We start from the raw sequence: 121,896 nt of genomic DNA on the forward strand, positions 1-121,896 counted from the left end.
TGCTTGGAGTTTGTCAGAATTGGTGGCTTTTTGTTTGTCCCCCTGCCTTCTCAATGGGACTAAAGGTTTGGGGAAGTTTCCTGGCCATGGATCCCAAATTTCCCTGAACTGTTCCCCAAGCCACTTAGTTCTCACTTTCGCCTTGTGGCCTGATGCTCCATCATGTTGGTCACCAAACTGTTCTTAGATGGTTGGCAGAAGTTGCTCTCAGATGTTTTGGTGCCAGTCTTTATTCAGGGCTGCGTTCTTAGGCCAACTTGTGAGTGAGCCCTGCACCCCGTTGGCTGACATGGATGGTCTCTGGATGCTTTGCTGTTGGCCTGACACAGGACTGATGGCAGCGCCACTCACCTTTTTCTTTTCTTTTTTCCTGAAGCCCAAACACTCAGAAAGGGGATTCATCCAAGAAAATGGCTTTCCCTCGGCAGTCCAATCCCAGAATACCAGTCTGTCTCTGCGTTTTTTCTTGGCTTCATTGGTGCCCTTCTTGACACCCACCAGGCCATCGTCCAAAAGTCTCCGCCTCACTCCCACCTGCCTGCTGCCATTCCTGAGCAAGCTCTACACTGCTGGTGCCCCACCAATCCCGGGCCAGGAATAAAGTATGGCACCTAAACATCCCAACCACCCAAGAACGGTCTGGTGACCAACATGATGGAGCAAAAGTGACAACTACGTGGCTCGAGGAACAAAACATCAAAATTTGGGGTCCATGGCCAGGAAACCCCCCAGACCTTTAATCCCATTGAGAACTTGTGGTCGAGAGGCGGGGGGGTACAAACAAAAACCCACCCATTCTGATTATGCAAGAACGGGGCAGCTGGCATCAGTCAGGATTGGGAGCAGAAATTGACTGACAGACAGACAGCCTGCCAGGGTGAACGGCAGACGTCTTGAAAAAGAAAGAAGGGCCAACACTGCAGATATGGACTCTGCGCATAAACTTAACGTCATTGTCATTAAAAGCCTTTGAAACTTCTGAACTGCTTGTCATTCACAGAAACATCTGACAGAAAGACCTAAAAACACTGAAGCCGCACACTTTGTGAAAGCCAACCCGGGGGTCATTCTCCAAACTTGTGCCCACACATTGTATTAGTATGCACACATCACAAGTGCCCCATGCCACCTCCTTGTAATGCCACATGCTCTTGATGGTGTGTATAATGGCATCACGAGCACAGTTTGGATTGAAGACACATTGCATAGTCCGTCCTAAAACGGTTTACCACAGCGTCCCAGACTTCTTCATTTGCAGAGCCGTTGTTGAGATGAACCTAAAGTCACGTCTCTCTTGAAAGGCTCTCTCTCTCTGTCGGTCTATCCGTCTGTCTGTCGGTCGGTCGGTCTGTCGCTGGGCCGGACCGACGCGTCCATCTCGAATCTCTCGGCGTCTGCCCGGCTAGCAAAAAAAAAAAAAAAAAGAACGCTCCGCGCCACAACAGGCGCATGCGCACTGGCTCCGTTTATAAGGCAGGTGGCGCCCGCCCGCCGTTTCATTCGCAGTTTGGAATTTCGTCGGACGGGAGTTTTGTGAACAGGTACGTTTTACAGGTGGGGGTGCCGGGCAGGGTGTACAACGTCACTGGCGGGCCGAATAGATGACTCTAGTGGCGACATTGGTGGTTATGCTTCTGTAAACTTACAAAATCAAAATTCCGTTTTAAAAAGCCCTGTTGGGGTGATGGCGTGCCTGCGAAGGAGTTCTCGATATACGAGGGGCGTGGTGGAGGAGGAGGAGGCGGCCGCCGCAGAAGTTACAGACGTCCGCAGTTGCTTGTGGTTATACGTTTGGAGGGACTTGCCGAAGGTCCGAGCCGCTTAGGCTTGGTGCGAGCGGAGTGCCCGAGTAAAATAATGGAAGGGGAAGGCCCCGTCAGTTTGAGTGAGACGGAAGAGAAATGGACGCCAGCGCCCCGAGTCGAACGTGTGGTTAAACCGCGGTGACCCCCCCCAGCGCACCGCACCATGAAGTAGTCCTCGTCAGCGCTCAGTTCAAACAAACCGGATAACCGACACCTGTACCAGCCGATGCCTTACAGCCTACTTGTAAACTACTCGCCCGCACTGCCGTAACTTTCGATTCTTTTCGGTTTCCTCCGCCGTTTTCTTTCCCTTGTGTTGGCTTTCAGTGCTCGACTCGCCACAGCCGTCTGTCTGCATGAAACGACTGGGCAACGGACGAGTCGATTTGAATGAAACCGGACAAGTCTTCGTTGAGGTCTCACCAGCTGCGCACGCAGGATTTTTAAAAACTCCCGTTTAAGAACCACTGACGAAACTTCAAATCTCCCATTTTTATAAAACAAAATCTGCGCGGCTTCAACCGCTCAATAAATATTCTTTAAGACGCCATTTCGTGATTTTATTTCTCTCCCTATGATGCGGTAAACAAGAATTCCAAAGGGTGCTCGAGAACAGTGAAGTGAGCCCCCGAATGTAAGGCCCTGTGCATATTTTAGGACTGGCTCAGTTTCGGTGGGTTTACCGGGTAATCATCCCCTGCACCTCTCAATGCACTCGTCTCCGCGCCGCGATGTGTCCTGATCAGTCTACAGACCATCAAGTAAAAAATGCGCTTTATAATGGGGGGTGCTAGATGGACCGGGGCCGCTCAGCTAAACACGGTATCTGAGGAGTCCATTTTAAATGGGCGAGAGATCCCGCCAGGTCCGGCTCCGTGCGCTTCTGTTCGCTCGCTCTTCATAACACCGACATCTCGGTTTGTGATTATCGGGGGGGTGTTGTATTCTATACGGGGATTTCATTTTTGGATGCCTTTCATTATTTTTACACCGGTCCCGTAACACCGCACGCTGCTGTGATGATATCCTAATCCCAAAAAGTCGGAATTAAAGACAGACGAGCATCAGACAACTCCCTCGATGAGAATCCGAGGCGAGGCATCCGCTGAGTTTACGATACGCGCTCGTGCTGCGTGGTCAGCCGCCGAGGTGCCACTTTACCTGCTGCTGGTCTGTCAGGCGACAAGTTCCCACAGCCCCAATAATTATAATGTGCACTACCAGGTTCTCGTCTCTGGATGTCTCCATAGGACCGAATATAAGCCTGCTAAAGTTTAACGGCCCAGCGTAACTTCTCTGAAATGTTTTGTCGAGTCCTAACGCAGACGTAAGCGGGCGAGTATCGCATCTTCAGCGGCAGCAGCAGCCCAGAGGACGAGATCGTCTCGGCCGTTTGGGTTTGCTGGCACCCCGCTGAGCTGTTGGCCTAATCCACCGATGATGCCTGATGGGGAGTGTGGTGTACTCTTATCTACACACAGTCAGCAGGGCCATTTCTTTGATTAGATAACGTGTTACTTATCCCATGGGGGGTCGTTCCTGATTTCAGTTACTTTGAGTTTTAAGGAGATTTCTGACAGTCTGCTCATTTCAAATGTTGCTGCAGACTTAAGGAAAATAAAGTAATAAAGTGATGATGATGATGATGGTGGTGGAACTGGCTTTGCCAGTAAACCATCTGTCAGTTTATATAAAAACACAAACGTGTAATTTTGACTGTTTGGTTCGATGTGATTCTGAATACTTAAGCCACATTGCAAGTTTAATTTAATTTTAAAGCTTGTCTAGGGATATTTTGTTTACTTAGGGTATGCATGTGATTTTTTTTTTTTTTTTGATAAATCATATTTTAGGGTGTAATAAACGTGTGTTCAGTCTCAACACTAGCGTGACATTTAAAAACCGAAACTGTGACACGATTGGTTATAATGATTGACCTTAGTATTTATCACAAACATTTTCCTGTTTCGCTCAGCACTGTAATGATATACTTTATTAATCAAAAGGGGAAATTCCCATACTCCAGCAGCAGCATACTGATACAAAAAAACAATATTAAATTAAAGAGTAATAAAAATGCAGGTAAAAACAGACAATAACTTTGTATAATGTTAACGTTTACCCCCCCGGTGGAATTGAACAGTCGCATAGACTGAGGAGATCGTTCCTCAATCACACTATCAGTGGAGCAGGACGGTGACAGCAGTCTGTGGCTGAAGCTGCTCCTCTGTCTGGAGATGATCCTGTTCAGTGGATGCGGTGGATTCTCCATGATTGACAGGAGTCTGCTCCGCGCCCGTCGCTCTGCCACAGATGTCAAACTGTCCAGCTCCATGCCAACAATAGAGCCTGCCTTCCTCACCAGTTTGTCCAGGCGTGAGGCGTCTTCCTTCTTAATGCTGCCTCATTAGAAGAGGGCGCTCGCCACAACCATCTGATAGAAAATCTGCAGCATCTTATTGCAGATGTTGAAGGATGCCAGTCTTCTAGTGAAGTAGTCTCGGCTCTGTCCTCTCTTGCACAGAGAATCAATGAGCAAAAGTTTGAGAGGAACATTAAAATGTCAGTAGCCGTGCTGATTCTGTCCGTCTGGTCTCCATAGAGGGTTGCTGCTGCTTGTTTTGTGTCAAAGTCCTTCATTCTGTCATCTTATGGTGGCTCAAGAGGCAAACGTCGTAATGTTGAACAAGTTGAGTGGCTCTGAGGTTAAGTGCCAGTTTGCCAATTGTTATACTAGGAGGGTGTTGTACCCTGTTAGCCATTATGGATGTAGTGAGAAGTCGAGCAAAACGACTCCTTTGATTGGCTGACGGAACAAATGCCAAGATGCCAGCTTTGGAGGCCACTGGGCCCCTTGTTCAGGCAAGAAGGAATCACAGGAATGACATCTTAAAGAAGGGGCCCAGTGGCCTCCAAAGCTGGAGGCTTTGGAGTTGTTTTGCTCGCCTTCTCACTACCAGTTATTTAAATGTTTTATAAAAACCGATGTTTTGTCTACAAGTAGTCCATTGTTTAGTATTCTGAAAATTTTATACAACCCTATATAGCAAAAGTTCTGTTTAATATTTAATTCAAATTAACATCTTTACATTTCATTGTTTTTTACAATCTAAACGAATCGATTATTCAAGACAGTGAACTGATTATTAATTGTCAGGTGCAGCTGTAGGTTGAATTCTTGACCATATTTACTTTTGGCTCCTAAGTGTTTGCTATTGTTACCGACCTCAGGCTTAGGGGAACCTGGTCCAGGTATGAGTCACCGTTGGTACAGCGTGTAGTCACAGCGAAATGGTGAAAAGGAACAGACCGCAGTCCCGAGTCTCGGACCATACTCCTGTTTTCTTCTACTTTTATTCTCCTTTTCCCAGAAATATATAATAAATAAATATAAATATATGCTTCAATTTCTGTATAGATGGACATATTAATCAGTGAAAACAATGGTGCAAGTCAATTCACTCTGTATAACAAATAGTGTAAACACATTTACGTTGAGCGTTTGATTAGAAACCAATGTCCCCAGAACTCGTTCGTTTTCCAAGGAAGCAGACAGTTGTGTTTCCCCACATTGTGTGTAGATAAGATACGAAATCAAAGCAGGTGACTCTTTAGCAAGGCAGGTAAATATTTGTGTCCTGTAGATAGCCATCAGCAATAACCTGTAGCAGAATTTTCCAGAAATTCTGCCTTTTCTTTAAAACGCTGGTTTATAGCTCATTACACAAAGCAACACACAGAAATGTCATTTTCTTTACAATACTGAGTTCTAGCCCATTACACTTGTCAACTTGTTTTAAAGTCGCTGCTTGCCTTTGTGATTCTTAACCCTTTTGTGATGTCCCTTTTAAAAGGAATTGTTTAATTAACGTTGTTCTTTGTAGAGACAAGCCAAGCAAAATGAGCCCTTTTATTGGCCAACTAAAAAGATTACAACATGCAGGCTTTGGAGGCCACTTAGGCCTCTTCTTCAGGCGAGATGTAATGAAGGGACTGGAGTTACCTCCAAAGCCTGCATGTTGTAATCTTTTTAGTTGGCCAATAAAAGGTGTCATTTTGCTTGGCTTTTCTCTACCTTCATAATGGCTAACACGCTACAGCACACTCATACGTTGTTCTTTGGGAATGCATCTGCCGCATGGCAAACGAGACTTGACACTTTGCTGTCCTCTTAACTTCATTTTCAGAAGTTCTTCAGTCCGTCTGTCTCTGTCTGCAGATGTGTATTCAACTTGATTCTTCACACTCGCTCACTTCTTCATTTTTGGGGTCCTCCCCTCTTGTGTGAAGGACGCCACTTTCTGTCCGGTCACAGAGCAGACTGCACTTCAAAGTGGGCTGCCTACGACAGGAGAAGCCCACCACTGAATCTCAGACATCTTCGCAGCGCGAGACCCTCCGGGCCGATTTGTGCTGCATGTGGAGGTGAGCGTGACGTTCACGTTGTCCTGCTGCTGTCGTTGAGGTGACCAAATTTACGTGGTAAGGCTCTGGGAGGGTTGTGCCAAATCCGTCCCTGGCAGGATCACTTGTCGGCCATGCTGCGGGTATTCGTCAGTCGATGATTGCTGCTTACGGCTCCTGGATTGTGTAAGAAATGAGTCTGGTGCCAGTCCTGTATGGGTCACCCCAAATTGATTTTGAGGAGTTCAGTTACACCCTCCTCCTGACCCTTTATTTTCAAAATCTCTCTTTTGACCTGGCTTCGCTTCCCAGGTCCCCCCTGCATGGAGTTTGCATGTTCTCCCCGTGTCTGCGTGGGTTTCCTCCCACAGTCCAAAGACATGCAGGTCAGGTGGATTGGCGATTCTAAATTGGCCCTAGTGTGTGCTTGGTGTGTTTGTGTGTGTCCTGTGGTGGGTTGGCACCCTGCCCGGGATCGGTTCCTGCCTTGTGCCCTGTGTTGGCTGCGATTGGCTCCAGCAGACCCCCGTGACCCTGTGTTCGGATTCAGCGGGTTGGAAATTGGATGGATGGATGTCTTTTGAGAGAGAAGCCCTTCTAAGTCATTTTAGTTTCTTATTGCAGTTTGTAAGTTTGCTAGGAAAGAAAGTTAAGGCTTGTCTGTAACTTCACTTGAAAGCGTGAAACGGTGCTTGACGTTTTGCACAAGTCGCGTCCTTTTTCCCCCCAACACTTCTCAGTTTTGATTTTGTTTTACACTTCTGGTTATTAAAGAACCCGTCAGGGTTTTAAATCCTGAAGTTCACATGAGCACCTCCTCTATGACAGAACTTTGGGATTTTTGTCCTTTTGATGCCCATAAACTGCTTTTTCCCTCGTGGTGGTGTGGGGGGTCACATCTCACTTACTTGGGACCTCCTTTCAAAGGTGGTTTGGGAGCCTCAGTGCCCAGAAATTCTGACAAAACTCCACAAAATGTCTGGAATATTAAAGAGGAGTGTGTTGAAATGTAACACTTGTGACTTCTGCAAGTTGGTATTCCATGAATGATCAAAATCCAAAGTAAGGTTGTGAAAACCTTTTAGAAATTGTTAGATAAAATGGAATAACATTTGTGTGCGGTTTGTGTTTCCTCCTCCGTATCCCCAAGTCTGCTGTATAAGTTTATTGTCGTATGCACAAGTTAGAACCATGTCATGAAATTCTTACTCTGCTGTCTCACCTTCATATACAAAGACAAAAAGAAATGACCATTACAATGGAGATTACAAAACAAGGTGCCCAGTGCCTGATGACACGGCTCAGCAGTCCACACCATCTATGAGGCTACGACTTGAACGTTTCGCCTTGTTGAGGAGTCTGTTTGCTCGCCAGTCTCGTGGTGTGTGTGTGATTTCACACTCCTGAGGGCAGCAGCATGAGAAGCGAGTGTTGAGATGAGTTGTCTTGAGCCCTCCTGATCATCTAGTAGTGCAGATGTCCTGTAGCGAGGGGACGGTTACTCCAGATGTGCACATTTATTGACATGCTGGAGTGCCGCCTTTTCCTGCGAGGAGCAGTTACCGTGCCATACGAGAGCAGAGCAGCTATTGTACAACAGTAGAAATTGGTGAGAATTTTGGTTGGCATGCCAGCTGTCATCCTCAGAAGAGTCTCTTGTGTGCTCGGTTAATGAGGTGTTGTGTACTGTAAGACCAAGTCAGGTCCTCGCTGATGTCGGTTCCAAGGAATTTGAAGATTTTTCCTCTCCACTTCGTCCTCACTGATGTAAATGGGCGTGTGCAGCAGCCTCCTCTTCCTTGGGTCGATAATCTTCTCCTTGGTGGTCTTCTCTGTACTCAGGGAGGTTGTTTTCTATTCTGTCATCCACCCCCCCCCCCCAGTAATCAACCCTATGACTGCAGTGTCCTCCACATGTTGAATGATGCTGGTGTTGTTCTGAGAGGCCACACATGGTGTAGAGCAGTGGACTCCGCACACGGCCTTGGGGGGCAGCTGGTGCTGATTGTTCTTGTGCCTGACTGACTGGGGGTCTGTCTGTGAGGAAATTCAGTACCCAGGTGCAGAGGGATGATGTCCGTCCAAGGGACACGTTTATTGCCGAGTTTCCATGGGACGACTGTACTGAACGCTGACAGCATTCTTCCATATGTGTCCCTTTTCTCACAGGTGGCGCAGTGGTGGTGCTGCTGCTTTGCAGTAAGGAGACTGTGGAAGTTTGTGGGTTCTCTTCCCAGTTCCTCGCTGTGTGGATAGCACTTTGAGTACTGAGAAGCGCTGTAGAAATGTAATGAATTATTAGATGTGTGTGTGTGGATGGCAGCATTGACTGCATCATCAGTGGTCCACATACTGGAGGGCACAGGTGTCGAACTCCAGTCCTGGGGGGCCGCAGTGGCTGCAGGTTTTCATTCTAACTTTCTTCTTCATTAGTGACCTGTTTTTCTGCTAATTAATTTCTTTTGAATTCATTTCATTTGACTCGCTCTTGAAGACTCAGAACCCTCAAATGTTTTTTTCCTTAATTAGCAGCCAAACAATAATGAGACACAAGATGAGGCGCCACATGACCAGCTCCCCTGTGCCCATCTCACAGTATCTGAAAATAAAGGTGAAGGTCTCAGTACGGCTGATCTCTCAGGTCACCATCTTGACGGTGTTCTTAGAAAAAACAGAAAACTCAACAGCATTGGAAATGTCTGCTGTGGTAGAATGAGGGCAGCAACAGGCCATGAAATTAAAGAACGAGTTTAATTAACAGCAAGAATCGGCTTCTCATTAAGAAAGTGATTGGAGTTTGAAATCCCAGCTTTGCTGCTCATCTGTCGGCTCGTTTCACATCTCATTTCTGTTTGGCTGTCATTTAATGAAGAAAGGCATACATTCGGAGGACTGAATCCTTAAAAACAAGGCTATAAAAATGAAGGGCAAGAGTTAATGAGCAGTGAAAACTGATCACTGATTAGGAAGAGGGTTAGAATGAAAAGCTGCAGGCCCGGAGGTCGTCACCCCTGCTGTAGGGTCCAGGGTCGCTGGAATTGACTTCTGAATGTGAGCCCTGACAAGTCTCAAGCCATTTCATTTAGACGGCTCACCTGGGATTTCTTTGGAAGGGGCACGATGGTAGTGGTCTAGAAGCAGGAGGGCACGGATGCCTGTGCCAGGGGACAGATTGAATGTGTCCGTGAGGACCCCAGTCAACTCCGGTGAGCTGGCCCGGAGTGTATGCCCCGGGATGGAGTCGGGGCCTGCTGCCTTATGGGGGATTAATGCACCTCCGCTGAGGTTACTGACAACGGTGCGTCATATGTGCCTCCAGTGACTGGCAGCCCCCCATGGCAGTGGGTGTTGAGCTCATCTGGCAGTGTGGCCTAGCTTGCTGTAGCCCGCCATGTCGTCTGTTCATAGTCGGTAATATGCTGCAGTCCTTGCCACGTGTGCCAGTGATCCTCCAGCTTCAGTCTGTCCCGTCTCTTGGCTTGTCTGCACGTATTCACTTAAAGGCTGCCACATGGGCATCGTCAAGGGCTCAGAACCTCCAGTGAGGTCCGTGCTGGATGCTTTGTCTTGAGTTTTTGGTCCAATCCAGGCTGGCATTTTAGTGGTGAAAGTGAAGAGCTCCCTTCATCCAGTGGGTCACCCCAAGTGCCTGGCTCTCTGGCTCCTCTTAGTTGTTTTAGGAGCCCCCACAAGGACGGGCCTATCTTTACATCTCTCGTTGTGAGTCGTGGAGCCATTGACTTTAACAGTCTTATTGTTCCTGTTGTGCTGTGAATGAGTTGTTTGCTGCCACAGTCAAAGGGTGGTCTGCCGAGCTGATGGGGCAGTCGTCTAACAGAACAACCGTGTAAGATGTGACCACAACGCCTGTTCAGTCATTCTGAGGAAACGCACTTGTTTTAAATTTGATAAAACACTTTATTTGATTTTGTTTGTCATGTAAGTGAATCCGTTTATCCAGCCTGTGCTGATAGCCCCATGAACAAGAACCGAAAAGCATTGTTAAAGTTAGCTGTGCGATTACCTCACTGCTCCGCATCTAAAGCCAGCTGGAAAGATGGCTGACTTGATTTCCAAAGTTGTATTTGTTGCCATATGTGAGCGAGCGAGCAGACTAAAGCTGAAGTACCAGTTGTGGCCTAAAGGCCGCACGTGTGTGTCGTGTTGAGCTTCAGACAGAAGGCGCATGACACTTGCTAGAATGTCATGACTCGGCCACTGGAGCCAGAGCCCAGGTGGATTCTGGTGTTGACCGATTGTTTAACATGATTCAAGGTGGCATATGTGATGCCACTCGTAGGCTCACTGTGGCAGTGAACCGATGTGAAGGATGGCAGGATTGGAACAGGAGCGCCATATCGAAGTAAACAAATGTCAAATTCTCAGCAGTTGAATAAATCTCAAGATTGGGCGCCGTGGCTCCTCTTACCCCAGCTCAGAGTCGCGGCCCATTTGGCAGGTGGTAAAGATCACTGGGTCACCCAGCTGAGATGTTTCAATGGTGGGGCAAACCCACTCAAGAGGAGTCCTAGCTGAGAAGAAGCACTTGGATTGCTGATTTTTGATTTGGTGCGTTGTATTCACGGTGTTTCACCGATTGTTAACGTGGGATTTATTTCTATATAAATGAGAATCGGCGCCCAGTATCGCACAGGTACGTAATTTAAGCTCTGGTGTGTTTGTCAGTCCTCGGTGTGCTCCGGTGTTTCACTCAGAGAGGCACCAAGTGATCTGCTCTTCAGAGTGCAGTGAAAGGACAAACCTTGGAGGAACCCCAAGTCCAGTCCAGTCAGAGCGTATTCTCTGATCAAATCAGGGCGGTGGTCCAGTGGTGTGGATTCACATACAGGAGGCCATTTAGAAATAAATGTATATAATGATACTGGAGAAAGTAGGGTGAAATGACGCTATTGTTTAGAGCACGGGTGTCGAACTCCAGTCCTGGAGGGCCGCAGTGGCTGCAGGTTTTCATTCTAACCATCTTCATCATTAGTGACCTGATTTTGCTGCTAATTTACTTTGTTTGCCTTAGTTTCAATTAACGTGACTCAGACCTCTTAGTTGTCTCTTTTTTCCTTAATTAGCAGCCAAATAATAATAATGAGAGACAAAACAAGCTGCCTCATGGCCATCTCACCTGTGCACATCACACAACATTTGTAAATAAAGGTGACAGTCTCGGTGAGGTCAAGTCTGCTCAGGTCACCAAAACATCTTGACAGAGTTCTTAGAAAAAACCGAAAAATCAACAGTTCTGGAAATGTCTGCTATGGCAAAATGAGAGCAGCAACAAGCCATGGAATTAAATAACGAGTTTAACAGCAAGAATCGGCTTCTCATTAAGGGATTGGTTGGAGTGAAACTGGTTGGAGTTTGAAATCCCAGTTTTGCTGGTCATCCGTTGGCTCGTTTCACATCTCATTTCTGTTTGACTGCCATTTAATAAAGAAAAGAATCAAATCAGAGGACTGAATCCTTAAAACCAGGGCTCTTAAAAGGAAGGGAAAAGGAGTTAATTAGCAGTGAAAACTGGTCACTGGTTAGGAAAAAGGTTAGAATGAAAACATGCAGCCCCTGCGGCCCTCCAGGACTGGAGTTTGACACCCCTGGTTTAGAGTAACTAACTAGATTACAAACGCAAGACCCCCTCATCGGGCAAAGTGCAACAAAGAAACTGAAAACGACTCTCGCTTGTATCGGGACAGCCAAGGGATTTTTTTTTTTTTCCTTTCATCTTAACAACCTTTTTGTTCAAACGTTAGCAAAATAAACTTTAGTGATGGTCATCTTATCAGGTCCTTGATCTCGACTTTCAGGGTTAATTCATCTAGAGTCCTGTAAGGGGTTCTTTGAAGTGCTTTGTCTGTAAGGTGGTCAGCTGGTCAGTCAGTCTTAGTCCTAAAACTCTGGTCTCTCTTCAGGCCATATTGTGGAGTATTTAATTTAAGCTCAGTTTTTATTCCCATTCTCTCCGCTCCTGTTGGGTCTTGAAATTCCCCCTCGGATCCTTTATGCTGTGGCCGTTAGGGTTAGTGTGCCGCCATCGGGAGATCATCACTGTTCTGATTGATATGAAATCTGGGAGTTGGTTCTCTGGCGCAGCGTCTGCCCGGTTTCCCCAACACTCTACTGCTGTGTATATAATGATAGCTTTAAATATTTGTGTTTTTATCTAAAACTTCCCTGACTGCTAAACTCCATTTGTTTTTTTTAACGCAGGTTAAAGATGGAAGAGAAGGAGGTAACCAACAAGATGCTGCGAGCCGTGCTGCAGTCGCACAAAGATGGGGTGTCCCTGGCCCAGCTGCAGTCCGAGTACAGATCGCTCACCGGGGAGATCATTCCTTACAGGAAGTTTGGCTTTGCCACCCTGGAGTTGTACGTGCGCAGTATTCCATCAGTGGTGAAGCTCGACATCCGGAGCGGAGAGGTGAGAATCTTGCATGTCGTGGTTTATAGTAGTGAGGGTCCTGCACCTAACACGTCTCCTTTCAATGTTCAGTGACTGTGTGCCCATGTGAGGTGGGTGGTCCTTGGTGGTGGTGTCAAGGTTAAAGGGCAGCAAACATGAGCCCTTGAGGTGCATGCCGTTCAGATGTGATGGACTGGAGTTGATGTACTCACGTCAAGTTAACTGACTGAAACGGCACACTGGCACAACTGTACCTTATTGTACCTAAATGTCCACGGCACAAACTAATGAATGAATAAGTTCAAGGCATGAGTGAAAAATACGCGCGCGCACGTGTGTATAACTAAAATTAAAAATGTAATTTGTCCGTTTAAACATCTGAATTCAGCAAGCTAACAGTCGTTCTACTGTATTCTATCCAGAGCCATTAGTTTGAACGTGGAGCTGTGCTAATTCGGTTTGTTTCCATCTCTGACACTCATCCCCATTGAAGTCCACGGTTGTGAGGCGCTTGATGTTTAGCGCTCTGTGTGACCCTCTCGTCTCGTATTCACTGAAGCTCCTCTCACGGTCACCTGAGCGGACTGGCAAGTAGATGTAGGGCAATGCCATCTGTCACCTTTGGGAAAACACTTTCTACCCTTCCTGTAATCTGCCAGCTCCACAGAAGAGGAGAGACCCTCGTTTGAAGCACAGTGTAAATACGCCATCCACTCTTCACTTGGCTCTGCCGATGGCTTCATCACAAGTTTCAGTTTGGCCTGCCTGGGATTGAACACTCTGGCCAGCTCTTATATTCCTCCTTCCCAGGATGGGAATCCCAGTGTTTTGAAAACTTGGCAAAGGCCAGTTGGGATACATCATGCATGTGGATAACCCTACTGTCCTGTGGCACACACCCATCTGGTTCAGGAGCTCCTCATTGACACCAAAGCCGTAGGTTTTTGCATTCATCAGGTAGGAGCCCCGAGCCTCCATGCTGAGACTGCAGTAGGACAGCGAGTGTCGTCCAGAGTTGGGAGAGCTTCAGCTAGTTTGGTGCATCCTTCAGAGATGGAGGTGAAGTTCTTCATTTTTAGGCTCTCCAGTTTTCCCTCGGTTTCATTCAGCTATAGGGTGCGAGTCACAGCCTGAGCTGATGTGTTCTTTGTACAGGTGAAGATGTTCAGACCAGACCCTAACCCCGATTCTACCTGATGTTTCCTGCCTTCGTCAGCGTGACATGAAGGCTGCCCATCTCCTTTTCCTTGCAGACTTCTTGAAGGCAAACGTCACCCACGTCACTACTGATGCAGCCTCACTGAAGTATTTGTAGTGCTGCCACCAAACTGATGACCTGACACAAGCAGGGTGAAAGCAGACAGTTAGCTGTGACCCCTTTTAGAACTCCCTGGTCTGTCCGCTGTGCTGAAATGTCATCAAGATTCAGTTGGTTGGTGTGCTGCTCAAACCTGTGAAAAGACAGAAGTTACAGCTCTCCATTATGAGAACACCTGCCAGAAAGTCCTGGTCTTCAGTACCTGTAATCGTAATGATGTCAGTTAATTCTAATGATTCTTAAACCTTAAAGATTGAAAAATGTACATCGTTACATCTCTAACTTAAACTGTACATCTGCATCAGCTTCATCAAAAGCACATCTTAAAATAAACACAAAATAAAGGCCAACTAATCTGGAAGACGATAAATCTGGGCATTAAAGAGTCTCGCTGTTAAGGGCTCATTGCATCTGAGGAGACGCCTGTAACAGAAGTCAAAACTCTGGACCTCGTGTGCCTCGTCACTGCAAGGAGAAACGTTTATTAAATCCAGAAATGTTAATTTTTGAAAATGGAACCCGTTAACAACCAGGGCCTTCCACTAATATTGTTCTACACAGAAGTCTTTATATACCAGTTGAATGTAATGGTGGTTTACAATTAGACCTGCCATACAGTCAGATGTCTACTCGCCTGTCCCCGTGTTGAACGCTGCAGTCTCGGCTATCGGCGGTTTCATCAACTACAACATTAATTCTCTTGCCACAAGTCTTCTGAAGAACAGCGTCCATGTGGTGTTCAAAGACGCGGGCCAGATGAGTTTGGTGCAAACCGCTCATTTTCTGGGAACGCGCCTCCTGATTGCAATGCTTAATAAAGAGAGGACGCATTTTCATCCCACCACAGGCAGTATGTCCAGCTTTGCACACATGACCACAGACTCCTCCACAAACTGGCGTCTTGTCTGACAATGTTGTTGTTGTTTCCTCTCATTATGCTCATTGATCTTCATTGCTCCTTGTTCTTGATGTGTTTTCTATCCGACGTGGTCATTTTATGTGTCCAGTCTATGGTATGCTGGCAAAACTCACAGAAAAGTTACTGTCCTGATTCGTAAATGTCTCCAGGATATTGTTGTGCCCCATTTTGCAGTTAAACTTGTGTTTCTTAGTTTTTCAGACGTAGCTGGCGTATCTGATCCTGCTCGCTCATGAAGCTTAGCTAACTCGTGTGTCTTTAATGAGAAAACGTACAGAAGCACAAACACGGGCACAACTGGATTTCTACAAAGAATTGTGTGCTTGAAAAGAGACAAACTAGAAAATCGTATCTGGATGACTGATCTACAGATTGCCCAAATGTTTAATATATTGGGAAGGTTTGTATCCGTTGCCCCTTCAGTCTCCAAATTCCATACATTTGTTTTTAAATCTCCAATCTGTTTTTGTGTTAATTCCCTGACTTGTCCGTGTTTTCCGCATTGTGGAAATCAAAGGGCCCTACAGTTTGAGATTATTCTTGAAGTTCAGTGATCCCTCGCCTATCATGGACGTTACATTCCAGACCCATTGGCGATGGGTGAAAATCTGCGCTGTAGAAAGACCACATAAATAAACCTTTTTATAGTTTGTCTTACAATACCCTCCCACACGCTTTAAACACACGTAAACTTATTAAAACACACTTTGTAAACACATGATGTGTGGATGTCGGGCTAAGGATATGACTTGACATCTCTTGTATAAAAAAAAATCTTGGCAGGGAGATGAGGCGTGATCTTCTCAGAAGACAATTTGACGTCCCGCAAGACAAGGCAGTGAGACAGGAGGACAGCTGCTGTTCAGGCTTTTAAATGAGCGACACGCAGAACGGCCATCTTGGCAGAAGCAGCACAAAGCCAGTAGCTGATCTGTCCACTTCTGCTTCGTATGCATTCAGCTCGCATCCCCCCCCCCCCCCCCCCCCCCCCACTTCACAATGTGAACGGGAGAGATGTGAGGTGGCAGGAGTGCAGTGCGCCTCCGGGCCGGGGGGGGGTATTGGGTTGAGCAAAGCGATCGAGACCTGATCATCTCGGAGAGACACACAAGAAAGACTAGACATTGCAACCTTAGGACGCAGAACCCGTGAGATGGTGACTTTTGCACATCACGTCTTACTTACAATTTTAAAACAAGTTCACGGACATCTGACCTCATGGTTGTTGTATTGCTTTTGGCAGACAAACATCCGGTGCTCTTAAAACGACGACAAGCAGAACACGCAGCTTGCCAGCAGATGATTTGAGCCCGTCTCCTTGGCGTGCGTTCAGCCCTTGCATCCAAACCCCAACTTCACAAGGCTAGCGGCAGAGACGCGAAGTGGCAAACGGACAGCTGCTGGACCGGCTGTTTAAGTGATTGACGCAAAGTGTGACAAGGACAACACCCAGCTGGCCAACAGCAGCTGAAGTGATCACATCTCCTTCGCTTGCGTTCAGACCCCCTTCACAGTGTGAGCAGCGTTAAGTGCCGTGAGAAAGATGTAACCACACCTGGGCCAGGAAATAAAGAACAAATATTATTTTTACAAAAGGTTTAAAGTAAAAATGAAAATGACTGTTATTTTCATGGGAATTGTTACATAATCTCTTTAAATTGTTTATCCGGTAAACCAAAACCCAGGGGGAGCCCCCTAGTAGTAGTAGTAATAAATCTGTGATGTAGTGGGGCACGATAGCTGAACCGCGATGTAGCGGGGGACCGCTGTAGTTGCCAATCTAATCGGCTGTGATATTTGTGAAGTCTGTGGCCCCATTGGCCACTTCTCTGTAATTAGAAATGTAACGCGTGTGGCCGCTTGCCTTTCCTTTTCATCTGCTTGGTTTCGCTGCACATTTGTGTTTGTAAATCGCCAAGTTCTCAAGACAGCTCGGTGTTTGGCGACGTTTCATCCTTTTACCGTTTGACCTTTGCATTCATTGTGACCTCCATTGTGATGCGGCTTTTCCTAGCCTCATAATGGCGTCTCGTAAGAAGCGCCTCTCGTCAGCAGTGATGGTGGATGAGCTCCGTCTGTGTCTTCAGGCTGGAAAACAGAAATGGTCAGTGAAACAAAGTGACCTTCACGTCACTCGCACGTGTTCAGTGTGCTGTTTTATGAATTTATTTGTATCATCATTAGACTTTCTACACTGGTGACTTTGAGATTTAATAAAAATGTAATGCTAAGGGGGGTAAACGAAATTTCATTTTGTATCACCAGCAATCAAAGCTTCGCAGTGCAAGTGCCAACTCCCTTCCAGGACCACTTTTGACCCGCTTACCTTTTTGAGGTGGCGCGGATTTCTTTTTGTTGGCTTTGCTGTCTTAACCTGCCATAGTGATGATCCCAAGTCCGAGAGCAGATGGCGTTTTGTGATATGTAAGCAGACAGACCCCTGACCGGAGACTTGTAGTCCACTAAATGCATGGATACCACCGAGGGAGTCCTTTATTAGTCCCAAGTAGAATAATGGAAGCTCTCCATCAAGAAGAATGGAAGGTCAAAATTGACCCGAGGGACGCGGCTGTGTAGCAGCGGTTCAGAAATGTGACATTGGGAAGCCTTTTTGCTTTGTCAAGTGTGTGTGTTTCTGAGAGTGTGTGTGTGTGTGTGTTGATTTTGATCAATTACCCTAAAAGCAGAGGGAAATCGGAAGCACGTTGGGTCAGCATTCACCCAAAAGACAAGACCGGGTGAGCTTTTAAGAAGTTAAAAGTAATTATGGGATTTTTTATTTTTTTTAATAGCTGTTCATTTGGGAAAATGTAGGAAGTCTGTTTTATTGAACACCTTTTAAATGTGTGGTCATCATGATGAGGAGGACTATGTGACACTTGTATTGCCTGTGTGACAAACGGATGAAGACTTGTGCATGTCAGCATTTGTTTGATTTGCTTCACCGCTTTGAACCATTCGTCGGATATTGAAGCGGACACATTGATCCTGACATCACGTACCAAAACTCGCACACACTCCAGCCTTATTTTTGCTGGTCCTGTAACTTGTGCACATGTCGTGTTAATTTCTGAGGACGTGGCAGCCATGATGTGTCTGTGTTCCGAATGTGAAGTTTAAACTGGCCCCAAAGGTGAGGAGTGGTAGGTAAAGCCATTGCTGCTGTTGACGTCAGTAGGTGATTGGCTGGTAGCCGCACTCACTTGTAGACCTCCCACCTCTGGGCAGAGTTGTGGAGTTGAAGTCTGGAGGAGCTTTTGGGCTAAAAATGTACCGATTCGGTTTAAATGTGTGTGTGGTTTCCTTCGCTTGGCCAGTTCAGAGAGATGAGGAAGGGATTCCTAAATCCGGTGCCAGTGTCCGATTCGTGGCCCAGTGCCGTGTTCTGAATGAAGACTCGTCAAGCAGCTGTCGAGGCCTTGTTGCTGCCAGTCTGTCCACATTCAGAGAAGCTTCCCCAAACTGCTGCTGTTTGTAGACGGGTGCCCTTCATTTAGTTTAGACGTCAGTGGCTCTGTCCAGTGGGGAGGCCGGTATGGCCAAGCCATGTGCTGCAGTATGGAGAGCCTTGTGCCACCTTGGAGGTAGTCAGTCTGTGAAGTCTTCTGTCGTCATTCTGGTGGTAAAGGACTGTGGTCTTGGCTTTCGACTGCTGCCATATGAGTAGAATCGTGCTAATGTATCGCTATCGGGGAAAACGGTGAACTCCTCTCTGAATCTCCGTTGGAAATGAGTTTTAAGAGCTGCCTGTAATTTTTTTCTTTCAGACTGTGTGTTTTGCTGCCATTTGTAAGGAAACGGCCCATTTGGCCCAGCTAGTTGCTCGACAGAAGTGCTCCAAGAAGAGGAGCGGTGGGTCACGTCTGGTCAACTGCCAAATCAGAAGGAAGGAGCCGCGTTTCACCATGTCCCCTGGTAAGCTGACATTTTGTTTCTGGTGACTGAGCTTTGCCAAAACTGCCAAGGTGTTTAGAATACTCGCTTGTGTATCATGGTTGGTGGGTTCTGAATCGCCTGAGAAGCTGTAGCTAATACGTGATTGGCTGCTTCATGCCAGGTACTGGGCTGTCACATTTTGATCTGAGCAGACATTCAAGCAAGTCCCTCGTGTGAACCCCTCCGTGTGCTGCAGGGTCTGTAGCAGCAGACCAACACCGGGTAGTGTACCACCTTAATGACAGATGAGTGGCCAAGCATGTCACATTTCATCAGTATACGCAACATGATGGTAAATGTAGTCCCGCCCCTGTGCCACTGCTTATAATGCCAAGTTATCCTACTTGATGGCCGATGCCACACAGACGTTACCTTCTGGTTTGGCCTTCGCAGTCGCAGTAGTAATTGAGGACACCAAGCCGTTTAGCTGCTGTGACTTTTCACCTGTCAAGTTTCTTGGTGCCCTCAAGCGTTTGCTATCCTTGCACTTGGCTGAAGCAAATGGCCAAACCTCCGGATGGCCTCTACAGGTTTGTACGGTTTGACCCCCAAGTTATGTTTGTTCTGCTTCACTTCTAGTTGTGTCCTCTGCCGTCTCCATTATTACAGTGAAAAACACGACCGTGCATTGCATGCTGTCACTGTGTGGCTAATCCTGATTGCCATGAGCATAGACTGGCTGTGCCACAGTTCTGCTTGGCATCGCCAGCTTCGTTTAGCCGTCTCAATCTGTTGGGCTTTTCCCAGACATAAGTAGATTGGTCCACTTTCTTAAAGCTGTTTTTAGGCAGAGTTCCAGCCTACATTTAAGACCGAGGGCACCCACCTTCCTGGACAACAAAACCAGACGTTGGTCCGAAGTAGACAGCAGGCCCATCTGACCTGAAACCCACCAGCTTGGGTTGACAAACCCGTTTGCATAACTGCTGGAAAGCCATCTGTGTCATCCGAATTGTGTGAAATCCTAGCCTCGGTGCCAAAGGAACGTTCAGTTCTTTATCCATTAGCTCAGAATCGGTGGCACCATCGCCAGTAATGTGACAAATGAGGTGCTGGGCAGTGTGCATTTGTCATGGTGGTGCACATACCTGAAATTCCCAGCTGGTCACTGTGATGATTTTTCACCAATATGGGAGATTTCCTGAACTTTATTTGCTCTTTGGCTGTGATGTAACTGCCACTTCAGCTCAGTGCCAGTTCTTCTTGGCTGGCATGGCTGAATGCCCTCCCTAGTAAAACGCATCTTATTTTGTTCACACGTGTTGTACTGTAACCTCATTTCTTTCAAACTGGAGACGGAACTTTTATAGTGACGTGATGACCTTTGATCAGAAGACTTTTGGTAACTGTGGCTGTGAAAGGATTTCGAGTTACAGATGGTGCCCGGCTGTTGGGTGCTCCTCAGAGTGCCAGCCTTTGCCACTGCTGTTTAACTCAATATAAATTGAAATATAAAATGGAAAGAAGTCGAACAAAAGACCACTAGTACAGAGAGAGTAACCAAAAGGGGCAGAGTTTACCTGACAGACTTGGCAGCCGCCTATTGGGGTCCGTCTGTGAAGAACTCGTCTCGCGTTGGTCTTCTGACCCCCAGAATGCTGCCCTCCTTTGCACTCCACCACCACGCACAGTGGACGCTCTCAGTATTGCAGCCATTTCAGTGGGCCTTTGGCAAACATGCGCCAGCTCTCCTTTACTGACCGCCTTCCTAACGGATTGGATTTTTGATTTGTGTTTTTAAAGGTCCGATGTCTGCCTCCCATAACTTGTTTCCGGTTTTGTTGGTTTGATTGCCATTTTTGGGTCAGCAGTGGAGTCTCTTGGGTGATGGCAGTGGTTTTTGTCATAGCTGACTTGTAAAGCCCAGTATGACACTGGTGGTCAGTTTTGTGTATCTGTCTGCACTGTGCCTGATGGTCTGTAGAGTGCCAGCTTGCTTCGACTCCAGTGGTGGTTCTCAGGTTTGTGTGTAGGTCATCGTGAAGTTGAGCTTTAAGGTAAATGAATTGGGGTGGCGATCTGTCTGTTAGAACAATATCTGGTCAACCTTCTTAAAAATTCACAGGTTCACTCGATGTGATGAGACAATCGATTTACAACTTGGAGTGATTTGTTAAAATCACTAAGCTCAGCAGGAGATGTCAACTGGCATCACAAAAGGCAATGAGAGGTTGACCTCTGTGTCTCAGTGTCACACACAACCTGAGCAGCAGTGTCACTGATGTGGTCAGTAACTGTCAGCCCCCCTAGTCCTACTCGGGTATGGGTTAAGCAAAGTGGGAGGCCCCCATGTTGGTTTGATTTGATGAGGATAAATTGAGGTTTAAGAACTTGGCTTACAACATTAAAGGTCGGAGACCTTGACGTGACCACAGTAGAGTCCACTGTTGAAGCTCTAGCTGGTGCGAGTCCGCCATGTTCCCCATGAATGTGCAGACTGTGGCTCAGGATACAAACTGAGGGTTCATGGCTCCTCGCCTCTGCCATTCCTGGAAGACCTTCAAGTGGAGGGACTGGTGTCCTGGATCAGGAGATGACCGTTCAGGTCATTTTTGAGCCGCCTTAGTGCAGAGTGCACCTTGGAATTGCTGTGGTGTTTAAGTCCGAGTGTAAGACAATACTAGGAGGTTATTTTGTTTGTTTTCTGGGAATAAGCCTGCCATGTTGTCATTGGCCTATGAGCACCACAGTCGTCTTCAGGGAGAGCGGTGTAGAAATGGGACTGTGGGGCATTTCTGTAACATTAAATGGAGACACAGTGGTCAGTTTACCGCTGTGGTGATGGGGAATGTGGGCAGATGACTGTAGGGTATGTGGATGGTGGCGTAACTGCTGCTTATGTGCTCGGCACACACCGTATGGGAACGAGCCGCTCACCTGTGGGGTGTCTAAACGAAATCGTTTGAATGATGTAGAGAATTGCAGTCTCGTGTCCGATATGAACCACAAGTCCACATGTGGGATCCATCACAGGGGCTTTGGATTTGTCCGAACGGTCAGCAGCCTTCAGATGTTAGATGTGGTCTGCTTTCTGTTCAAGGTGTGAAAGTTAATCTTTTAAAATGTCAATCTGTTTGTGCTTTGCTTTCTGCCAGTTTCTCGTACGGTTTTGGCGTTGCTGCCGTCTTTGTGCTTACTGCCTTTGCATTTCAGGTCCTTCCTCTCTGTCCTAATGTGGCTTTGTTGTAAACCTCTTGTAGTGAAGCTGAAGAGTTCCCTACGGCAGCCAGCTGCAGCAGGACGAGGAGTTAAGCCACCGGCCCAGTCGGCGAGTCGACCTGCAAGAGCACTGGATGTACTGATGCCGAAGGCGCCTGCTGGTCGAGACGGGTGAGTCGAGCGTTAACATCCCTGTTGTGAATGCCATTCAAGTGTCTTACAGACTTGGTGAGCGTCGCTGTTGGGCCGGGTGTTGTCGGCCTCTGTCCACGTGTCTGGCTAATCCTACACTTGGTGTCCCGAGTTGAGGCAGGTTTTTGGTTTCATTTCTATGCGTCTGCTTTTTGTCTCCTCATCCTCATTTGTTTGCCTTTGTGTTCATGTTGTCCTTTTTATTATTTTGGATTTGGTTTCAGCCCACAAAGCATGCATTCCAGGCTCTTGGGATGTCCTGTCTGCTGTTTCCGTGAAGTTGATTTGTCACCAGGATCTTTGTCCTCCTCTCATCCCCACACCTGACACCCTCTTTCCTCTGAATTCCGTTTAATTCTCCTTTGTCTGTTAACATTCATTTCTACTCACACAAGCTTAATAATTTACTAAAAGGGTATGCATGAATCTTAATGTGAGTGTACAGTCGAGTCCGAGCACCAGAATAAAGACTGCTGCTGATTGGATACGTGGGGATGAAGCGAATCTTGAGGGCCAACATTTTGGGAATGAAGGAGGGTGGGAGTTTAGTGAGATGTTTAAGTTCTGTCCATACTGCTGTATTTAGTTTAAAATGTGCTTTTAAATAAAAACCATCTGCATCCACAGCAGTACTTTTGTAAATGACATAAAACACGCGCGCACACACACACACACACACACACACATTAACCTACCCTGGGCATGCATGTGTTGGCAGAAAAATACTTGAAGGGTTAGTTAAGCTGCCAACTACGAGATTTATAGCCAAACTGTAGCAACCGGTCAGTTTACCTTTTGTGCCTGTCGAACTTGGTAAGAACACAATTTAGATGATTACAGGTAAGTAACCGCCATGCGAGTGAACTCGGAGTCTGCCATGTTGGACTGTGGCTTTCTTTCAACGTAATAAGCCTGAGCAAATCCTAGCACGATTAGACTCCATGCTTTCAACACTCTGTTTTAATCCTTCAAGCGCTGCACTGAGCATTCTGAAGTCTCCACTTGCAGAGGTTAACGCTGGGTTAGGGTGGATGATCAGCAAAAAGAGAGTAATGGATGCACTTTTGAGTGAAACTTGATAGTGTGGCCGATGTGTAAAGCCTGCATGTTAGCTGCTAGTTTTAAATGTAATCCTACATTGTGTTTCTACAGCACCTTCCCTGAGCTCGAGGCACTTCAGAGTCTCCTAAAGAAACAGCAGGGGTGTGTGTGTGTGTGACACTGATATGGGGGTCTTCTGAACAGACCACTACAACGGATAGGTACAGGATATACAAAAGCTTTACATAGAATAAAAGACAAGGAGGGTTACGTCAGGAAGGGCATCCAGTGTCAAAATTTGGCAAATCAATATGCAGACAATAATACAAATGTCCACAGTGGATCAGTTGAGCCCCAAGTTAACATCAACCGCCAACAGGGTGCTGGTGGAAATTGGGCTACTGTTGTCCGAAGAAGAGGGGGAAGAAGTGTCCGGAGGAGAGGAAGAAGGTAAAGAGAGTGGAACTGAGGGTAGGAACTTTGAATGTTGGCAGTATGACTGGTAAGAGGAGAGAGTTAGCAGATACGATGGAGAGAAGGAAGGTTGATATATTGTGTATGTGAAGAGACTAAGTGGAAGGGGAGTAAGACCAGGTGGATCAGAGGTGGATTCAAATTGTTCTATCATGGTGTGGATGGGAGGAGAAATGGAGTAGGAGTTATTGTGAAGGAACAGCATGTCAAGAGTAGGGATGGGAATTGATAAGATTTTCACGATTCCGATTCCATTTTCGATTCTGTTTAACAATTCGATTCTTTATCGATTCTCCTATCGATTCTTATTTTTAAAAAAGAACACCACACAGGTCGATTAACTTAGAACTTTGTTTTATATCTTATTTTTGAACAAGATAGAAATTTAGGAGTAGCATGACCTTACAAACCCAACAGTGAGATCTTAAGAGATCCACAGCCTACGGCTCCTCAATGGGGTGCCACGGGGTCCCCAGAAAAAAATGTGTAAATGTAAAATAATAAAATATTCTTCTGTAGCAACAACAAAGTATAACATAAATTATTCTGTGGCAATTACACAAGAATGTCCAGTAACATTTACACTCTCCTTTTTAAAAGTATATATGAGCTGAGCACTCAAAAATAAAACATCAGCCAGCAACAAATACAATCAACTCAAGTCCAATGGAACTGTGCACTGTGCAATTCTGCAACCATCAACTATTTTGACAGCTACATCCATGTTGGCTGCATTATCAACAGTGGCGGCCACAACCTTGTCTTTGATACCATACTCCTCCAAGATCTCATCAGTCTCCTCTGCTACAGCTGTCCCTGTCTGTGCCTGGTACACTGGTTTGGCTTTGAGGACTTTTTCTTGAGCCTGGCCATTCCTGACATAATGCAGCGTTACTGTGAGGTAATGATCTTGACTAAAACTTGCCCATCCATCTGCAGTGACAGCTGCCTTCAACACATGTTTCAGCTCAGAAATGGAAACGGATGAAACATCTGGTAAGAGGAGAACACGCAAATTTGACATTCCCTGACTTAGCCTACAATTAAACACATTCACTTACCGAAAATCGGGGGCATCTACTGTGGCAAATGGGTGCAAGCCTTTTACCACAAACTTAGTCACTGCTCGGTGACATTCGTCTATCCTGGCCTGTCATTTTACTTTTCCCCGCCTCTGTGAAAGGAGAAGCTACCGATAGACTGCAGTGAGAACTGCCAGCATCTGACACAGCCAGACTCTGTCTGTCTCTCTCGTCATGGTCATCTAAATGCAATGCACAGTAATAGCAGGTTTTGCAATAAGGCAAATCGTGCTAACATAATATGCAATGTTAGTTGATTAGTTACCTGCCGTATTAACTGGAGAGGACCTGCAAACGTTACTGGTGCTGCTGGGTTGAGATTCACTAGTCCGGAGCGGATCAAAAACACGACATTCATTTAAGGTTATCGCGTGTTTTGTGTGCAAATGCTTTTGTATATTCGTAGTGTTTCCTCCCTTTGATGAAATATCTACTTTGCAAGTATTGCAAGTTGCCCTGTTGTCATCCTTTCTCGTAAAGTATAACCAAACTTTTGAGCATTTGTGCCGCTTAGGCGTCATGTTTCCTGCTGGGTAAATGACGCTACGCAACGTGGTGACGTCATTCGAGGCGACTGGAATCGATAGGGGAATCGTTTGCAAAAATGGCAAACAATTCCAAGGAATTGAAACAGTGGGAACCGGTTCTCAACAAGAACCGGTTTTCGATTCCCATCCCTAGTCAAGAGTGTGTTTGGGAGGTAAAAAGAGTGTCAAGACAGAGTGATGATCATGAAGCTGGAAATTGGAGGTGGTGGTGATGAATGTTGTTAGTGCACATGCACTTCAAGTTGGGTGTGCGATGGGTGAGAGAAGATTTTTTGGAGTGAGTTGAAGTGATGACCAGTGTACCCAATGGGCAGAAAGTGGCGATTGGTGTGGATTTCAATGGACATGTTGGTGAAGGAACAGAGATGAGGAGGTGAGGAGTAGGTATGGTGTCAAGGAGAGGAATGAAGGTCAGAGGATAGTGGATTTTGCCTAAAGGATGGACATGGCTGTGGTGAATATGTATTTTAAGAGGAGGGAGGAACATAGGGTTACATACAAGAGTGGATGAAGATACACGCAGGTAGAGTACATCCTATGAAGAAGAGTTGATCTGAAGGAGATTAAAGACAACAGAGTGGTGGCAGGTGAAAGTGTAGTTAAGCAGCATAGGATGGTGGTCTGTAGGATGACGTTGGAGATCAAGAAGGAGAGAGTGAGGGCAGAGCCAAGGATCAAATGGTGGAAGTTGAAAAAGGAAGACTGCAAGGTTGAGTTTAGGGAGGAGATGAGACAGGCACTAGGTGGCAGTGAAGTCACCAGACAGCTGGGCAACTACAGCAGATGTAGTAAGGGGGACAGCAAGAAGGGGGCTTGGTGTGACATCTGGACAGAGGAAGGAGGAAAAGGAAACTTGGTGGTGGAATTTGTATACTCTCCTGTATTTCCTGAGGAAGAGGATGGCAAAGAAGTGGGAAAGTCAGAGAGATGCAGAAAGTAGACAAGAGTACAAGGAGATAAGGCGCAAGGTGAAGAGAGAGGTGGCGAAGGCTAAAGAAAAGGCGTATGATTTGTATGGGAGGTTGGTAACTAAGGAGGGAGAAAAGGACCAGTGGGCTACACAGAGGGGCCGAGCTGGGAAAGATGTACAGCAGGTTAGGGTGATAAAGGATAAAGATGGAAATGTACTCACAAGTGAGGAGTGTTGAGCAGATGGAAAGAGGACTTTGAAAGGCTGATGAATGAAGAGAACGAGAGAGAGAAGAGGTTGGATGATGTGGAGATAGTGAATCAGGTACTGCAACGTATTAGCAAGGAGGAAGTGAGGACAGCAATGTAGAGGATGAGGAATGGAAAAGCCGTTGGTCAGGATGACATACCACAGCATGAAGTTATGGGAAAGAGTAGTGGGAGCTCAGTTAAGAAGTGAGGTGATGATTAGTGAGCAGCAGGATGGTTTCATGCCAGAAAGAGCACCACAGATGTGATGTTTGCTCTGAGGGTGTTGATGGAGAAGTTTAGAGAAGGCCAGAAGGAGTTGCATTGCATCTTTGTGGACCTGAGAGAGCACATGACAGGGTGACTGAGATGAGCTGTGGTGTTGAATGAGGAAGTCGGGAGTGGCAGAGAAGTACGTAAGAGTTGTACAGGATATGTACGAGGGGAGTGTGACCGTGGTGAGGTCTGCGGTAGGAGTGACGGAGGTGGGATTACATCAGGGATCGGCTCTGAGCTTTTTCTTATTTGCAATGGTGATGGACAGGTGAACAGACGAGATTAGACAGGAATCTCCGTGCACTGTGATGTTTGCTGATGACATTGTGATCTGCAGGTTGAGGAGACCCTGGAGAGGTGGAGATGTGAGAGGAGAGGAATGAAGGTCAGTAGGACCACCAAGACAGAATACATGTGTGTGAATGAGGGAGGTCAGTGGAATGGTGAGGATGAGGGAGTAGAGTTGGCGAAGGTGGATGAGTTTAAATACTTGGGATCAACAGTACAGAGTAAAGGGGAGTGAGGAAGAGTGCAGGCAGGGTGGAGTGGATGGAGAAGTGTCAGTGATTTGTGACAGACGGATATCGGCAAGAGTGAAAGGGAAGGTCTACAGGATGGTAGTGAGACCAGCTATGTTATATGGACTGGAGACGGTGGCACAGGAGACAGAGCTGGAGGTGGCAGAGTTAAAGATGCTAAGATTGGCATTGGGTGTGACGAGGATGGACAGGATTAGAAGTGAGGACGTTAGAGGGTCAGCTCCTCAAGTTGGACGGTTGGGAGACAAAGTCAGAGAGGCGAGATTGCGTTGGTTTGGACATGTGCAGAGGAGAGATGCTGGGTATAGGGGAGAAGGATGCGAAGGATAGAGCTGCCAGGGAAGAGGAAAAGAGGAAGGCCTAAGAGGTGGTTTATGGATGTGGTGAGAGAGGACATGCAGGTGATGGCAGTGACAGAACAAGATGACGAGGACAAAGGAATGGAGGAAGATGATCCGCTGTGGCAACCCGTAACTGGAGCAGCCAAAAGCAGCAACCAGAGTAAAATACTCAATTCAGTACTACAAGGAAAGCCTAGTAAATGACCATTTGTGATGCACGGAGCATCTGGACAGAGAGGAAGACTAAAAGAGGAGGCAGAATGTCCAGTTAAGTGGAAAGCCTTCCTCTGCAGAGGAGTTTGAAGTCAGCCAATCTCATTCATTTCGGCAGGTTGTGCCAAAGTCTGGGCGCTATATGGGCTGAAGGCCCTGCTGTCCCCCAAGGAGTGCAGGTTAGTGAGGGGCACAGCACGCCTGCCGTAATCAGAGCTTAATGGGCGAACAGGAGCAGCGTGATGGAGAAGGTCGCTGATGTAGTCTGCTGTGAGGTCATTTACAGCTTTGGAGGATATTAATTGAATTTATATATTCTGTCCTGTGAGAGACGGTGAAGCAGGATGGGGGTCCTGTGCTCGCTGTTGCTGCTCTGTCAGGACTCTTTGAATCAGCTGGAGCTGTGATAGAAGATTAGAAGTGGCTCCTGCCATTAGGGAGTTACAGTAACCAATGAGGGTTGTGATAAAAGCACATCTGTGTTAGAAAAGGAGAGGAGTGAGCGCTCATGGGGTATGGGATGGAGGTGAAAGTTTCTTAATGTGGTTTGTGTAAGAATATAAGAACTGGACGAATCAAAAATGACACCAGGACTCCTTGCATCGGGATGTCTGAGTTCACCGTCAAGATTGACTGAGCAGGAGCTCATTTTCTGAAGTTGTGCTTTTAACATTGAAATAGATTTGAGTATCATCTGCCTAAAAGTTACCCAGTCCATAGCTACAAGTGATGTGGCCAAGGAGAAACAGAGGGCCGAGGACAGAGTCCTGAGGATCCCCCTGTGTGACTGGCGCCGAGCTGGACCTACTGTTGCCGAGACTAAAGTCAGTCAGGTAGGACTTAAACCACTGAAGGGCAGTGCCAGAGACCCCCAGCATGGTCTCCATTCTGCACAGTAGAATGTCTCGTCTGACCGGAGGTCTTCCATAAGCAGATTCACAGCTGTGCTGCGCCCTCAAAGGGCTCCATTAAATCAGAAGTTAAGTAAGCAGTTTTAATTTTAGGGCTCATTAGCTTCTCCAGTGTCCACTTGACCCAGTGATGTAGAGTTTAGTGTGGTGAATGAACATATCTGGTGACCCCAGATCATTCTCCGTCTCCTGGGGAGTGTAAACAAGCAAGGTATTTAAATACAAACAAATGTCTTATAAATTGTAGGAAAACATTGAATCAGAATTGGAAGCCGTTCTGAAATTGTTACACGAGAGCAGGATGAAGCGATCACCAGAGGAGTGGAGCGTTGGCTGTAAGGCCTGAAATTGAGCCTGACGAGCTGAAGGGTCTCCTGGATGGTCTGTACATCCTGCATTGAAATTCTCCCTCACACGTCTGACCTTCACATGGCAGGTCTCCACTCTCCTCCAGTGTAAATAAGTGAAGACCTGAATCGGCTAACCGATGTACTCCTCGCTCCTGCCCTTTAAACAAACCAAAGGGCTAACCCCGTATGACGATGGTCTGTGCTGGGAGGTGAGCAGTGCCTGAGTGTCCGCGCAGGTGATGGTTTGTGTAGGTAACCACGTGAAAGAATAAGGACCACCCATGGTGTCCTGGCATATTCAGGAGTATGAGGGACCGAACTGGGATGTAAAATGTTTCTGTGGACTTATGGGGTCTCACTGAAGATGATGGCAGTGTTCTGGTTCAGGTGTGTGTTTTGCTGATTAGTATTTAATTTTGTTCCGGGATTATTGGACAATTTGGAGGGCTTTGGACATCAGGAAATCTGCATGTGTAGTGCTTTTCATTCTAACGGTCTCTACACACGGATTAAATCTTCTATTGTTCTCCTTTTATCGAAGGTGTCATCAGTTTGTGGTCCCACTGCTGTTGGGGGCTGTGGTCCCAGCGTCCTGTCACACGATGCTTTAAAGCCAGCGCTACAGGCTAACTGGCAGTGGAGATTTCTGGTCGTTTCCTGTGTGGTTTGTGTCTCCCAGTGGTTGTGCTCTTTTTATTAGTGGTTTTGGTTTTTTTTTTACCAGTAAATTTGCCTGGTGGTTCGGCTTTGGTGGCCCATTTTTGTTGATCGGCTGGTTTAGATTTGACTTCATTTTAAGATTTGTGTCTTAAAATGGTCGTCTTATGGCAGGTGCTTTGGGTTTAAAAAAGCAGGTGGGCTTTCATTGTGCTGCACCCCAACTGAACTGCACTGCACTGCTAGCTCTTCTGTCTGTTTATGTATTAAAAACTGTGGCAGCTAAACAAAGTAATGGTGTCATATTAAACTAACTAGAGCGTACAGACACGAGAGTGACAGTGTACCAATGATTGGCACTCTTGACGCCTACTTAAACTTGGCATGACTCCCATGGGCCGGAGGTGGATGAAAACGGTCCAAAGGTTCCCCTCCTTGTGTGTGTTGACTGAAAGAGGGATTGGTGCTCTGTAGGACCTCCATAATGGGTTCAGACCTGTGACCATCAGATGCCTGCCTGATGCACGTACCCGCCACCTAAGCACTTCTCCCCTTCCCCTCCTTGCTTCCTCCTGCCACTTGTACTCTTATTCAGTGTTTGGAATAATTCTTTGATGCCTCCGCCATCAGGCTGGCACACCCCCTGGCATCCGTGACTTCCCAAACTTGCATTGCCAAAGGCCATAATACCATAGCAGTTCCATTACAGGAGTGCTCTTATTTTGGGACTCCTGTAAATGACTGATCTATTGCCATCGGGACACTTACTAAGACCACCCACCGTATTTGTTTTGAGGTCTTCGCTCGATCTTGATTTTGGGTAGTTTGATTTGTGCAGAGCCCTGTGATGGAAAGCCGTGCCCTTTAAAGTGGAATGGATGTGTAGAGGAAGTTTAAATTCATGCTGAAGTGAAATGTAAGGCACTTGGTGGACGTGAGATAAGCTCAGCAGTAATTTCAAGATGACAGAAATCTAAAATCTGACCATTGTAATCGGTGAAGGAGAACCCATTTAGAATAGGATTCTCAAGTGAATGTGGTATGTAGTTAAGGTCAGGAGGGCACCGCTTTGGAATGGTGCAAAGGCTAATATCGTGATTTAAGCATCCTAGTGTGTTGATACTTCCAAAGTCAACAGAGTTTTGAGCAGGGGGACACTGATGGAAGTTGGAGTGATGAAGTGTTGGTGCCATCTTGAGCTTGCTGCAGTTGGCTGAAGCACCAAGCCAGGAGACCACTAAATAAAATGCACTTCAATCCTTCCTCTACTTCTCCCACTGCTTTAACTCCTGCAGTATGTTGGAAATGTCTGATGGCAGCCCACCTCTGAGGTGCAGTGGTGCAGCTTGTGGTGCTCGTTTTCAAGGTCCTAGTCTTGTCAGTAATGTCCTCCAACACTGTTCTTGGTAGAGCAGGTGGTCAGTTTTAGGAAGGCAGCAGCACACACGAGGTCAGGCCTCTGCTGAAAAGACTGAAACAGATGGGAGTTTGAAGTTCTGTGCCAGTTGTGCTCAGTTTGAAGGCCTTGAACAGGAACGGAAGGTCATTGTGTTCACTCTACCACTGGCGATGTTGGTACCTTCATGAATGCAGAGGTACATGTGGCCGTGCCCTCTGCACCAAAATGGTGCTCTGCCAAGGGTTGGTTCCCATCTTGTCTGTGTGCCCTGGTAATGCAAATGTGGGTACACAAAGTGACTTGCATCTTAGCAGTGATTTGGGTTCAAGCAGAGTGCTGCAGGAATAGGGACACAGTGCCCCAAGGGTCATATTGGACATGCAGGTTACAGCAAAGTGAAAAGAAAATGAGCTGCACGGTGTGTCCACCATAAGAGCCTCAGGTTAACAAAGAAAAGCAATGAGAGGGCTGGGAGCGAGAATCCTTGGAAAGACAAAAGGTGACCAACAGTCGTTGACGATAAGACTAAGAGTCATGGAGGAGATGAAGCTGAGAGGGAGAAATGAAATGTTCAGAAAAGCAAAGGGAGCACTGAAGATTGAGAGAGCAGGTGCTGCTGGGATTGCAAAGGACAGAATCCAGTAAGTGGCCAGGGCTGTGAACTTGTCAATAGCCTGTAATCGAGAGTCGTCCAGTGCTAGTGCTGTGTGGTATGCCAGTTACCAAGCACAGGAGTGTGCTATGCAGGACGTGGCAGTACGTCTGAAACGGCTCTCCTCTCCTCCATTGAAAGGTAGGCACCGAGGTGACGGGCGGATTCTATGCAAGTGCTGCGTCTCTGTCATTAACAGAAAAGCAGATCACTCGCTGAGCTTTATTACCTACCTGCTCATCAATTACATTTACACTGGGGCTGGAAGTGGTTGGCAATGCCAGTCTTCATGTTGGTAAATCGGGCGGCCCAAGTGCTTGGCTTGTAAAGCAGATGATGACGGTGAGCCTGATGACGTTACAGCTCCTGTCTGCTGACCGCTCTGCAAGGATGGCCTTGTCAAAGGAGACAACCCTGCAGATCTTTCCAAGCGTTACTTTGGCCTGTCCCAGTGCTTTCTGGGAGTTTAGAACTGGACAGGGGTGAGGATAGTTACGGTAAAACAAGATGAATGTTTCGATGGGTTGACAAGTGCAGCATTTCCAGACGGTGTGACTTCACAAAGCACTGTCTCACCTCCAGTTCATTCTTGTCGTTCTGTAAAGTGTGAAGCAAATCCCCGCACTAAATGGCGTTAACCTGCAGTGTAGCCAGTGTATTGCACAGAGCTGAATTCATGCACATCTCACTAATTGTATTTCAGAGTGTGCAAATATATTCATCATATGCACTGGCACTATTACATACTTCATGAAACTGAAGGCCGAGTTTAATGGTCACACTGTTTAGTTTAGGGTTTCTATCCCAGTTAGTCTTCTTTTAAATGGACTCCTTCATTAATGGAGCAAGCGGTCATCTCCCAGTTTCCAGGTTATCATCTCATGTTACTACAGACATTACCAACTGGCTTTGCTAAACGATGACTGGAAGAAGCCAGCATGTGTGGTGTGGTGTGGTGCTGTGTGTGACGGGCCTGCCTGCTGACCGGCCGTGGCTTTACCTTTGAGATGCCGTCCTCGGGGTCACTGCACTTAAGGAGAGCTGCGATCTTCCTGTTCTGAGTTGAGAGTGCGCACGTGAGCGAGACTGGCGAGTGGACGGACTTTAAATAAGGTCTGAATATTCTTCTGACCGACCTGCTTGAGGGTCTTTATTTGATGAATGGGTGACGTCCAGATGTTCAGTTACGTGGATGGAAGGCTGCGGTGAATTTAGTACTTTTATTGTGTTTGACATTTTACTGGATGTTGCTGTTCGGGTTATTTAAGTCGTCATTTGCTAATAAAATGTGCAAGTGGATGCCCCTGAAGTAGCTGCTGCCCTTTACACTCGTGTCCACTCTGCTGATTGCGAATTGCCAGGTAACTTTACATTTTTTTTTTAACATTTAAATTATCTAATAATTGCCTTGGTATTGGCTCAGTGGTGCCAAAGCTGCTATCGGTACCAATGTCAGTATTGAGAGGAGCTCCTCAAAACCCTGAACTGGGTGAACTTTGACTTATAAAAATAGAAGACCACTCGCAAACTTGAACTTTAATGCCAGGCAGCACAGTTGCTACAATTTCCCTTGGTGTTGCAGCCAAAGGTGGCAAAAGTAAATTAGGTTAAGAGCGTGATGGTCCAAATAGGGCACTAGGAAACCTGAAAAGGAGCCCCGTAAGCTTCAGGTGAGTCGCTGTGTGCCCACAATGCACTACAACAGCCTGCAGATTATTCTGTTCATCAGCACAGCGCCATGGTGAGCCGACGTCCATCATGGTCTGTTGTAGCCTGACAGTTTAGCTTCAGATTTGAATCCTCCATCTAGCATTTCTTCCGGACTTTGTGGGTTGTTTTTGACTGTTTTGTCGTTCACGTTTCTTAAGCACAAACTGCGACATTTTATTTCTGTAGCACATTCCTCATATAAAAACGCTTTGTGAAAAGTTAGTCGAGAAAAAAATAGATGAAGTACCTGAATATATAAAATGCCAAGAATAGATCAGTTGAGTATTGACTCGTCCGTTGCTATTGGCTGCATATCTGCCTGTTGTGGTTGATGCCATTTTGCCATCCCTCGAGTTGCAGTCGGCTGTCTGAGCTCCCATTGAATGAAGGACCAGCGTTTAAGTACACGACTTTGGGAACTTCGGTCAGGTTTCTTTGTCCTCTATTAATAAATAAATGTCATTCAATGATCGCTGTTGTTTGAGTAGGACTCGCTGTTACAAAACATTTACTAAATAATAATAATGTATGATCTGTCTGATGACTTTTTAACTTCTTCAAAGCTGCTGGTTAGGTTGGGTGGTCTTTTTTTTTTTTTTAATTGCTAGAAATGGTCTCCTGAGTAATTAACAAGCCGTAGAATCGTTGAAGTTCAGAGCTGTCCTGACTGATGGAGGTGAATGTAAAGGACTAGAAATTCCTACCGGCCTGAAGGAAGATCCAAACCTTCTAAATTCTCCTCTAGCAGGATGCCAGGTGTTTCCATCCCAGTGAAGATGGTGGGCTGTGTGCTTATATAGGTCCGCTGCCCCCCATCTGCCACATGAATTCAGTTTGACCTCCGAGAAGTACAGAGATGTGTAAGCCATTGGTAGCACCTGGGAGGTGTGGTGGAACACGCCGAGAACAAGGGGGCAGTGAGTGGGTGAGCCGTGTGGTAGGTGGTAGTACGGACTGTAAACATGGCACTGTTCTGAAAATGCGAGGTAAAAATGTTGGACCCGTGCTTGACCAAGGAGCCACATAGAGTATAGTAAAGATTACAGGCATCATTAACATCCGTGCCATGGAGCCCAAACCATTGAACGAGAACAAACAAGATGGAGATTACAAGATGTGAGGTGCTACACAAAACTGAAGTCAAACGTGACCAGAGATGGTGAACACAAGGATGTGGACACTGCTGGCCTTTGGTCACCGGTCATCTGTGGAGTCGCCCAAGATAGAATAAGGATGGCGTCATGATGTTGGGAAGGTAGAAAGCCCAGCGTGCCCGAGATGAGAATTCTGGGCATAAATGAGTGCAGGATGGCTGATGCCATGTTGATCGTGTAGGTTTGTGTTGACATTGGTAGAGTTCTCTTGGCACTGAGCGTGTCGACTCCCTTGCACCGAATTGTTTTTTGTCCTGCTAAAATGATGTGCTGCTGTAGCCCCCTAGATGCCATGATGAGGGTGGGTTGCCCTCACTCGCTGAGATCTGAGGTTGGTGCCAACATAACGACTTTGTGCTTTGAAAGCTTTTCAGTGCGATGGGCAGAATGTGATGTGCTGCTTCAGCGTGCGGTGCTCAGCATGTTTTGTCATCTGCTTTTGTCTTCTCTGTCGTGTCTGCTTGAAGCAACAAAACCAAATGACCTCACGTCGGCAGTTCATTAGGGAATGACTGGCACTGAAATGTCCTGCTAATCCCAGTCAGTTGTTGAGAGGACACAGTGACTCAGCAGACTGGAAAGAAATTGTGAGCTGCCCGGCTTCAGGCCCCAGAGAAGCGACCCTGAAGCCTGGCCTGTCCTCTGTGTCGGGTGTCTTTTGATGTCCGCACTGATCAGTCTGTACACTAAGAGTGTGCGTCTCCATCCAGGGTCTCCCCGAGGTGTTTCAGCTCCGATGTGTCCCTACAATGAGCACAGAATCTGTCAAATGTCTGTCTGTGTCCCTCCCTACAGAGCTTACTGCACTTCAAGGCTTCACAGATTCCTCCAGTTAGCTGCCTCCCTGGGGTGGGTAGCACAGTATGCCAGGACTGGAAAACTTCTGCTTTGCTCTCAAACTCCCATTAAAGCCACAAACAAGACACTCAATACTGTAAACTTATAAAGATGACTCTTCTATAAACTTAACAAGATGGCGCCACAGGCTTGGGCGTGACTGTGACTTGGAACAGGAGCCTCTGCCTTATTGCTTCGGCAGAAAGCGGTGTGGAGTTTGGCACCACGCCACGCTCGGGAGGCTGGGGGTGTTTTGTAGTTATCCAGTAGTAGTTTTGGCACCGGTCTGAAGGCTGGTATCCACCCCAATCCAACCGTACTCCCCTCTTTCCCCTCTTTCTTCCTGTTTTGAACCCTTTCAAGTGAAAGTCTGGCAGTGCCAACCTCTACCTGCTACCCGTCTTGTGCACTTGGATTTCCTGAATGTCTGTTTCTTTGTCATGCATTGCTGGGATTTGCTTGTTTGTGTGTCTGTGCACCTGTTAGATGAATGGATTGGTTTTAAGAATTTTGCCCAGTTTAGCTTCAAACAGCAGTGATATGTGATGAGCCCGGGCACTGTAATGGAGCAGACGGGGTAGCTTCTGTTTGGAGCCCAGTGTGTGAATATCTGCGACTTCTGGAAGTGTCTCTTTAAACGCAGTTGTGCCTCTCGTCGTGACGTCGGGCTTCCCTAAGCCCAAATAGAAGTTCAGTGCAGCCAGGGGTCGGATAAGGCCCTCCATAGACTGACGTTCTTGGCCCAGTAGAGCGGACTCGGATTGAAGTGATAAGCCAGAACTAAGGATTTGTGCCGTTTGTAAAAGTGTTCTTGTTGTTCGCTTGTGCCAGTGAAGATCTGTTTTGCATTCAACTGTAATTCTTCTTTTTCAGGTTTGAAAGCTGGCAGACGCTTCCTCTAAAGATTCAGAAAGCTTCATTAAGGAGCCCAGCCCAAGCAAACGGTTTGTTTCTGCCTCTTGTGACATGTTGATTTGCAAAGCCGCCGGCCTTGGTGGATCTCACGGAGGTCTGTGGCCTTCTCCCTCTGGTCATTTGTGTGTTAGTCCCTCTGTTGGGAGATACAGATGTCTAGCTTTTTAAGTTAGTTTAAAGTCCTTCAGTTCCTTCAGCTTCACCACAGTCCCCTTAACTTGCCAGTTTGTGGGCTCTGTAAGGCCGTGCCTTCTCCAGATCTCCTTTTCTTTGCAGTGCTGCCCTTTTGACGCTCGCCAGGGCTGGGGTGTCTGTCGGATCTTAGATTTCATCATTCATCCAGCCGTCGTCGTCTTGTTTGACGAAGCCTGGGATGAAGCTCAGTGTTATGGCTGCAGGAATGTGGTGATCTCCATAGTCAAATGTGCCACTCTGTATAGTTATTGTTGGACAGCTCAGAAATAACCTTGAAATCTTGATAGTGTGTGTGTGTGTGCCCCAGAAAGCTGGCATAAGCTCCTATGTCTGCACGTTTGACGCACTCTGCTTCCCTTGTTTAGGTTTATCATTTCTTGTCTCCATCTTGGAGTCTTGTAAGTGTAAAGCTACCTGCTAGTGGCAGAGTTGGGCCCAGTGTCTGCATGAGTGGACTATATGGTAATGCCAGTCCTCGCAGAACTTGAAAAAGGTCAATTTTGGTGCCCTTGCCCCGTTATTAGGGATGGTGTCCTTTGCCGCTTCCTCACCTAAATGTCTCCTTTTTCAGCCAGTGCCCTGCCCAGTGTTAAGCCCAAGATGCCTAATAAAGACTACAATGTGTCCTTAGTCCAGACTCGTCTGAAGGACATACTTGCAAAATTCAGCCATGGCATTTGGATTTCAAGCCTTCCACAGTTTTACAGAAAGTTGTATGGTGAAGAGTGGCCCAAGGAAGCCTTTAAGGACCTGGAACACTGGAGCCACATTTGTATGGTAGGTCACGCTGAAAGGTGACGGGAGACCTTTGTGCCAGTTGGCACTGTCTGATATCTGAAGGTGTCCTGGTGCTCACTCTGTAAGGGTGGCTGTTCACTTGGAAGCTCCTAAGGTGGCTTCCCTTTTCCTAAAGTTCTGGAATTTTCTTTTAAGTTGAACATTTTCTTGTTGAGCCTCGTGCTGATTTCTGTCACATGTGACTGATTTCTGTCACAATGTCTCTTGTAAGGATTTTCTAATTGTATGTCCCCTTTTATTTTTCTAGATTGAAAAGAGTGGCATTTCTGAGCTTCTCTACCCAGTGCAGACCCACATGCAAGTCCAAAGCTCTGCCGCCCCTGGTCGAATGTCTTCACTGCTCACCAGGTCAGCCTCCCCAGCGCACATCCAACTCCCAGAAGTGCCAGTTGAGATAAGAGTAAAACTGGCCGAACTCCTCGACCGCTATAGCAGTGGCCTTTGGGCTGCCGCCCTCCCTAAACTGTTTCAGGACGCTTACAAAATGAAGTTCCCAGAGTACATGTTGGACAATCTGGACGTGCTGAGTGACATTTGTACAGTGGACTACCCAATCCCGGACAATAAGAAAAAGGCCATTTTATATGCAAGGATTGCCGACGAGAACCAAAACAAAGTGTCCCTGAGAAGGACGCAGAACTGTGAAGACGTGGGCCGCGGCTCGGTGCCCCAGTTGGAGCTGCCAAAGGAGGAGTATCCCTCGGTGCTGGTGGTGGAGGGCAGCAACACCAACGAGGTCGTTCTGCGGTAAGCACGGGACCGCTGCACGTAGGTGGCCGGGCCTTCCCTGAAGGCTCCTTTATCTCTTAGCCGCTCTGCAGCTTTTTATTTTCAAAGCGTTGATTGCTCCATACCCCCTTCCCCAAAAAGTGTCTTCTGCGTACGCCGTGGCATACGTAGTAATGGCTGAAAAATTTTAATCTCGTGTTTTAATGGAAAATAAAGAGCTTTTGATATAACTGGCTTCAATGGGAGAGTCGCTCACATTCTAATGGTGAACCGCCGCCATTTCAAATGTCCGTGGGGGGGGGGGGTCTCAAGTTACTTGTCTAGACAGTAGTGCTGGGCAGTATGAGCAAAATTCAAAATGTCACCGGTGTCATGGTATTGGACGATATTTTTTTTTTCCCCCCATGCATGAGTGGATGTTGGCCAGTCTACCGCAGTGGAAAACAGGGTTAACAATAACCAGTTGCACTGTCATGAGATTCGGACGTTTTAATGTGCACACTGGTATCGATCCAGGCTTGCATGGCCCCTAAAGTGGGGTGACACTGATGAAGAGAAGGAATCGCATTACATGACAGGTGCAGTCAACATATTGAGCCTTTTTAATGAACACCATTTGCAAACAACTTAAAGTATCATTTTGACAACATATTTTCAACCATCCAAAGAGTCCTTTCGACTTTGTCAAATATCCAGAGGTGTTTGTGTAAAGTTGGATTGCACTGAACTTGTCTTAGAAAAGGAATAAATAGTCGATGTGTTTTGTACACCAACTCCACTTTGTTAATGTTACCAAACTCTGTCCACTGACACGTCCGCTCTATGGATTGTAATGGCGTCGGTTCTCTCAATCCACCATCGTAGGCAGTTCCTCTAACAAACGCAACTCCAGTGTCCTCCAGCATTTTCAGTTTTACCCGAGACACGTGGAGGGTGCCAATCTTAGTGCCATACATTCATGGTACTCCAGAGCATGTCTGCGGCTAAGGTGGTGCAGCACATTACTTGTGTTGCCTCCTCTGGTGACAACTTTAGCTCAACAGCAGTTGCAGTAAATAGTTTGGTCCACGTCTGACCTTTTTAAACCAAAGTATCTCCAGAAAACAGACATATCTCCTTCTTCTGTGTCATCATGCTCAACTTTATCATCTGCTTCAGTTTCAGAATGTTCTGTCCTTTTTCACTGCTCAGTACCTCCACTAACGTTAGCGTGTACTCCGTTGCATGCGTGTTTAGCGGTGTAGTCGTGAAAAAGGTCCCCTCCTTAAACGCCACTTCCAAATGTTTAGATGGTTTAAATTGGGGTTGCGGTATAAGAAAAGTCCATATCATCACCAAAATTTAAAAAACGGCTTTTGGTATGAAGCGATACACCTCCCAGCAGTACTAGACAGAATCCTTGTGTCGGTTATCTAGTCACATTCTCTCGATGTCTGAATCACTTGCGTCTTTTCGCTCAGTTCTTGTGAAATGCTTTCAGAAAGTCAGTGGTGTACAAAAGCAGAATTGAAGTTGAGTTCAAGATGGTCCTCTTGACCAATGAGTAAGTGCGGCGATGGCCATGGCGGGTCTTAATTCAACTCGCTCATCCAGTCCTGTCGCTGAAGTAAAACCTCCGCTGTGACAGCCACTTGTGCAGCGCTGGTCCAGAAGGCCTTGTTCTTAATTAGTAGCCACTTCTGGTGTGTGTGTGTGGAGCACATGACACTTGGCTCATCCACTCCTCATTTTCTCCCAGCCTTTATTTTGCTTTTGTGGTAAAGTCAACAAAATGATTTGGGGGCAACTTGAACTCCACTCTACCCTCTGCTTAATGCCGACTTGTCAAACAAATGAAAATGGCGCCTGTTCAGCAGTTTTTGGATTCTATTTAAGATAAGAACTTTATTCATTCCGAGGGAAATTCTTATGTCATTGGCATGTTCAGTGCAACAAGATTTAAAAAGACAAAAATATGACAATTGTGCAAATAGTCAAAAATATGACAATTGTGCAAATAGTCAAAAATATGACAATTGTGCAAATAGTCAAAAATATGACAATTGTGCAAATAGTCAAAAATATGACAATTGTGCAAATAGTCAAAAATATGACAATTGTGCAAATAGTCAAAAATATAAGATTATTATTAAATAGATTTAGTGTAGGTTATGAAAAGTGACTTAGTGCTTGTGCCTGAGTTAAATGAGCTAGCTGTTTGTGATGACAGGATGGGACCTGGGGACCTGGGTTCGCTTCCCGGGTCCTCCCTGCGTGGAGTTTGCATGTTCTCCCTGTGTCTGCGTGGGTTTCCTCCCACAGTCCAAATGACATGCAGGTTAGGTGGACTGGCGATTCTACATTGGCCCTAGTGTGTGCCTGGTGTGTGGGTGTGTTTGTGTGTGTGTGTCCTGCGGTGGGTTGGCACCCTGCCTGGGATTGGTTCCTGCCTTGTGCCCTGTGTTGGCTGGGATTGGCTCCAGCAGACCCCCGTGACCCTGTGTTCGGATTCAGCGGGTTGGAGGATGGATGGATGGATGGGACTAACATACCGCCATAAAGGCTGAAAAAGATCACCTACCGAGTGAAGAGGACTTATAAAGTCTTATTGCCACAAGTAGAAAATTTGATTTAAGGTTAAGGCGAAGCTCCCTGTGCCTTCAGTTGTACCTCCATACACGACTGCGCCTTGCAAGTGTCGCCAGGATATCGTTGTGCCTTCAATTTCGCTTTTTTTTTTTTTTTTTTTTTTTTCAATGTAGTTCGGGCAGGGGTCTCCAACACGTCGCTCATGAGCTACTGGTAGCTCTCCACCCCTTTCCAAGTAGCTCACCAAAGGGTTAATGAATCCTACATAAATTTGAAAACTTGATTTAGTCAAATTAGGGGTGGGCGATCTTTCCAAAAAAATCATATCGCGGTCAGTGATTACTACCGCAAGATGTTATGCGAATGAATATGAATAATGTTGCATCCATGCCACAATGTATTCCGAAATGTACTATACAGGTCATAACAGGAGTTATTCCAAATGTCATATATGTAGTTATGTGTTTTATGCATCCAGATCAGAGAAGGTCCAGTTCCATTGCCTCAAAACACCACTCACATCTCCAGTTACTCCCAGTTTCAAATAAAAACTCCAGCACTTCACTCCCAGATAATCAAACAAGGCCTTAGCTGGGAGAAGTTCGTGTACAGTCTGCCGCGCTGGGGGTTGGAATAGCCGGCTGCTTGCTGCTGGTCTTAATCGGCACATTTACAGGACAAAAGACGCTGACAGAGAGGTGCAAACGGATTTAAGGTGGGCCGGATCTACAAGTTTTCTCGTAGGCTCTGGTAATTCTAGTGTTAGGTGAGTTTGAGTCCAGATATTCTCTTAACACTTTATTTTAAAAATCAAACAAAGTTGAATTCAATTGTTCTCTCGTTTGCTAGCTAAGTGGAGTTAAGGCACGCGCCCTGAAGCTGGTGAGTGAGTGAAGGCCCCGGCCCGCTGCGTGTTTCTTGGATTCACGCTAATACATCGGTACTGCAAATGAACTCTGATACATAGCGAAATGAGAGAGGTCGCAAAATCAACCGGAATGTTCAAGCAAATCTTAGGAATAAAACCCGATCTAAATCTGTGAAGTACTTCTGTTGTGAAAAGCAGACTGACAGACATTGGATTTTCTAGATTAGTAAACCTTCAAAATAATGTGCAGTTAGTCTCAGCAGCACTTCTGGAGCTTGGTAGATCCAGACAACTAGAAGAATCTTCAAAAGCAGCTCTGAAAATGTCTGCTATGCTTTGTTTGGGTCTCCAGACCTCCGAGTCTGACATGAATGTCATGAAGTCAAAGTTCAGAACACGACTGACAGATGGACATTTAAAGGACTCCAGAAGAGTGAACCTCCATGGCAGTCATCTGACTAACTCAAAAACACATCACACGTGCGACTGGACCTGTGACATGTGACAAAGTCAGATCTGTGGATTCGGAATTGCGTTGTTTGCTTTTAATTCAGTAGTGTGAGATACGCTAGAAAACGCAGAGACGCGCACACAATGCACTTGCAGGTGAACTCCATATTTTTTGAGACATTTTAATGCACAATGCGAGTTGTGGACACCAACATTTTGTAAACGTTCAGGCAAAACAAGCGTATTCAGTTTGTTTGGGTTGAGGTAAATGATGAGAATAAATGTTAGAGAACATGAGGAGCTCTCAGAAAGGGTTTAGGTTGAAGACCTCTGAGTTTGGGTATCTGTTCGCTTTGACATTTCTCTCGTGCAGCTGGCTAATTTTGTGTTCCTTTAACGAGAATACACACGGGAAAAGTGAGCACAAACAGATGGAGGCACGACTGGATTTCTATGAAGAATTGTGTTTGACTGAAAAACAACAAACTAGGAAAGCGTCTCTGAGCGAGAGCTACAGACAATTCAGTCGTTTAATTTACTGGGTGGTTTTGTAACCGTCGCCCCTTCAGGCTCTAAATTCCACACATTTCTGTTTTTAAATCTAAAATCCGTGTTTGTGTTAATTCCGTGACTCCGTCCGTGTTTTCCGCCTCACAGTAATCCTTGGGCCCTACATGTCCTGTGTCTGATATCTGGGCCGGAGGGCACCTGATTGAAGTGCCTGAGCAACATGTCTTGTCTTGTGCCATCACCGTGAAGATGACCTTGTCCAGTACTGAACTTCATAAATTCGCGCCGTTCACATTCCACGTGTTGAACACCTGCCTCGCTGTGGAAGTGTACCTCTTGTCTTGTATCAGCGCCCATGAGAACAGCTTCTTCAAGTAAAGAGCCTTGCCAGACCAGTGGCTGTCTTCAGACTTGAGATCAGATTTATATAAAAGTGCAGGGTTGGAGCCTTGTTGTGCCCGCGCTGCTTTCCATCGTTAGGATTTACAAGAGAGAACCTGACGGGAGAGCGGGGGTAATTTACTGTGTCTGATCCACACACACACTTACACTTCAGAGGAACTGGGAAGTGCAGACAAGCCAACTAAAGGACGACTCTCGCGTGTCCAATTCTGATAACTGCAGACATTCGTCACCTCAAGTGCTGAGTGAGAAGAGCGGGCTGTTGGAGTTCCCTTTTTAGGGGGGCAGTTCTGATTATTTGCTCTTGACGTTTTTTGTCGGTTTATGTTGTCACTTCTTCTCAGGGACTGGCTGACAGCAAGTATGATGGAGCGAAGTTTGGCTGAGACCCTTCTAACCCGTGCTGGAAGCCATTAACTGAATGGCAAGGCACTACATCCAGTTGTGTGTGGTTTGGGTGCGGATACACAAGACATGATGCGACTTTACAGACTTAAAAGAATATTCTCAGTCGTGTCTGACTCTGCTCGTTGTGTCAGCAGTCCTGCCATTCTGTGTGCCTCCAGATAAAGACACCTTTTGCCTTTTCTTGACCTCCAGAATGCAATCTTCTGACGCTAGGCATGACCTGGCCCAGTCAATTACGGACCCCCGGCAGGTAGTCTTGAATGCAGGCTGTGGGTCTCAGTGTGTCAGGAGGATGGCTGCTGTACCAGCTGGTGAAGTTCTACAGCATTGTGTGTGTGTGTGAGGGTGACTGGCATGGTCCATGGATGGAGTCTGAGGCATGTTTGCTTACACAGGTGATTGTGTTTTATGAATTACTTTGAAATGTATGTGTGCCAGCTGTTTTTGGTTTGGGCATATGCAGAGTTTTATAAAATGAGACCCCAGAGCTGTGCCCCCTGACTGTACTGCTACTTTCTGTTGGAGGTGATCACGTCCGCTGCTAACACCTGTGCAATATGGCAGTCAGTGGCATAACTGGGGGGGCAAGGGGGGACATCTGTCCCCGGGCGCAGCATCCAGGGGTGCCAAATTTCCCTTCCCTATTGCATTTTGGCAAACAGGAGCTGGTGCAAAATCTTCAGTTGTCCCCGGGTGCTGAAAACCCTAGCTACGCCTCTGATGGCAGTCGCCCACTTGAGGTGCACTTTATACCCCGCGTCAGTCAATCAATCTAGAATCAATATTACTACAAAATAGAATTAATAAAACACAGTAAACAAAAAAAGTGGTAGCTAAAGTAAAATATCCTTAAGATTTGAATCTTAATCCAGCTGTAGCAGGCATTTCAAAGATGCATAGTTTAGAGGTCAGAGTTCAAGGATTTGGAATCCATCTTAGTTTATGGAGGCTTTGCTTAGAGGGGCAGGGGGTCCCGGTCTCCTAATTTTTGGCTCCTTCATTAATTACATGCACTCTAATGAGAGAAACGGAGCTAACATTTGTACCTGTGGACTTCTCCCCGTGTAAACCCTTAACCAGGTTACACTTGACGAGTTTGTGGTCCACACTTAGCTGTCTTCTGCTTAGCTTTGCATGGGATTGCAGCAGCTACAGGTAGAGGTGTCCGCCAAGATCAAAGGCCTAGGCAGTCGCGTGATTCCTTCTCCTGGCTCAGAAATAACGACATTTATGTGCAGTGTGAAGTTTAGTAGCACAATCTCTGGAGCAGTGAGGGAACGTGCCTTAGAGTTCAGTAACCGAATGCAATACGTCTGTTATTGAAATAAAAATACTTGTGCAGTGATGGCGCCGATCCGCGCTGGTTTGGTAGCTGTGCCTGTGTGTCTGACTGAAGCGTGCAGGGGGTCTTGCGCCCCGTCCGGTGTAGTTTTCTCCAATGTTGGATCACGGATGAACAAAACGGGTGAACATCTTCTTCTTCTTCTCACACCTAGTAAGGATTCTTCTTTCTCTTCAGCGTATTGCTTTGTGGACACCTGGCTTACTGCATCAGTTCTGACTCCACAGGAGACCGAGCAGGTAGACGCTGATCATTACAGCAAGTCCAAAGGCGGTGGAGTCCTCGTCTACAGTAGTGACAGTTGGTGTCCTGACGTCTCCATGATATCCAAGCACTGCTTCAGCAATTTGGACCTCTTTGCTATTAACAGCAAGTCATTCTATTCATGCCGAGAATTTTCCTGCCTGACACGAACTTGAATGAAGTGCAGCAGCAGTTGGCAGATTGCATCACTGCTTTGGAGAACCGTCATGGAAAGTCCCTGATGACAGTGATTGGCGACTTTAATAATGCAAACTTTGCCATGGAGCTTCCCAGATGCAAACAGCTGATTAAATTCCACACCAGGGACGGGAAGACTTTGGATGACTGCTACTGCGCCATGAAGGACGCATACCGGGCATTACCTCGCGTGCCACTGGGTCATTCTGACAATGTCCTGCTACAGTTACTACCCACTTCTAACCAAAGGCTAAAACTAGTAAACCAGTAAAGAAATCGGTTCATTTATGGACTACTGCTGAGTCAGTGAAGCATTACAAGACGGTCTGGACTGGGCAGACTGGGACATTTAAAAATATCGAGCAGACAGTCGCTCCTCTGAGTGGAGAAACCTTCAGTTTGTTACAAATTACAAAAACTCTGACTCGTCCCTCCCTGACAAACTTAAGTTTTATGGCAGAATTGAATAACATGGTGCCAAAGACTTTGATCCCCTCAGCTCTGAGGTGCTTTGACCACCAGCCACTTCTCCTTCACTGAAGCCCCTCTCTCTTCTTCTTCTTCTTCTAAGCTACGCGATGTCTGCAAGTTGTCAGCCGGCCCTGACTGTCTCACCTGCCACAGTTCAGCTCGCTCCTCTCCTCAGACATCTTTAACTCGTGTCTGTACCTGATTGTTTAAATCTTGTGTTACTGAGATAAGTGGGTAGAAGTGGTGAGCTTTGTTGGGCTGAATGGCCCGTTCTCATCTCGATTGTTCGAATGTACCCAAAGGTCATGAGATGAGCTGCCTCAGTGATCACAGGCCTGTCGCTCCTCCATCAGTTCTAATGCCATTTGAACGACTTGTTGTTACCCATCTGAAGTCCGTTACTGCTGCTGATCTTGACCTTCTTCACTTTGCACATCGAGCACACAGATCTGTGAACGACGCCATCAATGAGCCCCTGGGCTGTATAGGAACTTGTGCCAGAATGCACTCTGGAGTGTCAGTCCAGCTTTTAACACCGTTGTCCCTGAGCTGATGATGTGAGTCCTTCCCTCTGTGACTGGACTTATTTTTCTACTAAAGCAGACTCGTTACGTTCATATGGACTCCCACCTCTCAGACTGTATCTGCATTAGTGCAGGAGACCCTCAAGGCTGTGGACTCCCCCACTACTTCACTCCTTGAACACCAATATCTGCAGGTCCACTGATCCTTCAGTAAAAATACGTTTTCTGACGGCCCCACCATTATTGGTCTAATTACCACAGCCAATGAAACACCTTCTAGAAAACAAGTTTTCTCGTCTTGTCCTGATGTGCTTCTAACAACCTGGTGCTCAGTGCCGCCAAGACAGTGGAAATGGTCCTTGACTTTCACAAACGGCAGTGACAACCTCACACACTAGAAATGAAGAATTCTGCAGTCACTATGGGGGGACTCCTTAGAGTTTATGGGCACAACTGAAGACCACCGCCATCACTAAGAAGGCACAGCGGTGATTGTACTTCTTACGCCAACTAAAGAAACTCCATTTGCCAGCCAGTCCTAGTTCAGTTTTACAAGGCCTGTAAGCCCACTCTCCAGTGTCGTCTGGTTGGCTTCAGCGCAGTCCACATCTGAATTAGAGCGCGTTGTGAGGTCTGCAGAGAAGAGCATTGGCTGTGCTGTTCCATCTGTAGCAGACCTGTGGACCTCTCGTGTCACGAACCGCGTCCTAAGGACCACCAGCTCATCACGTATTCCACAAACTCCCCTCTGCTAAACCCTTCAGGTCAAACACAAACTAAGAGACCCCTCAGTGGTTTCATTCCCTGAGCCTCTGCATGTTCACCTGTTCGGTCAAGTGCTGTATGAAGGGGGGGTGTAGACGTAGGTGTGTGTGCGCGATCGACACACTCGCACTTTCACTTGCACACCTCCCTTATTATTGTACTATTTTGTAAATTTGAAGTTTGTCATTTGAACTTGTGCTATTTGTCATTTCAAGTGATGTTCTGCCTCCGTTTTCTAAGCGGCTCCAAACCACAAGTCCAATTCCTGTACGTTACGTTCTGGCGAGTAAAAGGGACTCGGATTCCAGTGGTTTTTCTAGCAGCACTGGGTGTCGCGTGTCACTTGCAGGGTTCGGTCACAAAGCCAGGCAGACCACATTAATGAAGTGCCACTTTAGTTTTCATTTGATATCCAAGCTGAAATGCAGTGATGGGGTCACACAGCGGCCAGCACCCCTACGGTAGTCCTTGGGGGCTCAGGTTAGAGCTGTGAAGAGGGGATGAGGTCGTTTACTTCACGCGTTTATTTGCTGTATAAAACACCAGGAAGTTCTCACCAGCTTGTCTTCGGTGTGTAATGAGAGAGCTGAACTCCTGCTGCGCAGTTTAATGACATCACGGTGTGACTCCTGAAGGTTCCTTGAACTTGGGATTGTAAGAAGTGAGGTTTGTGTCGTGACTGTCCCCCCCCGTCCCCAAACCATCCCCCCCACTCCCCATGTATCCTGACTGTGTTTTTGTGTATAAATGCAGTCCGTGGTGTGTTCTTGATATTTCATTCAGTTTCAAACCACAGAGTTCTTAGCTCAGTATCTTCATGTGGCTCACTGTATTTCTGTGACACGCAAAGCGAGACCACAACTCCTCCAGGGGCTCCTGATCCCCTCAGAGCTCTTAACAATGGAGTCCTTTCCATAAATTGAACCTTCGTAAAGAGTCTTCAAAGTGATAGAAATAACGGTTTGTAAGAATTCAGTTCTTTGCCCTCACCCATGGCAGCCATCTGGGTGCCAGCTTTGCTGCCAGACTACTGCTAACTTGATTGAATATTGCAGGTACATTGGCAAAGGCTACTCTCAAGCCCAGGAGGCCATGGAGGATGAGATGAAAGTGTTCTATCATGTCAAGGAACATTCAGCTGTGCGTAGTCCATATGGTGGTCAACTGGTGGCCGCTCAGACTGAAGATGATGAGATCCTGCGAGCTCAAGTCTGTGAGGTGAAAGGTGGGAAGGTTAAGGTGAGGCCACTTGAGGTGTTTCTGTTGGGAGTCACTGGGCCAGTTGTGGGTCTTTGATGTGGTGGAGTAACCACTTTGGTCTTTTCTAGGTCTTCTACGTGGATCATGGCTTTTTTGAAATTGTGCCCAGAAGCAGACTACTGGAGCTTGAGGAGCATTTTTGTGCCTTACCCTTTCAAGCTGCGAAGTGCCGACTTGCAGGTATGGAGCTCCACGTTGTTGTCTAATGTCATCATGGCTGTCGTATTGCTCTTTTAGAAAGGCCACAGCGTATACAAGTCAGTGTCATAAAATGAACAGGCAGCAAATGTGAATCTGATACCTACGGTAGTCCACGCTAATGGAGATACATTTGAAAACGCTTATTTATTGTCCTTCTAAAATGTATCATTTCAAGGGTGCTCTTTAATGTGTAAATTTGAAAACGCAGAGTCTCACTTGTAGGAGTGTGAAAAACTGAGCTTTGTGTGTTAATAAAAAAACCAAACACTGCTGTGTGCGGTCGTTGTCATGTGATCAGGCGCGGAGTTGAGCTCTCGCTGTGATTCCCTTTGTAACCTCGCTGTCCCCACGTTCCCTAAATTCTTTGCAGGACCCTAAGGGGACTCTGTATTGAATATTTAACTGTATTTATTTAGTAAGGACCCCGGCCTGCATCTTTCAGGTCTTTGACGGCCTGACACTCATTTGTAACTTGTTAAAAACCGTTCTGTGTTTCGTTGTACGTCTATACAGCGCTACACCCTCACGAACCGCTCGCGGTAAACTTTTTTTTTTTTTTTTTGTTTTAAGCACTGGGGGAAAAAAAATGAAATGCCCCTTCTCTTGTGAAACTGTTCACACCTTCCTCGACTGGCTTTAAATTCCTCGCCTTCGCCACTCGGATTTTTTTTTTTTTTTTTTGTTTTAGCAAATCGCCCTGAATTTTCCTGTCTTTCTCACATGTGATCGCCTTGCTCACGCTGACCCTGCAAGGTGCTTATCATTCAGCCACACTAGCAGCAGTTTCTCCACCTCTTCCAGCACTTGAGGCCTCTGCTTGGTTAACGCTGGAACTCCTTTAGCAACATCAGCTGCTTTGTTAGGCCCTGTATACGCAAACAAAAGAAAATGGGAAATCATTGGTGCATACAAACCGGAAGGGAAACTGGTCGCCAGTGTTTTTGTTCACCACCAGTGTGTGGTCGTGAACAGATGCAAAATTTTGGCAAACTTTTTGATCGTAACCTGATTTTTACATGTTCAGAAACATGTGACCAGCGGTTCTACCGTAGCAGTCCTAAAACTACAGGTATGCCCTTGATGTTCGTCTGTCTGTTTTGTTCTTGTCTCGTTTACAGCTGTCTAACTTCAGTCTAAGGGCACTTCTGCTGTCACACGGGTTAAAATGGTCAGCGTCTCATTTTCTACAATGTCTAGGGAGTTAAACTGAATCCTCCATTATCTGTGTTGAGTGGTATTCAAGTTCAAAACTAAGGAAAGTTTACATTAACTTAATATTTGGCACTTCCATTTATAAAATGATTTGAAAATGAAGACTGTTTTGACATTTTCAGTGTTAGTGTGGACAAAGTATAAAACTCCTCCTTTACCAGTGACGAGTGGCTGTGTCTCCCAGTTCTCTAACTTTCACAAGTTGTCATTTGATGTCATCTGTCTGAATTCACAGGCCTGGAGAGTTTCAGCAAGGAGCCTGCTGTGCTGGAGAGATTTGACGCCATCGCCTGTGGCAAAATTTTACTGGCTGAAATACTGGAGCGGAGTAAAACGCCTTTAGTTGTTCTGTACGACACGTCTCAGGATGATGACATTAACATCAACGCCATGTGTCTGAAGGCTGTGGTGGACAAATCCCTGGAGCTCCCTCTTAAGGTACTCTGTCTTTGCCAAAGACGCTCTTGAATCTATCGCCTCACCGTAGTGTGTGTGTGCGCACACTGAAGTGGCGGAGGTGGGTGAGACGAATGAAGTTTTTAAACTGGGGGGCTCTGAACACAAGTGAGATGTTAGTGTGGTGTGCACAGCTAATGACTGAATTGTCCTGTAGAAATAATGCAGTGGATGGGAAACATTTACCTGTTTGGCAGACTCCTTTATCCAAGGTGACTGGCAGCGTTTAAGATGCAAGGAGTTAGTTTTTTATTTTTCCCCCATTTGTAGCACAGGCAGGTCACGTGACTTGTTCATGGCCACACAATACATAAATGTTTTTCCAAAAAAAATTGCCCCAAGAGACAGAAAGCTTGAACCTCTGGGCAGATGATGGTTTGCCCAGTTGGCTCTTTCACTTGCCACATCTATTAATACAAAAAGATTTCTGTCTGCTGGTAATACATTTTTATTTATTCGTAGGTGCCTTTCTAAACACTCAAGGACACCGAACAATAGATGAAACAAACATTAACAAAACTAAAATACCTTAATGGCCTTAAGTTATTGGAAGAAATAGCAACTATAAAGAGCGGCTGATTGCAGGTCAAAGCCTTTTTGTCTGAAAGTCAACGTAAAGCGCTTACATCTCGCCTGAAGGGCCCTGAGTTGCCCTTCCATATTGTAATCTTTTTAGTTATCCAATAAATGGGGTCAGTTTACCTGTCACTACATTCATAATGGCCACCGTGGTACAACACCCAAGTACTAAAGGCAAGGAGCTTTAAAGTTGGCACTCTGACCAGATGTTTCGATACTCTTGGCAGAGACCTGAAGAGCACCTCAAACACGAGAAATGAACCCTCTGAATGTCAAAAGGCTAAATTAGGAGAAGCTACAGCAAAATGTACAAGGAGAACAAATGGCATCGAGGAAGAGCCACGTAGTAGCATTGAAAGTGAAACGGCAGCGCACACACACACACACACACGATTACAACGACAACCACCATAGAGCACATTGAACTCAAAGTGCTTTACAAGATGACAAAAGACAAAATATAAAAATTAAAATGAGGCAACACTAACAGAATAAGAGTAAGGTCTGACGGCCAGGGGGACAGAAAAAAAAAATCTGCAGTTGTCCTGAGACCACCCAGCCCCTTCTAGGCATTCTAATGAACATCAATGATCTCAAATCAGTCCTCGTGGTTTTCAGACTTCACGTGGAAGAACTTGATGATGATGACGGTCATGTGGACCTCTGGCCTTCAATCCATCAATGTAGGGACTGTGTGGTGCTTTGATCAGGTGGTAAAAGGGGTTAGTAGGGATTTCGAAGCCACTATGATGGAGGAGGAGGAGGATGATGATGATTAAATGCATATACAGGATGTCAGGATTAAACTAAAATGAGGCTATGAGAGAGCCATGGCACAACTGCATCTTGGTACCCACAACTGACGCACCTCAATTCTCATTCTGTTCAATTCCTGCCTTTCGAATTCAGTTTCCCAGGACTCTTGGATTTTCTGTGACTCTTAGGGAGCCTCCAAGACAAACCTTAAGTACAGTGGGCGCTTTTTTCCCCCCTTTTACTAGCGTCTGTGTTTGCACATGATGAAGCTGTATGCATGTGCCCAAGAGTCAGAAGGGCATTTGACCTGAAAAAAGAACATTTGGATATTCCTCAGCAAGTACGATGAGAGCCAGACTGTAGGAAGACTTGCCAAGTTTAAACATCCCGACACATTTACAGAAAGAAGCCAACTCTCGTTTACTGCTGCTGAGGGTCCTTGGTCCACACCCCCCTAACGGGTGAAAGTTGTCATGTGACAGGGTTACCAACGTAGACTTGCTGAGCTGGTGTGTGTGTGTGTGTTTGCCAAGTGTGAGCCCTGGGACAGACCTACACGTGACACACACACGGTGCTGATTGTCAAGTTAGAGATCTTAGAAGCAAAGTCAGTAAAAATGTAGGCAGTATGGCTGTTCTGGTGGCAGCTGGAATGGCTGACTAGTTAAAGCAGAAGAGTGGCTAAGGGCCTGTACCAACTCACGGCTGGGCAGAGAGGCCCAGTGGCTACATAAATGGACTCGGAGTCCATGTGTGCGCCCGTGCAAGTCGTAGATCTGCCTTAGTGCCCAGGAGACACTTCTGGGGGTGCTGATCGTGTCCTCCAAACATATTACAAGTGAAAGCAATTCATACAGCAACGCAGAACTTTAACACCTGCAGCTTCACTTCCAAGGCAGTGTGTTACACCTGGCAGTAAAGCTCTCGACAAATCTGAATCTGATTTCAAGAGTTACCTTGACACCTGGCGTTGAAGGACTCCAAACCCCAGACACACACTCTTGCAGAGCACTCTTGGAGCAGAGGTAGAGCCTCTGGATGGTCCCAGACCCTTATCTGCATGGGTTATGCCCCACAGTTACAGAACCTTCTAGAAGACTACCTGCAGTGGCCCAGCACAAGAAAGCGAGCAGAAACGGAGACCGCAAAGCACCATCAGTAACGTGAGTGTCCGAGAGTCTGTGTGTGTGTCGCTCAAAGGATTGTAGCTCAGCTTCACACAACCCACACTGGACACTCGTGCAGCTTATAAAGAGAGAAATCGCTGTCGCTCCTGGCTCACCTGACCCACATGGCTTACCACTTCTGCCAAAGGCTGGCATGTGAGACCCCTTCGTTTTTCTGCCAATTGTTGTAGTCTCATAAAACCTTTATTTGTGCTGCACGTTTTCACACAGACAATGCAGAAGACGCATTTGCATTTAAATATGCGGACCGTCTGTCTGACTTCCTAAGATTATGGTCTGTATGATCCACTGTGTGTTTTTAGATGAAGACCAGTTAATGGAGCAAATGTTGGATGTAAAAGGGGCCTTGAATGCTCTGATGGACGTTTTATGGACACAGTGGGTGAAAAGCTTTGGCAGATGTTTTTGACAGACTGCTGGATTCTCGCTGTCGTTCAGTAAGTTTTGGGAGCAGTGACTGAATCTCTGTCTGTTTAGGTTGACTGCCTCTACTCTGGTGTTTTCGTGACTCATGTCTCCTCCAGTGGGACACTCTATTGTCGGTTTCCATCAAAAGGGCAGCAGAGACTTACAGAGACCTTGGAAAAAATTGAAAGTTATTTTCACTCAAAGGTAAGATCCTGGCTGGCACAGAATAGCGATGGCTTTATTTGGCCTGTCTGGTTCTGGTTTGTGCAGAGTGGAAAACCAGTGATCACCTGTTTGTTTAAATCAAGGGTCTTCATCCCCCACTCCAATATCTGTTGTTCTTGTTGCTTTTGTTTCAGGTCATGTCAGATTTTTTGGTGTCCCTGCCATTTTGTGGAAAACTCTGCCTGGTGCAATCCAAAGGGATGTGGTCACGTGTTGAGGTAAGCAGCCTTACATGGAGTGCACTGACATGTGCCTTAGTATCTTAGTAGATCAGACATCTGGATTTTAAACTGTCATGAACGCCCTTATTCGGGTTATTGGTCTCTGAAGTAACATGTTAACAGAGGTAAGTTTCTCCCAGAATGACCCACTTATGTGGCCGTGTAAACTCTTAACCGGGTTACAGGTAAGGAGTTTGTAGTCACGCATGTCCATTTCACTCTTTGAGCCTGCGTGTGTATTTGCTTCTCACTCAATTCCAGCAGTCGCATGTGGAACATAATGGAAGCGTCCACAACATACATTTCCGGATGCAAGTGCTCGGACAGTCAAATTCTTTTTTTCTGGCTGAAATAATCTGTCTCGATGGTTAAGAAGTTGCTAAATATTTATATAGCATCTTTCCCATGTGCTAATCTCCAGTTGTCAGCCATCTAACTGGGCCAGAGGACAGACCCTCATGCTTCTGTGCAAAAGCCACTAAATGTTAGTCTGACCCATCAAAAGACATGGAAGCATTTACCTGCTAATGACATCAAGACTGGTTTAATCTTTGAGATCAGATATTTGTAAAAGCACAACACCAGTAACAAGCACTGAACAAGAAGAAACTCAGAACATCTGTTTACAATCCATAAGAACAAAACCAACTCCCCTCATCCCTGCTTGCCTAACATTGAAAGTGACGCCTGCAACAGAATAGAAACGTCTTTGTAAACTGCAAGCTTTTCATAAATAGCCAATGCTGGTGTCCAGAGGAAATGAATTTTGTAGTCTGCATACAGGTGTCTGGTTGCAGGTTCCTGTCTGAGCTGATTTGACTTAAACGCGTCTCAGAAATGAGTGCCGTGTACCCAAGGCAGAAATAGTGACTTGCTGTCTTCATCTCACTAATGCTGCCTTCATCTTCATTGTCCAACTCTCTTGGATTTCAAACAGCCCACCTCCTTACTCCTGCTGCCTCGCCTTGTAGATGTCTCTGATTTTCTGGACACAGCATGTAAGGGAAGAACACACAATTGGAAGCACTCATGAGGCGGTGTCAAGTGACCTGATCCACTCGATGGACGCTATGAGGAGTCAAGCCTTTAGATACGTCAGCAGTTCTCAAACTGGGGGGGGCGTGAAGTAACAAAAAGGGGGGTGCAAAGATGTGGAGAAAAAAAAAAGAATCGAAAATATGAAAAATCCATCTATTGAAACCAAAACAAATTAACTTAAACTACATTCTGATACTAGAAAAAGTTAGATAAATGTCAATAAAAGTTAAGTAGATAAAATATGCATCTATGAAATATCATTTAATTAAAGAACAAATTGGTATTGGTGGGCTCCTTGCAAAAAAAACGTTAGGGGGGGCCGTGATCTAAAATGGTTATGAAAACTCGGGTCGCAAATACTTAAAGGTTGAGAAACGCTGACCTACGCTGTGATGTTAACCCCTTTAATGGGGGCCTCAGTAGTCACTACTGTCGGTAGAAATGGATGAATCTTGCATGTCAAATAATATTCTACAAAGTCAAATTGTTGGAAGAACAAAGGATTAAACTACAAAGGAAGTTATTTAAACCATTTCTTGTTGGCAACATTCCAATTTCATGCCCTTTTTTTTTATGTCATATTTAGTAAAAAGTTGTTCCCACTCAGGCTCCTTTCTTTCTTATTCAGCACCATTGATACGAGTCTGTTGTTGATGTAATTAGACTCTAAGCACCGAGTGGAACATTGCAGTCTCCGCAGCAGTAAATTGTTTCCCTCCTCTGCTTTTGTGGCACACACACACACACACACACACACCACATCTCTTATGGACATTTAAAGGTGCAGTTGGTGAATTCACTTCTGATTACTGATCTACCCAGATTTTTTTTTTTTTTTTTTTGGAATCCTCAGATTTTGGCCGGTCCTTTGTTTGATTTTACTGTTCCTACCGCATCAGTTTCCATCAAGTTCAAAAAATCATAGAGCAGTTGTATAGCCCTAATTCAGTAGCTTCTCCACAACTGCTACCATAGCACAATCCATGACACTTTTGTAAAATTCTGCACATCAACCCCTCCTACATTGTTTACAAGTTCGGTATCTTTTTTCCCTATGTACTTCATCTTCATCATCATCATTCCACAAACTTCCACTTTTTGCCTCACAAAGCTTATAGGATTCCATCCCAAAACTGACTTTTTTCTTTTATTTAAATGTATACCTCCACACTGGATGGCCTTCCCATAGCAGTAATTTTCATTGATTGAAAGATCTCCCTGTGGAATGTAACTTCCAGAAAATGTTTGAATGTAGTGCTCAAAGAGAGGCTTGATTTTTGTACATCATTGGAGAAACTGGTGCAGCATCACTGTATGCTTCATCATCTGTGAAATGCAGAAATCTAGGAGAAAAAACCTCACTCATTATTTCATAAAAGATGGGGGTCACCAAGAGCTGGCTGTGGTGGAAAAATAACTGGTTTGAGTGGGCTTATGTATAATCAACACTCCAAAACCGCTTTCTTTCCTGTTGGTATCGACCCAGTCTTTATCACGGCTTCTCCTTTTCATTTGGCAAAACTACTAATTGAATTACCACTCTGCACAATAAGAGCGGTAAAGAAATTTCAGAGGTCCAAAACATGCTTGTAACTGCGCACGGTTAAAAACTGCGAAAGCACACTGCTGAGAGAGCCGTTTCTTCTACCACTAAAAATAAATGCCAAAACGAAATAGTTTTCCTTTAGAAATGTAAAAGAAAGTACCGTTAGGGGTTCTTTGGTCTCAAAACTACCATAAAACTTTCACCCAAGTAAAGGATGTCTGTACCTCTGCCACTAGGACCACCGAGTTTATATATAATATAAAAAAACAACCCCATTAGACGGCAGCGGCATACAGAGCATAGATCCAAAGGACTAGACGCATCCCTCAAGGAGTGAAAAATCTCATTAAGCACGCCTATAGACGCTCTCCCCGTTTCAGCATCGTTTTTGGATGCGCTTCCCTTTGTAAGAGGTTAAACATCTGTAACGCAGCATGGATTTGTGATCACGTTAGTAACGTCTGAACTTGTGTGAGGTGTGTTGCGTCTTGAGACCCCTGTTTCCAAGACCGGATGTACAGCAGCGATGTTGTGTATGTCCGTGCAGCCTTCACACTTTTACTCTCCTTGTCCTGCGCGGTGGAGTGTGTGCTTCACAAAGTGCCCGGGCTCTGCTGGAGAGACGCACACAGGCCCTCTCCCACTATCCTGTTCGTCTGTCTCTCCAACTGCAGCACACGTGTTGTCGGACACTTCACTACTATCTCCTTGCTAACGGTTTTTTGTGATGCTGTACCCCAACTGTGTTGCACTTGAATAACCAGGTAATGTGCCCTCTGTTGCTGTGGTGAAATCTGAGTGCGATGACTTTATCTGGGCACGTTGTATGTGAACAAGTCGATGCCTGTGCCTGCATTAAGTACAGAACAAGTCGGCTGTTCTTCATGGTAATAAAATTGGTGGTCTGGGCACTTGGTTCTCCACTACGCATGATGCCTGTCCACGTATTCCTCAAAAAGACGAGGCCCTGCTGTACTCGTCAAGGACTGTTGACACCACGCAATTCTAGCTATTGAGTAGGGCCTGCAGAAACACTGCGTCAGGATTTTAGCTGTCCATGCGGTTTTCACTTGTTAAGGTCTTCTCGAAATCCAGATTGGAGTTGGTTTGCCATTTCATTAGATTCCATTTATTTTTGCCCATTTTCTCGTGTTTTATGCTGGATGCCATATTAACATTGTGCATGACACCATTTTTTCCTGAAATACCGCTGCCATGATCTACCTTTATGGCCATTGAAGCTCATAAGAGACGCACCCCATTGTTTTGTATGCATACCCTTGAAAGTGCTAAAGTGAGGGTGCCCCCCATCAACTGACATCTACAAGTGTGTGCCACATTCCTACCTCTGCCATGTGCCTCTTGTGATTGGTTGTTTGTGGCCATCCAGGGAGGTCTTCCTATTGCAGAATTGTTGCTATTGGAGAATGGGAAGACCCTTTACAAAATCAAATATTAGCACCAATGTCACTGATAAGCTGACTTCTAATTTCCTGGCATGAAGAGGGGCAGAGGGGAGGTCAGAGTGACAGTCTTGGCGTTTCTGCCAAAAGCAGTCCCCTTTATTCATGTTGACTCGGTTTGTTTTATTCTTTTCCAGGTTGCCAATTTGCATGGAAGCAGAGTGGTGGACATTGTTTTTGTTGACACTGGAATGCCAGCTTCTGTGGAAGTGATTGAGCTTCGTGAAATTCCTTCACTGTATCTGCGAGACTTGATTAGCATCCCGCCACAGGTGATGTCATTGGGGTGGCCTCTGAATGTGCCAGCAGGCCTCTGGTGTCCTTTGCACATTGAACTGGTGGTACATTCTCCGATTCATTTAGTCCACAGTCCAGTCCAGTGCCATATTGGCCGTTCTTTTAGCAGTGCCCTTCTGTTTTCTTTGAGTCTGTCAACAAAATAGAGCTGGACCCGTGGACATGGCGTCGGGCTTTGAGGGATGGGTGCTTTTAATGTACGTTTTTGACTCTGACGTGGGTAAAGTTGATGATTCAGTCATTCTGCCATACTGCTGTGGGCAGGATAATGACATTTCTTCATATAGCACATTTTCATACAGATGGAGCTCAAAGTACTTGGGATAAAGCATGGGTAACAATACTGCCAGGTTCTGATAGGGTGATCTGGCAAGCGGCTTGTGTCAATTAACAAGCTGTGTCCTCCTTTCACCGTTATGTTGGCAGAACAAAAGATCTTTTAGAATCCAGGGCTGCTGTCTGATCCGGAGAGCCCTTTTATTGGGATTTTTGTTTAACGTTTTAGTATACATTAAATATGCAGATTGGCCACTCGGGCACATCAGAATGTCCCTATATCTCCATGAACTCTCAACTCTTTGGAGAATGTGCTCCTTGCCCTCATTAGTTTTTCATTACATTTTCAAAGAATGTGAAGATACTAAGGAGGCTTGTTGTAAAAGTCATCTTTACTGGTGAAGATTGCACTTTTGTTTAATGAACGATTAGAAATAATCGGTGACTTTTGATTGCAAGGTCAGTAGCTGGGAATGCTTAGGTAGTGCCGCTTCACGACTGGTGGTTGGGAGCGTTAGCTGGACTGGGGTCACTCGTACAGTGTGCTGTTTACAGTGGCCTTGCTGTGCCGCCCTGTTTGACCGCTTCTCATAGCGGACATCTGGACAAGCAGCGCATGTTGATCTGCTGGGTAACCACTCGTATTGTTCAGCTGCCTTACCTCGCTTGACGCATCTTTAAGATAGATAGATAGATACTTTATTAATCCCAAGGGGAAATTCACATACTCCAGCAGCAGCATACTGATACAAAAAACAATATTAAATTAAAGAGTGATGATAATGCAGGAAAAAACCGACAATAACTTTGTATAATGTTAACATTTACCCCCCCGGTGGAATTGAAGAGTCATATAGTTTGGGTGAGGAACGATCTCCTCAGTCTGTCAGTGGAGCAGGACGGTGACAGCAGTCTGTCACTGAAGCTGTTCTTCTGTCTGGAGATGATCCTGTTCAGTTCATGCAGTGGATTCTCCATAATTGATAGGAGCCTGCTGAGCGCCCGTCGCTCTGCCACGGATGTCAAACTGTCCAGCTCCATGCCAACAATAGAGCCTGCCTTCCTCACCAGTTTGTCCAGGCGTGAGGCGTCTTTCTTCTTAATGCTGCCTCACCAGCATACCACCGCATAGAAGAGGGCGCTCGCCGCAACCGTCTGATAGAACATCTGCAGCATCTTATTGCAGATGTTGAAGGACACCAGTCTTCTACAGAAGTATAACTGGCTCTGTCCTTTCTTACACATATAACATTCTAACCCTAATTAAGGTGGACCTTTTCAGGTTTAAAAAGTAAAATCGTGGCTTGATCTCCAAGTGCACATGATAACCTGACTCTCCTTCATCTTGCAGGCCGTGAAGTGCTGCCTGGCAGAACTGTGCGCTGTGGGCTCATGGACGCCGGATGCTGTGCTCTGGCTTAGGCAGGCCGTGTTGAATTGTGCTGATTGCAGTGTCAAGGTAAAATGGACTCTTGTCCTCTGCTGCTCTTCCATAATGATGTTGAAGGTGGTCTTCTGTTTTACGGGTCTTTGTAAAGCACACCGTGTCGTCCTGACTGCACATCTGATTGGACACATTTATTTGGAGTGAGGCATCACAAGGAAGCAGCTTTTGACAAAGCCGATGCCCCCCTCCTTTTGCTGGTCACCCCAGTCATTTGCTTGTGCAGACCCCTGATATTCAGTTCTTACTGTTCTTAACACTAGAGTTACCAAAGCTTACGAAAAAACTTGTAAATCCGGCACACCTTAAATCCGCTCGCACCACTCCGTCAGCGTCTTTTGTTTTGTAAATAATTCTTTAATAATGATTCTTTACATTTATATAGCGCTTTTCTCACTACTCAAAGCGCTCTCCACACAGGGAGGACCCGGGAAGCAAACCCACAATCTCCTTACTGCAAAGCAGCAGCACTACCACTGGCCACCTGTGAGAATAAATGTATCGATAAGCCCAACCAACAAGCAGCCTGCTATCCCATCCCTCCCACAGCTGCAGAAAGTGCAAAACCTTCTCCCAGCTCAAGCCTTGTTCATCAGGGAGTGAGGTACCTAGAGATGTATAGGCTCAAAAAATATCTGTTTGGAACAGATGCATTTCACGTGTCTACAGAGATCTGTGTAAGTGTAGGATGACAGAAATGTTGAACACGTAACTACAAGACATTTTTTGTGTTTTAGTACCAATGACAATTTTGACATGAAGTGTATAATGTATGAAGACTAAACTCGAAATATCAAAAGCTCTTTCACAAAAGGTATAAATTATAACAGAACAAGTGAACTTTTATTCGAGACTATAACCGAAGAAAAAGAAATCGGGTTATTGTGACTTGTTGTCGAGACCGCTTTGGTAGTGTAGCACTAAGAACTGCTGTTTTCAAATAAAGATGAGCTATAACAGAGGTGAACTCCAATGAAGATGAGGGTTCTACATCGGAGAAAGAACAGAAGCCCTCCCCACAAGAAACGTCCATTCACACATAAGAACAACGCAGCTGCACTAGGTGTAAAGGCGAAAGATGGCACCGTTTGGATGCAGTACGAGGTCGGGCGTCCTCCTGCCAGTCAGTCTGTCCTTCAACGAAACAGCACGGCTTACAGAGCTCACCAACGTATCGTGCAAAGTTGTTTGATTGTTTTGTGATGGTCTTTACATAGGAAACCTTTACATGTTACTTGTATAACAGTCTGATCGAATCAGAATATCTATTAGTAACACAACGAAATTAGGTGTCTTCATATAAATAAATGTAATTACAAATGAATGAGAAGAAATGAGGTAGAACACAAACATTCAACATAAGACCTTATTGCACAAGATGTCATCTATTGCACTGCTGCTTTGGAGGTGATGGGGTGGCATTCAGTGCCCTAATAGTAATGGGGTACAGACTGCTATTCAGTCGATTAGTCTTTGTTTTCATGCTCTTCTCTTTTGCCTGATGTCATCAGCAGGTTGTGAGGAGTCTTAAGATGTTTTCTGCTTTCCTGAGGCAGTGAGAGCTGTGCACTTCATCCAGAGAGGGTAAATAACAGCTGATGATCTGCTGGGTAGTCCTTGCGATCCGCTGAAGTGTCTTCCTCTGTGCTGTTGTGCAGCTGGAAAGCCCCACGCAGAGGCAGTAGCACAGGATACTCTCAATAGAGCAGCGATAGGAGGACACCAGCAGTTTTTGGGGGATGTTATTTCTCCTAAGGACTCTCAGGAAATCAGGTGTCTGCTGAGCCGCCTTCACCAGCTCAGCTGTGTTCATACCCCAGGACAGGTCTTCCATGATGTGGACTCCCAGGAAGCAGAAGTCTGACACCCTCTCCACACAGTTCCCTCCAATGTAGAGTGATTTGATGTCCGTTTTTCTTTTTCCTGAAGTCCACAACAAGCTCCTTGGTCTGTCTTGTGTTCAGGAGCAGGTTGTTGTCGGTGCACCACGCTGACAGCTGCTCCACTTCATCTCTGTAGGCAGATTCATCCTCCCCAGAGATTAGCTCCACCACAGTGGTATCGTCTGCAAATTTGATGAGGGTGTTGCTGTAGTGGGCGTGAAGAGCAGTGGGCTCGGCACACACCCCTTAGGACAGCTGATGCTGATGGCCGAGGAGATGAGGGCCCACCCTAGTGCTCCAGGTGGGACAGGGTAGCATGGAGAGCAGCAGCAACAGACTCCTCCATAGACCTGTAAGCAAATTGGTGTTCGTCAAAGGTGGGAGAGATGAAGGACATGATAGGACTCCAGACCAGTCTCTCAGCAGAGCTTCCTTTGTTTGATCAACAAGAGCATGCTCACAAATTACACGTGTAATGCCACAAAAAATGCCTGCTGACACTTCAGTACACAATCAATGGTACGCGAATACAGTTAGACTTTTTTGGGCACATACACCGTCCAGATCTAAACACAAGCATGGAGAGTCGCACGTGTACTGAAGAGTATCTATAGCTGCAAGTGGAAGCGCCTGTTTCTGCCGTTGTCCAGAAACCGTTTCATAAGCTTTATGATTTTGGTCTCAGTCTTACTTACGTGAGATGACTGGGATCTTTCCTGAATAAGATCAAACACGGTTGCGTATGGAGCAGAGGGAGCTTCCACCCGCAGCGGAAGTCACTTGAGTACACATGTCCTCCGTTGGCGTGCCCGTGTCGATCAAACCGAGGAAGCTCTGCAGTCTGTCTTGTGACTTTACGCTGTAAGAAGATAAGTAAATCAAGGTAAGTAACATTCGATCTGACTTTTATATAAGTAACATATCAAGGTTTCTTATGTAAAGACCATCACAAAACATAATCACAAACGGGATACGTTGGCGAGCTCTGTAAGCCGTGCTGTTTCATTGAAGGACAGGTGTGGGGCAGACTGTCTGGCAAGATGACGCCCGACCTCTGGGTGCATCGAAACGGTGCCATCTTTCACCTTTACGCATGGTGCAGCTGCGTCGTTCTTGTGAGTGGATGTTTCTTGCGGGGAAGGCTTCTGTTTCTCCGATCTGAGTTCACCTCTGTTATAGCTCGTCAATTTGAAAACTACAGATCGAGGCGAGCATGAATGCGACCGAATAAAACTGAATAAAAACGCTAACCTATACAAGTACCGTACATTTACAGCGGCTGTTATACAATAAAAACAAATTTGATTGGAGTCTAATAGTAACAGTAAGAGCAGCTCACTACGCAAAACGTTTATTCTGGGACACGTGAAGACTCGAACCCAGGACCTTTTTGAATAGGAGTCCGCAGTTCTTACCGCTGTACTACCCAAGAAATCTCGACAACAAGCCACACTAACCCGATTTCTTTTTCTTCGGTTATAGTCTTGAATAAAAGCGCACTTGTTCTGTTATATTTATACCTTTTGTGAAAGTGCGTATTTGATATTTGGACTTCAGTCTTTATACACTTCATGTCAACATTTTGTCGTTGGCACTAAAACATGGAAAAAGTTTCTCTTGGGTATGTGTTCAACATTTCCTGTCATCCTACACTTACACAGATCTTTGTAGACACGGGACACACGTGAAATGCATCCGTTCCAAATAACAATAGATTTTTTTTTTTTAGCCTTTACAGCCCTAGGTACTCGACTCCCTGATAAACGAGGCTTGAGCCTGGAGAGGGTTTTGCACTTTCTGCAGCAGTGGGAGGGATGGGATAGCAGGCTGCTTGGGCTTATCGACACATTTACAAGACCAAAGACGCAGACGGAGAGGTGCGAGCAGATTTAAGGTGGGCCGGATTTACAAGTTTTTTCGTAAGCTTTGGTAATTCTAGTGTTAAGGACTCTGTGGAAGCTCATTGTCGAGATGCCAGAGGGCTGTACCAGTTCACCCTTTAAAATGTGTAATAAAGTAAAGTCACTTGTTTCATGTTCACAAAGAACAGTTAGAGCACATTTACCAACAGGGCTACACGTGTGTGGGCATCTCCTGTATGAGGGTGCAGCAGCGTTTGGAAGGGGTGAAGAGTGAGTAGCTCAGGCCTACCTGTGCTCGTTATCAAGCTGTGCAGAGAAATCTGCTGCTGTGGTGAGCGCCCATTCTCATTATGACCGCTAATGACCCTTTGGTGTTGGTGACCACGTTTTATTTTTCCATCAATCTGCTCATTTTAGTATCGTTCTGTTTTGGGTTGCAGTTTCTCATAAAACGGTGGAATGACAGCCCTGTTTGTCTGCTTTCAGGTGGCCAGACGCGATGAGCTCTTGGGGCTGCTGCATATTCATTTGTTTATATCCGTGAACTTTTACAAGACTGGGCAGAGCATCAACATGAGGATGGCACAGTCAGAGCTGTGGCAGCACCAAAAGGATGTGCTGTTGAGCAGCTGCCCGCGCAGGCCCTTGAGTGGGGAAGGCTCTGGGCCCCAGGCACAGGGGCACTCCAAATTAAGCAGTGACCTCCAGATGCCTCTGCTGCAGTTGCCCCCGTCTGGACAGAACATGGATGTGTTTATTTCACTGGCTTGCCATCCTGGACACTTTGTTCTGCAGCTCTGGCAGGAGCTTTACAAGCTGGATGTCCTCCTTGGAGAAATGATCCTCTATTACAATAAGCTGGAGGAGCACCGTGCACCAATTGTGCAGAACCAGATATACGCTGCCAAGGTGGACAACAAGTAAGTGTGCTACTTTGAGCCCACGTCCAGTGTGACTTGCTCTGCTGCATTTTGGGAATGTTGTTTTCTCATTTAGCAGGAGCACTTCAGTTTTATTTCACAAAATGCTTTCTGGGTAATTTTGGTCTGATCTTGTCCTTTAGACGTGCAGTGCCAGGTGAGGTCACCTCGCCATGAACTTCTCCCGTCTCCAGGTGTCTCAGTAAATGTGTTTTCCATTGCAGGTGGCAACGTGTGCTGGTCAAGGGGGTGCTGAAGACCGGACTGGTGTCTGTTTATGAGCTGGACTATGGCCGATACGAACTGGTCAGCTGTACTCGTGTCCATCCCTTGATTGAGGAGTTTCGTCAACTGCCTTTTCAGGCTGTCCGTGCTCAGCTAGCAGGTGAGGGGTGTGTGTGTGAGAAGCGACGCAATTTGACTACATGGTTATCAGTGTGATGACTCCCAGTATACGGTACATGGCCACAGTTTGTCTGGCAATGAGGTTTAATATGACGAATGCACGGTGAAGTTGGCGCCACAAGCCCTTTTAAATGTGGGGCCATAGGTTCTGCTTAGTGCCACACAGTGGTAGGAAAAAAAAATAAGCAATCGGGCATTATGTTGTGACTTAACAGGTGGTCTCCAGAGACCAAGAATTAAGCACCTCTTATAGTGAGCCATATTGTGAAAAAATAATTTTTTGCATTTTATATAGTGCTCTTCTCACTACTCATAGCACTCAGCAATTGCAGGTCAAGGGCCTAACAGAGCAGAGTCCCTATTGGCATTTACGGGATTCGAACCGGCAACCTTCCGATTGCCAGTGCAGTTCCCTAGTCTCAGAGCCACCACTCAGAATTGTGCAAACTACAGCAAAGGGACGATTTAAGGCTTTAGACCCCATTGGTGGCATTTTAAAGTCAATTCTAAATAACACAGGTAACCAATGTAATGCCACTGAGGCTGGTGGATGTGTTCAGATTTTCTTTCCTAGTTAATATCTTGCTGCTGCATTCTGAACTAATTGCAGTGGATTGTGGTCAGTCTTGGGCAGTCCTGTTAGGAGTGTATTGCAATAATCCAGTTGGCTAAAAGCAAGTCTTGTAAAGTTTTATATGAGGTCTAATCTTTGCTATATTCCTTAAGTGAAAAACTGCAGTCCTAGTAATCTGGTTAATACGTAATTTAAAGTTTAGGTCCGAGTCAAGGATTACCCCTAACTTCTTTACCTCCACCTTGACTTAAGCTTAAGGGATCAAGTTTATTTCTAAAACCCTTGCTATACCTCTGACTGCTTCTGTTTTCTCCTTATTTGAGAGAGTTACTATTCGTCTAAACGGAAATACTGCTAAGACACTTTATAAGAGAGGCGAGAGCATCAGGTGCTAAAGATAAATAAAGCCAAGTGTCCTCTGCATAGCTGTGGTGGCTCACCTTGTGCTTTGAGATAATCTGACTGGATGAATGCACGTAATTTGAAAAAAGCCGCAGACCCAGAATATGAACCTTTGTGCAACACCGTAGACTGTGGCAGGGGTCTCTAAAGTACAGTCGGCACAGCTAACTGAGTTTTCTACTTGTTAAATATGACATACCGATTTAAGATGTTGCCAGAACAGGCCACCCTTTGTGTATGGCAGCGATTTTCAACTTTGGTGCCACAAGATTTAATTATATAAAAAATACTTATTTTTTACAACAAATTAGACTTCTTTTGCATTGTATTTCTTTAAAGAAGTCTACAGTGGACATTTTATTCAATTTTCTATGATTTCTTTTTAATGTACATACACCATATGTGAAATAGACATCAATAAATATAATTTCATGCATTTATAACCAGTTTACATGTCTCAACTTGTTGAAAATTTGTATATTTAAAATTTAGTATAATTTATATGAACATTTACTTCAGTGTTTATTTTGCATGTGCACTGTGCTGTGTAATTTGAATGAATGAGCGTATCTTATTGTCAATCTAGTGTCCCTATTTATCCCCCACTATGCTGCAGCTGAATTTGATCACGTGTACACTTTATCGTTATTAATTCTTTATATTTATAAAGAGCTTTTCGCACCACAAAAAGCATACAGGGAGGACCCAGGACACGAACCTGTGATCACCTTACTGTGAGGAGGCTGCACTCGGCTCTAAGAACAGACAGGTGGTCATTGGCTACTTTAGCCAGCGCAGTTTCTGTACTGTGGGTTCTCCTAAAACTGGACTCAAACTTGTCAAGAATACAATGTTTTTTCAGGTAATCATTTAGCTACATGACGACTGCCTTTTCTACAGTTTTACTTAGATATACTGGTCTAAAATTGTCAAACCCCTGCTTAAGAAAAATAATCTCGACGACTCTTTTTTTGGCAACTGCAGTGTTTAACACAGGAAAGACCCCCATATGTAGTGAGGAGTTTTCAATGTCAAGTCTGCTATCAGTTAGCACAACAGACTTCTTTGAAAAGGCCCGTTGGCATTGGGTCAAGGACACAATTATTATTCTACATAGTTCAGGTAGATCTGTGCTGGTGAAATAATTGAATACTGGGATTCAGTCAGATTAACTTTGGGGGGGGAGGGGGGTGCGTCATATTAATTCTAATGTCATTAACTTTTTGTTTTAAACAAAAACGGAGCGAAAGCGTCAAGTTTCACAAGTCGTTTTTAGGAGGCTCGCCATTGAGTGAGCGGAGTGTAGGTGATGATCAGTACTGTTTTGATTTCAGTCAAGTAGGTCTGCTGCTGAAGGCGCACTGTGGTGTTCTATCAGTTTAGTTTTTCTCCATTTACGTTCAGCTCTCCGTCATGTTCTCTTTAAATCGGCCACACACTGTGTCTTCCATGGTGTTTTAGTGCTGCAGCTCTTTTCTAACATTTGTGTCCCCCTCGCTGTTCACGCTGCTAGTGTCATTAAGGTAAGTGCTACAGTCGGACTCATTGCTTACAATATTGGCAGACATTAAAGCTGCAGATGTTTAAATGCACTTCTCATTAGTTGTATTTGCCAGTATTTCTTCATTAAATATGACCTACCAATACCTGTGACCTCCCTCTTTTTGCAGTGACCGAGTTTAGTGTGTCCCCGTCCTTCGGTCTGCGCTGGCTGACATGCTGATTCAGATCAAAGCAGTGCATGAAGGTCATGGATTTTGTGCCTTTTGGGTTACACTGACTATCCACATGAAAACTGAAATCCAGTACAATTAGTATCTATAATAAATAGGGCAGATTCCAAAGTCTGAGAATTCCTCAATAAAAGACACATTGCATTTAGGAGGTCTGTAAACGGTTAATGCGAATGACTGGAACACACTTGAATTACCAAAAGACACAAAGTTACCAAAAGCGGCGTCCTTAGTTTCAATCAGCTCGAGTCAATCAACTAAACCGCCACCTTATGTTGCCTTTGCAAACCGAATGAACAAATCGGTGATTTGCAGGCGCTGCTGCACCATTGGAGCCGAGTTGCACTTAATGTAAGAAAGTCGATTTTCTATCACTGACAAGTTTCTAAATGTAAAGTCTGTCTTGTTAATGGTCTAATATCTAGTGAAAGAGCAGAGCTACTCGGAGTGTCAACACCTTGAAATGGTTATTTGTGTTAATGCCACTTTGTGTGGGTTTTTATTTAATTCTGTAATCTGTTCTAGTTCTAATGCACATCATGGGTGAAAAGGTAAGTAAATTATTTGCATTTTCACTGCTTTGTCTACATTTTTTTAAACGATGGTTATTCTAACGCAGATACAGTGAACACCTAGAGGTAAACTTCTTAAATGACCCCATCCTAGCATGGCATTATAGAAAATATCATAAAATTATGTAGTCAGGAAAGATGGATTACCTTTGAGATGTTGGCAGAGAGGACCCGGGCACTGACACCGTTAGCGTGCAGCCCATTTCATGTGAAGAAACGCCGTCTTTCCCAGAAGAGATCCCATTTGTCCTCAAACCCGACGGTTTGTGTCCTGCAGAAACCTCTCAACCAGTTCAAGCAAACTGTAGGCTTCATCCGACCTTCAGACTAATGGCAGAGGACCTGAAATGAGGGGTCCTCTCTTTTGTGGTGTGGACGAAGGTTCGAGGCAGACGGCAGATGTAGAGTAAAAAAGCAATTTCTTTATTCTTGGTGAGCAGAGAGACCATTGCAGCCCCTGTCAGCTAGTGTCACTGACAGTTTCTAGTTACAGCCCCCCTTCCTCTTTTCACAGCAGGCTTTTATATCTTTTTTGTCACGTACGCACTTACCACAAAGCTTATTTTATAGTTGCAGCTTCACAAGCAGCCCACCCTTACTGGTGGAGTAACCTTCTTTATTAACTAAGACAGAGTGCATCTTCCTAAGGGCTGAATCACTTAATAACCTTTAACTTCCCCACCTCACATACCTTAACAATCTTAATGCATTCATATGGTTAACACAAAGAACTCTTGTACTTACAAATATATACGTTTTCTTAGCATCAGCTGGTTTGCATAACATATGTTTCATCCACCCAAACGCACACAGATAGTAATCGTCAAGGCGATTTAGATTTTAAGTACAAATTGTTCCGTTGCACTTGGATGTAGTCACAAGATCATCTTCCTCTTTCTTTTTGACTAGGTCAAAAAGGCCCTCAGCCCAATATTTTTTATTCAACTATTTAAGATATTGATTCACATTTTTATTATTCCACAGTGGCTTGGATTAAAGCTGTGAAGTCTGTCTTTAGGACCTCTGACTGTTGATATCGCACGTCGTTTACTCCCGCGTGGAGTACGATGGTTCCCACTGTCTTGTTCTTGTGCTTTTCCAGGACTGTCCACTGTCCTTGAAGCAGGTCAACCAGAGTCTAACTTGGAGTAGATTTGCAACCGGGGGGCACGTTTGTCCGCACTGTCTAGTGGAGAAGATGATTGTGCAGGTTGACAATGATACAATTCCAGTGTCGCAGGTTAATATGGTCAAGGATATTAATACGGACTGGTCTTGTCAAGGGGATCCCAGCTTACCAAAGACTAAGCAATTATTTGGTTTCTTGCACTTCTCTGTTTTGGGGTGACCTGGCTATAACCCTCATTTTGAGAGTCCTAAGTCGTTAAGTTTTTGGCATTTTGGACATGAAGTCTTCTGCATTCAAATCTCTCCCTGGAATTCAAGTAGTTGCTTAATAGCAAGCCTCCCTTCCTTTTAGAGTTCAGTTCCTTAAACTAAAAGCATGACTTAGTCTGTCAAAGTCAAGTGTTACTCACGCATGGCCGCGCAAGCAGCAGTTTCATTGTTGAGACTCCTTTATGTAGAGCAGAGGACATCAAGCACCACTTACCGCTGCCAGGTGGGCTCAGTTGATGTCTGCTGCTGACGTGGGCAGATCGTCTTACGTTTGCTTAGCTGGGACATTCCGCCCTTGATTACAGCTGTGAAGGTAGGGAGCATTTCACAGAAAGTCCGCAAGAAACCAAGTGTGCATAAAAGTAACATCTGTAGGACTGGACAGCTGTCTTTGCTGGGGTCCCTGGTACTCGGATTTCCACAACTTGCAGGGGGAGGACAGGACCCTGGCACCTCCTAGCCTGGTCTGACGTGCATACCCCACACTAAGATGTACCACATAAACGAATTAAGGGAGCGATTAACAGAGAATAACGTAAAATATTTATAAACCCTAAATACACACGACAAGACAAAGACCCTCCAACACAAAAGTACCAACCGCTAGACTGAAGTGGTGAATGGAAGATCTCCTCTTGACGGCCTTTTAGAAATGCTGCAACTTTTGTGCTAGTGAATGTTTGGTGATGTTGGGGGCTTCAAAATCAAGAAATCTGTCAAACACTTCAGAAGAACACGGAGAGAACTGTAATCCATGTGGGTGGTGGTCTTGTAAACATTCAGGATGGACTTTTGAAAAAGTCCCAAAAAGAACGAGATGGGAATTGATGAGAATTATGACAAAAGACCTCAGCGACTCGTGCATTGAGAATATTCACTGGTTTTACGTACAATACAAAGAATACACATTAGCATACATTCAAAAACTCAAAGTTAAAGCCGGTGTATAAAATCAAAAAAGATCATCCGTATTATTCATGGAGATTAAATAACATTTAATTGGTTTGAGTCAAATCAGGGATTCGTACATAAACAGCCGGTAAATATTTATCATAACTAGCTGTTCTACTGGCTTCGCCTGCAAGAGTAATAAAATGTGTGTAAAAATAAAGACTGGAGACTTTCTTGGCAGTATCTAGAATCTAGTGTTTCTCTGCGTAAGCCCTTATGAAATGAAAGCAAGATTTGGAGAAGTGAAAGTAACCCTGGAGCTGTGAACACTTCATAGAGCAGTAAAAATAAATAAGCTCCATAGCAAATATCAGAGCGTTGTAACATACAAACGAGAGTCGAGGGGCCCACAACCTCCTCCTCCTCCTCCTCGAGCCTCTGCCTGCCCCTCACACTCTCGCCACCTCAAGAGATCTGCGTTTTGAGGTGTCGTAACAAGTCATCACCAGGGACATCTATTGATTTGCCCTAAAAAACACATGAAAAGATTAGGACCAGTTTGGTTTGTTTTCATCAAATGATAACTCGCAAAAGATGGGACGGGTTTTTGATTTGATCAACTATTAAGAGTAATTGAGCAGAAAACACTGTTCATTATTTTAAAAATTCAATAATTGTTGTGGTCAACATTAACACTGGAAATTGGCACTGCTTTGTTATGTAATTGTTTCTAATTCTTTTTGAAGTAAAAATGTGTCCTGGTGAAAGTGTCATTTACCTGGAGAAGAGATGGCAGGAAGGAGAGCCATTGGGGACAGTGTGATGTCCTGGGTGATGATCTGCCGGGGAACCTGGTGTCCTTGGCCCTCACATTGCGATATATAAAACCTAAACTTGGTGTAAAGCCACACACATTTTCATACCAGCTCAATCCCTGGCATACACAAGTTCTCCGCTCGGTTTTGGAAACTGGCGGCACCCAGCGTCAAAGCACTGCTTTTGTTCTTGTGTGAGTTCCCTTTTATTTTTTAGATCCACATCCCTGACGCAGCTTTAACTGCACATTGTTTATTAGTTTAATGCATCTGATTGTAATTAATTTGTATCAATATAATGATCCACAGAATGGCCAAACTATTCCAAGTACCATAGCTGCTTTAGCGTTGTTACTCACTGTACCACTTGGAGTATTAATCCCACTGTATCTGAGTGTGGAATCACAGCTCTACAGCAGCTGATCGGAAAGATAATTGTCGGTATACAGCATCAAGAACACGCTGCCTCAGCCATGCGCACAGTCTATTTGAACTGCGCCTATACGACAAACGCTTCAGAGCCTTTCCTGTACAGACCTCGCGGTTCAGAAAGAGTTTCATCTCAAGAACTCTAAACACACTCCATCAAGTGCTCCTTGTAGAACTGTTTGGACTTAAGTCCAATTGCCTCACTGTAAACTTGTGATAGTTATAATATTGCACAGCCTGAGCCACTTTATAAAACGCGTATTTACGTATGATGACGATATCATTTTTAAGATGAAATGCAGCAAAATGTTTGTTACATTATACAGATAAAATGTTAACAACATTTAAATAACCTATTTTGTTTATAATTAAACATGTGAGGACACGGTGGCGCAGCGCTAGCTAGTTCACGGATTGTTCCTGCCTCGCGCTGTATGCTTGTTGGGACTGACACGACACTGGAAGGATAGAATAATTAAACATGTACTACAAAGATATTTCAGTGTTCCATAAGTTTTGAAGACTGCGTTCTTGGCTTACAAATGGCTTAGCGTCTATTACAGAGCTGATTGTGTGGTGATTGGGTGTTTGGAGAAAGAAAAGGAAGGACAGGAATTGGAGGTTAGTACGTTTGAAAGAGACAGGACTGCTGCAGTAAAGTATTTCATCGAAGGTCTCGCACGACGCAGCAAGCATCTTGTGTGAGACATTAACAGTCTGTGGACGGGGTGCCAGATTGTCACTTATCACTGTGCCACCGTGTCCCCATGTTTAATAACATGCTTTAACTCCTATTATCATGAAAATGACATCACATATAATCTCAGTATTTCAATTATTCAGAGAGCTGTAATATCACAAATGTCATGGATTCTGTGTCCTGTCGGAGGAAGAGAGAGCCTGGAAGCACGTAGTGATTCACACACACAGAGCACATAGAAGAACAAATACAATACAAAGCATTTAATGTGCTGCTTTAGTTACAATGGGACTTGAGGAGAAAGTAGTAAATTAAACGATTTTTAAGATGAAGTTTATATTCTACTTTAATGACAAAATAAACTACGTGATTAAAATGGAAATTTCAAGATTAAAGTTGACATTTTGTGCTTTTTTTTTTTTTTTTTTTCCCTGTACCCTAATAAGCTTTCATGTGACACTCGGATGGTGGGCTACAACTCGCCTTTTCACGGCAACTGTGATATTTGACCACCTTTTTTTTGTCGGACATTGTGACTTTGTGAACTTGAGCTTTCGAATTTCTCCGACATGCTGTGTCACTCGATCAACTTCCTTTTGTTGTCACTGTTGTTAAACCAACAAATAGAAGAATTTCAGCAAATACCAAGTGGAGGGAAGGATAAATGTACTATTACCCCTACCCCAAACCCCTGTGCTTTTGCCATTGCCTTTTCACAGAATGCTGACCTTAAGGGCTTTTTATATTGATTTGCATATTCAAAGAGGTGTAATTCTGGGAGGAGTTTGGGTGGGGCAGCAGGCGTGTGCACGTGTGTTACTTTTCACACTGACTGGGATTTATGGAGCGGAAGAACGTGGGAGTTGGTGTTCACACAGATTTATGTATCTGCATTTTTTTTGCGCATATAAACATTTACGGTTTTGTCTGTAGGCCGTGTTTTAGGGTGAATTCTACGCACGGCGTTCTGCATGAGGCCACTGGTGTTCATTTATCGACCTGAAGATGGTTGCAGACCACGTACAGTACATCCCCGATGGCAGTGCCCTTTTTCTGCAAAATGTTCCATGCACACTCCAGAAATTATTCAGTATTAGAAATGAGTTTTTGAGGTGTTGGTTTGGCCACAGTTCCCAGATCTGAGTGATGGAGCATCTGTGGAGTATGCTGGACAGTCCAGTCTGACCTGTGGAGTCTCCACCTCACAACTTACGACTTGAAGGATCTGCTGCTAATGGCTCTTTTGGTGGTCCGAAGGCAGGTGGCTTTGTTATGGCTGTGTGTGTGTGTATAAATGTGTGGCTCAATTTCTTCCCACCAAACTCCCATTCAGAGGTCGCAGTTGAAAGCCTAAGAGCCATCAGTGGTCCTTTGAGGAGTTTTCTCGAGTTTGCCTTGTAAATGGCTGTTTGTGGACCACCAGTTCGATTTGCACTTTACAGGTAAGAGAGTGCCACAGCTTTACATACAGATGAAGAGATGCCTCATTAGTACACCCAACGTCCATTAAGGTCCTTAGAGTAGTGGTGCTGATCTTGATAAGTAACCTGTCTGCGTGTTCGGTTTTGAGATTCCAGCCATCGTAATTGGTCAGACTGAGCGCCTCGGACCTGAGGAGTGGCTCAAGTCCTGGTGCGCCTCCATCTTAGTGAGCAGGTAGCCGAGTCTCTTGTGGACACCCAGCCAGTTGTTGACTGTCGCTCTTCTTTCTTTCTTTTTAGGGGTGAACAACACGCAGTGGTCCGAGGAAGCTGGGATCTTTTTCAGACAGCATGTTGAGAAAAGGGCCCTCGTAGCACAAATCAAAGCCGTTCACGATGGTCCCCAGTCCTGGGACAGGCGACTCCAGGTCTATTTGGTGGACACGTCAGAAGACGCAGACATTTGGATTCATAAAATCATGTCGACCTTCACTGAAGCGCGGAGCCTTGCAGGAGACGTGGCCCTCTAGTTCCTTGTTAGACTTCATTTGCACGCGTTTGTGCTTTTTGTTGTTCCTGCCAGGCCAGTGATGGGAATAAAACCTTTTCTTTTTTTCTTTTTCTTTTTTCAGTTCCATTTCTATTGTCTTTTTTGTTTCCATTGTCTCAGGTCTCTGCCTTGTTTGATTTGTTTTGTTGTGCTGTTCTTTCTGACTTGCTCTACTTGGCCGTGTTTTACTCTTTCTCCACACGTTGGTTCTCTTGTATTTATTTGCTGTACATTTTATTTTGCAGGTACAGTTGACTCTTATGAGGCACTATAAAGGTGGTGGTTGGTTTTTATGAGAAAGTCAGCTGGGTGTGTTTGTCATTTGTAGCCAGCCAGCTGTGTTGTGAGCCCACTTTATTACTGAATTGACGTGAGATGTCATTACACTGGTAAGAATTGCTGGGTGAAAGGATGAAGGAAAAGACCAAATCCTCCGCACCCTTGGCAGTACAAGTCTGCTCCTTCCACACCCCTCAGCAGGTCTCGGCCACAAGCACCGTCCGTCACAGTCCCAGGCCAGCGTGGTCTCCAAACGCGAGGTGTGCGCTCTTGGTGTTTCGTCATTTATCGTGGGCACTAGTTACTCGGCCAAAGTGACTGCGCGTGGATGGCAGCCTGATGAGTAGGCACTAGTGAGGTGAACTGGTGAATCGTGTGTGGGCCGATTTCCCCCCTGCCCCCCCTCCCACAATGATTAGCTGGCATCCTGACCAGGGGCTCACTACTGTCTGTGCCCATTGCTTGTTAGGACAGGCCCCAGTGGCCCCCTACCCTGTGTAAGTGGCTTTAGGGGGCTGGTGCATTAAATGAGTTCTATAATCTGCCCTCCGCCAAGCCCCTCAGTGAAAGCCTCTTTGTCACCAGGGTGCCCAGGGCTTCAGTTTTGGCTTCAGATGTTCCCACCTGCCTGTCTCTTCTGTTTACAAGACGCCTCAGTGGTGCTCGAGTGGCTGGCTAAATGATGGGGTGTGTGCCCGCAGCCAATGCCTGCTCATATAGACAGTAGTGTGGCACTCTGGGCAAATCTCCGTCACACTGCCAGGATATTAAAGTGACGTCAGTCATGTTGAACACTCGGACTCAAATCGGCTTGTGCAGTCACCCGAGTGCTGCACTATACCTACGTCTGCCATCTTAAGATAGGAAGGTGCCCGTGTGCCCCAAATGAACCCAGTGCTTTCTCTAATGGCGTTTGTGTGATGTGACGCCACACTTCAGGGGTGCAGTATGAGAGGGGGCCTCATCCCTCGAAATGCACGAAAGTTGTGATTTGTGAAACGAGCCGCCTTGATGTCACGGCAAGTTTCGACGTCGTCTGCTCCCTTAGACTGCTGGGGTTGGTGGCTTGAGGTGGCAGGAGAACAATGCGGTGACGTTTTTGAATGGGTTTTAACGGACAAGTCGCCTTCTGCACATGCGTTTAGTGAGCAGCCCACCGCCCTGTCCCAGGTGTGTTGGCAGTCGTACCCCCATACCTGCCAGGGGTGGCCCCTTTAGAGGATGTCACGAATGGTTGTATTTGAGGGGCTCCACTTGGAGTTGTGTACTGCATTGAAGCTGACGTTATAGGGGGCATCACCCCTGTGCCATGATGGGCTTAACAGAATTAAGGAGGGGCATCGGAATGGGACTGATGTGTCATTGAAACGAGACCACCTGGCCACCGCAGCATCCTTGTGTTGCTGAAATGTCAAAACCATGAAGTCCACGTGAGCTTCAGATGAGCGAAGCCTTCGGCGACTGAGCCTGGCAGCTTTGTGTTTATATCGTGAATTCTGTGTAAGACGGGGCCTGGCGGCGTGCATTTGGGCATAAACAAGTCTACAGGGTCAGGCACAGGTGCCCATCAGATGGGCAGGCAGCACCCACTGCTGGACAGAATGACAATGCTGTGCCAGTCATCCCAATTGAGGCACTACTGTGGGCATGGCTGGTGACTGGCAGTCACACCAGGGGTGACTGTCCCTTTGATGGGTGACACCTGTCCTGAATGCCATCTCCGGCTGCCTTCCTCTTCCCATGACAATGCCAGCGTGGTTCATCTGCCAATTTGATGGTGGGACTGCCCTTAAATGATGGGCAGGGCCATCTAGCAGGAGACCCAACTGGACAGCGGGTGCCCACCCTCTGTGCCCCCCTTTGCCAGATGGCACTACAGCAGTCCAAAGTGGACCCCTGCGGGCTGTTTTGTCGACTTGTCACGAGGGTCCCCTCCACTTGTGCATTTTCAGACGACAACTGAATGGCTCCTTTGGCTGGCCACTTTGTCACGTGTGTCCTTTGTCCCCACTTCACAGATGTGTTCATGTGCTTGATGTGACAGTCACCCTGTCCTTGGTCAGCACAGCACAGAAGCTCAAAAGGCAAACCGCTGAATGTGCAGAGGTGCCCCCTGCATTGGCAATGGGGGGCACTAGGGAGGCCACAGCTGAAGTGCAGTGTCTGAGAAGAGTAACCAAGTGCACCCTGGGATTGATGGGCACGTTGTACCGTAGTTGTTAGATGTTGACAGACTGAATCTCGTTCTGGACAAGGAGACCAGCCGCCATCTCGTACTCCAAATGTCGACACCTTCTCACATGGCTCTCTTTGGCCAATCAGAGGACAAGCTTGGCCCAGCTGGGCAGAGAACATCAACACCACCTCGTTGTCCGCCATCTCCAAAGGTGGGCCATACTTGAGGACAGCAGAGATGTGCCGCACAAAACCCACTGTCTCCTGGGAAGAGAAGAGTCAAACATTTGAGGGGCTTTAAAAGCCCACCATGACACGATGCCTGCTCCAGCAGTCGGCGGTGATCTCTGGCTGAACGTTGGAGACGAGAAGCCCACGGTGTCCCAAAGTCCGAGGTCCACTGTTCCAGGATTTGTGTGCCACCCACCTGAGGTGGCGCCCGTCCAGAGGCACGCTGGTGTCACTTGTCATGGTGGGTCCCTTTCTAATGAATTTCTGCCTTCAAGTGGATGCCGTTTGCCGGTGGTCCCCCTTGTGTCCTTTTCTTGTTTCTTTTGTTCTGGCCGTCTTTGTAACGGTGATATAGCGCACTGCCTGGGCTTTGAAATGGAGGGGCGCTCGACGATTTGAACGAGTTCGGTCTCCGCTTCACACCCAAGGGACGGCGGGCACAGGGTGACGTCAGCAGACGAGGATGGGCAGCACCCCTATGTGGGGCCTTGTGGGAAATCACCCCCGTAATGCCAGCTGCACCCTTACCTTAACCCTGGGGCAGCAGACTGGAGTGGGCGCTATGTAACTTTATACTGATTTTCTGCCATGTCTACTTATTTTTATAGCGCCTTTTATATTTATTAGTCTGTTGTATAGTGCCTTTCATGCCTCCTTATGTTAAAGGCGCTATACCAGAGACATTAGGCTGCACCTGGCAGAGGGCATCTCGTCTATCACATCATCCTCTACCTCCTTCAGAGCGGTGTCTTTTTTATAGCGCCTTTCATGCCTGTATTATACCTCATTATCTCTTTCACAGGTTATGCTACTCCCTATCTCTTCATCGTGGCTATAGCGCCTTTCACACCCGTTTTTTCTGGACTCTTCCGAGCCCACCGACTCGCGGGTCTGCTCATCCGATTGAGTAAAATCTTTAGAAACCACAACTGGCAAAGCAAAAGGTGAAGGAAGGACTGAGGGCTCCACACCACGAGACGGCCTGGTCTGCTCTGATCGGCCCTGATCTGCCCGGCCCGGTGCCGGAGTGAAGCGACGAGCGGGGCGAGGAGTCCTGTGCTCGGGGGCGCGCGGCTCCGAAGCGGCGGGCACGCGCACGAGCACAGACGCAGCCCGGAGCGGGCTGTTGTGCCGCGTGACGTCAGACAAGGGGCTCCCTCTCGCGGGAGGCAGGGCGAGAGGGAGGGGCCCCGCGTGACGTCACTAGAGTGGCAGCGCAGTTGGCGGCAGCGAGCAGATCCAGCGGACCGTCGGCCGCCCGCAGACGCGTGAAGGACCCGAGCAAAGCGCCGAAGCCGCCCGTCGGCTCGAGTTGCCCGCGCCCCGCTCTCCGCCGCCCGGCTCCTTGGCTCCCGTGGCCCCGCAGGTAAGAAGCTCCGCGGCTCTCCTCGTCCCGTCGGCTGCGCTCAGAAAGCAGCCATATCTGGGCAAAATATTCAGCTGTCACCAAGAGGGACTGGGACTATTAATAGAGTTGGGGGGGGGGGGCGACACAGGCTGGGCCGCGGGACACGCGTCGGCGACACAGGCGAAAAGCAGCAGGTGCGATGAGGAGGGTGCAGGTACCCGAGGTGGGGGCTCTGACCCCCAACTTGTCATTTTATAGCGCCATTCCAGACCTTTTACAATTAAGTGCATTGTCGCTGCTGTCCACTTGACTGGTCACAGATGCACCTTATATAGCGCCTTTCATCTCTGGAAAGTCATCGGGGCAGCTGTCAAAGGTCTCTGCCCTGCCACAGCTGGCACATCCAATATTTAGGCAGCAGTGCCAAGACAGCTTGGATCTCGAGCAGGGTGGACTAGAGCTGGGGACGCTGTGACGACAAGGACACAAATGGTGGGTCACCTTCGGTCATTCACTACTCCTGCCTATGCTTTTGATTTTCATGTCACAAATGTTGATGAGAGCCACAGACTCCGGCAGCGGTGGGTGACGTCTGCCAGGCTACAGGCCACCGTGGTGGAGGGGGCCTTATGGGGGGCTGGGCGTCTAGCTGGACTACTTGAGAGCCTGGGAATGGGGGCTGACGTCATGTCTCAGGACGGGCAGCCTGCGACCTCAGAGTGGTGACAGTGTGGACGACGGGTGCTGGCCGGACTGTAAACCGAGCGGACATCAGTGCAATGAGTGCCCACCTCTTAACAACCCGTGTGATTCACTTGAGAGACAAGGCCACCGTCACTGCCCAGTGTCTGTCCTGCCAGCTCCAGATGCCCAGTGTGGTGACATTTTGGAGATGAGCGTCTGCCCGGAATTCACTTCCTGCTGTGCCCGCCACGCATCCTCCGGTGTGCCATCTGACAAACACATCCTTGGGTGGGTAACAGGGGTCGATGATATGGCACCTTTGCCACGTGTCCATCTGTCAGATTGTGCCTTTAGAGTGCTCTGCTTATTCATATTATTATAAGTTAGTTTTGGTAAACATCTGTGTATTATATAGCGCCTTTCACATCTGCTATCTAACTAAACCTAAGAAGATAAAAGCAGCCGTCTGAGGGGTCCGAGAGGATAACTAGAAAGGAGCGGTGAGAGAGAAAGACCACCAAGTAGTAGTTGAGGAGGAGGAGGAGGAGGGCGTCGCCGTCGGCTGATCTTACACCTTATTAAGTAGGCGGGATTACGAAGGCTGACGTCACATGACACGACTTCTGTCAGAGGGGCCGTCACACTTGACGACTGCAGCTGCCGATCTGAGGATGTCCGTCGTCATGACAACTTTCCGGAATGTTGTGTGCCGCCAATGATATGCTGCGTGGGGGGGTTGGGTTGGGGGGGGGGGGGGGCGGCGAGTTCAGCCACAATCTCGAACTTTTCGTTTTTTTTTTTTTAACGTTCCATGGTAGGATGTGAAATACGAGACGTCAGCCAGACGAGCTTCTCCTCTATTTGTGAGGTCTCCGGCCCGTGCTCATTGGTCGTCAGCGCTCATGCACACTGAGCTCCGCCCCAAACCCGTCGCTGGGGGTGTCGGACCACACGACTGCACCCAACTCACTGAGATTATGGAAATGGCAATCGCTAGAAACAGGTGTGTAAAGTGAAAGGACCTTCTGGGGGCGCCGAGTGGTCTGCAGATTGGCATTAAATAGGCTGGAATGTGACAACTCGGCAGGACCACATCCCGTTTATCACATGGGCACATGGAAGTCCTTATAGGGGAGGGCGGGGGGGCGCAGTATTCTGTAATACTGGGGGCTACCACAGGTGATCCCATTAAATAAAATGGCAGCCGGGCAGATCCAAGTAACTGTAGGCCAGTAAGCTTAACGTGCATCACAGGGAAATGAATGGAAGGAATCATTAAGGAGAAAAAGGCGGAGCAACACGTGACAAGAAGGGGCGGAGCTCCAGTGAGTCGAAGCGATGAGCGACGCCCACTGAATTCACTTCGCCACGAGTTTGGCCGTTTCCATGCGCTGTCATTCATTTGCCCCACACTACTTGGCAGAGCCTCAGTTGCTTGTCTTCTGACCACGCTGGCATCTGTGCCCACTAAACAACATCCGAAGCCCACTCAGGGTTGCTCACCTCAACGGTTGATGGTTTTGAACCCTTGCAGGTGGCTCTCTGGTGTGATGCCACGTGTCATCAGCTTGCCATCTTTCAGTCTCCTCTTCACCCACACTGCCACCTGCTCTGACATCCTCTGGTGTAGGCTGGGCCCCACGTCCTCTGTGCTCGCCATCAATGCCACTTGGAGCTCTGGGGTGGGCTCGGGCCATCACTGTGGGGTTTTTCATGTCTTGGGGCTCCTCATGGAGAAGTGGTGGGGAATCTCCTGCTCACGTTTGCTTTTAGGCCTTTTACTTTTATTTTTAATGAAAATGTCTGCACATCTTATGGTAGCTCATCAATATGCATGAGGGGGCGGAGCCATCAACCAAAAACACAATGCAAACAAAGAGCAGCGACACCACCTTTACAACAAGCTGAGCCAGTGCTTGAATCGAGGGCTAGTGATGATGTTGTGTGGTGGGCATCAGACGTTGGCGCAGATAGTGAAACCGACACCCGTACACGAGATTCCGGCTGTTTGTTTTGTACGACTGCACCTCCTCGTTGCCCACTTACGCGTAACCGCGGTCTAAAGAAGCCTGCTGGTCTCGCTCACCTGACTATTTACGATTGGTCGATGGTAGGCTGGTGGAGAAAATTGTCACTGAAACGAACTGCTGTGCCATGTAGTGACCCATTTGCTTGTCACCATCACTGGCAGCACTGGGTGGTTTTCAGTGGCCAGAGAGGGTCCACAAAGCGGTTGCTTGAGTCAGGGGGATGAGTTATCAGGTGATCATCGAAGGGGTTTGTCCCCGATTGTGACACAAGGGCTGATGAAAGTCTCACGGGTGACAAAGGAAGACTGTCGTGGACGACGCACATCACAACCATAACTCTCACGACCTTGGGCGGCGGGGGGTGGGCGAGTGGGCATCGAGTGCGGTCAATCCGATCAGGTGGGGGGTCACTGAGCGTCTGCTCAAATGCTTTGACATCTACTTCAGGACAGTGGGGGACGCTGGTCTGACCCCTCGTGCCGATTTTGGGATTTACGTGTTTCTCTCACACATACAAACATCTCGATTTTCTGGGTAGCGCCAAGGAGGCTCCTAACGGTCCGCTGTGGTCACCATTTTGAGGGGGGGGAGTTTGTTGACGGTTGCTATGCCGTTGCTAGATGAGATGATCCAGACCTCCCCAGGTTTGTGGTTGTCCGGGATGGCGGATTCTCCCACAAGACCTTGGCGTTGGTCCTGTTTACGACTTTTGGCCTGGCTTGTTGGCTGCGCTCGGGTTACGGGATTCATTTTATTTCCTGGCAGAGATTCTCGACGCCCGTCCTGAGCTCCGTGTGCTGAATGCGTCGTCAAAGTGTGGCACCTTCGGAGCATCTGAAGACCAAAGGAAACTCACCCGAGTGTGCGAGGAGGATGACGATGACGATGATGGAGTCTCCACCTCCCTTCAGGGTGGCTGCTGTGAAGCTGGCAGGGGTCTCCGCAGCCTTCAGCAAAGTGAAAGGAACATCTCCAGTGGTGAAGACTGACAAGAGCCGAGTGACCCCCTCGGGGACTTCAGCTCCCAGCATGCCTCCTGCCTGCCCCCGAGACCCCTGTGAAGACTGACAGAGGACTCGACATTACTAATTTGTTCATCGCCGGAGTTGATCGTTGGGTTTGTCAGGTCATCTCTGGACCTTCGTCACTACGGCGGGTGATTTTAACGTTTATGTTTCCATCCCTCTCAATGATCTCAATGACCTTGTGCTTGCGTCGTGTCATCGTCCTCGTAAAAATGGCTCTTGGCCTGTGTGTGGTGGACAAGTCGGACCAGGTTGGACGGCCCCCTGACCCCCTCATTGCCAATGGGGCTGCCACTCCAGGTGGTCACTTTGTGACTTCTGGGTACACCAAGGACACGTGTCCTGCCCGCCTGCCCACAAGTCCTTCTAGTTGGTTGTCCTCTCCATCATCTGCTCATATTCCCCGTGCTGCCCGTCTTTTTGTTGTTGTGACCCTGGTGGGGCGCCGAGGTGAGGAGCTCTTAAACTCGTTCAGTTCGAGGGCACAGAATCGGGACAGGGACAAGGACAGGCCACTCAGCCCAACGAGCCCACCGTCCCTTGAGTCAAGTGTCAAAGGTCTGCCGTGTGACTTGGTCGCCTTTAGTCGGTGGCTTTGTGGTGAAACCTTTATGTCAAGCTGGCGCTTAGGCTTGGCTTCCTTCTTCGATTCTGGACCTCCTTTTTGGTGCTTCTTGAGTCTCCGAGTCCGATTCCCATTCTTCATCATTTGTCGTCTTGACCTTCTCATCACTTTGGACCTCCGGTCGTCAAGGCAAATGCAGGGCGTGGCAGAGCAGGGCGGGTGTAAAGGTTCCGTCAGGATGCCCATTCAGAGCCCCTTTTAGTTGGCTCTCCATCTCGTCTGCCTCTGCTTGGTGACCTTGACGCTCGTTCTTAGTGGTCTGCCCATCTTGACCCTTTTTACTGCTGGCACATCCTCACACCCAGCCTGCTTGGCGACATTTCATTGGCCACCATCCATCCGTGTGCCCGGGTTCTCCTTAACAGCCGCAGTGCCCATTAGGTCTCGTCTGCCAAGCTGAAGATGGCGCCCGTGGCGGAGGCCCTCCAGACCCTCGTGGTGGCAGCTGCTTGTCTTTAATTTGGGGGCCTTTGTCCCTGCTGAGGGTTCTGCTGCTTTACCTCATTAGATATGCGTTTGTCTGTTATGCTAATTTGGACTGATTTGGATTTTATGCCCCACAAGGGGGTGGGGTCTCCTGTAGGACCCTATAGAGGCTCGTGACGTCTGCCCGCTGCTGCCTGGGCATTCCTTGCCAGCGCTTGCCGTCCCTTTCTTGGGGGTCTCGTCCTGTTTCTGCTGTTTTGTTCTTCTGGCTAATGGCCGCCTGGCACTGCTTGGCACTACTTTTTATTGTCCCTGATTGTGGATTTTTATGGTTTGTTTCCGTCTGATGTTTTGAGTGTTTTGTTTGTTTGGAGTTTTTATCTTTTGTGTCTGTAGGTTAGTAGCAGTGGGCAGCCTGAGGGGCAGCACTTTGGTCTCAGACCCCCAAGTGGGACCGGCTGCCAAGTGCCGAGACCCTTGACGTCACACGTGTGACAGTCTTGTAGCTCATTTTGGGTTCTTCCTGTTGGCCTTGGTTGTCTGCCAGCCCGGCGCTTACGTCTGTGCTTGAGGACGGTGAAGATGAACCCAGGTGATCCTGTCCCTCCAAGTGGCAGAGCGTGTGACAGCACATGTGACAGCAGGCTCGTGGAGGTCACCAAAGTGTCACTTTGGTTCTTTCTAATTCTGTTCTGTCCTGTTAAATGCTCTGCTGCTCCTTGCTTGTTGTGGGCGGAGCTAGACTGACATCAGCACCCCGAGCCCCGCCCTCTGGCTATGTAAAGCGGCCCAGCAGACTCGGGACGTCCTGTGAGTTTTGTGCTCTGCTTTTCGGTTGTCTTGTCGCTCGCCGTTGTGCCCGTTTGCTCTTTTGTCCTCGACTTCTGAAGATTCTTCATTTGCTCTTCATGCTGACGGTTTGCTGGGATCTTTTTGGATTATTTACAGTGGGGGTCTTTTAAAGCCCCTTCCTCATCTTTGGGCCTCTTCCAGCTGAAGCCAGCAGGTGGCCTTACGGTTCTGGCCTGAGCCCTGGCTCGCTTTAGGGGGCCTCCCGACCCTTTGAAGAAGCGTTGGCTGGGGTCTCACAGTCCCCTCTCGATGTTGGAGTAAAGCCGGGGGCTTTGGGTTTCACTGGTGGCCCCCATTTGTGTTTGCCCGTGTCGGTGTCTTGTGATCGGTCAGTTGATCAGGCACTAAGTGGTGAAAGGCGCTATACACGCGTCAGTTGAAGCGAGTGGATTGTGACTGGTAAAGCCAGCTGTGTGCAGCGCTAGGAGAGAGCGGAGACTGGCACTGATGCCAGCTGCCCGCAGCTTGAATGGGCACCTTTTAGGATTCTTTTTATTGTCTTTGTGCTTCTGTTAGGATTTGCAGATGAACAAAACTCAAAGGAGGCAGGCGTTGAAACTTGAGCAGCAGGCTGGCACGGCCCGCACTGAGCGACATGAAGACCCGACTCTCCTCAAACGGGCAAATTCAAAAATGAGCCCAAAAAGGAAAGCAGCCGCGTGGCACTCGGAGGAGTCGCCTGAAATCCGCGGTCCAGAAAATGAATTCCAAAGTCCAGACACTGGAGATTAACAAGCAAAAGTGCCAAGGGTGAGCGGGCTATATATATATGGGGGGGTCTGCTACGTCCGCAGGGTCAAGAGGCCCCGCCCCCCCAGGACAAGCAGCAAAGGGCAAAAATACAAAAGAGTCAAATAAGGAAACCAAAAGTGAGCGAGGGGCCAGCAGGGGGCGCCGGTGAATGAATGAAGGGCGCTTTGAACCAACACTCGCTTTATCCCAAAAGCCACCCATACCCGTTTCGGTGCCCTTCAGGGTGTTTCTCTTTCTTGCAGGATGTCGTACAGGAAGGAGCTGGAGAAATACCGAGACCTGGACGAGGATGAGATCCTCAACAAGCTGTCTGTGGAGGAGCTGCAGCGGCTGGAGGACGAGCTGGAGGAGCTGGACCCCGACGTGAGTAGGACCACCCTGGCGTGAGCCCCGACCTCGCCAACGTGTGCCTTTATTGTTTCTGTCGATGCTGCCATTTAGTGTCTTTTGTTTTGTCCCCCGTGGGTCCCCAGGTGACCCTGTTCACCTACTGATTACTGAACCAAGTGCCCCAAATCCCTGCTGTGGTCCTCACACGTCACACAAACGTGAGCCCTAACTAAAACACGAGCCGATTACAAATGGCAGCACTGGCATCGATCAACCTGGATAACGATCTTGGCAGACCGCCCGGTGGCCCCCTGTCTTATCATGGCCATTATTAGTCTTTGGGTGGAGAAGTGGCCTGGCAGAGGGAGAGACCAGCAGGCCTAGTGATGGTCTTACCCCAGTGGGGGTCCGTGGTCCCCAAATCCAGCCATGCTTTGTTCCTGCCAGCATCTTCCGCAGTGTCAAAGGACTGACTGGCCTTGTCCGGGGGGACTGCCTTGTGTCAGATGAGGTCTTCCCCCACGATGTCACAGCATCCACTCGCATTCAGCGGGGGCGGAGGGCCGGGGGGGGGGGGGTGTCAGTGAAGGTCAGCCCACCACACACGCGGCCCACTTCTCCCTCTTTTCTTTCTTTGATTGTGTTGCTCTTTTTCGATGCCAAGTAGGACGTGTGACACGTGATCACAGTCACCATGGTGTGGCATCAGCATGGTGCCGATCGACTGGCTGGCACTCTCTTACAAGCACCGGTCACCTGTCAGGAGGTCTCGCTCAGTGTGGCACCCGCTTGCCACCTTCTTGACTTTGTCTCAAGTTTACGGCTTTGGGTGGTCCTGCTGTCCCCACCTTAGGCCCTCATTTCTCTTGCCCAGTCCCTTTTGTGGTCCTTCCAGTCATTTCCATCGTGTCTGTCGCAGCACTGAAGCCCACCGGTCAACTCCAGTGAAAGACGGGGTGCGTAGGGTGGGCTGTGCCACGCTGAACTTGGGCGACACTCCGCTCAGCCCATCATAGCACACAGAAGACCGTGACACTCTCACTGAAGCACATCTCAGTTGGGGTCTCACAGGCAGGGCAGGTGACCCCTGAGGCCTCACCAGGGGTCCTGGAGGAGCTTTTGACCTGCAGGCCAAAGGACAAAAAAGGACAAAGCAGGGCTGGAGGGGGGCACCAGGAGATTAGGGGGGGCACCTGATAGAAGGGTTCACAGTTATGAAGGGATTGAGTGCCATGGGCCGAGGACACACAGAGTGGGGTGGGCAGCAGGACCTTAGGGACCTTCAGAGCTCCACTTGATGTGACTTTGGGCAGGACTGGCGAGCTGTGCTGGGCTGGGTGGGCTGATCTCTTTTCTAGTGGTCCGCGTCTCCTCCTTGCTGGCTCTCGGGACCCCGAGTGTAAGTGTTGTGTCCGCCCGTTTCTGCCCACACATTTTCACAGCAGGGACCCCCTTGCGTCCGCACGTCCCGCTCAGTTTTCTCAGTGCAGTGATTAGCGGCCGTGACACGGATTGTAACAATACAAGGGGGGCCGGGATGAAGAGACAAGTCCAACTGCCACGTCACAAACGGAAGGATTAGAAGAGAACGGCACGTATTTACAGGTGACGATGATGACGATGATGACGAGGGGCCTCTTAGTCGATGTCCATTTCCAGGAGTGCTCGGCTGAAATGCACCCAAGTGTGTAAAGTACAGATGAGTCGCTCACTCCACGTACATGAAACCCGCCGGGCACCACTGCTGACTCACCGTAAGGGGGTCCTGTCCTCGGTGCCCCCTGCCACGAGTTGGTGTGTTTTCCTGGTGGCTTTCCTCCGAGAGCTTCGGTCTCCTTCCAAAGCCATACAGCTTAGTTGGTGATGCTGAACTGGCACCACTAGTGTGTGTGCGTGTGCCCGTATTCACCCAGTCATGACCTGGCGCCCCCTCCAGGCGTTGTTTCTGCCTGGCGCTCGATGCCTACTGGGACTGGTGATGGGGTATTTGAACGTGTGCTCTCAAGCCCACCACCTCTCACTGCTCAGAGGGCTGTAATTTGGTGGTCTGCCTCCCGTCGGCCGTTTCAGAAGCTGGTAGCCATCAGTGACTGGGAATACGAAGCTTTTCACGCGCTGCTTCAGTTGCGATGAAACTCAATTCAAGGTGCGGTTTACGACGCTCTGCTTTAGTGACAAATCAAACTACGAGATTAAAGGGGACATTTTGAGATCTCCTGCCCAAACATACATCCCCATGGCACTCAGCGACTCGGGGACTGTGATGGCAGGCAGAGTGGCGTTGTGGTTAAGACTGCGACCTCAAATGCCACCGTGTGACCCTGAGCGAGTCACATGACCTGCCTGGGTCATAAATGTTGTCCGTCACATCAGTGAATGTCACGTAACACCTGACGACTTCTCTTTTCTTTCCTGCTCTGTGTGACTTTCTGAACTTCTCAGTGCCTCTGCCACGCTGTGCCACTCCACCACCAGTGTCACACCCTGAGCCCCCACATTCGCTTTTCTTTGCCTCCACTTCACGTTTCTTCCACGTGATTTCGCCCTTGTCTTTTAACAAAGCACTGAAGGGAAGGGGCTACTTAGATTGATTTGCATATTCAAATATGCAAAACTGTGGGCGGAGTCGGGGTGGGGCTGTGGGCGTTAAAATTCACGTTGATTGGGATTCGTAAAGGAGACGTGTGGGGGGCGTTGCCTCCGAATGTTGCAGTGTGCCGCTATATGCCAGGCCCCTGGGCCCCCAGGACTGCCCCCTGCTGGACGCCACTCACATCGTTAGCTCTGATGAGGCGCCATACTGCGTCTCTTAGTTTGACCCCCAGCCCCCCGGTCAGTTCTCTCGTCCGCACCCCTCTGCTTGTCTGCTGTTGTTTCTTCGTCCCACAAGTCCACCATCATAGTGACATTCGCCCTGCCTGGTGACGCGCCACTTCTCAATGTGACGCTCTGTCATTGTTTCTTCCCTCAGGGTCACCGCGTTGAGCTCGTCTTCCTCGTCACGTTTTTGATGTCACTTTGCACGTTGAGCTCAAGGGGGCGCTGCATTGCCCCCCAGGCCTGGCGTCGTTCGGCTCCGTTGGTCTTCGGCGCTTTGTGTTTGTGGTTTGACGTTTCTTCTGCTCTTGTGCTCTTTGCAGATTTATTGATTGAATGAGTCCTTTCTTTCTTTCTTTCTTTCTTTCTTTCTTTCTTTCTTTCTTTCAGCTTTGCTGATTTTGGGCCCGGGTGTCTCTCCCTGTTTAGGCCTTTTCTGAACCACAAGTGCTGCATGACGATGCCCTCAAGTGGGGACGAGACCACCGGGGGTCCCCTCAGAGTCACCAGGCGCACTCCAGCATCTCACGGCTTTCTTTATTTCCTCGTCTTCTTCCAGAATGCCCTCCTGCCAGCTGGAATGAGACAGAAAGACCAGACCAAGAAGGCACCCACGGGCACCTTCAAGCGGGACGACCTGCTGGCCCACCTCGAGAAGCAAGCAAATGAGCTGCCCGATAAGGAGGAGCTCGTCCCGTACACCGGCGAGAAGAGAGGTATGGAATCGGGGGGGCACCCGTTTGGGTTTGGGCATCGCCTGTTGTCCTTTGCTGAATGCCACGTTGTGGCTGATAGCAGTGGGCACCACTTCCTGTTGCCAGGGCTCAGCTCACCTGTTTTGTTGCATGTGAGGGTCACGTGATCCGCGTCATCAGAATATCGAAGTGCAGAACAATCGTATAAAATGAGCGCGTTTGATTGGTCGGCAGCGTTTTGGCTTTGCGTTGCTATGTCACCGTTTTCGTGTCATTCACTCCCTGCCACGTTGAATGTTTGGCACATGTTGCTAGTAAGACACAAAGTCATTAACTGGCATTGCCGTTGTGTCAAGTCGTGTATGCTGACCAGCAGGAGGCGCCGCCGTGTGTCGTGTTCCATTGTCCATCAGCGCAGACCCCAAACGTTGGCTCAGAGACCTAAGCTGATGCCACCAAAGTTACCCCAGCTGAATTGTCACCACGGCATGCCATGCCAGTCTGATGGGACTGAAGTGCTGCCATGCTGTGCCCCGGTCTGCTCCTTTGTCTCGTCTGATTTTCATCTCACTGCTTAGGCAGCGGGCACTCGGCTCCGGGTGTCTTTCTTTACATTTGACCACAGAGGGGGCACCACAGAAGCCACTCCTATGGCCATGTGAAAGGGGCTCACTGGGACAGCCTGGCTTCAGTCCTTGGGTGACGTGGACGAACAGTGACGAGTGCCAATGTGTCCCAGTCCAGATGGCACAGGTGTGTGCCCTCAGGCCGGGTCAGAGTCTGACTTGCCCGTTAGTAGACCCTGTGATGGACTGGCACTCCGTCCACGGCTGCCCAGCACATCTGAGGCGCCAAACTGGTGAAAGTGGGTCTGATGACAGGTGGACAGGCGGCCTGGCCGGTGGACCCTAAAGTGACGTCTCGCCCAGCTGCAGTGCATTCTGGGGAAAATCATTTGGGGTGAAGACAAGGGCCAAAGCCTGGGATGTGTCCTGCTAGAGGGGCGAGGAAGGTGCGATTTGACCCCTGGCTGGTAAAGCTGAGGCAATAAAATGACGAGCACAGATCGGTGGGGGGCATCGGAGCTTCGTAGCCCCTGGAGTTGTGGCCAACCTGACCGAGGAAGACGAGACGCGAGGAAGGACCCTCAAGATCACCTGTGCTCCGAGGTGGGAGCTTTAGGGTCCACCATTGGGTGGGCTCTGGAGAGCAGACGAGGGGTCAGAAGTCCATCATCGAGGACACACGTGGGTACGAGATGTCATTTAGCATTGCAGCCATGCCAGGGGGTGACATGTCTGTTTGTCTCGGTGGCCGCAGTGTGGCAGTGTGACAGGAGATGGCGTTGCAGGTTCGCTGATTTGTGGCACCACGAGAAGGAAAAGAGCTGAAAAAATAAAAAACGAGAAAACAAAAGGAAGTGGCGGGCCGGGGCTCTGATGAGTGGCAGAGTCCCTCAAATGGCCAAGGACCCCCAAACACGGGGGTTTGAAAACTGCCAATGGGACGTCATCACCACGGACCCCCAGCTAACGGCACAGGGGCACACGTGCCCTTATGATCACGTCAGCACCTCGAGCGTGAGTAAGGCGCTATATAAATCAAAGTCTTCATCTTCTTCTTCTTCTTCCTGCCTCCACAAACTAACTGGACGACTCCACACATCCCCAGGATTCCAACGGGACCCTCAAACAACAACACAAAATCACAAAATGACTGAATTGAAACTTCAACCCCACTGCCCCCCACCTTCGCCCTACCAGCTTCGCCACCTTTGCCACCTTTGCCACCTTTGCCTGTGTGAAATCAGCTGCTTGCCAGCACATAAAGGGAGTCGGAAGACCCTCGCATGAAGGAGGGCCCACCAGCAGACCGCCAAGAGCAGCATGTCCACCCCAGGAGAGGACCCGCCATTTCCTGAGCTCATCTGTGATAACTTAGGTGGTCAGTTATGCCCCCTGCAGTGCCACGCTGTGTCGCCTTTGGCTGATTGGTGGACACTTGTGGCTTTACTGCCATCCGTCACTTGTCTGTCCAGTTGGCACTTGGGCAGGTGAAGTCACCAGCTCGTGGTCATGTGGTGTCAGCGGTGGGATTTGAAGTCACAGCCTCCAGGACTGAAGTCCGGGCCTAAATGGCGACGCCACGCTGCCCGCCTGTCCACTGCCCGTTACGTTGCACACGCAGGGTCTTCAGTTTCCATAGCGAGGTGGGCCGGTAAGCTGTGCAGCCCACGTCTCGTTCATCTCTTTGCTGTGTTCTCAGAGGTTGTCTTCAGGGTCTTTTTGCAGGAGTGGCGTCACTTTGTGGTCCTAAGCAGGTCGGTGTTGGGGGGGGACGCACATGCAGTAGAGATGGTGGTCCTGGGTGAAGAGCTATTGGGCGATGTTGGTGAAATGTGTCGGGCTTGTAAGACTGGGGGGGGCAATTGGCTGGTGCTGGGGGGTCCTACTTTAGGGAGCGTGAGGGACACTGAATTCCGGTCCATCCCTACTGTTGGGGGGGGGGGGAAATGGGGGGACGGGGGGGTTTCCGAGACACAAAAATATATGAATATACGTTGAGGGTCCCAGCCAGCTGAAGAGGAGCAGGTCACCTTGGGACGGTGGTCTCGCGGCCCACTCACACATTGTTGGTGTGGCCTTAAAGCCTTCAGGTTGCCTGAGAGGAGCCCATTGGGGGTCCACAATTGAAGGGGCTCCGGAGACACCCTGGCATCTCTGAAGGGTGGGATTGCTAAGCAGAGGACTGCGGGGCGAGGCCACCGCCGGGGTCAGTGCCCCATGTGACATCACAGTGCTCAGCAGGGGGTCCCCAGGCCTGTGATTGGGTCTGATCTAGCTGACCGTGGACCCCCCCACTGACTGAGTATGTGTCTTCCTCTCCTACTGTGGTCTTGCGTTGTGAGGGTCCATTCACGTTGAATCTGCTTTGCATCTTAAATAAAAAATGAATGGACCACCTTGATGAGGGGAGGGGCAGGCAGACAGGGAGGAAGCAGAAGGACCAATGGGGTTCGAGCTGATTGGGGCGCCTGGCACGGCCATGACGGTGGGGGTCTTAAAGGCGTCCTCCTTTAGTTTGGTTCCTGCCGTTTCAGGTAAGGTGTGGATACCCAAGAAGATGCCAGTCGACCCCATATTGGAGAACGTGACGCTGGAACCCGAACTGGAGGAGGCCCTGGCAAATGCGTCCGACGCAGAGCTGTGTGACATCGCAGGTGAGCGCTGGCGTGAGGGGCTCGGCCCACTTGGCGACCACTCATTACTCACCATGGAGGATGTCCTCTCCTCTCTTTGAGGGTCCGCCACAGTCAACTGAATGGCAGTGTCATCGCTGTGGTGGTCAGCCAGCCCTTTGTAAATAAAAGGGCGGGCACCCAGCTGCTAGCCCTCTCATTCAACTTGGCATGCAGCCCCTTCACCCACCTTGGCCATGGCACCTCCTTGCCACTCCTGACTAACGACCTTCATCTCTTTGTTTTGCAGCACCTCACTTCCCCTCTGCTTCGTCACCCATTTCATTTGAGCTCCCCGTCGGACTGTAAGAGCACCCTGCCTGCCCACCTGCCTGCCCTCCATTGTCTTGTTGTGTTGCTCTTTCTGTTTGGTCTTTCGTGTCACCGGACCCCCAGAGGCGAGGAGCAGGGAGCCATTTGAGGGGTCAAGTGGTGGCTCAAGGGCATCGGTCACCCCCCTGTACTCTATTGGCACCCAGATGCCCGCCACACTGACTGGCCTTTCTGCCCGCTGAGGCTCGTGTGCTTTGAGTTTTCCAGGACAGCATACAGTGGAAAGGCACTACATAAGGGACGGGTCACTAGCAAGTCGTCCATCGCAAGGGGTCCAGGGTGTGAGGTGGGAGCCAATCCTGGGCGGGTCACCAGTTAACTGGACATGGGGCACACCAAACAGGGGGGACATGCACAGCCCACAGAGACGGTGACGCAGTGGCACTCAGGACCACTAAGCACTGTGCCCCACCGTCCCCAGAAGTCCATTTCATTGTCATACCACCTGTTAAGCAAGAACCGTACAGCAGCCCACCTACGCACCATTATGACCACAATAAGGGGCGAAACAAAAAGGCACTATATAAAAATTAGGCAGAGAGCAATGGAAATAGGGGGGGTGAAGTGGTGGGCATCGTGGGCATTGAAGACCAGGAATGGAAAAGAAGAGGGCAAAGTCACCTGGGGGGTGACAAAGGTCCCAATGAGGACCAAATAAACACAAAGCGCCACTCTGGCAGGAAGCGGGTGACCCCTGCTAGCCAGTAGGGTGGTCCTGTGTGTACTAACGATGACAGATTGGATTGCCATGGCGTCACCTGCCCTCATTTGCTCTGTTGCTCTGCTTAGTGTGCTTGTGCCCCCCAATCACATCGCCACCACACCTTTGTGTCCAGTGCCCTGGCATGGCTTTGCCACCCCCCCTTGTCTCAGATTGTGTATGAACTCTGGGGGTCCTGAGGTCTAATCTCTCACCCGCGGGTTGGCTGCTTGTCTACTCCTAATTCTTTCTTTTGCTGGTAAGTCACCACGGGCTCCCTCTGCCCTCTGGGTGCTACTCTGTAGGGGTCCCGCTTTCCCGTGCCAGTGACTTTGCTGTTTTCACTCTTTTATTCCTGACAGCCATCCTTGGCATGCACACGCTGATGAGCAACCAGCAGTACTACGAGGCCCTGGCGAGCAGCACCATCGTCAACAAGGAAGGCCTGAACAGTAAGTGGTGCCCACCAGTGTCCAAGTGGTGCCCTCACACAGCACCTATGGAACATCCAGAAGTCCTTGTGGCACCCGGGCACATTGATCTTTGTGTGCAAAGTAATGTTATACAATGGTGAGGGTACCAGCGTCAAGCTGGGCACACAGAGGAATGCCAGCCATAATGGCTCACATTGCCTCACTCCTCATGCCCAGTCTCATGCCAGCCTTTGATTTGTGCCCCTCTTTCAGGCGTCATCCAGTCCACGCAGTATAAACCCGTGCCAGACGAGGAGCCCAACTCAACGGACATCGAGGAGACGCTGGAGAGGGTGAGGAGTAACGACACGGAGCTGCTGGAGGTCAACCTGAACAACATCAAGGTACGTGGGTGGCGCCCCCTGGTGGCTCGTTACGCCATTGGGGTGGCTGCTGACACTGACACCTGTGCCGTCGGGTTTGTGCCCGTCTTGTCCCACAGAACATTCCGGTGCCGACGCTAAAGGCGTATGCCGAGGCCCTGAAGAGCAACAGCCACGTACAGAAGTTCAGCATCGTGGGGACGAGGAGCAATGACCCGGTGGCATTTGTGAGTAGCACGAGGTTTAGTGTGTGCTGAAGGCGCTATATCACCATAGGAGCACGGGAAGGGCCTGGCCCAGCTGTGCCTAGTCGTGCCAGTGTTGATGTAGCCTCTCCATTACGTCTGCAGGCTCTCGCCGACATGCTGAAGGTGAACAAGACCCTCAAGAGTCTCAACGTGGAGTCCAACTTCATTACGGGGGCTGGCATCCTGGCGATAGTGGAGGCGCTGCAGTTCAACATGTCGCTGCTGGAGCTGAAAATCGACAATCAGGTAAGCGGGCAGTGGAGGGCGTGCAACTGACACCTAGTGGTGACTCCGAGAACAGCGGCGCACGAGTCACAGAGACCCCCAAAACTGCCCCGTCCACCCGCCAGCCCGCTTGAGAGCTCAGGCTGTGCCACCGCCGACCCCGACCACAGCTGTGCTATGCCATGTGCATTGGGGGTCTCCACTTGGATGGAGGTCGCCCTCCACTTGTAGAAAGCTGAAGCACCTCAGTGACATTAAACTAGGGGACATCAAAGTGTCAGTCTGCCCGCTAGTGTCAAAGGTCCTCTTACATGGGGGGGCTTCAAAAAAATGACAGCATGTAACGATGTGGTAGTTGGCATCAATATCAGCGGCCCAGTGACATCCCAAGAATCAGCATGACAGCCGGGATGTGCGGCACATTTTGCAGGAATTTTCTGTTGCCAACCTTGGCACATGGACCTCACTGTTACTCCCGGTGCCCCAGGGAGCCCATTATATCATACCTTTGCCATGTGCCTGTCACTGAGAGCAGTGATGTGTTGGGCGTTGGGCAGCATGTGAACTAAGAATTCACAATTGGGACAATAAGGACCCCCACAACAGTCCACCTGTCCTGTCTGGCCGCTGTCCTCGGTCCTCAAGTCACTCCCATGTGCCACCTGGCTGCAGCGTGGACACCAAGATGGAGGCCTCACATGACCTCCGCCCACTTGTACTTGACAGTGTAAGGCGCTATATAATGTTGTGCACACTGTCTGGATACAGAGAGTGGCACCGCCTCCTCTTAGGGTGGTCTTTGCAGCTCAAGTCCCCCATTGTGTTATCATTGTGGATTACACCTTCTGTGCAGGTCCACTCGGCTGGCCCCTCCGCTTGTAGTGACCCCTGCTGGGCACAACTTCTAATGTCACCGGTTTGCCCCATGAATGCCCACCTCTGCTGTTGATAGTCTCGCCCGCACCCCTCTGGTTGGTGGTCTGACATGATCTCCCAGTCTGAATCCACCGCTCCTCCATCTTTTCTTGCTGTTGTCTTCCTCTGGTCAGTGTAAGCGGGCTCTTGTGGTCACTCGGCTCGGCCTTACTGCCCATTCTGTACGTTGGTCAGCTTCTACTGTCCCCAAACACACATGAAGACGTTTTGCGTGTTTCCCCGGCCCTGCCGCGCCCCCCCACCCGCTCACCGCCATCTCCTCCGTCTCATCCTGCTGCCTCTTCCCACCCTCCAGTTACTTGTGGTCATCGAGTGGATGTCCCCAGGAGAGGTCACCTCCTCTGGTCATAGCAGATATGTTGTGCGTCACACGGGTGTCTCCTCGGTGCCACAAGACCCTCGCTCATCACCAGCACCTACTTTGCTGTCTTATTCTCCATCCTGACTGACCTGTTGTGACTCGTCAATCGATTTTACGACTGGAGTGACAATCTGGAGCTGGCTGATGCGCCTCTGTTGACAGGAGAAGGGCACTAGAGCCCTAGGGATGTCGATGCCTCTGGGACACCTGTGCCAGGCCGTGGTCACCAACCCTGTCCTTTGTGTCTCCACAGAGCCAGCAGCTCGGTAATAAAGTCGAAATGGAGATTGCAAGCATGCTGGAGAAGAACAGCACCCTGCTCAAGTTTGGGTACCACTTCACACAGCAGGGTCCCAGGCTGCGAAGCGCCAACGCCATGATGAACAACAATGACCTGGGTAAGTCCTCAGGTGGGCCTGGCATACATGCTGGCGGTGACGGTGGCCTCTCCATAAAATGGCCGGAGGTCATGCAGGGGAGCTGCGATGGCACTTGCAATGCTGCAGTGGTTGGCACCAGCCAGCCCTAAGATGCCACAATGGTGAAGCTGGTGAAGGGTCTCCCGCGGAGGTGTGACTGGATGGCTGCTGAACTTGTGCCCTTTCTGTTGCAGCTCGTATGACCCGCTCCGATGGCCCCTGGTCTAGTTTGTCCGCTCTGGACCTGGAACATGTACTGTATAAGTATAGCGCCTTTTTATTACTTCATCTGTCACACGGCTGCGCTCTCTGCCGCCACCTTGAGGTGCGACGCTCTCTCGCTCGCTCTGGCTGCCTGGCTTCAGGTCACCGCTTCTTCCTGCTCTCATGGCTGCCACCTGAATCGAGGGGATCGGCTCGTCCCTCCTCAGTCACCTTTGACGTTTACTGCCTTGGGGTCTTCGAGGGTCAATGAGTTACCATCAGCGATGAAAAAGGGGAGCAGGAGGCATGCAGAGTGGGCACCCATGGAGGGGGCAGGTCAGAAAGGCCAGCCAGCCTCTTCACTACCCACAATGCCCACCCCCATAGCAGTGATGGTGTGTGCCCGTCTGGTGAATGTGGCCAACGTGTGGGTGGAATTGGAGTCACTTGGGTAAAGCAAAGCAGTGAAGCTCTGTGCTCATAAAACCCACTAAGGCCAGCTAGTGTGCCCTGAAAGATGCCCACCAACTCTACTGGCTCACATGCCACAAAATGTAGAGACAGATGTTTATTGACCACGCGATAAGCTGCAAATGGTGGAGGACTGGACGCCTGCCCCGTGGTGAGGGTGGGCCGTGCCAGGGCTTTAACACTTTTCATCCTTAGTCCCCCGTCCCACAGACTCGGCCCAAGCTGGACTCCATTTTGTGCCCACCGGCCAGCTGGCAACACCCCATACCCCACGCTGTACGTAGTCATCACAAGTTAGCCCACTTTTGTCCAGTGGACGTCCCTCGCCACCTCCATGCGCCAGCAGCTGCTTTGACTCCGGGGCCTGGCAGGGTGGGGGGGTTGGCACGCCTGGTCGAGGGGTCTCCGCTCAATCTGTGCTCTTTTTCTTTTCTCGTGCAGTGCGAAAGCGGCGGCTCGCAGCACTGAACGGGCCCATCATCCCCAAGTCCCGGACGACGGTGTGAGCCCCAGATGCCAACGCCACCTGCTCAGCTGGGGACATCTGAATGGATCTGCCTGGCGGGGGGAGTGCCCCGCGTGCTGCACAGCTCTGCACCGATGGGCGCACTTTTGGATTTTAGTGCCAATTTGGACCACATGGTGCCCTTGCTACTTACGCGACTATTAACACGTAGAAGATGTGCTAGGCATGGGCGAGCCATGGACTCCTTTAGCCAATTCCAGTAGGCCACAAGTGTGTGGCGTAGATGGCACTCGTGTGTGAATCGCTGTGCACTGCAGCCCACGTGGCGACTCGTTGTGTGTGTGACGTGCTGTTCAAATAAAGAAGGAAAACCACGGGCGCCTGGCGTGTCACTTGCTGCGTCTCCTCCTTTTCTTAGCCATCGCCAATCCATGGATGAGGACCACTCAAACAAGGCACAAGCTGGCAAGGTCCACTTGCCCACCTGCCACCCCATCTCAGACACGGCCCGATGGTGGATTGAGGACGTGGTGACCACCCGAGGGCAGACGCCCCTGATGGGTCCTAACAGGGCGTGTGTTGTGAACACCCCCTGTGCCACTCTGGGAGGTATACAGATGCCCACCTCCATTATGACCGTCAACCTCCTACTGTCTTCAGTAGCACTGAGCATCTGCATACACCCCATGTGCAGCCCACTCTACAGCTGCCTGGCACCACCCGGTCACTGCAGCCTCACCCCTCAGTATGCCAACTTAGTAGCAGGTATGCACATCACCACCATTTGGGGGTCAACACTTGTGGCTCAAGGTGCCACGTGTGCCAACAATGAAGCAGGCTTTCTGCATTCAAGAAGCAAAATTATTCAACGCCCTACCACTCATGGGAATGCCAGTCTGCTAACGGGTGGCACTCCAGTAACTGAAGACCACAAAGCCAGTCACTACTCGGCCCTGGCACGATTTTAATAATCTCCAGGTCAGTGCCAGGCCTAATGGTGGCAATGCCCAGACAAGACCCCTCTGCCATGCCCAGTTTGTGCCAACCTCACAGATGCACAAATCAAAGCGTCTGAAGCCTCTGCTGGTCTCACAAAGCCAAAGCGGCCTGCCCGCCCCTCGAGGGCCAACTGGACCCCCTTTAAGTGGCACCGAGACGACTTCTGCAAACAATCGGAGGCAAAAAAAGACCAAGGAGTGCGAGAGAACTAGTGCCAGGAACCTGCGAGAGGCACCGTCACTGAAGATCTCCTCCACCTTGACAAATGGCATCTCTAGTGACACATCATTAAAAACAAACAGCCGCTCTCAGTCTGTGATTTTTACTAAACACTGGCACGCCCACCGATGCCACTTTCTCCTCTCCAGCCCACATAGACCCCGTGCCCTCATGTGACAGACCCCCCCTCCACGGTTCATGAGTCAGCTGCTCCTGCCCTGGAGGCTCATCTTCCATCTTTATTGCTGATAAAAGCGCCCTGCATGTGCCCAGCGATGTCACAATGACTTGAGGGGGACGGGGACAGCGGTGGCAGCAGCTCCTTCCACTGGGATGCGAGGCCGCGCTCTGGTGCAGTCGCACTCCTCCTTCAGCTGGTCATTCGCACACGTCCATGCCTTCTCCTGGCAGGTGGCACAGCAGGCGGTCCTTCCTCTTCCCTGGCACTCGCTGCAGGACAGCACCAGCTGGTGGCAGTGGTCAGATGTGCACACCCTGTACTGATCCCAGGGGGCTCCACAGTACTTGCAGTCTGCCAGGGAGAGACAAAGTTTTAGGGTTACTGTTAGCCCAAGGTGGCACAATCAAGAGACAGACGAGAGAAATTAACGACAAGAAAGTGCAGGGATGAACAACAGGACTCGGGGTACTTGGCATATAAACCTGACGCCAGGACGAAGACCAGACTGGCATCTACCCGCCTTAAAACCAAGACAGGGCAGCAAGAGCCGGTGGTACTCACTGGAAATGACGTCACCATTTGTGGCAATGGCATAGCGCTCATCAAAGACAAAGAGTTTGCCACGAAAGAAACCATCTGGGAAACGCTCCAAGTACTTGTGAATGCCACCCTTCAGCTGGTACACCGTCTTGCATACCCCCTGGAAGAGAAGAAACAAAGAGCAGTGAGGCTGGCAGGCGCCACAGGGAGACCCCCAGACAGGGGGGGTCACCGACATGGGTGTGGCCAATGGGCAGCCCCCAGACGGCAGAGGAGGCGTCACCCGAGCACAAGCTCACTGCAGCCGATGACTGACCTTGGAGCGCAGGTAGGCCGATGCCCGCTCGCAGCGAATGCCCCCCGTGCAGTACATGAGCACCCGCCGCTCTCGGAACAAGTCCACATTTTGATCGACGTAATCGGGGAAGTAGCTGAACTTGCGAATGTCCGGAGCGAGGCACTTGGTGAAGCGGCCCTGCGAGAGAAGACACAGACGAGGGGAGGTGAGCTGAGGTGGTCCGCTCACAGGCGGGAGGCCAGCCGGTGGGCACACTCACAATTCTGCTCTCGTAGAAGTTGCGGCAGTCCAGCAGGATGGTGTCACTGGGGGTCCCGCTCTCCTCCGACACGTAGCGCTCCACCTCCTCGTGAAACTCCTCGGGCGAAAGGTGGGCTCCTGTAAAACAACACAGAGAACACAAATGAACCCAAGGGGTGTGCGAGTCCAGGCTGGCAAAAGCGAGATCTGTGAGTGGGTGTCCTACGTGACTGGTGGGATGAAGAGGGCGGCCATTCAAGGTGCCATGTGGGCACTCCTCTCCGCTAACGTCACCGTGCTCTGCACATTGGTATGCCATCTTCTGGGCTAGTGCGGGACGCCCGGGACCTTCAGGCCCTTGTGGTTAAATGGGAAATCAGCACATGGCTGCCTGGCACTTTGTGTGCCACATCTGCTATTCTCAGCCGTGACAGTCAAATAAGGTCTGGCATTGGGGTCAACACCATCCCAGATCACAGAAAAGAGCAGAGCAAAGACCCGCAAGAGGTGGGCACAGGGCTCAAGGGTGACGGTCACACTGCTGCTCAAAAACCAACTCGAGCCCAAGTGTGCCCTGAAAGGTAATTGAAATGAGACTGTAAGACATGGACGCCCACAGGGTGCCAGCTGCTGCGCTCCTTCATGTGTCCAGTGCAGGACGTCTGCAGTTTGTCGGCTCCCAACGGCCAGGGGCACTGATTGGGGGGGTTTTGGGGGGGATCACAGGCACAGGCAAACACACAGAAAGTCAAGTGAAGGGTTACAGCCAACCCTGGCAAAGACAGTGCAGAGGACCAAATGCCTGGCACCACATGAAAGCCGACGGCTTTTAAAGACACGAGACGCTCATCTGAGCTCATTTGTGTTACAACAAGCGCATTTTCACAGTGCAGGTAGTTCTGCCATACTGCCCACCCAAGATACTGGTCACACGTCTGTGCCCCCACCTCAGCTAACAAAGTGGAGACCTCAACGTGTGTGTGTGTGTGGCATTCGGAATGTGAAAAAACAGCCGGCCCAGTCAGGCACAAGGAAGGCCTTCCCACGCCAACCAAACTTGATCTGTGCCCGTCAGAAGCTTTTAATCCATCATGAATAACGTGTGCCCAGCACATCTCAAACACGTTTCTCTTAAACGCCTCCATCCACAACCAACGATAAAACGCTGGAGATGGCCGCCATCTGATAATCCTGTCGCCCCCACCTTTGTGTTAGTTCTGATCCAACACTGGCGCACTGAGACAAACAGAAAATCAGGATGACAGCTGGGAAGTCGGGGGCAGCAGTTTATATTAAGGTAGAGGAGTGCCCGGGTAATTAATGACCGAGTGCCAGGTGCCCGCACAAAAGCCTTTACTTTTGAGATGCCAACACCATGCTGCTTTAAAAATTGGCCTTTTTGGTACCCGCACCGCACACCCCTGGCACGTGATGCAATGAACACAACACAAGAGCGGGTGCCAACGCAGCTTCCCTTCTGCACGGGACGAACACAAACTCTAAATACGAAAAAGAGCAACAAAAACAGACGAGGAGTGAAGTGACGAGGGGCACCAAAGGTGAATTCTGAGGTACAGGGACAGTTGTGTGGCTCAAGCAGGGTGGCGTCAGGGTGCAGTAGCTCACCGCCTGACACCCATGATGCACGCCGACTCGCTTGGCACAGCTCTCAGTGACTGCTGGACGCCACGCAGCACTTGCTAGGAGGCTCACTTTGGCACATATGGCGCCTTTCGCGGCGTGCAGGCTCAGCACACTGTGACAAGTCCAGCACCTTTGTAAATGACGGACTCCGTGACGAGTTCACACAAAGACACGCGTGTGTTTTAATTGGTTTGAAATTGATGAACGTTAATGGAGCCCGCTGTCTCCTTCACGTTAATGATACCAACCTGCCACCTTGTAGGACAACGCAGACGGGTCAATGCCTAGGGGAACAATCTCACTGTAGACGCCGACTCGCAGGTCTGGAAAGCACCGTGCGCCGCCACTGCTGGTCTGTGGAGAGAGGAAACAAAGTCGAGGCCGACAGCTCAGACCAGCGCGCCACTCGCCCGCGCCACCACCGTTCTCTCTTTTTTTTCTTACCTTTCGGTTGAACTCCGCACTTCTCCATTCTTACTAGGAATACAGGAAGCCATCATGAGGCAGAGCAGACCCCACTTATGGCGTTCAGTGCCAACCACCCCGCTGGAGGGCGGCTCCACGGCTCACTTGATGGGTCTATCAAGATGAAGGGAGCTTGGAGTCGACCGTGAGAGGGTCACTGAATGGAATCCGAGGGCGAGACCCTAACCAGAGTCCACTGCCACTCACCTTGAAGTCCTCCTTGCACATGACGTTGCTGAAGACTGGATGAGAGAGCATGGCCTCGACGTAGAGCTCTGTGGCCGCCTCGCTGCCCCCGACTGTCCCATTGATTCCTTCCTTGGCAATTCGGACCTAAAATAAAAGCAGAGCCGTGAATTGTGGGAGGACCGCGGACAGAACGGCCACTGCGGCACTTCCTCCTCCTCCTCCGTTTCAAGCTTGGCATGCGCTTAGTTTTATGGCGGATCCTGGAGGACGTGCTGCTAATGGGGTACTGTCACGTTGTTGGGGGGTTTGGGAGTGAAGTGTCTGACCGGTGCTCAGGTCTGAGGGTTCAAGCCCACCAGTGAGTGCCACTCTGAGTGTTTTGTTTTATGCTTCACTCTTCGCTGGTTGGTTCTGCTCTGGAACTTGGCATGTGCTGGGCTGGCATTCATGTGACTGAAGCTGTCCACGCCTTTCGTCTGACCATCTTGAGCGAGTGTTTTATGTGCCTGAAGACGGCCTGCTGGCTCTCCAGGTCTCTGCCTCGCTGCTTCCTCGTCAAATGGCGGGTCGGTGAATTCACCATGCCAGCGAGCTGCGCCGACATCCTTGGTCAGCCGAGTGTTTTTTAATGGGTTCCTCTGAGCCTCACATAGACAGCTGCCCGCCCGAGTCTCACATTGACTGCCCCTCAGCTGTAAGTCTCTCCTGTGACTCCGCAGGCCTTCAAGGCTCAGTTTCTTAAAGCCCACCGACTTGTCTGCCTCCCAGTCACACTCATAAATAGTGAAGCACCAAAAGTGCCAGGCTTGGTCATTGACAGGCCAGCTGGGCCAAAGATGAGTGCCACATGCACTTGTGCCCATCTAACCCTCTGCCAGAGATCCTTTCAGACACTTCTACATTTCTGCAGAAAGCCAGCACTGCGACTGTGACAGACATTTTCATTGTTGTCATTGTGTTTTCTTTCTATTGTGTGAATTCCCTTTTATTACTTTCTACTTATTAAAGGATCGGTGCCAGCTAGACCTTAAAATGGCAGCTGTGGTTGCGTGAGCAGTCAGCATACAGGGACCCCCTACTGGCCCAGCACTTACCTTGCCGGTGAGCTGTAAGCGCTGACAGAGACCTCTTTGCCACACGCAGACGCCGTTGGGGTCCTGAAGGTCACAGTAGCAGTAGAAGAGCAGCACCTGGCCTGGTTCACTGCGGGGAAAGCAACAGAGCAGACATGAGGGCAGCGCCAACTCAACCTTGGGGTTTAGCCACTGACTTGCATCTGAAAGGCCTGCCGGTGTTAAGGCCTCCTGTCTGAATATTCATCTGCTAAGTCGTCACCCCATTCAGGGACGCGGTCCTCCACAGGGCGCGCACACACACACACACACACACACACAGCTCTTCCTGTCTAAACATAACAATAACGCAGTAATTAAAACATTCATCAACAGCAAACAAAGCAATTCAGTAGCCCAGCTTTGTGATGACACTTGGGTCACAGCTGGAGAGGCTCAAGTGACATACACGCTGTGCTGGCCCCAAGTCTATAGACCAATGTTAATGGGCACAGTCATTAGCCCTCGACCAATGTTAATGGGCACAGTCATTAGCCCTCCATGATGGCACAGATGCCCACAGCTTTACAGACACCACATAAGCAAGGTGAGGCAGGCGTACTCGATAATCATGGCACCAGAGAGCAGCCACGAGTGCCACGGACACAGAAGAATCAGGACCCTACCAATGTGTTGCATAGTGCCGTCATATCCACTCCTGATCATAACACTGGAGAGTGCGTGCAGGCCGCCTGCCGCTTAGCACATGAAAGTCAAAACAACGCTCAACTCTCCAGCCCCGCCCAGTCAGCTGTCACTCAGACACCCGACCCCGCCCAGCCAGCTGTCACTCAGACACCCGACCCCGCCCAGCCAGCTGTCACTCAGACACCCGGCCCCGCACAGCCAGCTGTCACTCAGACACCCGACCCCGCCCAGCCAGCTGTCACTCAGACACCCGGCCCCGCACAGCCAGCTGTCACTCAGACACCCGGCCCCGCCCAGGCAGCTGTCACTCACTGTCCCTCACTGTGCCCCTTCTCTCGTCGGTAAGCTCCTCCATATTCTGCCACAGCACATTTTCAATGAGGCACAAGAAGAAGAGATGCCAGCTAAAAGGCAAGAACCGATTCATAACTGGGCAGTCGAGCTCATCCTGTCGTCAACCAGAAATCCAAACTCGAACTCTTTGTTGAAAACACGGAGAGCAGAAACACAAAGGAAACTTTTATTTCTCCACAAACCTGGGAGAACAGCGAGTGCGCGTTGGGACCTTCATACCTACAGGCCTCCCGAAGTGTTGCCAACCACAACACCCAATGGCGGCACCCATGATAAACAAAATGGGAACGAAAACACCACAAAAATAATTCAACCAGGTTAAATACTTTTAATTGAAAAAAAAAACCTGGGAAGACTTGAAGTGCTCACGTTCCAACAAGGAATTAGAATATCAACAACGGTGACACATGTAACGAAGTCACAACACGGGCAGTCGGCGGCACAGGTGACAGTAGCTGCTCTCCAAGCAAACGTCTCCTGTGCCATCAGACTTCACAAGACGCTGTACCAGAAATCCTGGCCACGGAGATGACTTGCCTGTCCTTCTGCTCCGTGTCCATGGGACTCGGGTCCACATCTGCGCCCCCGATGGCCTCCCCTGGCAGTCTGAAGGGCGTCTGCTGGCTGCTGGCTTCGTCTGGCCGTATCAGCGCCTTCAGGATCTCCTCGACACTTCTCAAGACGTCAGCCTCGTGACGCACGGCCACATGTTTGTGGATGGTGACGGGACACAGGAAGGCCTGAGCACAGCAATGCCAGACTCTCCTGGGCAGCACCTGCCCACCCGGGGTGGACTCCCTCGACTGGACGAAAATGGCAAAGGCCTGTAGAAAACACAGCAAGAGAAACACGTTATCCAAAGCAACTTACACTCAGCACCTCCATAATGGCTGACACAGCACAACACCCCACTACCACGCAATCGGCTGAAATGACCTAAAATGGCGGAAAGGTAACAGGAAACCGGCCGAGATTTCAATTCGCAAAAACCGAAAGCAGGACATTCCAGGACATTCCAAAGGGGTCTTTGTCAGGGAACGACACACAGACGTCCTGCAGCAGTTAAAGCAAATGAAGCCAACAATTAGCACCGGTGTCCCAACTTCTGTTGACTACTTAAGAACCCTCTGTGTGTCTTAAGGCAGACTGGGTCACTGTGCCCTCTAAGTACCACCTGGGCAACAGTCTAGTGACAATGACAAGACAACGGCATTTGACAGATAACGTCACCAAGTGTAGGTCATTCGTTTAGAGAAACGGCAGAAACAGTCAAAGTATCACCGGCAACTGGAAGAGACCTGGCAGAGCCAACGTCACCACCCAATCAGGCCCGGAGGGTCACCAGCTGGCGTGACCACAGTGAAGTGAGGAGGAGACTTTGTGCTGCAGGTCTGACAGGGCGAGTGACAGTGACAAAGGACAAATCTTGGGTTCATCACGCAGGGCGTTGTATGTGACAGGACATCTCCTCAGGGTGTCACACCAAGGAGGGGGAAGTGGGAGGGTCTGGGCTTCTTGTGCCAGAGGCCGAGCTGGTGACTGGCATTGTGAATCACAAGGGATACCCCCAGCAGTTTGCAGTGCCACTCGGTGCCTGGTGGTCAGGAGGACGATGACCCAAACGTACCAAAGGAGACAACAAGGTGGCGCGCGCACTGCCACACGTGGCCTGGCCGGGAGTCTCCACACTCAGAGCCCACCGAGACGTTTGCAGTGAAAGGAAAGCAACCTGCGAGTGCCACACGTGGGCCACTTCTGCCCCAGTCTCGTGTGGGGGGGCTGCACTGATGACTCCCCTTCTGCACACTTGCGGATTCCTCGACTTACTTTTGAATTGATTTGTTCTACGTCTTGATTTCATGATACACTAAGCCATTAAACGGCGTGCACTTCCGTAAAACCCCAAAGTTAAAAAGCAATCCTGTTGTCTGCCGCCTCAGACTTTCGGCTTTACCTTCTTCCTCACAAAGGCGTACTTCTTCCTCAAATCAGGGGGCAGGCTGGCTTTCATAACTTTGGAGCCCCTTGGCATCTCTGAAGCCTCCTCTTCTCTTTCAGGAAATTCAAAGCCAAGGGAAGTGCCGGTGGACTCGCCCATCATCCTTGAGAACGGAGCTCTGCCCTCGGTCCGTGCGGCACCTGGGGGGTCCTGGGATCGCTAAAGGAACAAAAAGGTGCCAAAGCGCGTCAGTCTGTGTGCTCCATGCCAGAGACATGTTAAAATGAAGCATGCCAGGCTCTCTGCTTGGGCTCAATCGTAAGATGTGGGCACCGCAACCCTCTCATAGTATGCATGAAACGACGGCTGATGAAGGTGAAGTTCAGGGCACCTCCGAAAAATCAGTCGATGCCTACAAATTGAGCTCAGAAATCACAGTGTGTGCCCACCTTTAGACAAGAGGCCACCTCATAAAGGGGCAGCTAATTTAAAAATCACAGCCCAGCAGAAGAAGCACCAAGAGGGCACTGGGGGGCTGTGGCTTCGAGTCTCAAGTTCACCTCCAGTCAGGAATTTACCTTCACAATGACAAGGGTGTGCCGGGGGGGGGGGGGGGGGGGGGGGGGGGGGGGTTAGCAAAAGTACAGAAGACCACCTGGCATCACAAAGCAAAGACGACAGTCTGGTGAAACTGCTGCTGATGCGGATTGGAAGTTCAGCCAAACTCACGTGGGCATTAAAGGGGGGACGTCACTGTACTTGTACTGTGGGGCGACATGACTACAATTAGAGAGCACCCTTCACTTCCACCTCATAGACTGATAGGCAGGCAGGCAGCAAGACAAGGGTGCAATCTAAAGAGCTCATTGTTGACTTGTTTTATTTTGTTGGTGTGTCCCTTTATCCAAATCGACGTACAACATCTGGCATACAAGACATCGGTTCCATTTCTATTGTTTTTTTTTCTAATTGCGCACGGGCAGGTGAATTGACTTGCTCAGGGTCACACCAGTGTCGGGATTTGAACACACGATTCCAAAGCCTTCACCACAATGCCGATTATTATTATTACCGATCTACTGTTGCTTATCACCCATCGACCTATCTGGAGGTTAGCGAGAACTCCACTGTGCTTTGAACAAGCTACCTGCGCACAGCACCGTTCACGTCGAGCCATTCGACAGCTAAAGAGATAGAAAAGTCACAGCACGACGGAGAAACGGCACCCACTCTACTCGCCTCACCGTTATATAGCGCCATGGCACCCACTTGTACGTATGTCAGACGTGTAACCAAGAACCGCAGTGAATCACACGAGTAAAGCCGGTCACGTTTGTATTGACCTCTCATGCAAGTCGTCTCAGATAAAATCATCAACAAAGCAAATAAATATCCATGTGCACTGCACTCCGTCCGCCATCGCGATCAGCAACGCATCGAAAGAAAACAAAAAAAGAAAGAAAACTCACCGCACTGTCGAGAAAGAGGCGCCAGCACACTGACGACCGGGGCAGCGGCCACCAACAGCAAGCGCGCCTGCGCAAAGCACACGCGCACTGTGGCCCGGAAAAGACTTCTGCTTGCGCTATAATTCATCGCTGCCATCTGCTGGACGGAGGTTTAAAATCTCGATGTTTTTTGACTTTATTGCCCCCTTTGCGTTGTTAGCAGGTTATTTCAGCGAAACCAAGATTAAAACAATTAAAACACAGCAAACACGAATTTAGCCGTCAAACATAAACCGTGCACAAATAAATATAAAAATTAAACCAACATTAAGATTTGACTAATTCTCAAATAACAGACAGTAATGACCTTCAAAAGACTTGATGTTATTTTGGAGGAATTAAGTGGATAGGACTGGTGACTTTTGTTGGGCTGAAAGGCCTGTTCTCACCTAAATATTTGTAATGTTCTATTTTGCTTTCTGAATAAACAAACCTCTTCCTGGTCCTGGGAAATTTGAGAAGAGACAGAAAACACAGGCAAGTGGTGTCTTATCTCACCACTCTGGACGTATCCGAGATACACGCATGGAAAGGAAGGAGCAGCACAGATTAGAAACGTTAATTTGTAGGTGTGTGTTGAGACAGAAGTATAAGAGTGTATGAATGCCTGTCTATCTATTATGTAGCGCCTTTCACTATCTATCTATCTATCTATCTATCTATCTATCTATCTATCTATCTATCTATCTATCTATCTATTATATAGTGCCTTTCACTCTATCTATCTGTGCTCATGGTAAGCGGAGGCATTCTAAGGGCTAGTACATGGATTGCCAGTCCAACCCCAGTCAAGAGGGGGCGTTGTTGTCCTCTGCAGACTGGAAGCCCAGCACATCTGTGACATAATTTCCGTTTCCTTCCATTAAACCCGCCTCTTCCTGTCCAGTAGCCATATAAATCCAGACCTATCAGTGTGGCTTCAGTCAGTACCTGGACTTGTACCTACAGACTTGCTCTTTGTCTCAAATTGCACGTTATTCTTTGTGGCCAGCAGTACATGAGGATCACTGGCTAGTGCCCCAAATGCTCTTCCTGCGTTTGTGTGTTTTCCACATGTGTGTTTGTGTGTTTGCACATCTTGATGTATACCGTTATGTTTGCACAGATCTGGGGCCTCATGCATAATGCCGTGCGTAGAATTCGCACTATAACATGATGTAAGCACAAAAGCCGAAATGTGCTTACGCACAGAAAAATCCAGATGCAGGAATCTGTGTGTTCGCCAACTTCCACGTTCTTCCACTACATAAATCCCGCTCAGCGTGGAAATAAACGCACGTGCACGCGCTTGCTGTCCCGCCCCAACTCCTCCCAGAATTACGCCTCTTTGAATATGCAAATCAATATAAATAGCCCTTAAGCCCAGCGTTCTGTGAAAAGGCAATGGCAAAAGTACGAGGAAAAATAGAAGAATTTCAGCGAATACCAAATGGAGTCAAAGAAAAACGTACTATTTGTTGGTTTAAACAGTTATATAAGCAAAAAAAGGAAGTTGATCGAGTGACATAGCGTGTCAGAGAAACTCGAAAGCTCAAGTTCACAAAGTCGCACAGTACCCGAAATAAAAAAGAAGTTGTCACATATTAAAGTCACCGTGAAGAGGGGAGTCGTAGCCCACCGTCTGAGTGTCACATGAAAGCTTATTAGGGGACAGTGAAAAAAAAAGGCACACAGTGTGAAAAAAGCACAAAATGTCAACTTTAGTCTCGAAATTTCCACTTTAATCACGTAGTTTATTTTGTCATTAAAGTAGAACATCACAAACTTCATCTTTAAATCGTTTAATTTACTAGTTTCTCAAATCCCATCGTAACTAAAGTAGCACGTTAAATGCTTTGTTGTGTATTTGATGTTCTATGTGCTCTGTGTGCCTGAATCACTACGTGCTCTTCCTCCAACAGGACACAGAATCCATTACGTTTGTAATATTACAGCTCTCTGAGTAATTAAAATACTGAGAAATATACGTGATATCATTTTCATGATGATATGAGTTAAAGCGTGTTATTAAACATGGGACCACACAGTGATTGTTCATGTCTTACAGCAAGATGCTTGCTGCGCCATGCGCGACCTTCGATGAAATACTTTATTACAGCAGTACTGTCTTTTTCAAATGTACTAACCTCCAATTCCTGTCCTTACTTTTCTTTCTCCAGATACCCAATCGCCACTCAATCAGCTCTGTAATAGACGTTAAGCCATCTGTAAGCTTAGAACGCCGATTCTTCAAAACGTTTAAGGAACATTGAAATATCTTCGTAGTACGTGTTTAATTATTCTATCCTTCTATCCTTCCAGTGTCGTGTCAGCCACAGCATGAAAACAGCGCGAGGCAGGAACAAACCGTGAACGAAGCTCAAGGAGGAGGCTCATTGGCACATCTCTCGTTTCCAGACGTTACGTGCCTAATGTGGCCAAGGCGACGAGTGGCACTGGGCAGAATCCTGGCACTCGCTGAGCTCACCAAGAGCAGGCGCACACCTGACAGTATTAGGAGCTCTCATGACTTCTTTGGACTGTTAGTGTTCTCCTAGCCCGCAGTAGACTCGGTCCCCATGGCATATTAAAGCCTTCTCTCTGTGTCTTTCACCGTCTCGCTTTTAATTTCATGCTCCTAATGTCATCTTCTCTTCTCCTTTTTTAATAAAGCCACTGTGGGCTTCAACAGAGAGGACGTTTTCTTAGTAATCATTCTCTCCATTCATCTGCAAACACCGGCCACGAGAGCCGAACGTCTCCAGGAGTGGAGGGAGCACTTTGGTGTTGCAGCCTTTACAGCCCAAAGCCCCTGCAGCAAATTTAAACTTGACCCTTTACACTTCGACAAACGACAAGCTCCACATTTGTATTGCAGGATTGACAGCCGTTTTAAATTCTTCTGAGTTAAATGAATTTGTTATTGGCAGACTAATGAACCTCTTAAAAATATAAAAGAACCTTTGAATGAACGCACCTCTAAATTCTCAGAGCTGCTCAGTCAGATGATCCTCATTTAGTAGCAGACTGGCTTTGACAATATTTTTGAAATCCACTTTCGATTTAGACAACACGTAACATCAGTTTAATACATGTAAGAGTCAGCGTTATTACATTTGGTTCATTTTTTATTAAGTCGCAGTCCAGACCAGCTCTGTGAATCGGAGGTTCCGTCAATACAAAGGGCCGTGAGGCCTCAACATGGCTGCACTGACCAGATCTTCGCTGGAGGTAATCTGGAAAGTCTCACCCGCCACTCTCAGTCAGCACCTGTCTGTGCTTCCCTGCAGCTCAGCAAACTGCTTCAAAATCCTCAAGAAGGGTAAAATCTCTGAATTTAACGACTACCGGCCAATTGCTTTGTCCTCAGTGCTTATGAAAGTATTTGAACATCTTATGCTGTCCTACCTAAAGTCCATCACTGACCCTCTCCTCGATCCCCTTCAGTTCACACGTAGTGCACATCGTTCAGTGGACGAGGCACTTCATTTAGGCCTCCATTACTCGCCTCACACCTACTGTGTGTCAGGGTCTTGTTTGTGGATTTCTGCTCAGCCGTCAACACCATTCTTGTTTCGGAGTAAACTGATCCAGTTAGGTGTGCCCTATGGTGTCTGCCAGTGGATCAGGAGTTTCTTGACAGGTAGGAAGCAGTATGTGTGACTGGACCCCCATCTGTCAGATCCAATGTCAGTTAGCACAGGCCCCCCCAAGGCTGTGTCCTTTCACCCCTCCAGTTTTCACTTTATAAAAAAGACTGTAGATCCATGGACAAATCCTGAAAAATGCTAACGTTTGCAGATGACACAACCGTAGTGGGCCTCATCTCCAATCATGACGTGTCTTCCTATCAAAGAGAGGCGGGCCGTCTTGTAGAATGGCGTTCTTATAACAACTTGGAGCTCAATGCTACCAGGGGTGTTCACTAATTGATCTAGCAAGCATGCCTGGGCACGTTGGGACACGTCTCAGGGTTACTCACGCGCCGCTGGGGCTCAGTCGAGTCTAACATTCCAAGAGGCAGGAGGTCAGGAGGGTCCTCATGTGAAAACTCCCAGCAGGCGTGCTGCTTCTTCATGTCAAGGCACCGGATCACATGTCACGTCAGTCACAAGCTGCCATCCCAGAAGGTGGGGACCAGCAGCTGAACCATCCCCCCTACAGTCCTGACCTGGCGCCCTCAGATTATTTCCTGTTCCGAGTTTTGAAGAAATCTCTCCATGGACAGCGGTTTCCAAGCGATGAAGACGTCAAGGCAGCTGTGTCATCCTGGTTTGAGGGTCAAACAAAAGATTTCTTTTCAAAGGGGTTAAAGTCATTCCAGGAAAAGTGGATGAGGTGTATGGAGCTATCAGGGGACTAGATTGAAAAATAAAACTAACATTGTTTGAAAACTCTTTTCTTTCCTACTGAGGCAGATAAATTATTGAATGTCCCTCGTATTAAGACAGTGGAAAAGATGATTGATTTCCACCGACAAGTCACTAACTGTCCACCATTGCAAGTTAATGGCCAGACTGTGCCGTTGAAATTCCTGGGGACTTCTCTTATTAATACATTAAAATGGGACAAGCACATCACCTCCATCATCAAGAGAGCCAGGCAGAGATTGCTAAAGAAGCTTGGCATATCAAGGTGTATATTGGTACATGCATACCCTGCCAACATGAAAGAGTATTTCATCCTCCTCCATCACCGTTTGGTTTCCTTCTGCCTCCTTTCTTTCTAAGACTCGGTTACAGCGGGTGATTTCTTCAGCTGAGAAAGTCTTTGGCTGTTATCTCCTAACATTAAAAGATCTGCTCATCGCCAGAGCAGGAAAGACAGCAGCGAACTCCAGCCGCCCAAGCAGCCATCTGTTCATTAAATTGCCATCTCAGAGGTGGCGCTGGTCTATCACGACCCGAACTACATGCCATCTCCACAGCTTCTTTCCTCAAGGTATTCAGATCCTTTTTTTACAACATAAAACTGGTAACTGTGCTGTTTGTCTACTCGGAAATACTTCAATTTGCTGAACTTGTACTATTTCATATCTGTATTATTTTGTATAGCTTTTCTATTCATTTGAGGGCACTCCTGAAGTTTGAAAATGTCTTTGCTCAAGAAACTGCTGTATTTGTGTGTTGGTTTGCACAGTGTCAGGTAAATGGTGGGTGGAAATTGTGTTGTCTTGAGTTGGTAAAGTCTTGTATTCTGGTATGTTTCACATGCTAGCAATAAAGTGATTCGGATTCTGATAAAAGCTCACCCTGTTGAGCTAATCCCCACTCAAATGACCTGCCTCAGGCTTTCCAGGCCTAAAGGGGGATGAAGCCCCAAAATAACCTTGAAATGGCGTACCGTATCACACAAGGCCCACCCAGAGGAGAGAAGCCATAAACTTCAGCTTGTGCAAAGATGGCCTAACAAAAGAATCTTTATAGAAAAAGAGCAAACAGAAGCATTAAAGAAGTTTCCTAAAGGGCCCTCCACAATGAACAAGTCCCTAAAATCACAGTCCAGTCATCAAAATTTCTAAGACACAGCAAACTAATAATAAAAAAAAACGACAGAAAATCCAACCATAAAGAATAATACTGGCACTCCAAAAGACTTCACAAAGATCCTCACTGAAATGCTGGACTCAAATGCCAAGATAGGGTTCCACCCATACAGAACATGGAACATACTGCCATTTAAAGAGCCAGCACACCAATACATAATCAACGCAAAAAATAACAAAGACATGAAAAATAATAACTAACTACATACTATAAAACATCAGCAGACATGTCATACCTTTGTTCTTATTCACAGACCCACTCACTGATGTACGGTGCTTTGGCTGCTTTTGCTTGCCTTGTCTTTTTGCTTTTCTGAAAAGAAATTCTTGAAACATTGTGCTGGTCCTCTGAACCTGATATTTTTATATGGTTTTCCCACTCCTGCTAAGGGGGCATATTTGAACATCTCCTTTTTTAAAAAATGCAGTCCCATTTCTGAGCTGATGCAGGCCATAACCCTGCCCTTCAAGTTGGGGTTAGGTTGCCTCTGGTGAGGCCAACGGAGTAGCCCAGGCCTGTAGTAAGGGCAGGACTGAAGGTCCTGCTGTTTGTGGTGTTTCTGAGGCAGGCTGCTCCCCTTTATGTGCTTCTCTGAGGTAGGGTTCACAACATGCTATTATGATATGGATGTTTCCTCCAAGGCAAAATGTGGTGAGGCCTCCAAAAGAAGCACTAGGTGAGGTAGCAGGACAGAATATTAGCAGGTCTATCCAGCACAAGGCTCACCAAATTTCAGCCAGGTTCCTACGGCTACCTGCTGGTTTCAGCTGGAGCAGGCCAAAAAATGGGAAGCGGGCAAAATTACGATAAATACCTCAAAAATAAACTGGGAGCCCCACAAGGAGAAGAATAACTGTCAACATCCAGCTTGTGCACAAAAAGGCAATAAAGAACCCTCAAAAATCAAAGATGTATTAACATTAAATAGCTAATAAAGAACAAAAGCTCAACAGAGCAAAAAGAGGCAAAAACAGAGTGGCCTAAAAGGCATTTCACAGCAATCAATCAGAAGTAATCAGAATCCTTAATATAAAGCAAAAAATATTCCAAACACCAGAAAATCCAACGCTAAAAACACAGCAATGCTACAGAAATGCCTTAAATGAATGAATCCTACTCCTGAGCCTTCTCAGCCAGTTGAAATAGCCAGAGGGAGGGCAGGCACAGAAGTGGTGATGTCAGGGTGGTCCCATCTCTTGGGGCTCCTCCCATAATGATCTTGAAACATAATTACAATTAAAGAGACAGTACAGTGTTATCACATCACATATACAACCAACAGAAAAAAACATAAAAATGAGTAATCATAAAAATAATAACAAAACCAACAATAAAACATAAAATACACAGAACTTCAAACAGATACATGACGCACACACTTGTCACCACAGATCACGTTTCGTCCTCCAGCTCCATGTCCAGACTTTCACACCTCACAATCTTTCTCACATGTCTCTCCTTGAATCATCCATATTATTGATTTGATGGGAGATTCTGTTCAGTCCCCTTGTCCAACGGGTCTTTCCCCTACACTTTTATCATTTTAACATTTGTTTCCACTGCTTGCTCTGGACCTCAGCCTGGAATATTAGCCTTGCTACTTTATGCCTTCTCCACTCCTGGATTTTATAAAGTCTCCTTCCTTGAAGTCATTGCCTAACTTCTTTAACCCAACCATCAGATTCTTCATCCGTGCCAATAACTTTTCTTAACTTCTTAACTCCCTCCCTTCATCTTTTGCTTTACAAATTATCTTTGTTCTCATTGTCAAACTCACTGGCACTTGACATCGTGATCTGCCCCGTTTTCATTTTCTGTACATCCATCTCCAGCGTCTCTATAGCCTCCATTTTATTGTAGAGATGAGCCTACACCACCCCCCTAATCAGGGTTATGATCCCCCCTCCCATAAACTGACCAAAGTAGTGCAGATTCTCCAAAAATAGCCAAGGAAGAAGGCCTGAATCCCACCAGCCTATCCAGAGGAGGTGCACAAGGCAGCCAAGCTCCCACTAAACTGGCTGGCATCAGCCTACGCCTAACCAAAATGTGCTTTTAATTTCAAACCTCAAAAATATACTAACAAAATGTAATAATGTAAAACATATTTGAAGATAAAGGGGAAAACCACGAAAGCGTTTGGCTTGAGCACAAAACCAGCCTCCCAGAGAATCTTTGTAAAGAATACCATTTACTGAACAAAAAGAATACAAAGGCTTAAAAAGGAAGAGAAAACAGATTGCCAAACTGGCACCCCGATGAACACCGAACCCAAATCACAAACCTTAGACAGTTTTCCATCTAGGGCTTCATGTCACATTTTTGATGATAATATTTTTAACCTGGTCACCAGAGTCAGCCTGTGTGACTGACTGACAAATCCCACTGCAACTAAATCCACTTGGTTTAATTCCTCAAACAATGGTCAAAGTTCAAGGATAGATTACTGGTTAATTTCAAACAATTTGAGCAATGATATTTCAAAGTGTGAAATCTCAGCATCTTCTCTAACTGATCACTGGGTGATTTCTTTGTCCATTTCATTAACTAAAGAGGGTCCTCATAATCTTATTTGGAAATTTAATAACATCCTTCTAAATAATGAAAACTTTTGTCCATCCATCCATCCATCCATCCTCTTCCGCTTATCCGAGGTCGGGTTGCGCGGGAAGCAGCTTGAGCAGAGATGCCCAGACTTCCCTCTCCCCAGCCACTTCTTCTAGCTCTTCTGGGAGAATCCAGAGGCGTTCCCAGGCCAGCCGGGAGACATAGTCCCTCCAGTGTGTCCTGGGTCTTCCCTGGGGCCTCCTCCCGGTTAGACGTGCCCAGAACACCTCACCAGGGAGGTGTCCAGGAGGTATCCTGATCAGATGCCTGAGCCACCTCATCTGACTCCTCTCGATGTGGAGGAGCAGCGGCTCTACTCTGAGCTTCTCACCCTATCTTTAAGGGAGAGCCCAGACACCCTGTGGAGGAAACTCATTTCAGCTGCTTGTATTCGCGATCTCGTTCTTTTGGTCACTACCCATAGCTCATGACCATAAGTGAGGATAGGAGTGTAGATTGACTGGTAAATTGAGAGCTTTACCTTACGGCTCAGCTCCTTTTTCACCATGACAGACCGATGCAGAGTCCTCATCACTGTGGACGCCGCACCGATCTGCCTGTCGATCTCTCGCTCCATTCTTCCCTCACTCGTGAACAAGACCCCAAGATACTTGAACTCCTCCACTTGGGGCAGGATCTCGCTACCAACCCTGAGAGGGCACTCCACCCTTTTCCGGCTGAGGACCATGGTCTCGGATTTGGAGGTGCTGATTCCCATCCCAGCCGCTTCACACTCAGCTGTGAACCGATCCAGAGTCACGGCCACGGCCTGATGCAGCAAACAGGACAAAATCATCTGCAAAAAGCAGTGACCCAATCCTGAGTCCACCAAACCGGACCCCCTCAACACCCTGGCTGCGCCTAGAAATTCTGTCCATAAAAGTTATGAACAGAATTGGTGACAAAGGGCAGTCCTGGCGGAGTCCAACTCTCACTGGAAACATGTTTGACTTACTGCTGGCAATGCGGACCAAGCTCTGACACCGATTGTACAGGGACTGAACAGCCCTTATCAGGGGGTCCGGTACCCCATACTCTCAGAGCACCCCTCACAGGATTCCCCAAGGGACACAGTCGAACACCTTTTCCAAGTCCACAAAACACATGTAGACTGGTTGGGCAAACTCCCATGCACCCTCCAGGACTCTGCTAAGGGTGTAGAGCTGGTCCACTGTTCCATGACCAGGACGAAAACTACACTGTTCCTCCTAAATCTGAGGCTTGACTATCCGACGGACCCTCCTTTCCAGAACCCCCGAATAGACTTTTCCAGGGTGGCTGAGGAGTGTGATCCCTCTGTAGTTGGAACACACCCTCTGGTCCCCCTTCTTAAAGAGGGGGACCACCACCCCTGTCTGTCAATCCAGAGGCACTGTCCCTGATGTCCATGCGATGTTGCAGAGACGTATCAACCAAGACAGTCCTATAACATCCAGAGCCTTGAGGAACTCCGGGCGTATCTCATCCACCCCCGGGGCTCTGCCACCAAGGAGTTTTTTGACCACCTCGGTGACCTCAGTCCCAGAGATGGGGGAGCCAACCTCCGAGTCCCCAGGCTCTGCTTCCTCATTGGAAGGCATGTTAGTGGGATTGAGGAGGTCTTCGAAGTACTCCCCCCACCGACCCACAACGTCCCAAGTCGAGGTCAGCAGCGCACCATCCCCACCATATACAGTGTTGACACTGCACTGCTTCCCTCTCCTGAGACGCCGAACAGTGGATCAGAATCTCCTTGAAGCTGTCCGAAAGTCGTTCTCCATGGCCTCCCCAAACTCCTCCCACGCCCGAGTTTTTGCCTCAGCAACCACCGAAGCCGCATTCCGCTTGGCCTGCCGGTACCTATCAGCTGCCTCCAGGGTCCCACAGGACAAAAGGGACCGGTAGGACTCCTTCTTCAGCTTGACGGCATCCCTCACCGCCGGTGTCCACCAACGGGTTTGGGGATTGCCACCACGACAGGCACCGACCACCTTATGGCCACAGCTCCGGTCAGCCGCCTCAACAATAGAGGCACGGAACATGGCCCATTCGGACTCAATGTCCCCCACCTCCCTCGGGATGTGGTCAAAGTTCTGCCGGAGGTGGGTGTTGAAGCTACTTCTGACAGGGGGCTCTGCCAGACGTTCCCAGCAGACCCTCACAACACCTTTGGGCCTACCAGGCCTGACCGGCATCCTCCCCCACCATCGAAGCCAACTCACCACCAGGTGGTGATCAGTTAACAGCTACGCCCCTCTCTTCACCCGAGTGTCCAAGACATGTGGCCGGAAGTCCGACGACACGACCACAAAGTCGATCATCGAACTGAGGCCTAGGGTGTCCTGGTGCCAAGTGCACATATGAACACCCCACTGCTTGAACATGGTGTTTGTTATGGACAATCCGTGACAAGCACAGAAGTCCTATAACAAAACACCACTCGGGTTCAGATCGGGGGGGCCATTCCTCCCAATCACGCCCTTCCAGGTCTCACTGAGCATTGAAGTCTCCCAGCAGTATGAGGGAGGCCCCAGAAGGTATGCCCTCCAGCACCCCCTCCAAGGACTCCAAAAAGGGTGGGTACTCCGAACTGCTGTTTGGTGCATACGCACAAACAACAGTTAGGACCCAAAGGCGGAGGGAGGCTACACTCTCGTCCACCGGAGTAAACCCCAATGTACAGGCTCCAAGTCGGGGGGCAATAAGTATACCCACACCCGCTCGGCGCCTCTCACCGGGGACAACTCCAGAGTGGTACAGACTCCAGCCCCTCTCAAGGAGATTGGTTCCAGAGTCCAAGCTGTGCATCGAGGTGAGTTAGACTATATCTAGCCGGAACCTCTCAACCTCACACACTAGCTCAGGCTCCTTCCCCTTCAGAGAGGTGACATTCCACGTCCCAAGAGCCAGCTTCTGTAGCCGAGGATCGGACCGCCAAGGTCCCCGCGTTCGGCCACCGCCCAACTCACACTGCACCCGACCTCCTTGGCCCCTCCCATAGGTGGTGAGCCCATGGAAAGGGGGACCCACGTTGCCTCTTCGGGCTGTGCCCAGCCAAGCCCCATGGGTGCAAGCCCGACCACCAGGCGCTCGCCATCAAGCCCCACCTCCAGGTAAAACTTTTGTACTGAAGTGAAACAATTAATTGAGGAAATTGGCCAACTGGAAACATCAAGTTTAAGCAAATGGGAATGGTTCCAATTCAAAGTTAAACAGGTGGCAATTCAAATCAGCAAATCCTCTACTAAACAGAAAAAATATGAGCAACAAAGCATTATTGAGGACATTAAGAAATTATGCTGCAAACAAGATTTATCATTGGAGGAACAAATACAACTAAACAATTTTCAATCTCAATTAGACAAACTGTTTTTAGAGAAAGCAAACGGTGCTTTTATTCGCTCAAGAGCCCGATGGATTGAAGAGGAGGAAAAACTCTTCCTACTTCTTTGATTTGGAAAAACAGAGACAAGCTAGAAGGAAAATTCAAAAACTGATTATCAAGGGAGTTACAATTGATGATCAAGACCAAGTAAATGAGGAAATATTACAGTTTTACAGCAACCTTTATAAGTCAAATTATTCAGCGGATAGCGGTACTGCATTTCTTAGGAAAATTCAAGGTTTTATTAAAACACTGGATGAAGATTTGAAGGATTTTACAGAGGATGACCTCAGAATTGATGAGCTGGACAAAGCAATCAGACAGTTGCTCAGGAGCAAATCACCAAGGGCCTCATATATAAACGGTGTGTACGCACAGAAATGTTGCGTACGAATGTTTCCACGCTCAAATCGCGATGAATAAAACCTACACTTGGCGTAAAGCCACGCACATTTCCACGGTAACTCATACCTTGGCGTACGCAATTTCTCCGCTCGGTTTTGTAGACTGGCAGCACCCAGCGTCAAAGCAGTGCTACTGTTCCTGTGTGATCAACCTTTCTTTCTTAGATCCACATTCCTGACGCGGCTTTATAAATACACTGAAACTAACTGCATATTGTTTATTAGTGTAATGCATCTGATTGTAATTAATCTGCAGCAATATAATGGTCCAGGGAATAGCCATAGTATTCCAAATATCATAACTGCTTTAGCGTTGTTACTCTCACTGCACTTCTTCTTCTTCTTTCAGCTGCTCCCGTTAAGGGTTGCCACAGCAGATCATCTTTTTCCATATTACTCTCACTGCACCACTCGGAGTATTTATATCACTGTATCTGAGTGGGGAATCACAGCAGCAGCTGATCGGAAAGACAATTATCGGTACACAGCATGAAGCAGACGCTGCCTTAGCCACGGCAAAACGCTTTAGAGACTTCCCAGTACGGACTTCGCGGTTTAGAAAAAGTTTCATCCCAAGAACTCTAAACGCACTCAATCAGTCCATCAAGTGCTCCTTGTAGAACTGTTTACTTATAAGTACAATTACCTCACTGTAAACTTGCACTACAGTCAGGGCCGGATTTATATGAAAAGAGGCCCTAGGCTATTCCACTTATGAGGCCCTTTTCACCTTCCATTTTTAAGTTTGTAAATTACATGAGAGATAATAAAATTTTGCTAACAATTTGAATGTAGGCCCCTCTTGATCTTGAGGCCCTAGGCTGAAGCCTAGTTAGCCTATAGGAAAATCCGGCCCTGACTACAGTTATAATATTGCACAACCTGCGCCACTTTATAAAGCGCGTATTTACATATGATGACGGTATTCATTTTTAAGATGAAATGCAGCAAAATATGTTGATTATATTATACAGATTAAACTTTAACTTCATTTAAATAATCTGTATTGTTAATAATTAAACATTTGAGGACACGGTGCCGCAGCGCTAGCTAGTTCAGGTATTGTTCCTGCATTGCGTTGTATTCTTGCACTGACGCGACACTGGAAAGATAGACGGATAGAATAATTAAACATGTACTACGAAGATATTTCAATGTTCCTTAAAAGTTTTGAAGAATCGGCGTTCTAAGCTTACAAATGGCTTCACGTCTATTACATAGCTGATTGTGTGGCAATTGGGTATTTGGAGAAAGAAAAGTAGGGATAGGAATACAACAACAACAACAACAACATTTATTTATATAGCACATTTTCATACAAAAAGTAGCTCAAAGTGCTTTACATAATGAAGAGAAGAAAAAATAAGACAAAATAAGAAATTAAAATAACACAACATTAATTAACATAGAAAGGAGTAAGGTCCGATGGCCAGGGTGGACAGAAAAAAAACAAAAAAAAACAAAAAAAAAAATCAAAAAAAAAAAAAAAAAAAAAAAAAAAAAAAAGAAAAAAGAAAATAGTACGTTTGAAAGAGACAGTACTGCTGTGATAAATTATTTCATCGAAGGTCGCGTATGGCGCAGCAAGTCTCTTGCGTGAGATATGAACAAGCACTGCGCCACCGTGTTCCCATGTTTAATAAAATGCTTTCATTCCTATCATCATGAAAAAGATATCCCGTATACATCTCAGTATTGTAATTATTCAGAGAGCTGTAATATCACGAATGTAATGGATTATGTGTACTGTCGGAGAAAGAGAAAGCCCGTTTAAGAAGCAGGTAGTGATTCACACACTGAGCACAAAGAAGATCAAATACAGAACAAAACATTTAACGTCCTACTTTAGTTACAATGGGATTTGAGAAACTAGTAAATTAAACGATTTTAAGATGAAGTTATGATGTTCTACTTTAATGGCAAAATAAACTACGTGATTAAAGTGGAAATTTCGAGATTAAAGTTGACATTTCGTGCTTTTTCCCCACTGTGTGCCTATGTTTTTTGTTTGTACCCTAATAAGCTTTCATATGACACTCAGACGGTGGGCTACGACTTGCCTTTTCACGGCGACTTTGATATGTGATTTCTTTTTTATTTCGGGCACTGTGCGACTTTGTGAATTTGATCTTTCGAGTTTCTCCGACACTCTGTCACTCGATCAACTTCCTTTTGTTGATTATACCACTGTTTAAGCCAACAAATAGTACGTTTTTCCTTTGCCCCCACTTGGTATTCGCTGAAATTCTTATATTTTCCCCCGTGCTTTTCCCATTGTCTTTTCTTAGAAGGCTATTTATATTGATTTGCATATTCAAAGAGGCATAATTCTGGGAGGAGCTGGGGCGGGACAGAAGGCGTGTGGCACGTGCGTTACTTTTCACGCTGATCGGGATTTATGTAGTGGAAGAATGTGAAAGTTTGCGTGCGCACAGATTCCTGCATCTGGATTTTTTTGTGCGTACGCACAATCCCGCTTTTGTGCTTACGCCATGTTATAGTGTGAGTTCTACGCACGGCGTTATACATGAGGCCCCAGGAATTGAATTGACAGAGTACTCCTTTTTCTGGAATGATATTAGAGTAATGTTTTACAATGGCTATTTAAAATGTATCTCAACAACTAATCTCTCCCCCACAATGAAACAAGGTCTCATCACTCTAATCCCAAAACCTAACAAAGACAAACTTCTATTGGATAATTGGAGACCCATAACCCTTCTGTGCAATGATTACAAATTATTGGCTCATGTTTATGCAAACCATTTAAATAAGTGTTTAACACATATAGTGGATGAATGTCAGCTAGCTTTTATAAAAGGAAGAAATATGCATAATCATATTAGACTGATTCTTGATATACTTGATTATCGAGAGCCTGGTGTTATTTCTAGAATTTTATAAATCTTTTGATACTGTTGAACATTCTTTTTTGCTTGAAACCTTACATCACCTGGGTTTTGGGAAACACTTTTGCAATATAATCAAAATATTTT

At 47.9% G+C, this 121,896-nt stretch overlaps 3 protein-coding genes across 7 annotated transcripts; 2 read left to right on the plus strand and 1 right to left on the minus strand.

Annotated features, from left to right (window-relative positions):
* The first annotated feature begins 1,481 nt into the window (after positions 1–1,481).
* On the plus strand, positions 1,482–74,078 carry tdrd7a (tudor domain containing 7 a). Of its 2 annotated transcripts, none has more exons than XM_051929901.1 (17): positions 1,482–1,541; positions 12,429–12,639; positions 18,626–18,773; positions 21,995–22,124; positions 36,361–36,435; positions 37,185–37,374; positions 37,643–38,142; positions 47,929–48,112; positions 48,202–48,313; positions 49,782–49,984; positions 53,002–53,136; positions 53,292–53,375; positions 57,563–57,697; positions 59,350–59,457; positions 63,674–64,107; positions 64,332–64,492; positions 73,748–74,078. In XM_051929901.1, exons 2-17 carry the CDS (start codon positions 12,436–12,438, stop codon positions 73,975–73,977), a joined length of 3,033 nt encoding a protein of 1,010 aa, XP_051785861.1. In that variant the 5' UTR covers positions 1,482–1,541; positions 12,429–12,435; the 3' UTR covers positions 73,978–74,078. The 2 variants fall into 2 exon arrangements, with proteins under 2 accessions (XP_051785861.1, XP_028661754.1); XM_028805921.2 differs by having other exon boundaries at positions 36,361–36,431; positions 37,169–37,374.
* A 3,786-nt stretch (positions 74,079–77,864) lies between these two features.
* On the plus strand, positions 77,865–97,042 carry tmod1 (tropomodulin 1). 4 transcript variants are annotated; one of them, XM_028805930.2, is made up of 11 exons: positions 77,866–78,048; positions 84,668–84,788; positions 88,132–88,288; positions 91,368–91,487; positions 92,901–92,990; positions 93,225–93,355; positions 93,454–93,561; positions 93,685–93,828; positions 95,358–95,502; positions 95,718–95,781; positions 96,640–97,042. In XM_028805930.2, the coding sequence occupies exons 2-11, from the start codon at positions 84,669–84,671 to the stop codon at positions 96,866–96,868; spliced, it is 1,308 nt and encodes a 435-aa protein (XP_028661763.1). In that variant the 5' UTR covers positions 77,866–78,048; position 84,668; the 3' UTR covers positions 96,869–97,042. The 4 variants fall into 4 exon arrangements, with proteins under 4 accessions (XP_051785878.1, XP_028661763.1, XP_028661764.1 ...); XM_028805931.2 differs by having other exon boundaries at positions 77,867–78,048; positions 95,718–95,776; positions 96,640–96,801; XM_051929918.1 differs by lacking the exon at positions 91,368–91,487 and having other exon boundaries at positions 77,865–78,048.
* Positions 97,043–97,969: 927 nt separating this feature from the next.
* On the minus strand, positions 97,970–107,032 carry LOC114655024 (thiosulfate sulfurtransferase/rhodanese-like domain-containing protein 2). The gene is made up of 10 exons (XM_028805929.2): positions 106,962–107,032; positions 105,508–105,711; positions 104,091–104,377; positions 102,534–102,642; positions 101,458–101,583; positions 101,034–101,139; positions 99,161–99,279; positions 98,920–99,078; positions 98,625–98,763; positions 97,970–98,414 (listed from the first exon to the last, which is right to left on the minus strand). The coding sequence occupies exons 2-10, from the start codon at positions 105,652–105,654 to the stop codon at positions 98,161–98,163; spliced, it is 1,446 nt and encodes a 481-aa protein (XP_028661762.1). The 5' UTR covers positions 105,655–105,711; positions 106,962–107,032; the 3' UTR covers positions 97,970–98,160.
* Positions 107,033–121,896: the final 14,864 nt, after the last annotated feature.

The sequence above is a fragment of the Erpetoichthys calabaricus genome, chromosome 7, assembly GCF_900747795.2.
Source record: "Erpetoichthys calabaricus chromosome 7, fErpCal1.3, whole genome shotgun sequence".
NCBI classification, from domain to species: Eukaryota; Metazoa; Chordata; class Cladistia; order Polypteriformes; family Polypteridae; genus Erpetoichthys; species Erpetoichthys calabaricus.

Excerpts from the sequence above, each read along its gene's own strand:
- tmod1 (XM_028805930.2), top strand. The coding sequence starts at position 84,669 with ATGTCGTACAGGAAGGAGCTGGAGAAATACCGAGACCTGGACGAGGAT. Across the intron at positions 91,488-92,900 it reads AGAGCTGTGTGACATCGCAG|CCATCCTTGGCATGCACACG; the intron begins GTGAGCGCTGGC and ends TATTCCTGACAG. Across the intron at positions 95,503-95,717 it reads GATGAACAACAATGACCTGG|CTCGTATGACCCGCTCCGAT; the intron begins GTAAGTCCTCAG and ends TTTCTGTTGCAG.
- tdrd7a (XM_028805921.2), top strand. The coding sequence starts at position 12,436 with ATGGAAGAGAAGGAGGTAACCAACAAGATGCTGCGAGCCGTGCTGCAG. Across the intron at positions 22,125-36,360 it reads GCGCCTGCTGGTCGAGACGG|GTTTGAAAGCTGGCAGACGC; the intron begins GTGAGTCGAGCG and ends CTTCTTTTTCAG. Across the intron at positions 37,375-37,642 it reads ACTGGAGCCACATTTGTATG|ATTGAAAAGAGTGGCATTTC; the intron begins GTAGGTCACGCT and ends TTATTTTTCTAG.
- LOC114655024 (XM_028805929.2), bottom strand. The coding sequence starts at position 105,654 with ATGATGGGCGAGTCCACCGGCACTTCCCTTGGCTTTGAATTTCCTGAA. Across the intron at positions 104,378-105,507 it reads ACGCCTTTGTGAGGAAGAAG|GCCTTTGCCATTTTCGTCCA; the intron begins GTAAAGCCGAAA and ends TGTTTTCTACAG. Across the intron at positions 98,764-98,919 it reads CGGCCTACCTGCGCTCCAAG|GGGGTATGCAAGACGGTGTA; the intron begins GTCAGTCATCGG and ends CTTCTCTTCCAG.